Source organism: Trachemys scripta, chromosome 9 (assembly GCF_013100865.1).
Source record: "Trachemys scripta elegans isolate TJP31775 chromosome 9, CAS_Tse_1.0, whole genome shotgun sequence".
Taxonomy (NCBI): Eukaryota; Metazoa; Chordata; order Testudines; family Emydidae; genus Trachemys; species Trachemys scripta.
In genome coordinates this window covers 21,093,378-21,237,556 of record NC_048306.1, presented here as the reverse complement: position 1 = coordinate 21,237,556, position 144,179 = coordinate 21,093,378, and the positions used below count along the sequence as shown (strand labels likewise).

General features: G+C 41.8%; 3 protein-coding genes across 4 annotated transcripts; 2 read left to right on the top strand and 1 right to left on the bottom strand.

The window, feature by feature from the left end:
* The first annotated feature begins 5,340 nt into the window (after positions 1-5,340).
* CHIC1 (cysteine rich hydrophobic domain 1) lies at positions 5,341-37,309 on the top strand. The gene is made up of 6 exons (XM_034781793.1): positions 5,341-5,509; positions 14,855-14,909; positions 28,087-28,242; positions 31,249-31,305; positions 31,905-31,964; positions 33,590-37,309. The coding sequence occupies exons 1-6, from the start codon at positions 5,352-5,354 to the stop codon at positions 33,638-33,640; spliced, it is 537 nt and encodes a 178-aa protein (XP_034637684.1). The 5' UTR covers positions 5,341-5,351; the 3' UTR covers positions 33,641-37,309.
* Positions 37,310-47,753: 10,444 nt separating this feature from the next.
* Positions 47,754-84,270, top strand: LOC117883400 (pre-mRNA 3'-end-processing factor FIP1-like). Of its 2 annotated transcripts, none has more exons than XM_034782671.1 (16): positions 47,754-48,148; positions 49,992-50,031; positions 52,991-53,075; positions 53,790-53,896; positions 55,086-55,144; positions 56,385-56,495; positions 59,532-59,662; positions 60,660-60,784; positions 67,391-67,496; positions 69,276-69,474; positions 71,842-71,868; positions 73,686-73,743; positions 75,344-75,399; positions 77,114-77,300; positions 79,402-79,560; positions 82,853-84,270. In XM_034782671.1, the coding sequence occupies exons 1-16, from the start codon at positions 48,067-48,069 to the stop codon at positions 82,983-82,985; spliced, it is 1,665 nt and encodes a 554-aa protein (XP_034638562.1). In that variant the 5' UTR covers positions 47,754-48,066; the 3' UTR covers positions 82,986-84,270. The 2 variants fall into 2 exon arrangements, with proteins under 2 accessions (XP_034638562.1, XP_034638563.1); XM_034782672.1 differs by lacking the exon at positions 47,754-48,148 and adding an exon at positions 51,272-51,297.
* A 4,992-nt stretch (positions 84,271-89,262) lies between these two features.
* On the bottom strand, positions 89,263-133,153 carry LOC117883399 (ligand of Numb protein X 2-like). The gene is made up of 10 exons (XM_034782669.1): positions 132,693-133,153; positions 110,201-110,653; positions 106,279-106,508; positions 104,225-104,421; positions 102,126-102,494; positions 99,853-100,032; positions 97,495-97,669; positions 97,058-97,280; positions 92,951-93,109; positions 89,263-91,473 (listed from the first exon to the last, which is right to left on the bottom strand). The coding sequence occupies exons 2-10, from the start codon at positions 110,596-110,598 to the stop codon at positions 91,338-91,340; spliced, it is 2,067 nt and encodes a 688-aa protein (XP_034638560.1). The 5' UTR covers positions 110,599-110,653; positions 132,693-133,153; the 3' UTR covers positions 89,263-91,337.
* Between the last annotated feature and the right edge of the window lie 11,026 nt (positions 133,154-144,179).

Below are 144,179 nucleotides of genomic sequence, written 5' to 3'. Positions count from 1 at the left end.
ACCAGAGTTTATCACAAAAGGGATTAAAGAAGTAACGCTACAAAACAGATCTCCCTCGACTTTCTGTTCTTGTATTCAAATCCATTCATTCCTTTTCCCGGTTAGTCAAAGTTCGCATAAAATTATAGGGGATACCCAGATCTATACGCCTTCCTGATACTACTCAGATTACCTGCTATTTTCCTGAAGAAGCGTTTGGTGTAAATTTGTCTCTCTCACCCACAGAAAAGGTAAAAAGATATTACTTTGACTTTCTAATATCCTGGGACCAACACTGCTACAACAACACTGCATTTTCCAAAAAGGCTGTTTTAAAGTTAAAAAGTTAACAAAATAGTTTGCTGCACCATAAGTAAGGCATACCCTGCTCCAATGATCCCTTGCAGCCCCCACAGCAAAGAGATCTTCCAGCTTAGAATGGCTCATCTATCAAACTTAAAATGTGTACTGAGTCTAAAGATACACTTCTATTACTTCAGCATTATCTACCTATATGAAGATGTACAATCACCCTATGGGATAACAGTGAACTGTGAGCCATTGGACTTGGTCGTTATCTATGAAATTTAAGATCTGGTTGTGTGTGAATGATGCTGAATGATGATTGTGTGCTGAGGCTTTTTGTGGGAGCATAGTTTTAAAAAATACAAATCATGAAAAAATAATTCAGAAGAGTTAATGCTAATAGACATCAAGAAAAGTGAGAATTATAATGCAATATTAATTCCAGGACAGGAAGCTCCAGTATTTCTCAACATAATCACCATTCAAACATATATTTGTTGTTCTAAGAAGAACCAGAAAATAATTCATCCACCCCAACTTTCCTCTCAATTTCAATAGCTTCTAAAACAGAGGTGGGCAAACTATAGCCCGGCGGCTGCACCCAGTCCTCCAGACATTTTAATCTGGCTCTCGAGCTCCCGCAGGGACTGGGGCTTCCCTGCTCCAGTGCTCCAGCCAGGGAGTGGGATCCAGGGCTTGCCTTACTCCCTGCGGCTCCTAGAAGCAGTGGCATGTTCCCGCTCTGGCTCCTACGCGGGAGGCAGCCAATACAATCCTTTCTTTTAATCTGAATCCTCACCTGTCTGGAATTGTGGTTTCAGAAGGTTGTAGATGGCAATCCCTTGTCCCTGCAAAATGAGAGTTAATTTGGACGCACATTATTGGAACCACCATCCATCCACACTACATAAATATTCTGACATAGAAGTTTTCATGGAATCATAGGACTTGAAGGGACCTCGAGAGGTCATCTAGTCCAGTCCCCTGCACTCATGGCAAGACTAAGTATTATCTTCTAGACCATCCCTGATAGGTGTTTGTCTAACCTGCTCTTAAAAATCTCCAGTAATGGAGATTCCACAACCTCTCTAGGCAATTTATTCCAGTGCTTAACCACCCTGACAGTTATAAAGTTTTTCCTAATTTCCAACCTAAACCTCCCTTGCTGCAATTTAAGCCCATTGTTTCTTGTCCTATCCTCAGAAGTTAAGAACAATTTTTCTCCCTCCCTCCTTTTATGTAATTGAAAACTGTTATGTCCACTCTCAGTCTTCTCTTTTCTAGAGTAAACAAACCACAATTTTTTCAATCTTCCCTCATAGGTCATGTTTCCTAGACCTTTAATCATTTTGTAGCTGTTCTCTGGATTTTCTCCAATTTGTCCACATCTTTCCTGAAATGTGGCGCCCAGAACTGACTGGACACAATCCTAACAAAAAGAACAGGAGTACTTGTGGTACCTTAGAGACTAACAAATTTATTTGAGCATAAGCTTTTGTGGGCTACAGCTCACTTCATCGGATGCATAGACTGGAACGTACAGCAAGAAGATATTTATACATACAGAGAACATGAAAAGGTGGAAGTAGCCATACTAACTCTAAGAGGCCAATCAATTGAGATGAGCTATCATCACCAGGAGAAAAAAAACTTTTTTCAGCAGGAGAAAAAAAAGTTTTCACACAGGTCATTACAGACCCATACTGCAAATGTAATAGGAGCTAGCTACTTTTCCCGTGAAGCCACAATTCTTGACCAGTCACACTGTTGTACACTCCTTTAAACACTTCTACCTGCAACTGAATGCTAATTAGACATCTGCTAAACATCTGTTGTGTGCACAAGTATGAAGAGTGCTGGCTGTTGCTCTCTGACACTTAGTTTTATTAGAGACACAAGATGGGTGAGGCAATATCTTTTACTGGACCAAACTCACTAATTTAATTAATTAGCATTCGGCAGGTATTGAGGCTGGAAATTGCTAGTACATAACATAAGTGCTCTGGTTCTAAACTGTTCCACTGATTGACGTGAAACACCTCCAAGAGGGAATTTTTCTGCTGCTCAGCAATAGCTCACATACAAACTTGGATTTCAGAATCTGCTTTTTTTCTTCCTGAGAGTCATGTTGGCCAAGAGGCTAGCAGGGTTATGCCCCCTGCAGTTATATTTTAAATAACACCATGAAGCCTATAGCTTCAAGGACAGTCCACCAGAACCACCAGAGCTGAGGAAAGTCTAACATAAAGGCTAAAACTTACAGTATTGTTGCATTACACCTGTCTAGGCCATGTACTGCATTATAAAGATTTTCTATGCTATGACTAATAGTTGGTTATATCTTTTAGGTCAGTTACCACCACCAAAAATAGCCATAAGGCATTTATCTTACCCCATTGTAACATAATACTACAACTAGGCTTGGAAGGGTTAGATTTTTATTGGTAAATGTTAATAAAGGTTGATTTCACAATACACATACAAACCACCAAAAATATTTCCATCAATACTAATTGAAATTTACAGATAAGTAAAGTAAGAAAAATGCTGCTTAACAAATTGACATATAATGTTAACGATCCATTATTTGCATGCGACAAGAAGAAAGCTTACCCAGGTGTCTAACTTATCAAACAATCAAGAACATAAGCTTTCATTTCTTTTAAAAAATCTATAATGATAGAACACTTTCTTCCTGGGTTATGGAGAAAATTTTCCAAATTTGAATCATTACAGAGCTGTCTTCCCAAGTCTGCAAGCAGACTGCTCTGTATCTCCACTGCTGATAGTTTGGTCAAGCAGCAGAAACTGACAAGACTCTAGCCAATATCACCTTGCTATTCAGAACCCTATGGGAAGCAGTGAAACAATCCAGAAGCATGCTGGTTCCTCCTTGCTGCTACTTTGGAAAACCATGAAGAGTAGCAAAGGCAGGTAATGGAACTATTCACCAGGGAGAACACCCCCAAACACAAACGAAAGGAGGCTAGGGGTGGAGACCCATTCCCCCTCTTCCCAGAAATGGAAGTGAAAGAAGTGGAAAATGAGCTACTTTCTTCCAGCACCTTCAAATATGACTTTTGTTAACCAAGCGAAGATGGGGATTGAAGACAGCACTCTGGTAGGAATCTAAGGTCTACACTACTGCACAGGGTCGATCTAAGGTACGCAACTTCAGTTATGTGAATAGCGTAGTTGAAGTCGACGTACTTAGATCTACTTACCTCGGTGTCTTCACTGCGGTAAGTCGACAGTTGACACTCTCCCGTCAACTCCGCTTGCGCTCCTCCTTCGTGAAGTATCAGAGTCGACGGAAGAGCTCTCAGCGGTCGATTTATTGCATATACACTAGACACGCTAAATTGACCCCTGCTGGATCGATCACTGCCCACTGATCCAACAGATAGTTTAGACAAGCCCTAATATGCTCCTTTCCAGCACCTGGAGCAAAAGTGGGACTTCACCATGGCATTACTTTTGGATCTCCCTGGCAAGGGTTCCCTTTTTCATCACCTCTGATTACTAGTAAATGTCCAGTAAACTCTTCGGCATTAGTGGCCTAGTGAACTGCATGCTGCAATACATTTGGCTGTCTAATACAGACCTGCTGGGGTGCTGTGAATGTTAATTGTAAGGCACCTTCAGAATGCAGTATGCCAAGTATTGTATGCTACACTCCCCAGTGTTGTTATGGTTTTGGACTTTGGCTAAATAGTACTCAGAGTCGTGGAAATGTTAACAAATCAGTGGCCCTCCTCGCAGGAGTTATTTCACGTATGGCTACTCTCTACTTTTGCTACTCCTGGACTCTTTCCTATGGGGCTTTAATTCCTTGTCAGCCCTCCCTTCCCCTCTGCTCACCCTCCAAGCTACTCCAATAGATTCTCTGTTTCCCCAGTGCTGCTCCAAACTTCAGTTTCTATCCTTTGGATAACCATATAGCCTCCAGCCCATTAACAATCACCACCATTTCCCCTTCCCATCCTCCTCACATTGGCTATCTAGCAAGTTTCTTGTCTAAAACTCTTCAGTCTGGATGAACAAATCAGTGGTAGAAAGTACAGATGCAGTGGGCCAAGAATGCAAGAGCCCTCTAATTAAATGAACTGCTTTCATTAAATAGACAAGTCACCGGCAGAAAAAGGTAGGAATAAAAGATAAATCACCAAAAACTGCAATGCCGACAAACCAGAGGATGGTAGCAGAGAATGCCACTGGATCCCTGGCACAGAGGTGTCAGTTATCTGTTCAAAGTTAATATTATGCATCCAGGACCTAAAGAAATAGTGCATTGACTCCCGATTGCTACACTTTGGTGCTGTAGAAAGTCCTTGAGTAGACATCCATTGAAATGCTTACAAAAACATGCAGTAACACAGGCAGTGTGACCTAATGAACCGGAACTCAGTTGACTTGGGTTTTATTCCTAGCTCTGCCACCAGCCTGCTGGGTGTCCTTGGGCAAGTCATTTCACCGCTCCGTGCCTCAGTTTCCCCATCTGTAAAACAGGGCTACTGATAACGCTCTCCTTTGTAAAGCCTACACGAGAGCTAGCGATCACTGGTATTGTAAGGGGCACACACACCTGCCACGGCAGGAGGAGTTTCTAAGGGCTGGCGCTCAGACCCGTGTGATGCCGCGCTGCGCCTCTGCCCCGGGCGCGGGGTCGGGGCTCCCCGCCAGAGGCCGGGGGTGGGGGGTCCGCGGGGGGCTCGCTGCTTTCTGAGGTACGAGGGACGGCCGGGCTGAGCCCGCGTGGCAGTGGCCGGGGCTCTCGCGGGGCTGCTGCGCGCCCATCTGTCCTAGAGAGCCTCACGTTGGCCACGGGGGCACCCCCAGCCTGCCCCCCCCTTTACACACACAGGCGGAGGGACCTTGGCTGCGGCTGCCCCCACCACCCCGCTTTGCTCAGAACCGGGGAAGGAGGGACGCAGGATTAGGAACTAGTCGATCAGGCAGCGCATGCGCACACTTCGCCCCCCATCACCCTCCACGAGCGGCCCGAGCCCAGCCCACCTCAGGTCAGTGCGCATGCGCACTGGGCGTTCCGCTGGGGGCGGGGGGAGATGAGCGTCCTGCTCCCCAATATGGCAGACTTCGACACTATCTATGAGCTAGAGGAGGAGGAGGAGGAGTCCGAGCCGGTGGTGAGGAGCCAGGAGCTGCCCCGGCCCCGAGACGCGCCAGACCCTGTGGCGGTACGGGGCGCCGGGCACATCACCGTGTAAGGCGTGGGGGCTTCTGGGGCTAGTGGGGGCGGGGGCGAGTGAGGGGCGGTAGGCAGGTGGAAGGGGGCCTGAGGGAGCGTGGGCAGCAACCCCGCGTGAGGGGGGAGGGGAGCTGCAGGCCAGTGGGGATGGGGGCTGCACTGCTGAGAGTCCTGGCTGGGCAGTCACATCCCTGCTGGTGGGGATGCTGCTGCGGGTGGAGGTGATCAGGAAGAGTTCTTGGCTTCGGGCTGCTCTGTCAACACTGCCACGAATAATGCAACACAAGTAGCTCCCTGCCTAAGGGCTTTGTGACTCAGGCCTGGCTCCTTGACATCTTTGTTTCTTTTTTGTATGCTTTGCCTTAGGCTGGGAAACATCCTATTTTCCAGCAACTTGGGTCAACCAAAAACCCTGTCTGGACATGTGAAATTCACTTATCTATTATCTGCAGAAAAAACAGCTAACCAGCACTTAATATCTTAGGTTCATTGCCCGAGACTGAAAATAGTTCCTGCTTGGGTTAACTTTTAAACACCACAAGACAACAGAATCAATGGATGATTCAAGTGTCTGTCCCCACAATTTTACTATATTCCTTCTTGGGCTCAACTCAGCCATTGGGCCTCCACACTGTACTGCAGAGAGAGAACATATGACTATGTTGTGTTGTAAATTTAAAACATTTGCGTTACTGAGTTTGATTTTTACTATTTTTACCATGGGCAGTTCAGAAGTTTTATAATTAGAAAATCTGAAACAAAATTAAATCCAGGAATTTTGCCATTATTTTATAGTATCATAATACATAGAATGATCAAGCAGCATAACACACTGTTATGTCAACTGTTTAAAAATAGGCCTTTTCTTACCAGTGAAGAAATTGAACATAAGGCAACGTACAGATTATAATTTATTTTACACACTAAATGGAATGGGGAATCATCAGTATTTCACATTTGTGTATTGTATAACTCCATAAACCATGTTTCATCTTGTGCTAGTGTTCGGACTGTTAAAAGACAATGCATTTCTCTCTGTGGTGTGATCTAATGGTTTGAAGCAAAGGCATGGGGAATAAGAGAATCTTGCATCCTAATAGACACAGTATCAAATCTAGTTTTGGTTCTCTCTGTAAATCCCTAAATCAGGTTTGGTTTGAGCTAATATTTATGTACAGGTTACTCCATGACACCACATCATTTCTGCTTGTGCTGATGAAGATCCTCTCAATGATGGCATTAGTCTCCAAGGCAGTCTTTTATTTACATTTTTCTGGTGTACTGGGAGCTTTAAAAACACAAAAATACAAAGTTCCTGCCCCAAATAGCATACAGTCTAAAAAGGACAAAAGATGGGGATAAAAGTGATGTAACACAGCAGCAAAGTGATTGGAATAATAGGCACATGTCTTACTAATTATGCAGTTAGTATTTAAAACATGTTTTAGATCAAAATTAGCTTCAATATCACATTTGTTTACTTCTCTCACATCTGTCTTTGTGCTCTCTTCCCTGATGCCTGTATTGCATCAGTGCCTTCGCTGAACTAATCCTTAGATCTGCTTCTCTTTCAGTTCCCTTTTCACAACCCAGCTCTAGTGTGATGCCTACAAGCAATCTGTCAACTAGTGATGTCTAAGTCAGCGGTAAAAGAAAGCAATATGTTAAATGATTCAGTATCATCAAGTTGTGTACTTGGCCTATATAACTGCATGATCTTATTATTGGTATTCTCATCCTCCCTCCTCACCTCTTTGAATAGGAAAGGTATGACAAATAGAAATGATGGTATAGTGGTCTTTATTTCCTAGTCCCAGTCATGTGATACAGGTCACTCTTACATCTTAAAACTCCTCAAACTAATGCAATCAGTTAATAAACACAGTCAATTAATAAAACTCAAATGGACTGTAGAAGGTCAGAGTAGGTGATGCCGGCCCCCTGGCAAATGAGAACTATTGTGTCTCTTAATGGACTCTGTCAGTACATGCTATCTCTTTGTGATCATAAAGCCACTTCTTCTGTTGGAAACAATACCTTTCAGAAGTGGCCTGTTGGATAGGCCACCAGGAGGCTTGTTTGTCTCCTTAAGATGCCTAGAATGCTCCTGATAGCACTCCTGTTCTGACAGAAGTAATAGAGGCTCTCACCTAGTCAGTGAAAAACATAGGGAGACAGAGACCTATTGTACTCCTTGGGTTTTATTTAGATATCTTCTGTTCTTCCTTTAGAACTGACTCTCATGAATGGTTAGGATGTATGATCCTGGTACAAATGGTATAACATATCTTGGCAGGTTGCCTGCCATTTTGGAATCTTGGCATTATCTACCACTTGCAATGGGGCAGAAGATAATTGTTCTTATTCCCATCTAACCTTCTGGTCCAGATTCCTTGAATGTAATTACTTCAGGGTTAATAGGCTCAAGAAACTTGTTAGATATTGGTGCGAAGGTTTTATGCTCATGGTGATCCCAGTAAAGCACTTTAAGGTGGCATGCAATATGCTACAATACTAAATATGGATTCCCTGGATTCCACCAAGGGCTTTTTTTTAATCAAGTTTTTTGCTATTTGTACTGATTCTTGTGCTAACCTTTTGCCTGTTCATTTCAAGGGCTAGACATCATGTTCTTCAGCTGATATTCTAGTGGAAATGCTATTCCTTCATGGCCTTTACTGGAGCACTCATCGCTATAGAATCTGAGTGCATCACAAATATTCATGAATGTATCTCCGCATTTGTCAGCAAGATTAATAGAATTCTCCCCATTTTACAGATGGAGAAACTGAGGTGGAAACTTATCTGAGGTCGCACATTGAATCCGTGGCAGAGGCAGAATTAGAATTCAGGATCCCCTGTCTCCCAAATGTATGCTAATACCTTACTATCAGAGATGCTAAGCATCCACCGCTCACACTGATTTCAGTTGCAGTCGTGAATGCTCATTACTTTTGCATATCAAACCCCACACATGTCAAGTTGTGCACCTACAGAACAACACACAGTTAGTGGCCACCTACTAAAATTTTCGTTTAAATGACTTATAGGACAAATACTTAGTTTCATGTGGCAAAAACTACTTTGCTTCACTTGCTGTTTTTAGAGTTGCTAGGGGATAACTATGATCTGTGTCTATTGTGGCTGGAGAAAGCCAATGAGGAAGTGTTAGAGCCACTAATGTAGTTGATTACCAGTCTCCTTGCACAAGAGTAAGATGCCAGCCTCTTTTAAATAGTTTGTGGTTTGCCCCTTACTCAAGACTCCATCTCTTGAAGCTGACAGCCTCTTCACTCATTGTTGTGCTCCAATTCTCCCTCTTCTGGGGATGATGAATTCATTTTGTGAACTTGGACAAGTACTCAACCTTCTTATGCCATAGGCCCATCTATACTGAGGCTTGGAAGGATTAGATTTTTTACCGGTAAATATCAGTGAACATCAATTTCACCGTACATACACAAACCAACAAAAAATAGTTCCACAATTTAAATTTTGATTATCAGACAGGCAAATGTAAGAAAAATGTTGCTTGAGAACTTAAGGATTTGATTTAAGGATATTTACTTATATTTTTATGTGATAACTTTGTACAACTGTGAAGATTTAAATCGATAAAAATTGAAAAAATGCTTACAAATAAACACTATTATCTGTAAAATTATTTAAAAAAAAAAAAAATCAAATTCTGCCAAGCCTATCTATGCTACACAGTTTCACTTTTTGAATCCCCATGTAAGGCTTTTGATGTAATCCCACACAACATTCTCATAAGCAAATTAGGGAAATGTGGTCTAGATGCAGTTACTATAAAGTGAGTACACAATTAGTTGAAAGACCATACTCAGAAAGCAATTATAAAATATCAGTGGTTCGCTGTCAAACTGGGAGGGGCCCTTATCTATTGGGGCCCTGTAGAGTTCAGTCTGGGGTCTGGTATTAGTCAATATTTTCATTGATGACTTGGATAATGGAGTGGTGAGTCTGCCTGTAAAATTTGTGGATGGCATCAAGCTGGGAGGGGTTGCAGGCACTTTGGAGGATAGAATTAGAATTCAAAATGACCTTGACAAATTAGAGAGTTTGTCTGAAATCAAGAAGAAATTCAATAAAGACAAATGCCAAGTACTTCACTTAGGAAGGATAAATCAAATGCACAACTATAAAATGGGGAATAACTGGCTAGGTGGTGGTACTGTTGAAAAGTATTTGCGGTTATAGTATATCACAAATTGAATATGAGTCAATGAGATGCAGTTGCACAGAAGACTAATATTATTCTGGGGTGTATTAACAGGAGTTTCATATTTAAGACACAGGAGATAATTGTCCCATCTTCTTGTCACTGGTGAGGCCTCAGCTGAAGTACTGTGTCAAGTTCTGGGTGCCACACATTAAGGAAGATGTGGACAAATTGGAGAGAGTCCAGAGCACTGCAACAAACTGGATAAAAGGTTTAGAAAATCTGACCTATTGAGGAAAGATTTAAAAAACTGGCCATGATTAGTCTTGAAAAAAGAAGACTAAGGGGAGACCTGATAACAGTATTCAAATATGTTAAGGACTGTTATGAAGAGACAGTGATCAGTTGTTCTCCACCTCCACTGAAGGTAGGACAAGAAGTAATGTGCTTAATCTGCAGCAAGGGAGATTTAGGGTAGATATGAGGAAGAACTTTCTAACTATAAGTGTATTTAAGCTCTGGAATAGGCTGCCAAGGGACATTATGGAATCCCTGTCATTGGAAGTTTTTAAGAACAGGTTGGACAAACATGTGAGGGATGGTCTAGGTTTACTTGGCCCTACTTAGGGCAAGGGGCTGGGCTGGATGACTTTTTGAGGTCCCTTCTAGCCTGACATTTCTATGATTCTATGTTGTAACTCAGATATATGTCATAGAAAGCTTGCCTTCTGGTGGTGGACTCAGAGAGTGCAAACTACTTAACAAAGATAATATTAGGGGGTGAATAGATTACAGTTTGTAAGTATCTAAACGGGAAACAAATTATTAATAATAGACTTCAAACTATCAGAGAAAGGTACATAATCCAATGACTGGAAGTTGAAGCTAGTCAAATTCAGACTTGAAGTAAGGCATACATTTTTGACACTTAGAGTAATTAACCATTAGAACAATTTGCCAAGGGTCATGGTGGATTCTCCATCACTGACAATTTTTAAATCAAGATTGGATGTTTTTCTAAAAGATCTGCTCTAGGAATTTCATTTGGGGAAGTTCTATGGCCTGTATTATAGAGGAGGTCAGACTAGATGAACACAATGGTCCCTTCTGGCCTTGGAATCTATGGATCTAAATTCAGGGCTCAGAAATTATTGTTGCTAGTTGGCTTGTTGAATGGCTTTCCTGGCTGCTGTGAGTAGGGATTTTGATTATCTGAGAATTGCATTGTAGAACATGAAGCATGGTTCTTAGAGGGAACCTCTAGGCACACAGTAGTAAAAGTATGCTAGAACCCTGCAAGCAACTGCTGACTAAACATACTTGTAATTTAGCATAGTTTTATTCCCAACGTAGACAAGGTCTGACATCTCATCTGTAAAAATGATTAAGAGAATCTGGTTGTAAACAAGATACAGTTTCTCAGTTGAGCTTTCTTGGATGTGTTATACATTACGATTTTTATTTGAAATTGGAGGGAATGTTTTTGGGACTGATACAGTAGTGGTGATTGAAGGTGTGCTACAATTATGCCTTCAAAGTCCACTCAGTAAAATATACGGTGCTCTTTTAAAAAAGCACTTATAATTCTTACCAAATGTAATTGAAAAGTACTAATCTATTTTTCCCCATTGGTGGGGTTGGTTGTGCTGAAGGAATTTTAAAGGGGCATAAATCAGTGAGTACCTCAGAATTATATCAAGTGTCTCAATTTTCAAAAAGGGGTATCTAAATACAATTATATTGTCTTATTTTATTGCTCAGATTTTGAAAATTGATTTAGATCCCATCATTGCTAATAGTTGGGAAATCCCATAGTAGATGCTCAAGAACAGACTTTTTTTAGTTGCTAGTTATATATTTGAACACCTAATTTTTTTCCGTTAAGGTTAAATAAAGACTAGCTTATTACTCTTGTAGTTTGTTATGTAGTATTAAATAAGAAGACAAACTGAAAATGAATTCTGGCATGTCAAAATACATTGGCAGAAAGTGGAAACAAGATAAAGTTTAGAATTGTGTTTGCCTAAATGCTTAAAGGTAATCCAGAACAAACACGAGTTTAATTTAAGAATTAGTGTTTACAGTGAAGATTAATAGAAATTAACTGTATAAATATTAATGAGAAATTTCTGCTTTGACTTGTAGTAATTCTTCTTTCCGTTACTAGATTTATAATATTTCTTTAGCACCATGATTCTGAAATTTGTCTCTTACAAACTGTAGTCTTGGGTTGCTATTGCTGTGTGTAAGAACTATTAATACACTTAATGAGAAGTGATACGCTAATGTTTATACTACATAAGAAATAAGAGTGCAAATATTTGAGGAAGAAAGTCGAAAAGGACAAAAGGACTTCTGTAAAAATTGGACCATTCAGCAGATTTATGGAGTAACAACACAACACTTCAGCTGCCTAGCCAGCTGACTTCTAGAACTTAAGTGTACATTTGAGTGTCTTAATTGACAAACCTTAAATGAAACTAAATGACCACCTAGTTTTATTTAAGCATAGCATCAGGTGTGCATTTGAGGTGCCACCTCAGGTATACATTTATGTATATCTGATTTGTTTTTTATTGCACATTTTATGCAGGTACTGCTTTTAATAGACTACTAGCATCATGGCTCTGACTATTAAATTAGCTATTGGAATTCTTTATAAGAATTCACTAGTACTGTTGACAAACGTAATGGGCTGAGTTGTATAGTTTTTCTAAGACTGCACCAGTTTTCTTTGTTATGCTTCACTTTTGTTTAGAGTTAATTATGCATTAATCTACACTGCTGATTTCATGTGCTGAATCAGTGATACTAAGACCTGAGTGGTTCAGGAGCCAAATTAGTGATCAACATTACCCAAGAGTCGCAGTAATGTGAATTGATTACATAAATAATTCTCACAGCCTAACTTAATTGGTTAATAACATAGTAAAAGCATCCTGACTGGTTGTTAACTTAGATTGGTTAATAATTAAATCACACAGCGTTTTAATAACATGTACGGCAAAGAGCCGCAAGAGACATATTAAAGAGCCACGTGCAGCTCGCAGGCCGCACTCTGAGTATCACTGTGTTAAATTGTCAAGTTTGAGTGTCTGTGGTGTTATGGTATGCAGAATGGTAGTGGACATGTGTGGTGGTCAGCAATATTGGCATTTGCATAGATGACGGATGTAACTTTGAGGGGAGAGAATTTGTGATTTATCTTAATCTTTGTTTTTGGAGGCTTGTTATGCATATTCTCCCCCCTCCCCAAAAAAACTTAAGAGATTGCTACAAAAAATATAACTGTACAAAACACATCAAAGCAATATTATGATTAAAAGAAAAGGTTGGAAGTAACCAGGTAAGATAATTTAGCAGGGTTTGTAGTGAAGCACTAAACTCAGTGCACAGCAAACATCTTTGTTTCTTCAAGTATAAAAGTTTGTAGCTCAGTGAGGCCGTGTATATCGCAGTACCCTGTAGAACAGTGGTTCCCAAACTTTAACAACCTGTAAACCGCTTTCACTAAAATGTCAAGTCTTGCGAACCCCCTCCTAAAAATGAATATTTCCAGGGATTTTCTCCTTTACCTGAGTATAAATTATAAAAGCAGTGATCTTGGAAATATAAAATGTGTTTTTATGACATGCTTATTACACACTATTTATTATGTATCATTACAGTATTTTTATTACATTATGAAAACAGCAACATTCTTCCAAGATCTCACTTTTGTAGCTTGTATCACTTTGAATAAGCCTGTTATAAGACAAGGCTCCTATGTTTCATCAAGGAGTATCAGATGTGAAACAGCATGAAGGTATTTAAGAAGCCAATTCAAAGAGTTCCTCCTACACAAGCATTCAGGTCTTGAGCAGTCCAGGCAAACAATTTGTTCTTCATAAATAATTTTAAAAACAATACTAGCTGCCTATTTAATTTTAAAAACAGCAAAAAAAAATCCACCTCCCTTTCCATTTCTTATGAGTCTTGAAGTTTAAATCTCCTCAGTGTAATAGATATGCTTGCTTTGATCTGCTTAGCTCTTGGAAGTCCAAGGGCTCCGGGCTTCTGGCCCCGGGCTGTCCGCCATTAAGGAATTTTTTCCAAATAACACCCTGTAATATTTTGTGAACCCCCAGGGGTTCACAAACCCCAGTTTGGCAACCACTGCTGTAGAACTGTGAAGGATAGAGCTTCAGAGGAGAGGGAAGTGAAGTATCTCAGGGACCCAGCAATCATAACAAAGCCACAGGGTGCTTGCTGAGTGGCAGGATTAGCCTCTGAACCTATTTAACTTCTTAACTTTATACTTGTAAAAAGAAAGCAGCTTTCACCTCACCAAGTGCCATGTTTAAGCATGAACCTGGCTATCTACAAACTAGTTTACTTACTAAACTGATTAAAATTTTCAGTTTGTGTAGGATCAGGAGCTACTCCTATCTCCAGTTTCTTGGAGAGCTACAAAGTTCTGCAAGATACCTGGCTCCCTTTAGGTTTCACTGCCTATTGCTAAGCAATGTGTAAACTTTACACGACTACTTTGCTGATAGAAATCCAGCCATTATTGTTGATGAATGTAAAATTTATTTTGCTTAAAATTCATATTTCTTAAAATCTATGGTATGGATGAATTTTCATAGGTATTGCATGTGTGAATTTGCTTCAACTTACTATAACTGTTCTTAATATTAGGCTACAGGTTTTGTTTAGGGAAGACAAACTAGTGTATTATTTATTGCTAGATATATCTGCTGTATGTGAATTTGTGACATGAACAACACAAACTAATAACTTGTATAAAACGATTAATTGGACCTCTTCAAATTAGAATTGGAGTCTAATATTAATAGTATTTTTTGAAGAATCTCAGATTTAAATTTGGGTTACTGCTATTTTCTGAGAATTCTTTGCCTGGCCATCTGTTTAAAAATTACTTGCTTCAAGAAGGCAACAAGCTACGCTTCTAGTCACAATTTTTTTTTTCTGTAAAAGCATTTTAGTTGTAAAAACACTTTAAATTTATGAAAACTTGCATAATATGTTAATAGTACAAACAAAAATATGGGAAAACATTCTACTCTCATTCTTTTTTTTCTTAAACACCAAGTGTTGTATAACTTATATTTTAAAAGGGGAAACATAAAATTAGTTGGATGGAATATATTTTGTTTGTCTCTTTTGTCTTCAAGGTTTGGCTTGAGCAACAAATTTGACACAGAATTTCCCTCTGTCCTGACAGGAAAGGTAAGTCTGAGTTTGTATTGAAATTTTAAATTCAAAAGACATTTCATCCAGTAGTTTGTGGATTACAAATGTCTAGAAGCATTATTCTTGAATTCAGGTAAAATAAGTCTAAGCCATATCCCTTCCAGGTCAGTAGTGACAGGACGTTGTTACTGTCTGCCACTCTGTCCTACATGAACCAATTTGGCAGTCGCTGCCCAGTTCCTAGTGCATATGTCCACGTCATAAAAACTACTCACCACAGCTGCAGTCATTGTCAGTCTGAGCAAAGAAGGACCAAGGAGGTCTGACCTCACCTACAGTAGCTTCACTCCTCTATAGGCAGTCTCTTCAAAACATGACAGTGGCACACCCTGGCTTTATGGATCCAGAAGCCTGTGCTACCAGTTGTATGGATTAAATAAAGGACTTCAGTGCCTTTCAATCTGGTTTCTCTCTCAAGCACTGAATTCACTTGAACACTTTTTGGGGGTGGGGGGTGGAATTCCATTTCTCCATAGACTGTCTGGCCTCCAGTGTAAGCCTGTAAATGAAAAAATGTTTGATCGCTTTGCTAAGCACATCTATAGTTATTTGGTCATTTGTAAAAATGATATTTTGCAGAAGAAAAAAGTATAGTCGGCTCACCACGTTTTTGGAGGAAATCCTCCCACTTTTCATAGTATTCTGTATCTTGACTGACAGAGGTTAGCAGAAATCCCCTTTTAAAATTGATAGTCATCTATTAATGAAATGTTGTGACCAGATCTTGGTTCTTGCTTTAAAATCTTTCCTTGTTCATACATTACCTCTATTTCAGATTTGTGCTGCTTGTTCTGACTTTTGACTTTTCTCATGTCTTTAAGTTACATTACTCTAACTTTTCCCTTTGTTTCACCCCATACTGTACTATTCCCTTTCAGAATCTGGGGGCGGAAGGTTCAGCTCTTGTTACTCTCCCTAATGACAAAGTGTGTAGCTAAGGTCTCCTACTACCTTTGCACTCATTATTGAGTCATATTAACATTGTACGTACATGCATTTGGATGGCATCCTCTGTCTGGTTCTGACAAATCCACCTGTTTCTCCTCCTGGAACATGATGATTATGAAAATACTGCATCTCTATCCTACAAATTATTTGACAGCAGTTGAATTAAATGGTGAAAAGGCAGGTTGCCATTTGGAATTGCAAGGTGTCAGAAGGCAACCTGGTAAATCTGGGCCTAATCCCAGAATAGGGAAAGGATCTCATTGACTTCATTGGGTTTTGAATCAGACCAATATCACTAAATGGGTTTTTGCCACGTTACATGTTGGTATATTCTCCTGGGCCTTAAGTTAAACATTCAGAAATAATTCCTTGATGTAAAGCAACAAACTAAACTAGATTTGAAAAAAATGTGAAAATTCAACAGATGTTTCAAATAAGCATATTTTTCTATAAATGAAGCCAGTACGGAAAATTTCATGAATAATTGTTAAAGCATAATTCAATATTGAAATTAACAAATGCTAGTTTAAATAAAACTTTAATGGAAATGTCAGTGTCTCTCTCATTTTCCTCTTAATGGTGTTTTCAGCGTTAACTGGTTTATGAGCATTCTCTAGGTTCGATAGCAAAAATTTTCATTACAGGTCAACTGACTTTTCCCTTTAGGTTCAGAGGGAAAAAATAGAAGTTGACTGGCTTCTTAGATCCCCCTTTCATTCTTACTTGTTGAGGGCTTTCATATAATGGTGTAAATAAAAAATCATATCTGATATAACTGGGTGCAGGATACAGTAGAACCTCAAAATTACGAACACCCCGGGAATGGAGATTGTTCGTAACTCTGAAATGTTTGTATCTCTGAAAAAACATTATGGTTGTTCTTTCAAAAGTTTACAACTGAACATTGACTTTGAAATTTTACTATGCAGGAAAAAAATGCTGCTTTTTAACCATCTTAATTTAAATGAAACAAGCACAGAAAGTTTCATTACCTTATAAAAACAAAATTAAACTTTCCCTTTATTTTTTTAATAGTATTTAGTTTTTTTTACATTTAACACAGTACTGTATTTGCCTTTTTTTTGGGTGGGGGTGTCTCTGCTGCTGCCGCCTGATTGCGTACTTCTGGTTCAGGCGTGTGGTTGACTGGTCAGTTCATAACTGGTGTTTGTAACTCTGAGGTTCTACTGTATATTTTTTGTTTTCAGAAATCAGAATCTGTGTTTTTTACCATACCAATTTGAGGAGCTGTTCTCAATTATAGAAATCTTGAAATAAACAAATAGTCTACTGTGCGAGAAAAAGAAGGGCTGTCAAGTGATTAAAAAAATTAATCGCAATTAATCATGCGATTAATCGCACTGTTAATAATAGAATATCATTTATTTAAATATTTTGGATATTTTCTACATTTTCAAATATATTGATTTCAATTACAACACAGAATACAAAGTGTACAGTGCTCACTTTATATTTATTTTTATTACAAATATTTGCATTGTAAAAAACAAAAGAAATAGTATTTTTTCATTCACCTAATACAAGAACTGTAGTGCAGTCTCTTTACCATGAAAGTTTAACTTACAAATGTAGAATTATGTACAAAAAAAGCTGCATTCAAAAATAAAACAATGTAAAACTTCAGAGCCTAGAAAGTCCATTCAGTCCTACTTTGTGTTCAGCAAATTGCTCAGACAAACAAGTTTGTTTACATTTTCAGAAGATAATGCTGCCCACTTCTTGTTTACAACGTCATCTGAAAGTGAGAACGGGCATTCATATGGCACTGTTATAGCCAGCGTCGCCAGATATGCTAAAGATTCATATATCCCTTCATGATTCAACCACTATTCCAGAGGACATGCATCCATGCTGATGATGGAGTCTGCTAGATAATGATCCAAAGCAGTGTGGACCAACGCATGTTCATTTTCATCATCTGAGTCAGATGCCACCAGCAGAAGGTCGATTTTTCCTTTTTGGTGGTTTGGGTTCTGTAGTTTCCGCATCAGAGTGTTGCGCTTTTAAGACTTTTGAAAGCATGCTCCATACCTGGTCTCTCTCAGATTTTGAAAGGCACTTCAGGTTCTTAAACTTGGGTCGAGTGCTGTAGCTATCTTTAGAAATTTCACATTGGTATTTTGTCAAATCTGCAGTGAAAGTGTTCTTAAAATGCACAACATGTGCTGGATCATCATTTGAGACTGCTATAACGTGAAATATATGGCAGAATGCAGGTAAAACAGAACAGGAGATATACCATTCTTCACAAAGGAGTTTAGTCATAAATTTAATTAATGCATTATTTTTTTAACGAGTGTCATCAGCATGGAAGCATGTCCTCTGGAATGGTGGCGGGAGCATGAAGAAGCATATGAATGTTGAGCATATCTGGCATGTAAATACCCTGCAATGCCAGCTACAAAAGTGCCATGCGAATGCCTGTTCTCGCTTTCAGGTAACATTGTAAATAAGAAGCGGACAGCATTATCTCCCATAAATGTAAACAAACTTGTTTCTCTTAGTGATTGTCTGAACGAGAAGTAGGACTGAGTGGACTTGTAGGCGCTAAAGTTTTACATTGTTTTGTTTTTTAATGCAATTATGTAACAAAAAAAATCTATATTTGTAAGTTGCACTTTCACGATAAACAGATTGCACTACAGTACTTCTATGACGTGAATTGAAAAATGATTTCTTTTGTCATTTTTTACAGTGCAAATATTTGTAATAAAAATAACAATATAAAGTGAGAACTATACACTTTGTATTCTGTGTTGTAATTGAAATCAATATATTTGAAAATGTAGAAAAACATCCAAAAATATTTAATAAATTTCAATTGTTTAACAGTGCGATTAATCACGATTAATTTTTTTGAGTTAATCACGTGAGTTTACTGCAATTAATCAACAGCCCTAATAAAAAGCAAATAATTTCTCTTGCTAACTGCCAGTTACTATCATCTTTGGTTTTGAGGAAGAAGAATCTTGTGCTCAGGTGAATGCAAGAAGCAAACATGCTGGTCCTGGCCATTTGTTGATCTATTTTAAAAAACAAAACAAAACATGTCTGTTTAATTTCAGTATAAATGTATTTTCAGTGGCACCCAAAGTTCACAAGGGTGAATTTTGTAGTCCGTTGTTACATTTATTTTTTTAAAATAAATGTAACGTAAAAACCATCGGAATGATTGCGCTCTGAAAGTCCATGTTATACATAGCATATCCCTTCTTTAGTCAACCATTCTATTGTTAAGATGTGTAAGATTCTTTGTTAAGAATAATGCACAATGCAATAAAACAAAGTAATATTTTATTCAGAACACAGGCATAACAATTTAATAGATCTGTGAGTTCATATTATCCAGTGCAGCAGCTTGGATGCATTAGTTAAGCCATTAGATGTGGGCTGTGTTTCTTTTATAATAAATATTACTGGAGGAAAACCTAAAGGTAAATCCTTAAAATAACACTAAAGGTCTAATTTTTAAAAAGATGCTGTCTAGGTAACTGTCTCCCAAAAAATATTAACACTTTGGAATTATGATACTGGCACACGTTGTGACTCTGGGAAATTTGCTTAACCTCTGTAAGTCTCAATTTCCCCCTCTGTAACATGAGGATAGTAATACTTAAACTTTGAAGTGCTTTTGAGATCTATAGACAAATACTACTGAAGTGCTAGGTATTCTTGTTATTACAACACTAATCTGTTTCTTAACTGAAATATTCCCCCATTGTTTACAGGTACTGGTTATTCATTATAGACTTCTTGAGTGCTAAGATGCAGAGAAAATAAGCAAACATAAAATGGTAACTGAAAAGCACACTGAAATATTGCTCTCTTTTTTGGGGAAATGGGCACGTGTAGTGGAGGTTATATGGGCTCTGAAAACAGATATATAGGTGGAAAGTTTCAGGTGGGTCAAAAATTGGGCCTACTAATCTAGTCAGCTTCTCAACTTTCAAGATAAATCGATACTAACCTTAACACAACTACCTAGGTAGAACTGGGTCTTCAAACTGTTGATGTTGCATGTTTTTGATTCTTTACAGTTTTTAAGAGATGAACAGATTGTATAATTTCATTATTTTAAATCTAGCTTGATGGGTTTTGGTGGCCAAATTCTATATGTATATTTTATAGGTATGTTGGATCCATTTTAAATAGTTGGTTTAAAATGCTATTTAAACTAAGACTTGTCTGTAATCTTGTATGCAAAATAACTTATAGTCCTATAGGTTTAGGAAAGAGAAGATTCCTTCATTATCACAAAGGCTAAACTAAACTGGAAAAGTACTATCCATGATATATGGCACAACAGCACACTGCTCCAGGTGACAAGAAAATGACAGAGCCAGTGAACCTTAAAGAAGAAAGTGGAGCTTCCTGCCCTGATCTTAAAACAATAAGGGGTCCTATACAGAGATTAGTGTGCAATGCAGGGAAGTGTAAGCCATAAAATGTACCCTTAGTATTGTGATCCAACACGACATGTGATGGATAGCATTTGTGATCATGATGATTGAAGGAGGCAGATCAGGCCTGCTGGGCTTTGCTTGCTCTCTTCCTCTGTTTGCAGATTCTCTTGCATCCTGTTGTAAAATATTACGATCCCCCCTCTTTTATGTTTTTTTAAAGGCCTAAAAGGAACTAATCTCTCTTTACAATGCGGACTGCACAGCCAGAAGCAGCGTACTTATCTTTCTTTTCAAGATCCAGACAGAAACCCTCCAAGCGATTTTTTCCAAAATTATTCAAATGCAGAGTTTAAGCATGCTGTGAATTATGTATTGACAATTAACTAAAATCTTTCCAATACAACACTTTTAAATTAATCTCTCAGAGCTTCAGAATCAAATGAAGGAAAGCTACAGATTCAATGTGGCAACAAAATGGATATGGTCCACTGAAATTTGTGTTCTGGAAGGCATTGTATTGGTAAATTGGCACAATATTATGTATTTCATAAAAAAAATACAGTACATTATTAATTTCTTGATGTGAAAAATGCTACATCTTTATCGGATTACAAAAGAATTTGATACCAAATGTGCAGTAACTTTTTAAATAAACACCTACAGTGCCTATATATACAAGTGAACATGGTATGAATGCTTATAAAATAGATGGATTTAAAACTCAGTTTTTATCTGTTGAAAAGCATTTGTTCTTTAATTTGAGACAAAGGTTGCTGAGCTGTAAATTAATTGTAAACTGACATGAACAGAATTATATTATTTCTGTCTTCCCCAAGGTGAATCGCCTTGGTATCAAATACCAAAACTTAAGTTTCTAATGGAGAAAAGTATCTCTGATTCACAGACCTATTTATCATTGCTTGATTTCTAAAACTGTGGTAAAAAGACTTACATACTAGAGACATCTATGTAACTCCATTGCCTTCAGTAAGTTTGTGCCAGATGATGTAACTTGTTGAAACTTGGTGCGCAAAGCTATGCATGATGTAAAAGAGAGACTAGAATCCAGTTCCCACTCCTTTAGCAAAGTTGGCAACACAGTGGTAGCAGGAGCAAAAAGTAGTCATTTATTTTTGTCACTTAAAGTAAACATATATGACTCTGAAAACACAAATGCTTAACTTCTCTTGAATGAAAAGGTACCATTTGTGTAGAGTCACACGTCAGAACAGAACCATAATTTAAGAGATTAATTTCAGTTAATTTCCTTAAAAGTTACCACCACAGACTCATTAATTCACTCAATCCCAACATGCCTGGAGAATAAGCATCCACCATCTGTAACTGCAAAAATTGTATGTTAGTGGGCTATGTAGCAGTCTACCAAGGTTTGTTTGTTTTAATACAAAATTTGCATTAAGAGTACAGATGAAGTGTTATGGAATTATATCCATTTTTCACAAAAGTTAAAGATGGGGAGAAAACCTATTAAATCTTCTACTCCACCCTCCTACTATTGTAGGATTTTTTTTCTTACACTATATATTATTCTTTTTCCATTTTTCTTTTAAAAAATCCCAAGTCGGGGCTTTTGGGGGGGGGGGGGATTCCTGGGCTTTCCCCACTTCCCTTCGTTGATTATTTTGTGTGCCATGTTCCTTAATTTTAAAATTAACATAAACCCATCCATAAATAGTTGTGATTATTAACAAATTGCCTTTATTCCAGTGAAAAATCTGGTGCAAAAAAAGTATTTTAAATTTTGATATTTCAGTCACTATCAATTGGAGTTATTCCATTTGTGCTCATGAAAAGAATTAATTGAATAATTTGTTTTTTAAAAAATTATAAAGTATACACTGTATTTGAACTTGCCCATTTGTCAGAGAATGCAAGCTTGTTTCCTTAGCCCCAAAAAGTAAATACTCTTCTAAAATATTCACTGCGTAGTTATTCATTCATGCTACCAAAAAGTACCACCCTGATTGATGTTCTTTTGTTAACTGGCAGCAAGCCTGGCTTATGTGCAAACCCAAATGACCACTGATTTTAATGATCGGTGATCCAAATGGTCAGGAAACAGCTGTTGTGGTTTTTTTTGGCACCCACTCCTGCAGTCTTTCCTATGCTCTTAGGAGGTAGCGGAATCCTATCTTCAATATTTCCTGCCCCCTCCTCTGCAGATGTGGAAAAACAAAGGTGGCAGTGAAACTGATTCATTTCTGATGTACAGAAATTGCGGGATGGAATATAGCAAGATTTGGTTGAGGTTGTGTAGGGATTGCTCATGCCCTGTGTAAAGCAGGGGCAGGCAGACTTTTTGGCCTGAGGGCCACATTGGGTTTCTGAAATTGTATGGAGGGCTGGTTAGGGGAGGCTGTGCCTCCGCAAACAGCCAGGCATGGCCCTGCCTCCACCCCCTATTCGACACCCCCCCCCCCTGCTTCTCGCCCCCTGACTGCCCCCGGAACCCCTGACCCGCCACCCAATCCAACCCCTCCTCTCATTCCTGACTGCCCCCCTGGAACTCCTGCCCCATCCAACCACCCCTTCTCCCTGTCCCCTGACTGCCCCCCGAACCCCTGACTGACCCCCATCCAACCCCTCCTCTCCTTCCTGACTGCCCCCCCCCGGACCTCTGCCCCCATTCAATCCCCCTGTTCCCCGCCCTCTGACCGCCCCGCCCCCTATCCACACCCCTGCCCCCTGACCACCACCCCAAACTCCCCTGCCCTCTATCCAACCCCCCGTGCTCCCTTACCGCGCTGCCTGGAGCATCGGTGGCTGGCAGCGCTACAGCTGTGCCTCCCAGAGCATCTGGACAGGCCATGGCTCTGCAAGAGCCCCGCCGCCCAGAGCATTGCACTGGCGGTGCAGTGAGCTGAGGCTGCGGGGGAGGGGGGTAGCGGGGGAGGGGCTGGGAGCTCAGGGGCCGGGCAGGAGGGTCCCGTGGGCCAGATGTGGCCTGCGGGCCATAGTTTGCCCACCTCTGGTGTAAAGCCTAATTCTTGGGGGTTTCTCTGAGAGTTGCTAGTGGCCAGGAAATAAACCCAGTAATCCTTTCTCACCAGTCAGGATGGATGGTATTGCTGTGGGAGATGGGATTTTTGCCTTAGTGCTAAACAAAGATTTGTAACCTCATATAACAATCCATTTACTGTACACTTCTGAAAAGTTCTTGCTATGGTAGCAATGATTTCTGTTAAAGTAAATGGACAATAATATCAGTTGTCTTTGATTGTAATTATTCTAGAATTTACTCAGCTGTTCCAGTGGTTGCCATTAAAAGAATATCTATAGAATTAAATCTCATCATATTAAAACTACTAATAGGAAAATGTTTTGATAGTCAATACTCTGGAAAAATAAAAGCTTCCTTTTTAAATATCAAAACAGATTAATCAATTACTATGACCAGTGTTGCAAATTGTTATCCTTTTTTGAAGTTTCATATATAAAATCTAAAAATGCTAATCTCTAAGTCATAACCAGATATATTTCAAAAGACTTTTTACCTTATTCAGTATCAGATTTAAGAGCACATGTGGAGTACATGTGTGTTCAGCAAAGTTCCTGTTAAAATAATATGTTCATGTTATATTCTCCATGACTTTGCCCCCACAGATCCCAGTATGAGATCACAGGTCCTGCCATTCAGCAGTCGGACTCATTTCAGAGCAGCTTTTGTGGGAGTATTTGTATGCCTCTGTCACAGCATTCTAAAATTGAGTGTGTAAGCTCCTCCACACCCGCAATTATACATCATTACCTCTTTCCATTGGCCTAAGTGGACAGAACTCTATCCTCTGCTTGCATTGGGACTAGACTTCATTGAGTATTTTAGCTCATAAAGTATTTTTCTAGTACTAAGTTTATAGATTTTGTGTGGATTCTGTTTAGATTTCCTTTGCAGGTCAAAAAAGAGATTGTAGTTCAGGACTCCATGCCCTGACACGGAGGAAGCCATGGGGACTCAGGCACTTAAGAGCATTCCTGCAAGAGATCTCTCAGAATTGTTGCATGATGCTAGAAGTTTCTTCTGGGTCTTTGTCCATGAAGTCCTCGTATCTGTTGGAGAAGGATCTAGTCATTGGATTTTGGAAGGCTCTTCAGGGTCTGAACCTGGATGCAAAAAGATGATTTGCCTATCAGTAGAACAGCCAGGTAGTTTAAGAGTTTGAGGCATTCCCCAAATCCATGTTTCTGCTTCTAAAAATAGCAGAAAGCATAAGGGAAAACAGATATCCAGTAATGTGCATTAGTCTTCTTGGTCTGTGAGAGACTTTGCTGAAGATTGGTTCTAATTATGAAAGATCTCCTTCACTGGAGTAGTTCAGAAATTTGCAAAATTTACTCGTTGATGGTCTACAACAGGGGTGTCCAACCTGTGGCTCCGGAGCCACATGCGGCTCTTCAGGAGTTAATAAGCGGCTCCTTGTATAGGCATCGACTCCGGGGCTGGAGCTACAGGTGCCAACTTTCCAATGTGCTGGGGGTGCTCACTGCTCTGCCACAGGCCCTGCCCCCACTCCACCTCTTCCCGCCCCCTCCCAAACAGGCCGTGCCCCCGCTCCTCCCCCCTTCCCCCCCAGAGCCTCCTACATGCCACGAAACAGCTGATCGGGAGGGAGGGGGAAGCACTGATCGGGGCTGACAGTGGGTGGGAGGCCCTGGGAGCGGGGAGCTGATGAGGCGGGTGCTGACACATTACTGTGGCTTTTTGGCAATGTACATTGGTAAATTCTGGCTCCTTCTCAGGCTCAGGTTGGCCACCCCTGGTCTACAATGACATGTCACCCTGCACCTAAGTCCCTGGTTATGACCACTGTAGTCCACATCATGGCTGGCTTTATAATTCTGCAATCAGATTAATAGAACACTGAGGCTGGGAAGCAATAGAATCTGCTTTTTTATTTTTTAAAGAGGTTTCTGGGTCCAACATAGTTCTTCATCACATCACCGAAGGGTGCAGGAGATGTTTTTAGTCACTGCAGAAACAGTCATCCATCTTGGTCCATCAGCTTCTTCTGCACTTCTGGCAAAACTGCTGTTTCACTGGAAGGTCTAGAACCCATTTTAATTTTTAAGATGTTCACAGGCATTGCAGAATATCAGGTATCTTTCTAGGTTGCTGGGTCCTGGAGTTCTTGAATGGATATATGGTTTTCAGTTTGAGTTCAGGCCAAATCCTGATCCCCAGTCCTTCTCATAGTAAACCACTACAGGATATATTAATATCTCATGTGAAAATTGAGACTTAACAAAATTGGTGCTAGTGGCAAAGTCTCACTATATCTGTGAGCCATATAAGTCCTACTTTAAACTGAAAAGATTGCCAGGACTCATGCTCCGACATCTTGATAAAACAAGCATAGGAAGCACCTCAGATTCAGTGGGGGAAATTATCTGAGTCAGTGAAATTGCAAGCTACAAAGTGGCTTGTGTCCAGCAATTGTGGTCGCCAACCTTTGACAGCAGAGCCTGAAGTTGTTTCCATATTAGACATTTGGCTTCTAAGAGTCATCTTATTGGGGCATGATTAATTTTCTAAAGATCACTTGTTCTCTGCCCAATGTTGAAGTTGAGTGAAAATGGGGAAATTTGGTCTTAGTGCCACTCAGGTTCTGACACTTAAGAACTTTTCTGAGTTCTTGGAAGGTACTAGTTTGCCTCCTGTAAGAAGAGTTGTGGACTTCTAACAGGTGTTGTCAATGATAAGAACTCAGGAACTTACATTAAACAGTAACTGGTTGGGGCTGTGGGCATCATGCTTTTATTCCTCTGATCAGAGTGAAGACGATGGATGTTCACATAGATAACACCTGTAAATACACAGTTTATTTGAACAGGCAGAGTCATCAGTCTTCTGTGTTGTATCAACAAGCAGTGCATTCGTGATGCTAGTGCATCCATACGTGTACTGACTTCAACTTGCATTTTGGCAGTAATGAAGAACATCCTAGCAGATAAGTAGCATATGGTCAAATCAACGCATGGGGTTTTCAGAGAGTTTAGCAAATTCCTTCTCTGCCAAATGTCACCTGGAAGTAATTGCTTTACCCTGAATCAGAGTACAGTGTAGCCAATATATTATTCCAGGATATTCATGATCACAGCTTGGTTTCAAATGTTGTCACATTGGAGAAGAGAATGCACATATGTATCTTTTTAGTAAAAGTTATCAGGAATATTTAGCTAAATGGGCCAGGTGATTCTGGTTGGGCTCACCAGATATTCTCAGTTCCATTAGCTCTGCTCCTGCTTGTGGCCTTTTAATAAAGGTTCCTTCCTGAAGGCTATGCCATTTGCCAAGAGATCTTAAGAAAGGCAGCTTTTAATGACATAACTTCCTTGTACTAATTTTCACACAGCTGATTAATAGTCTTAATATTATATACTAAATTGTTGACTTTTTACTATCACTTTTGTTGATATATTTTTGTCAGTGTTTTTTGAAGTCATGAGATCTTCTGTGTTGATCTTTTCTGTACACTGTCTTAGTAAACTTTCAGTCATGAAGACCTTGGCCAAGGCTTTCCAGAGTGATTAGTGATTTTGGGGTGCCTTGGTTAATGAGTGTGTCACTTAGACTTTAAAGAGCCTTAACTTTCAGAAAGCACTGAGCGTCCACTCTCTGAAAGTCAGGCCCCTTTAAAGTCTTTCAAGTTAAGCACCCACTGATTGAGGCATCCAGAACCACCAGTCACTCTGGAAAATCTTGGCCAATGTTTGTAACTTACTTATCTCAGAATCAGCCACTCTTCAAGAACCAGCCACTCTTCATTGTATGACTTATACACCATAGCAAGCAACAAAATGAGTTGAAATAGAAGGAATACATCTAATGCTTCAAACCTTCACATCACTGTTCAGCACGCTGCTGATCCTAGGCATGTTTTATACTCCTATATAAAGCATAGTTATTATAACCCACCTGTTCCCTTCTTGGTTACGCCTCCTCAGCAGGATACCATAATTAGAGATGTGGGATGGTACCAATCAGTAATTTGTTCCTGGAAGAAATATTTTCATTTCTATTGGCAAGCACAGCTTTTCGCTCCAAAGAGAGGGCAACTTCACATGCATGTTACAACCTTGTGATAGGGAGAAGTTAGACACAGTGATGAACACTTGTTTTGTGTGTGAAATGTCACCTTTTTACATACAAAGTTACTTTTTGTTTCCATGAAAACCAAAATGACTTTTTCATCCAATTTTTTGTCAACATCACCAATTTGTGTGTTGCTTGGCTCTGTTCCTAATATAGTTTTACAGGGGATGGTTGTGTTTATCAACACAATTGATTTATTAACAGTTGCAAGAGAACATGGGGAGAAACTCTTCTAACTTACTGCAATTATCATTTTTACATAAAAAAAAAATCAAGCAAACAGGATAAATGGACTTGATTTAGGAAGGTGAACTTTCACACTAGCTGTACTAGCAATGTTTTTGGAAGGTTTATATACACCTCTACCCCGATATAAAGCTGTCCTCGGGAGCCAAAAAATCTTACCGCGTTATAGGTGAAACCGTGTTATATTGAACTTGCTTTGATCCGATGGAGCATGCAGCCCCTCCGCCCTCCTTCCGGAACGCTGCTTTACCACGTTATATCCGAATTTGTGTTCTAGCAGGTCGCATTATATCGGGGTAGAGGTGTAGCTTTGTTTCATACCTAATAACTGTACCTCTGTCACTTATGTTGTAATCCATGGAACCAGTGAACAAGAAAGCACATCTGCAAGGCTTCCAGTTAAAGTTTGCCATTTCTGTTGTAGGTTGCTCCAGAAGAATTTAAGACTAGTATCAGACGTGTGAATGCGTGTTTAAAGAAGAATCTCCCTGTCAATGTAAAATGGCTGCTTTGTGGCTGTCTTTGCTGCTGCTGCACGCTGGGTTGCAGCCTGTGGCCTGTTATCTGTCTTAATAAAAGAGTAAGTGCACATTACAAAGTTGCATTGTGACCAAAAATTGACAACTGCTGCTAATGTTTAATAGCCTTTAAGTAATGATGCCTTTCTTTATTCTGAAACTTCTTTCTGCATCCCCAGTTGCCATCATAAGCCTCTATTTAACTGGTGAGATATGTCTGCTAGCTGTTAATCTTTAATAGTAACAGAAAATTTTATATATGTATATATGTGTATATGTATGTAAACAATGTTGAATTATGTTAATAACAATGAGTTGTGCCGGAGTAGCAGTTATTGAGCCAAAGAACATCCTAAATAGACTGAAATCTCTTTTTAAACCTGTGTACGTTGTACAGTTTGTTAAAGGAAGAAACAGTATACTCCTGCATCCATTTGTTACTTTTCTAGTTTCTTATCAGGATTTATCATTGTGAATTGAAGCTAATGTTATAGACGGCCAAAAGATTGGGCCATTTCTCCCATTGTCTAATTTTGTTTCTGTCTCTAGTGAGCTACCTGTGAAAAGGAAAGTGCACTAAACTCCTCCCAAAAAAGGTCTACAGGTTGCACCATATGCAGAGAGAAGTGGTCTGGCAGCTCCTTCAATTTGCTTATGAAAGTAACAATAATAGAACTGCTTGGAGTGAAGCAGAATGCAGGCAGGCATTTTCCTTTGCCCCTCTTCCAGATCATACTAGTTCTGCCCTGCAGCATCCCGTATATTATGATTTTGGGGCCTTTCTTAAATAGAGAGAACCAAAATATGTGGTTTTTGTAATAGAGGACAAACCTTTGCTGGGGTGTACAAGGAGACATTGCATTTAATGTTTGACCTCATAGGGGTTGATCTCAAGGTTGAAAAGCATAGTGCTTTAACCCACTGGGCTGCTGTCATACAGTTGGCTCCTCCTTAAGTGCCCTTCCATGGCAGGACGCAGCACGACAGCTGCACCTGCCTCAGTTTCCCTCCTTAACTGGTCCCCAGAAAGGATCTCTAAGCACTCTGACCTGGGCTTGGTCTACACTGAAAACGTATACTGTCATAGCTATGTCAGTGGGGCATCAAAAAAACTACACACCCTTGCAACATAGCTATGCCAACAAAAAAAACCCATTGTAGGCCCAGCTATGCTTACATAAGAGTATTTCTGTCAGCATAGCTAACGTGGCATTCCTACACCAGCAGAATAGCTCCTTCTGTTACCATACATAGTATGCTGGGGAGCTATGCCAACTAGGGTGACCAGATATCAAGTGTGAAAAATCGGTACGTGGGGTGGGGGTAATGGGAGCCTATATAAGAAAAAGGCCCAAATAACGGAACTGTCCCTATAGAATCAGGACATCTGGTCACCCTAATGCCAGCATATGCTCTGTAGTGTAGACATAGCCCTTGTCTAATCCTATACAGTGTTCATCAATGTATCTGAATGCTTCCCATGTATTTAAAATAGAAATAACACTTGTATCACTTTTACAGAGTGATCTGGATGAGGTGCGAGGGGTGGAGGCTTCCTCCTGGAAAGCAGTAACTCTGAAAAAGATTTAGGACAAACATCCAAATGAACACAAGCTCCCAGTCCAATGCTGGAGCCAAAAGGGTTAATGTAATCCTCAAAGGTATAAACAGGTGTATATAGAGTAGGAGTAGGGAGATAATATTGCACTGATCAGACCATAACTGGAATATTGTTTCCATTCAGGTGTAAACACTTAAAAAAAAATGTTGAAAAAGTGGAGAGAATTCAGATAAGAGCTATAAAAATGATTTGAGGACAGGAAAACATGCTTTAAAGTGAAGGATTATAGATTAATCTATTTAGTTTATTGAAGACAGGGTTAAGTGACCTGATCACTGTCTAAAAATACCTACATAAGATGTCTGATAGTGAAAGGTTCTCTAATCTGATAAAGGCATAACAAGATCCAGTGGCTGGAGTTTGAAGCTAGACCAACTCAAATTGGAAATAAATGCAAATTTTAAAAATGAGAGTAGTTAAACAATTAGAAAAACTTATCAAGGGAAATGGTGGATTCTCTCCCTCTTAAAATCAAGATTGGATGTCTTTCTAAAAGAGATGCTCTAGCCCAACCACAGTTATTGGGTTTGACACAGGAATTACTGGGTGAAATTCTATGGTTTGTGTTATGCAGGGGTCAGACTACATCACGACCTTTGTGGCCTTGAAATCTATGGATCTCTGTCTCTTTTTCCTTTTCACCTTATTGGTGAAATAGTTTGATTAGTTTAAGAAATGAATTTTCCATTTAGCCCTCCAAGTGGCTGTTTCGAAGGTTACTTATTTTTTTTTAGTTCCATATTGTAGATCCAGCTCCTATGTATGTTCTGCTTCCTGTACTTGTGACTCTCACAATGTGTTAATAGGTGATCTGTTAGGTACATGTGGCCAGTCCCTTAGAGGATTTTGAATATCAGGCCATAGACCTTGAATTGGACTCGGTGTACTCGGAAGCCAGAGCAGAGCACCAGGATGATACATTCAGAGTCCTATGTCACTAAGCAGCTGGAGATTTTTTTCAGCATATGTAGTTTCATTCCTAGATATGAGTTGCAATACTGGAGCCCAGAGGTCACAGTTACGTGGATCACTGTGACCAGGTCAGATGGTTGTAATCTTTTGACCAGTAACAGATGGAAGATGGCGTTTTGCTGACTTAGCTACTTGAGCACCCAAAAATGCTGAGTCCAAGATGACTCCAAAATTGTACAGCTGAGAAACGTAGTGGGAATGATGGAGCTTCTGAGTCTAGAGAGAAATCATAATCTATAATTCTGATAAGTCGCCCCTACTCTCCCACCCCTATAATCTATGCTTCAGACAAGTGGATTTGGGAAGGTAAGACTTCTCCAAGGTGAAATTCTTCCTTTGTTTAGTTATCCTTTCCTAAAACATACATTACCACTTTACATGTGATGCTTGAGAGCTGCAAATATAACTTTAAGACCTTTGGGAATGAGGTTGATAGCTGAGCCATTTCTAATATAATGTTGATTTTCTTTCCTAGACTAGAAGATCAATTCAGAAGTTGCTAGAATGGGAAAATAACAGACTATATCATAAGGTAAGAAATATTAAAAGAAATATAATCTATAAATTTCTTTTCCCACTTTTATTTAGAATTAATAAAATACTGCACAGTTGGAATACAGCAGGGGTCGGCAACGTTTGGCACGCGGCTCGCCAGGGTAAGCACCCTAGCGGGCCGGGCCAGTTTATTTACCTGCTGACGCGGCAGATTCAGTCGATCGTGGCCCCCACTGGGCCAATGGGGGCGGCGGGAAGCGGCGCGGGCGAGGGATGTGCTGGCTGCAGCTTCCCGCCACCTCCATTGGCCCGGGATGGCGAACCGCGGCCAGTGGGGGCCGCGATCGGCCGAACCTGCCGCGTCAGCAGGTAAATAAACTGGCCCGGCCCACTAGGATGCTTACTCTGGTGAGCCGCGTGCCAAACGTTGCCGACCCCTGGAATACAGGAATGCTATTAGCTTGTTTTAGGACTGGAGCTAAAATACTAAATTCATCTCACACCTTAAAGTGTATGAAATGTAAAAAGACATGCTTGAGATCTTGAACAGTTAGATATTGCTGAAGCTTGTATTATGTTGTTGATGAGAAATAATGCAATAGTACACCTTTAATCCCACAATAATTATTTTCTTAGCTTGGTTTGCACTGGAAGCTGAGTAAAAGGAAATGTGAAACTAGCAATATGATGGAATATGTAAGTATTCTTTTTCTGTTACATTTTTAGTATCTATCACTACAGTGTGATTTAATAGTTCAAATGTCACTAACTACCAGACTCTTTACCCTTCAGTCTCCTCATGACTAATTCGTTCTCAGCTGATGTACACACAACCTTTGGAAATTCACCATGTGTGTCACTCACTACAGAAACTCTTGGCTAGTAGAATGAAACAATCCTATTTTGATACATGAAGATGGCAACATAACAGTCCAGCTGCTGCATGTAGTAAAACTTAGACATTATCATCTGAAAACAGGGTTTCTCCTTCATAACATTGCCTGTTCAGAACCCTACTGTAAGAGATTTGTGTTGAATAATAGTTGACAGTTAGAGTCCCCAGGAACCTTATCTGTTATAGTGAGGTTACAGATTCCCTCACCCCTTCTTAGTTCTCACCCACATCCTCAGTTCCTCTCCACCTGTTGAATACTCACTGAACAAACCTCTCCATTTCTCCTTTATTAAAGTAGCTGTAAATAACTCAAAAGTAGCTAGTATAGCATAGACTTTAAAGTGTTTAATTTTTGTAGTTTTTTGGCTACTTCAGCAAATTTTTGTTGGTTTGTGTTTGCCTAGAGCTTTGACCAAGATAGTGGATCCATCTAAGAAAGCAGAGTTCAAGATGTTCATCTTGTTTGACTATGTTTTCCTCTTCAGATGGGCATAAAAATTACCTTTTATACTTCAGGGAAGGTCACTTAACCAAAAACATTGGTGTATACTATAGGTCTAGTCTTAGCAAGGACACAAAACAATGAACAAAGCATAAGTTGTAAATATGTAAAAGGTGTAGCTAGTAGAAAAGAGATAACTTGCAGCTGTAGTGGAGTTGCCTAGCATGTAGTGGAGTGCATAAACAGCTCATGATTTAGTTAGGGATTGGCTACAAAAATGAGTAGACCAATCATAGTGTGTGATATGATGTAGTAAGTGTAAGTATGTGTATAAACTGGTTCGTGATTATGTATTTCGGATGTGTGGTATACCCTGTACCAACCCCTACACTCGAGCATGGTCAACTCAATTACACCTCTACTTCGATATAATGCTGTCCTCGGGAGCCAAAAAGTCTTACCGCGTTATAGGTGAAACCGCGTTATATTGAATTTGCTTTGATCCACTGGAGTGCGCAGCCCCGCCCCCTCGGAGCACTGCTTTACCGCGTTATATCCGAATTCGTGTTCTATCGGGTCGCTTTATATCGAGGTAGCAGTGTATAAAGAAACCTCAGGGATGAGCCTAGAGTTGAACTGCTTTCTTGGATTCTAGAAGACTGAATAAAGTGCTCTCCCACAACTGAATGAGGTGTTCTGGGATAAGCCAAGTGGAAAAAGTCGTGGAGGGAATCCCAGCACCCACAAGGTACTTTCCAATGGGACCTAGGACAGGACTCTTCTCAGTACCTGATTTTTTTTTAAGCTTATGTATCCAGGACAGTATTTTCCCTTAAAATATTGATAACATGTCTGGGTAGTATAGGTTCTGCACATGTCAAGTCCAGTAGCAAGCACATGGCAATAAATATGTATACGGTTGCATTGACGTTATTCTAAAGAACTAATCAGTTTGGTTAATATGTTGTGTTTTTTCTTCAACAGGTAATACTAATAGAATTCTTACCAAAATATCCCATATTTCGACCTGACTGAGGACCAGTATTCAGTCTTTCATGTTACCTGCCATTTCCTACTCTTAGTGCCTTGTAGCTGATTTTGGAAAGAAGATGGTCTACTTTGCTGTGACTTAAAAATGTTATTTGGTAGAATATCTTCCTTGCTATGTTATTTTATTTTGTTTAAGAAGAAAACAATTTGCACATTTTTTATGTTAAATGAGGCTTCTATGTTGCACTCTGAATTTTTAACATTAACAATAATAGATATAGTTGCCACTAAGGATCTAACATCAGTGCTGCTTAAAACTTGTTCTGAGCATGCTGCCTTATTAATTTCCATACTTACTGTTTCCACATGTACATCCTACTCTGTATCATATTGTATTTCATTCTAAAATCACATTTCTATAAATCCTCAATAGAAACATCCAAGTAAGCTTCCAGTAGTTAGCAATGGTTTTACTATAACTTGCTTGCATAGGACTTGCAATTAACAGCACTGGTTTTGTCCCGCACTTTGCAAAATCATCACTTACATTAGAGGGTTAATTATTTTACCCCCTGTGGATTTGTAAATAGTGCCTCGTTGCATAATGTACAGTGTAGTATGTCAAGGTTTACAGAATGTAATATAGCTCTGATTGTATTGCCAACAGTTCTACATAGATTTATTATTGACATTTATTAGCATCCTGATTGTATGGACCCATTCATATGCCATTTTTATGGTAAAGCCATAATGAGTTTGTACATACTATCAGGTGTAGGGCTCAGATGCACTTTGTTAGTAAATGGATGAAAAATGCATAGCATTTCTGTGTTTCTTCAGAGATTTTTCAGGTGTCTTGGTTAGTACCTGAAATAAGGAATCTTAAGTATTCTCATCTTTTGGACAAGTTGTATTTGTGGAGTAGACTGCAACTAATATATTATCAGACTATCCTAAAAGCCTATTTTAAAGACACAAATATATGGAAGTCAGAAAAAAATGTGTGGTTTTTTTTTAAAAAAAAAGGCAAAGAAACAATTTTAAAGTAATTGGACTGAATTGTTATAACTAAAACCAACTACTTGGGACAGGTAAATCAATACAGAAGAAACATTAAACTACTTATTTTTATAGCACAGTGGTACCTATTATTTTTTTATATATTAAGCAGTTAACTAAAACTGCATCCTTTCCAGAATGAAAAAGGAGCAGCATACATATTGTCAAACAGAATAACAGAGAACCACAAAACAGTCGTTTGATGTGAGCCATGATGAGTTGATATTTGCCTCAAGGAGCTTTATCGTAACTTAGTGTCCAGGCATTGCTTTACAGTTATTTGGATTCTTTGTGATGCTATTTGGTGCCTACGTTTTCCAGTTCCAGACTGATTTTAGACTTTCCTCTGAAATATTAATCCATAGTGAAAAGGAATGGTACAAACCCTGGTTGGAATTGAAAGCATTTGTTAAACCATTGAATTTAAATAGCTGCAGTTGACATGACTTCTAGCAGACTGTCATGACAGTGGTGAGGGACAGAGAGCCAGTTACAGGCATGTAGTCTTGTTGGGTCAAATTCTTCATCCTTTTTGTTGCTCAGCTGAAGAACAAGAAACTCCTGTACTTGTGATGTAATTTCCAACCACAGCTGCCAAGAATGATGCTTCAAGCTGAGAAATCTGAATGCTGAAATGGATTGTCAGCTTAGTAGACAGGGTTCAGTTCGCGTTAGCAGATCAGTGTCAGCTAACTGCATTTTTAAAACACTAGAATGTAAGTACTTTAAAAAAAATCTACAATAATGTCTCACTATAAACTTAGCTGAAAGTTTTTTATTACAGAACTACGAAAAGCATAGACCCATTTCAACATAATATGGCACTAAGGGTGGGAAGCAGAGGGAATGCTTAAAGACTCGGAGAAAATAGAGTGCAAAACAGAATTGGAATAGCATGCCTAATTTTATATTCACTTCTGTTAAAACAGGATTCTGGGCAGTAAGTGTTGCTAATAAAAGAATAATTGTAAGCATTTTTAATACCTTAAAATCTTAAGTAACGGAAGCTTCTTACTGTTATGCTAGAGGTTGTTAATAATTATTCCCTCTCATTTTTGTTAACCAACAGCCCAGAAACCACACCATGCTCTTTATTTCCTTCCCTTATTTGAGTGACTATATTTGCAGAATGTTCCTCTGCAGCTGAGGGGACAAGAAAGCCAATGAGAGTTTGATGTCATAAGTAGTAGTGAATATTGAATACTCTTTAGTCTCATAGCTATTAGCAGTCCTTCCCCTTAGACGGAAGTCTGTGTCTGACCTTAGGATATGCAGGTCAGAATTGTTCCATCTGATTTATAACACATTTTTGTGAAACACTGCCAGGCTGAGAGAAAATACCATCAGCTCTCCCCAGTTAGAGAGTATGTTCAATGGGTTATTAATTTAGAAGACTTGCACTTGTATCTGTATGAAAATGACACATTTAAGAACATAAATTCTATAGGTTTTTTTTTAAATGTCAGATTACAAATTGTTTAGTCTTCACCCCCATTAAAATTTAGTTAAAAAACGGGCACCTAAATTTTGCCCAGCTATGAGGCAATACTAGCAAATGGCCTGGAGCATGAGAGCCAAGACAGCTGATTACAGCAAACTTCATCTGAATAAAGAGGTAATTTTGGATTGTGTTACAAATGCCAACATTCAAATGACGTAGCTCATTTTTCTCATTTAAAGATGAAGGCAGCCACAGGTGTTGCTTTAGACTGTGGGCTGCATTCTGCCTACAGGTTCTATTTTGACTACCATTTGCTTTAATACATGAATATTCATCTGATAGTTTTCAGTCTTATAAAATCTATATTATCTTAAAAGTTATAAGTAAATATGAATTTGTAAAAACCTATCCATGGTGAGTAATTGGTAATGAAAGAGGGTCCATAGTGATACAACAAAGAGTAGCGGTAACAAAGTTTAATGCAAATGGAAAGGAAAGTGCCTTGACTTTCTCAAATGAAAGAGAAAATGCTGTGCAGAGGGGGAGAAAAGGGAACCAGTTTAAGTGAATATCTGTAAACGTAATTTGCCACAAATTTCCTGAAAAGCAAGTCTGGAAACCTTGTTTAATTTAAGTTTTGTCAGAATACTTTGATCGTTGTTTTCTTTTCCAGACTTCTGCATTAGGAAATGTCACAGTATTATAGAATATTGGCAGAGAAGGAAAACTCTCATCTACTGGCTTTAAAATGACTTTTTTGAGAGTAGTTTCATAACTGGCCTAAAGAAATGTAAATGTATATGAACATGTGTAGAAAGTTTAGATTTGATTATGTATGAGACTAGAAACAAAATACATTTTTGCTAAATTTAGTGTAGTCTTGATAAAGTTCATATGCTCATCTTGATAAGTACAGAAATCTGTATGCAAAACCATGAATATGTGTGTATTAGTGTCTCCTGACATCAGTTTACTACATTTATCTATAAACATTAGCGTTTGAGCAATAAAAATGTCAGAGTTAATATTCGATGTAAATAGTTCTGACCATTTTAGTAAACAATATTGTCTGATATTCCTGTTCTGCAATCTTTGTTTTTGTTATGAAAGTGTAACATTAGTTGTAACTCATCAGAAATCTGTTTTTGTTTAAGTTGTGTGAAAGGATTTTTAACTGAGTCCTTAACATTTTTATTCTGTTTACAAGTAAATAGCCACTTTTTTTAATAGGACCTCACACCTTGAAGTTTTTTGAATAAAATCCTAAATAAGCTTTGTCTCTACAATTTACTGCTTTGACCTGTGCCATTAAAGAAGCTGGAAGTCAAACTTGGTTAATCTGAATCACTTTTCAAAACGTTTTTATTTTAATTAAATCCAGAGATGAAAACAAATAATGCAAAGTTTGGGTAGAAATGGAAAACGCCCTTTTGCGCCTCTTCTGTTATCACATATACAGGTCTGTCTCATCTTATGCTGGGGTTACGTTCCACAGTCAGCGCCTAAAGTGAAAATCGTGTATAGTCAAAATTACATTGAGTGTAATGGCGGGCGGAATTGCCCACACTACAGAAACAGTATTTAAATTGTTATTTTTCTTTTTTTTGTTTTTGCCAACCGCATAAAGCTGAAATCGCACATGTTAAATGCACCTAAGATGCGACAGACCTGTATGTCAATTTTTGAGTCTTTATTACAAAAAAGACTGTTGTCTATCTGACCCAGCCAGATAGTCCTCTACATCAGGGCCTCCACCACGTTTACCTGCTCAAGGTACCAAGGGTCAGCAATTTATGAAGGCTCTGCTGGACTGAGGGTAGTGGAGGCCTTGGAATCATTCTGGGCCATGCTCCTAATTCTCCATAGAATCTGTCCAATTGGCTGATACTGACTTTTTTCAAGAACTGTTTTTCACTTGCCACTGTGGAGATAGCGCTCTGGACAATAGGAACCACAGTTTTGGAGCTAGCTTGTGCCATCTTCAAATCCAAGGCATCCGCAATGCCTGCTGGATGGGAGCTCAATGGTGAGGACTTCTCAGAACTGAGAAAAGCAGGTTCTTTTCATTCTGCTGTAGTTCCACCTCAAGGGGAGCCTGACTGGGGCACAAGAAAATGTGCCTGTTAGACAAAAATACTTGAATAGAAGACTGTATATGCAGCACAACGCTGTAAAGTACCATTTCCCATCCTATAGTTGTTGATTACCTACTGTTCTTATGAGAGTGAGATTTTATACATAAGTCCTTTGGCATTCTATGTAGTGGGGAATGCATGGGTCCCTGTAACTAGCATATGTAAGTATATTGCTCAAAGATAGAACACCATTTTCTAGAGCTCCGCATTTTCTCAGGACATTAGGCAAATGAAAAAGCATTCCAACATGTGCACTTCACTGACCAGTTTTATTTCATTGCTGCAACCCAATACTCAACTCCCTCTAAAACAGAACACTTCTGGGTGTTGGGCCAAATCTCTATTAGCCAATTTTATTCTGACTTGCATTTTGTGTTTTTAATAGCTAATGGATCTAGTCACTTGTATTACATGTTGTACCCCCTTGTTTTACAAACTATATGTACAGAGCTACTGAAAATGCAGCTGCCTCTGGAGTGGACAGTAGCGCCTAGAAGGACAATCGATCACCACTATGTTGCACCTTTGAAGAAGGAAGGGGGGGAAATTGGCATGAGTCTATATATGCTTCCATTTCCACCCATGGGAGAAGGGTGATTTTTGTGGTTAAAGCAGTAGATTGTGACTAGAGAGATCTGGGATTTTGTCTCTGCTCTGTTAGACTTCCTCTGAGTCTGGGTAAATCAATCTCTGTGCTTCCATTCCCATCTGTAAAATGAGGATATTTCCTTACATTACAGGGATGTAGTGAAGCTTACAGTGCAATTTAAGTGTAATTGTAGCGAGGGTAAATTTACCTGCACTAGCTTTAATCTAGTGAATAACAAAGACATGTCAGCACAGACTAGCAACCAAGTATATGCCCACTGAGGACCCTGGATATGTACTCAGGTTGCTAGCTCATGCCGATGTTTGTACCACTGCATCTTCACTGCTATTGTTACTTGTACTAGCTAGAAGAAAGCTAGCTTGGATATATCTATCCACACTACAATTACACTAAATTGCAGTGTAAACTTGCTGTAAATCTGTTACTGTTTGTTTAGTGCTTAGATTACTAAAGGGACAAGTGCTGTAAAAAATTGAATGAATGGATAAATCCTCTAATTATATTCCTAAGAGAAAATGGTCAAAACTGCCCACTCATGATAAATTACATTAGGAAGAGTCCAAAGAGAGGAGGAGGAGGAGTGGCAACAGTGAAGTAAGCCTACCACCAGCAACTGTGATGACATCCATGTTGTACAGATACAATTTTTAGCATCCAATATGCTATTATGAACACTATATTGAAGAAAAAGGATTTGAATTGTTTAATTATAAAATAACCCAAGACTTGTCAGATTGCTGTCAAGAAAGATATGACACTTTTGAAAATGGAGGGAAATTGCACTAGGAACTATTCTAGCATCAGTCCTTTAATTATAGTTTTCTATTTCTCTGATGCTGCATAGGAGCAGGTTTTGAACATATAACTGCCTGTTAGTGAAATCAGCCAATAGACAAACTATTTAACCTTGTTTTGAATACCTTATATATTAAATATGCCATGTAAACCTTGCTTCCGTCATTATTGGAAAGTCCAAGAGGAGTTTAAAAACAGAGTAAATTTAAAAGAAAATCAAAGAAAAATATGATTCATTTAAAGGCACTGATACACATAAAATATAGTCTCAGACTTCCACTAGTCCAAGTAAACCACAATTTTATGTAAGTCTTAAGGGACATAAAATTGAGGGGAAAATACAATAGCCTTCTGTTAGTTGGGGAGACAGAAAGGCATTTCTTATGAAGGGGAGTTTTATAAAACAGGTTTACTTCTAACATTCTATTGATAATGTTGCTATTACCAGCTATAAGGTAATGTCTCCCTTTGGTTGAAGGCCTGAGATGTGTTCCACCATAAAATGGAAATAATGACTGTTGCATATGAATTGATTGGCAGTTTTTGTTTTAAATAATTTTTTAAAACTTTGGGTGAATTTAGCTCCGGAGAATGAAATTGTTGCCATTTGAACAGCACTAAATGGCCTGTGTGAAATTAGCTGGTCATCAGTCCCACTTTCCATGAACTATAATTATGTTGTTAAAACCGCCATCATGTACATCTTTTTTAGTCTTAGCTGAAGGGATGTCTAGAATATGATTCAAGGAGTGTGGGGGAGGAAGCACAAAGGTTACAATGTTAGCATATTTTAATTAACAGAGTCTAAAACTAATGTAGACTGGACAAGTTGTACTTAATTTAGCACAAGCTAGCTGGTAAGGTTAGGAGGGAGCCGGCCTAGGGCATTCACCTAACATGTCCAAATACAACTTGCCCTGGCTACACTTGAGTTTTAAAATGGGTCAGTTAAAACATTGGAGCTAAAATGTTTTTAAAATATAACTTTTATTCCTGTCTAAACAAACCTGTGGAGGGACTTCCTCCAAATCAGGGATACAGCACGCTGGGGGAGGTGAAGAAACTTGCACTAACACTGTTGAGTGGAGAAACTGAGCTCAGTTTCCAGCAATAACGCAGCCAGCACTCTTCACAAACGCTAACATAATTTCTAGTTTTTTAAAAGAACCTCACTCCTCACTCCCCCACGCACAGACTTGTTTAGTCTTGTTATTAAAATAATTGCTGTTTACTGAATATTGTGCCAGTCCTTCTCAGGCTCTGAAGCTATTGACAGGATTCTGAATCTGGAAACTTATTGGAACCTTCTGCCCTTTGGAGTAGGATTTTGTTTTTCTTGTGTTTGTACATGTATGATAGGAGACCTAGTCATGGACCAATGGCCCAGGAGCTACTGCAATACAAATAATGTATCAATAGGAAAAAGTCACGTGATATATTAGCAATCTTCTACAGTGATAGTTATTTTACATCAAGGCCGCGTCTACATGCAGTTTTTGTGCTGGTTTAACTATTTCTGTTAGGAGTGTGATTTCCTATTGAAATAGTTAAAATAATACAACCCCTAAGCCTGATCTTAAAAATTGTATTGGCACAGCTATGTCAGTCAGAGGTGTAATTTTTTTTAACTGTCATAACTATACCAGTAAAAGCTATTGTGTAGACACAGTTATACCAGTATAACTGTGCTTTATATCCGTACAGCTCATGCTGGTTGTAGGAATTGGCATAAGTTTATAGCAGTATGAGCACTTCAATATCAATATAACTGCATTCATACTAGAGGGTTTTGCCAGAATAGCTAGGTTTATAGTTTTATTTGTATCCAGGAATAAGCCATATTGATATAGGCACTGTTATAACTGCATGCACACTAGGTGGAGGGCTTATATCACTTTAACTATACTGGTACAGTTAGAGCAGCATAATTTTTGCATGTACTGGGGAAGTGGATGGTGGATCAAATCTTCTGTACTTTGTAAAGGGTGGTGGAGAGTTGAGAGCAGTATCATACAACACTTTTATCTTCTCTCTTACATCTTAAAGTCCAGTCATTGCCACACAAGAGAGGAATAACCTGGATGTGATGAGTAAGGCCAACTTGTCTAATACTTAATGTTACTTGATAACGCTCATCTAATTTCTATTTCACATCTTGCTACCTGAATGAATCTGGCATCCTTCCAGTACCGTCTGCCCCATGTTCAGGTAAAATGCCCAGGTCTGCCTCAAAAAGGTCAATTGAGAATCAGTAAAGGATAGACATTAATGTGATGGGAAGATAGTTATCCTGGGCCAAATGTGAAGTATTTGTAACTGAGTTTGTTTTTAAACAGATATGTATAAAGAAAATCCATTGATTGTTCTGTATTGACAGAGGATGATGTAATACCTAATGCTAATTGAGTAGAGACTGAGACTGGAACTGTCGACTCTTAAAAGTAATAGCCCAAGCTGTCCTCTGCAGTTATGTGATCACAGTGAGGTGACTGAAAGAAAAACACAACTTTAGACAGAAGAAATAAAAAAATTCCTTTTCTGCCATGCTATAGAAAATGGCCTAAATTTGCTAATCAGCCTAGTGATTTTGGGTGCCTCCATTTTTGGGGTCCCTATCTTGAGATGCCTTGTAAAGGGATCTGATTTTCAGAGGGTGGGTGCATTGTCTGAAAATGAGTCTCCTGCCAGGTCTGTAAAGCTGGGCACCCAAAATCACTAATCACTGGGAAATGTATACCAACCTCTCAGTGTGCTGTACGTAAGTTCCAGTCCAGCTTAGTTATCCTTTCTGAAGTATTCATCTGGTCTTTTGACTTTTCTCTTGATTTTTGTGAAACTGCACATAAAATATCATTTCATTTATGAATTTCTGAAGTGGGTCCTGGAGCTGTTGGCTGAAGCAGTTACTGGCTGAGCCCCTCAGGAGCCAGAGACTGAACTCTTCCTTTGGAACCGTGATGACTTAGATACAAGAGCTCTGGCCCAAAGGAGGCTGCAATCTTGCTATCTAAATTGCAGCTAAGGCCTACTATAGAGAGAACAGAATGATTTGAAACACATAAGGCCTGGTACAGTGTTGACAAGTTCTTAGATGGCAGTGTCGGTAACGATGATAATCTTACTCTTGTATTGCAACTTTCATGCAGCTACATCCCAAAGAGATTTACAAATAGATGTTCAAACAACTAAACAGGAATCTCTGTAAGCAACCACTGGGGTGCAATGTGGTTAAACATTGTATAGCAGCCTACAGGTTAGTTCCATACGGATCTCCTACATCTCTGATGTCTATCATTGTTTTGTGCCCGAAGGACAAATTCAGCTCGGTCCAGTTTGTTCCATAATGACAACAGTTGGATGGCTGGAGAAACTCCAGGTCATTAATCAGGGTCTTTTAGTGCCATGCACATTTTGAGTTACAGACTATGAAGAGCAAGACATAAACTGAAAAGACATTACAAAGCTAATACACTAACAGGTCTGTGCTGTATCACTGCTTCACCCTGGAAAATGTGGTTCATATTAAACTGCTTGAAAGCATCACTTTACTCCTGCTGGGGCTTACTTTTATTTTTAGACAGATCACACAAGTGTCACTTCATAAGGCCCAAGCAATGACATGTGGACTGTTTGAAATTAAATCACCTCCTACAAGACAGGCCCAACAAAGAAAATAACAGAACACCACTAGCTGTCACCTTCAGCCCCCAACTAAAACCTCTTCAGCGCATCATCAGAGATCTACAACCTATCCTGAAAGATGATCCTTTACTCTCACAGATCTTGGGAGACAGACCTGTCCTCGCTTACAGACAACCCCCCCCAACCTAAAGCAAATACTCACCAGCAACCACACATCACTGAACAAAAACACTGACCCAGGAACCTATCCTTGTAACAAAGCCCGATGCCAACTCTGTCCATATATCTATTCAAGTGACATCATCATAGGACCTAATCACATCAGCCATACCATCAGGGGCTCATTCACCTGCACATCTACCAATGTGATATATGCCATCATGTGCCAGCAATGCCCCTCTGCCATGTACATTGGCCAAACCAGACAGTCTCTCCGCAAAATAATTAATGGACACAAATCTGACATCAGGAATCATAATACTCAAAAACCAGTGGGAGAACACTTTAACCTGTCTGGCCATTCAATGACAGACCTGCGGGTGGCTATCTTACAACAGAAAAACTTCAAAAACAGACTCCAACGAGAGACTGCTGAGCTGGAATTGATATGCAAACTAGATACAATCAACTCAGGATTGAATAAGGACTGGGAATGGCTGAGCCATTACAAACATTGAATCTATCTCCCCTTGTAAGTATTCTCACACTTCTTATCAAACTGTCTGTACTGGGCTATCTTGATTATCACTTCAAAAGTTTTTTTCTCTTACTTAATTGGCCTCTCAGAGTTGGTAAGACAACTCCCACCTGTTCATGCTCTCTGTATGTGTGTGTATATATATATCTCCTCAATATATGTTTCACTCTATATGCATCCAAAGAAGTGGGCTGTAGTCCACGAAAGCTTATGCTCTAATAAATTTGTTAGTCTCTAAGGTGCCACAAGTACTCCTGTTCTTTTTGCAGATACTGACTAACACGGCTGCTACTCTGAAATTTGAAATTATTGTTTGTCACTTGTGAAATTTTCTGACAGGCCACAAGAGACAGGGATGACTACAAATGTCAGTCACTTTCTGGTTGTGGGAACAGGAGTTGGTTTCCACTCAAGACTGGATGAAGGTAATCCAGGCTCAATAGTCCATGTTATGGGGTCCCCCATGGATTTGCTCTCACTCAAGTCTGTAAGTGTAGGTGTCTTTCTGTATGATTTGTCTGTCACTCCTGACTGTCTTCCATTCAGACAGGGAATGTGAGGATATGTGCAGTGTTTCTTTTAATCTGTAGAAGGAAACCCCAGGCAGAAAGAGTGAGAGGAGCTTTAGAGGTAATATTGGTTTTTTTAATTCTAATCAAGACTCTTGTACACTATTAGAACCATTCTTTTTCTTCTGTTTGTACAGCATCTAGCACACCGGGGTCCTGGTCCACGAGTCTGGCCCCTAGGGGCTACAGAAATACAAATAATCACAAGAAAGTGATTAATTCTGTGATTATTTACCATTGTCATATGACAGGCTCATTGTTTTAAGCTTCCAGGCAGCATGACCCAAACCAAAGAATCTGTAAGGGAGGAGATAGAAGGTGGCACACTGCCTACAACAAAATGGGCACTGTGCAGCTGAGCCTCCTAAAATGATAGTTACTCCAAAGGACTTGGAAATACCAGATACTGATTTGTGGAATTCCCAGAAGGAAGAGAATGGGAAGCAACACACAGGTCTTGAATCTGCCAACTGAGATGAAATTACTCCTGATTTGCAAAGCCAGAAATGAATTATGCAGGTCATCCCAAGCAAATGTCTATAAATCCTGCATAACACGTTGCCACACCATGTGTCCCGCATGTGCCATCTATTTGACAGAAGAACTATTAACAAAAGGTTTAAAGAGTCATACATAAATGTGTTGTGATACTGCTTTTTGCATCCATCCACTTGTAAAACCCTAGTGGAAATTCTGGATGGCTCACTAAAACTCTTCAACAGTTTGAAGAGTTTCTTTTGGATAACTAGTAGTCCCAGAAACCGGTAGTCCAATAGCCCCTCCATTCCAATATATAGTTGGCTACCTTGAACTACCAGAAAGTGTTCACTAGAAATTTCTGTTAGGGAATCCAAACTGTCTTAATATCATGAGTCTCAATGCAAATAGCTCAGAAAGAGAAGAAAATGTTAACTACTTTAGAAATCACTAACTGTGACCTGTGGCATAGTAGAGAGAGCATTGGATCCACACAGGAGAGCTGGGTTCTATTCCCGGCTCTGCCACTGGCCTGATGGGTGACCTTGGGTAGGTCACTGACCTCCCTATGCCTCAGTTTTCCCATCTGTAAAATGGGGATAATAATTTATTTCCGTGGTAAAGCAGTTAGAGATCTACAGGTGAAAATGCTATATAATAGGTATTATAATTATATATGAAACTGACAAAGTTAAGTACCTGTATCTTGGGATCTTTCAGGACTACATCCAAGTGCTATTCCATTAAGAAGCTGGGAATCTCCCCTTCTGAATGGTCTGAAGTTCCTGTACACTTGACGCCTGATTCTCTGTTGCTCTGCACCTTGTATAATCATTGACATGACGGCAAAGTAGGTGTAAAACATATTCTACATATTCATATATATCAATGTTCATGTTATAACAGCAGTAATGATCTTTGTGTAGGGCATCCCCTGGGGTAAATGGTCCAAGGCATTGCACTCCTTCCATCTAGTAACATTTCTTAGGCAATTATTATTTATTTGTTATTTAATAGTTGTATTATGGTAGCAACTAGAAGCATTAAAAAGGTGCTTTTGTGCTAGGCACTCTTCAAATACAGCCTTGCCAACTCTTGCAATTTGCAGGTCTCATGATATTTGGTGTTTTTTTTAAAGCCCCAGTTCTTGGAGTCATGTTATTTCATAAGAATGTCAGCTTTTGTTTTTGAAAAACAAAGTAAGTTTCTAGCCATCCTTGTTGCAGAGAAAAGCTATATAATGTGTCCCAAGTGTATCCTACATTAATCAGAAGATAAAATATTTTTAATCTTATGATTTTTAAGCCAATTTCATGATTTGGCAAGGGAGAGGGCTGACTCATGATTTTTTAATGCTCAGGGTTGGCCATACTGCAAATTTATAATAAATTACAGTTCTGGCCTCAGAGTTTACAGCCAAAGTCCCCAATCTTACAAATATATATATGTATACATGCTTAAATTTAAGCACAATTAGTGCTACTTACTTAAAGTTAAGCATGTGAGTAAGATTTGTCCTGCTTTGAGCAGGGGTTTGGACTAGATGACCTCCTGAGGTCCCTTCCAACCCTGATATTCTATGATTCTATGAAGTGTTTGCAGGATAGGGGCCAGAATTCACTGTGCTTTCATAGTTATTGCTCAAACAATGGTCAACAGTGATCGATAATTCTGTAAGTCTGGACCAATGAATCCTAAATGCAGTTACACAGTGTGGCCCTGATCCTGCAAGTGGAAATGCCCTACCAGATCCTTGAACCCTCGTGGAGGCTTGATTAATTTCAGGGCTCCACATGGGTACAAGAATCCATCGGTGTGGATCTTCTTGCAGGATCTAGCCCTTACGTAAGAAACTCAGTGGACTATTCATGTGTCCAGATGCTCATGTGCATTAATACTGGCAAATTTGGGCCCTGATTGATGCCAAAGGCCTCTTAAATTGTAAGCTCTTTGGGGTCAAGGGCTGTCTTTTTGTTCTTTTTGCATATAGTGCCTAGCACAATGGGGTTCTGCTCTATTAGTAGGGCTCCGATATGCTACCACAACACATGACCACAGCTCAAATACTACTAATAAATAACAATCATGGCTTGTGAGCTCGTGATTTTCCCTGTAAATATTGCTTTGTTTGCCCTGGCCTTGCCTTTTACATTTCCTTTTGCAGATGCTCTGATCTGCCTTTTCAAGGTTGTTCACCGTCTTCGCCCATTCCGTTCTCCACAGTTTTGCCTCATTTCTGTCTGATTTTTCGATCAGCTCCCCCTGCCTGATCCATTTATTCCTGGGACTGTTCCCCCCACCCCCTACAATGTGCTTGGGTGATTCCAGCTGGGAATTGTCCTTCCCCAGCCCGTGCTGCACAGCGCGCGCCCCGTGGCCTTAGAACGGCTGCGCTCCAGGGAATGGGTGGCCACGAGCTCAGGGACGGTCCTCGCCCAGCGCGGGGGTTGGGCCTGGAGGGACACACTCCCGCGCTGCCAAAGCGCCAGGGCTGTAGCCCCCGGCCGGCCCCCCACTCGGCGCTGAGGCTCGAGGAAGAGACCAAGCCCCGCCCCGCACATGCCCAGAGCAAAGCCAAGCGCCAATGGAAAATTGAGGGCATAAGCGCTTCCCTGTGGCTTCACTTCTCCCACTGCACATGTGCTTGCTCTCCGCGCATGCTCAGTAGGAACGCTGGCCGCCATCTGCTCATGCGCAGTAGCAGAAAGAACGCCGCTTGTTTGGGATGCGGAGCGCCTTTTGTTGATCCCGCGGCGGGGCAGAGCGGCGCTAGGACCCGGCGGACCCGGCTCGCACGCGGGTTTTTCCTCCTCCTCCAGAGAAAGAGCGATGGCGGCCCGTTAGCGGCGCGTGCAGGCGGCGGGGCTGGGACTGCGCCGAACGCAGCGGGGCCATGGGGGGCGGCGCGGCCTGGCCCCCTGCGTGAGGCGCGCCAGGCCCGCGCGTCCCCTCCGAGCGCGGTGCGGCCCTGTGGCGGCGAAGGTCGCCTGCCCTCCTCCCGCCGGGCCGGTGCCGGCGCATCCCCCCAGGCCAGGGCGCGGCGGCCATGGCCACCGAGCTGGAGCCCCCTGCCTCGGGCGCGGCGCCGCTGGAGGCGGAGGAGGACGAGGAGCACTGGTTGTACGGGGGTAGGTAGCCGGGCGGCGGCCGTGCCTAGCGCCGAGTCGCCACGGGGGATGCGCTGTGCGAGATGGTCCCCTGCGCCCGAGCACCCCTCGGCGGGGTCTGTCCGCACTGCACCTCCCCCAGGCTCCGGCTCGGCTTTGGGCCCAGCCCGCCCACAGTAACCAGCCTGAGTGGGGCCAGCAAGCGCTCATGGCCCTGCTGGGGGTGGGTCCCAGCCCCTGTCGTTTGGCGGTGTGGACGCAGCTCAAGCCGCAGACCCGAGTCTATATAGTGCGGTGTGGACATGTTAGTGCAGCTGTGAGACTGGGGTCTAGCTATTGTAGAGCCAGGCTTAATAATACAATGTGGAGGTGCAAGTGCAGGCTTGGAAACACAGAGTCCATAGACCCAGGTTTGTAACGCTGTGTAGGCATAACCTATGAAAGCCCTCACTAGTCAGAAGGCAAAGTAGACTAGGATAGAGCACAGGCACTCTCCAGATTATGGTCTGCCTTCCCCTGAGCTTCTGAGCAGCCACATCCCCTTCTCCTACTGGAGAGGTGATGGAGTTGACTAATGGCTGTGTAGGTTTATCTGGGAGCCTTTCCATACCCAACCAGTACATGCCTATGTGATGGTCTTGTATTAGATTCCACTGACCATTGCAAGATTTTATGTCGGGAGTGGAATAGAGATCATGGGTTGTGGCACTGCTGGTAGACCACAATCAAATGAAAAACTCTTACCTAGATTCAGACAGGTTAATTATCAGTTTTAGTTTTTTTTTTCTATAGACTCCATGGGGTTTCTATAGATTTTTCTCCTTCCCTTTGGTGACATTTGTGTGTATGTACACACATACGCCCTATTAATTTGCCTTACTTTGTTGTCCTAGCCATTGTGTGGGATACTACTGTCATCCTTTACTGGGTTATGTCTGTTTCAGATTGTAAACTCCTTCACGGTAGAAATTTGTTACTTTTAGTTGTTTGCAAAGGGCCATGCATGCTTATGGCACTAAATCAATAAAAGTAAGTCTGAATCCACTACCTAAGCTGGGTGAGCTGAAGTGGGAGTTGACCTTCCATCAGAATTTTTTTTCTTCTGTCACAGTCTTTGATGCTGTTTAATACAGTATAGCATTTTTTGGCTTGTATATGATCACTTTTTAACAGTAATAGGATAATGAAGAATGAAATGGGGCAGAATGAAACTCAAATAGCAAGACATTGGTGTGCATAATAACTTTTAAAATCTGTCAGGTAAATGCATATTTGGGCCCCAGTTCTGTCACTGGATTGATGCAAGTGGACCCCTGTGCCACTTGGGGCTCCATATGTATCCAAGTGAAGGGTCAGAGCCTGGGTTTGCTGGCAGAGCATTCTTGGAACAGTTACCAGGCATCTTTTTCAATGCATCCATCACTCCATGCATTTCCTACCATTGTGAGACCTTAAATTTTTTTTGTCAATTAAGGTCAGTATATTTTCTGGTCTTTTGACTTTTGCTTTTGAAAACTTTTTGACTTGAGGTCCTGTTCCCACCTAGCCTGGTCTCTTTCCCACAGAAAAAAATGTGTGAAGACTCTTGGAGCCAAGATCCATACCTGGCTTGATAGGTGCCTTTATTCATTCTGTTGCATAATCTGGGGTCTGGCATTCAAAGGCCTTTTTTAATTCTGTTGGTTGTCAAGGATGTGTAATCTTACTTTTTCATTGCTTTATTTCATATTGAGCTTTGCTTTGGAAATAAACATTACTTATAATGTGTATATATGATAGTTTTTTCCCAAAAGGCCCAGACTGTGTTATAAGTTCTGATCTCTTTGGTTTTTGATTTAATATGTTATTTTTATCATGTTTGCAGATGACACCACTGGTAAGCAAGAAGATGGACCAATTGCTAGGTAAGTCTGTAAACTAGTCACTCAGAATAACTGTATCTGCTGGAGGGGCGAACTCTGTCTCAGCATCAGGCCTATAATTCCTAGATACCTTGAGCCTAGTTTCAGATCTTGACAGTCAACTCATCCCCTTGCATTGCAACAAATTGAGTTGTGTGAACTTTACTGTTTGGACATCTTTTGGATGAGACCTTCAAAAACAAGTTCTGTGGTGATATGAAAAGTTACACTGGATCCTTAATAAGATTAGAGGATTCTCCCAGTATCCTTGACCAAAATTTCCCCCTCCCTCCCCACTATACTTCTGCAGTGTGGTATGCACCAGCTGTGCCTTCCTCCACCCCAGAGGTGTCTGCATTTGAATATTTTTTGTATGTGTACATATGATAGGAATTTCAGGATTGTTGTACAGCCGCCATAAACTGGAGTTCAAGGTGCTCAGAAACACAGAAAATTTAGCCCAGTGTTTGCTGCACTTTGGGACCATTATGAATATTATCCTCTTTGGAGCAAGTATCCTCATTCAACCAATATGAACACACACAAGCAAACTGTGGACTATCTTATTGCACTTAGCAAATGTAATATCAACTATCCCTCATGACAAGGACAGTCTCTGATTTTAGACATAAATGTACTGCTAACCTACATAAATAGTGTTCTTGTCTCTTTATGATTTACATGAGATTATCAGAAATGCTCCATAAGATAAAGTAGCTACATCCTTCAATTTATTAATGTTTGCAAATCACTTTAAAACCTTGACTGCAAAGTATTATTATTATTATTTGCTTCCTGCTCTTATTTTTCTTATTTTGAGTCTTTGTCTCACATATAAACTTTGTATGGGTTGTGAGATGTGCCAGCAAGATGATTTGCTAGACTCTTTGTTAACCATTGAAATTCCAGTATGATGTTCTCTCTGAATACATTGACTATCCGTGGGAAGACAGTGTACACAAATAACATGTATTCAGTATCTCTTGACATTCCTTGATGCAGAGGATTTTGTGAAATTATAGCAGTGCTGTAAAAGGGGCTGTTTTATCCCTGGCACAAAGGGTTATGTTGGGATTCAGGGGGTGGAAATAAAATGCCCAGGACTATTGCCAACATAAAAGTGATGACACTAGTCCTGTCAAAGTGATTATTTGTTCTCTTCTTAAAACTGTAGGAAAGTGGCTGTTACTTTATAGATGTGTACTTGAACTTTAAATTCACAAATTGTAATACGCATCCACAGATACTTCCTGTGATTTGAAGCTGAAGGTAACATTTGTTGCTTTTCTTTAATTCAGTGCTGGCTGATCAATGATCTTGGATTCTGAGACAATTCTGTGGTTTGAGATCAATGCTTTTAATTGCTTTTGATTTGGTAAAAAGAATGTCAGAGGTTTTGGGGAGCCATCTGTGGCAATTTCCTCCAGTGGTACTTCTCTTTATCTTTCCACAATGACTTGATGCCCGTGACCTTGGAGTTGTTGTGGAGTCTGATCTTCTTTTTGAAGCCTGTTATGCTAATTTGGTAATTGAAGTGCTTTTGCTACCACCTCAGGAATTTGACCATACTGGTACCTATGCTTACTAGGACAGCTGCTGAAATCTTTGTCTGTACTTTTGTTTAATCTTGGCTTGATTACTGCAATTCTTTCTTTGTGAAACTTTTCACTACCTCTCCTCCAACATGACTGTGCAACTGATAAAGAATTCATTTAGGCTGCTTGCCCAGGTCTGTCTGTCTTTTCACAATCTTGTCTTCCTAGCCTCCTAATAAGAGAGCTTCATTAGTTTCCAGAACTGCAGTGGGTGGACTTTTATTTTATTTGATTCTTGGTAATCACTTCCAAGATTTTGTATTACTGGGCTCCATTATGTCAATGTGATCTTTGGCTTCCTTGTTTAGAAGCTGTTTTGTGCAGCCTCTGAAATGGCTTTAATCTGTTCAGTGTGTGGCCTTTGTGTGTCGTGTGTTTGCAGGATCTAACCCCAAAGGGAGCAAACACTCACTAGCAGACATGGTGCTTATCCCCATGAGTATCTTCATTGACTTCAGTGGGAGTACCCCCAGTAATAAGCTTTGCTCAGATGTAAGTGTTGGCATGTTTGGGCTCTTGAGTCCTCCAGTTAAATTAACTTTTAAAAAAAGGATTCTATTAGAATTTCAAAATAACTGTTCCAGTTCCATGGCTAAGTCTGCCGCCTTTGATTTTTAGTTCCATAACACGTAAGGTACATATGATTTTTGTTGTGACTGGCTTGCTTGGAAAATACAATAAACAATACTAACATTTGCTCCACAATCTTTAGTTAACAGAATAAATCTGAAAGTGCAATAATGGATATTAGGATTAATTTGCAATGAATAAGGAAATGGGATGGTCTATGGGATTGTTAATTACCTGTCCTTTAATCTCCAGGTAACTGGTTAAAATTCAGCCCAAGTCCTTAATAACTGAACGTTGTTAATGTTTGGTGGCTTGTAGAAAGGGAATCAACTGATCTTGATCTAATTCCTACTGGGCAGGGGTCCTCTTCACTTAAAAATGCCTGTATAATTGGCACTCTTGTTGGCAGTCTCAGGGAAAGGCCAAGGATTGAATGGGCTATGGAGACTGAACCATCTTCTTACCCTTAGAAGTAGTGGGGTTGAGGCACACTGGGAATCTTTCAGAGCTGCTGCAAGTGCCTTAGCTGATCTGTGGATAAATAAGTGTTTGGTGTGCAAGGCTGCCCATCTGGCATCTTTCAGGAACTCTAAATTGCCTTTCACCAATAAAAGCAAAACCTGCTGAGAATGAATTTGAGCTAACTACTCTACTACCAGTCACCAGAATCAAATATATCTCTTGGTAAAACTATGATCAGAATGTTATCTTGATTCTGTACGGATGGGCACTTTGGAAACATGAATAGGTCGCTCCATGGGTCAATTGTATTTATTGTGGTCTGTTATATTTGGTAGACATGCAGAATCTTCTCATCCTTTGCAAGATGCTCCTCAGGAGAGCCGGCCTGTCACCGGTGAAGACCGAGAGATGTCACAACATGTATGTGTTACAGCTATAACTGCTGGATGTGGCTATTGCAATGCAGTGCATGTTCACTCCTTGTAAATGTTGGTGTATAACGAGGCTCAAGTAAAAAGGGGGCTACTACTTGTCATCTCAAATATAGCTTATTACACCTATACTATAATAACTTATTAATTAGCAATTCTGGGTGCTAATTACAGCATGTAGTTTTTCTACCTAAAATGCCTGTGGTCAGAGTATTAGGTGTTGGGATTGCCAAGGTCTACTTCTGACTCAGCCATTGACTCCTTGGATTACTCATTTTGAACCTCTCAACTCCTCTGTACCTTAATTTCTCTGGCCTTGATTCAGGATCGCATCCCACTGAAATTGGTGAGAGTTAACCACATGCTTAAAGTTTATATGTATGCTTAAGCACTTGCCTGAATCAGAGCCTAATGTGCAAAACTGGTGTAGTAACACTCCCAGGCAACCCCACAGGGCTGTGGTGGGAGTTAAAGTTTGAAAATAGTTCGGACATCCTTGGATGAAAGGTGAAACAATATTTATTTATTGTGGTTTTTAAAAAAAATATTGATTATTAACCAAGTGGAAAAGGATGTCTTTGTAACAGAATCATTCTTCCTAACTTGTACTACTTTATTGAGCTTTTAAGACTTGCGTTCTCATCCAGGTGAATTTCTTGGGTGTAAGTATCAATGAGTCCCCATGTGTCTGTGTTACTGTTAGGCCCCTCCGAGTGGTGAAGATGATGAGGAAGACAGTGATAGCGACAGTGATGATGATGATGTGAAAGTTACCATTGGCAACATTAAAACAGGAGCACCATCGTACATGTATGTATTTCTGGTTACAGTGCCTGTTGTTTGTTTTAATAACCAACTTTCTTCTTATCATTATGATTCAGGGGGAAAAAAGCAGTTGATCTTACCATTTTAAGAGGCAGGGAGTTTAATGGCTAGTGCCTGTTTCTGGCATTGGCTTGCTGGGTGACCCATCTGTAAAATGAGGCTAATACTCCACATGTCAACTGCCATCATGTTGAATAATTAATATTGGTGGAGCACTTGACTGAGTGAAATAGAAGGTGGGAAGTAGTGCAAGTTCTTAAAATTACTTTAATTCTTGAGGTTTTGTTGAATTTAAATGAAGAATCCAGCTAAACAGCAGATGAATTAAATAGAAGCCCTGAATTCATTAATTGTTTCAGCTGTCCAATTCTTCACAGCTGAGGTATGGTGAGACCAGATTTGCAAACCAGCCACCTGTCACTGAGATGGTTAAGAATCTGAGTCTGAATAACATTTACTATTCTGTATTAGATGGAAATAAGGGGGCAGCATTTCTGGTTGCTGCTGGCAACTGTCGTCTTAAGGAAACCTTTTACCTGTTCATTGCAGCATATTCTAATCCTTCGCTGCAAAGATAACTCCCCTCTGCTTTTGCAGGAAGGGTTTGGGGTCTAATGGTTCATTCTAAAGAGCGATGCCCCATTCATCCAATCGCTGATTCCTTAGAATTTTCCAAACATCCTTTTTTGGATTCTGTGTTTTTCATTGTGAACCAGAGTGCTCCCTTCCTTTCTCATATTCTGTGCAGACTTGCTGCTACAATTCTTTCCCCCGTTGCCCAGCTCCATCCTAATTCTTAATCACGAGTATGCTCTCTGGCAGGATGATACCTACCAACATTGGGGAAATCATCAGGCTCTGCTTCTGAGTCCAGACAATCTCGTGTGTTGCTGCTTATCTCAATGTACACTGCTGGATATCCATTTCCGTATGCTGCCTGCTCCACCATCAATAGCTTTACATGAACAGTGCAATCTAATTTTTAAAGTAATGGAGTCTTAAGTAATATAAATCACAAAGACGCTTCAGATAAGGCAAAGGGCATTGTTGGTTGGAACAACTCTTTATGTTCTTCCAGTCTGCTGGGATATATTGAGGCTAGCACGTACAACAAAAAATCCAACCCATATATTGAAATACTGATGCAAATCTCTTCTCATTCTTTTCTGTCTAGGGGGACTCCTATGAATCTAAACTTAAAAACAGGTAGAGGCTATGGAACATCCTCTTCAGGTATTAATCATAATAATAAAATTTATTTTACGGTATTTCAAACTTCCTGCACAGGGTTTTTGCTGAAGTCTCTGGCATGAATGGCTGGACCAGCTAAAAATATTGCTTACTCTAATTGCACACAACCCTCAAAAAAGAGACTCTTCTTTAAAGCAATAGTGAGCTCCGTGCAGTGAGTTTCTTAAAGATTAGTGGCTGGCTGGGGAGAATTGATGGCCCAGCATGTGTTGGAGGAACAGCCAGCTGGTAATTGATCACCTGGAAATGCCAGGCAGCCAGGTTGTAATTGCTGTTTAAAACTGAAAATGGAAAAAAAGACAATCGCTGTGTTACACAGCATCTGTTCAGGACAGGATGTTACTAGAGAATTAATGCTTGGGGCTGGATTCTACTATCCTTGCTTGCACTGAGTGTTGCCTCACTGCATGAGTAGGCTTACTGAGATCAGTGGGGCTACTTGCAGTGCAAGATATTAATCACCAGGAGTAAGGGCAGAAGACTCTGGCCCTTGACCATTAACTAATCAGTTGGCTGGAATCAGCCCTCAGTACCTCATTCAGTTTTATATTCTACATCATATGTTGGGTTTAAAATATCTCTGCAATATGTCCTCTCCCCTTTTACCCCTCTTTTCCTTTCTGTATGGGAAATTGTCTTTTTGCAATCCCTATTTTCCCTTTTCCCAGTCCCTTTGTGGTGATTATCTTCCCTCTGGCTGAGGAGAACTGAGGAGATGTAGTTGCCTCCAAAGTCTTTTTCTTCTTGCAACGTGCTGAGCACCAGGGACTCCCATTGGCTCCAGTGGTTTGTTGGCATATTGTAAAATAAAGCCCAAAGCTAACATTAAAAGTAGACCTGTCTGCATCTGTTGTGGGGGGGAGGGGGATTGTACTGAATGATCTTGAGAAAAGTTAATATTTTCTTCTGAGCTAAATCTCATAGTTGCCTAAATGGCTTATTTGGTTCATCTACAGTGCTGGTATTTTGAGGGTATTTTTTTCTTTGCCTCCCAGCTCTCCAGGTTTAGTAGCTATAACACCATGGCCATCTATTCACAAATCACTGAAAGTTGTTTTTATACTAGAAAGTTAGATCTGGTTACATTGAGAAACAGACAGATGCAGAGCTGATGTTAAATTCATAGCAGATAATAGCTATTTTAAACTGAATAATTCGCTCATCAAATTGGTGGATTAGAAGCATTGCATTAAAAGCGGTAACAATTTCTCTCTCTTCAAAGCCAAGTTGCAGCCCAAAGGTATTGATCTAGATGCCACAGGGAATATAAATGGATTGCCTGTAATAGAAGTGGATTTAGATTCGTTTGAAGACAAACCGTGGCGGAAACCAGGTGGGGCCTCAAAGTTTCTTGTGGTAAATATTTTCTGCAGTTCTGTTTTATTTTGCTTTTCATGCATAGTTTCTGTCAAAGTGTTGCTGCCATGAGGGATGGAGGGAGAAATCCTGATCAACCTCTGACTCCTTTTCTGAGCAATTAGTGATGCTAACTAGAGTTACTGAGGGTACATCTACACTACAGCGGGGAGTCGATTTAAGATACGCAAATTCAGCTACGTGAATAGCGTAGCTGAATTCGACGTATTGCAGCCGACTTACCCCGTTGTGAGGACGGCGGCAAAATCGACTTCTGACGCTTTTTGTCGGCGGCGCTTACTACCACCTCCGCTGGTGGAGTTAGAGCGCCGATTTGGGGATCGATTGTCGCGTCCCAACGGGACGCGATAAATCGATCCCCGAGAGGTCGATTTCTACCCGCCGATTCAGGCGGGTAGTATAGACCAGACCTAAGCCATGTACCAATTTCAGCAGTGATCAGAAGAAATTGGGCTAGACTTGTATTCTGTTTCTTACTTTCCTAAAGAAAAGTAGCTGGTCTTTATATTCAACCTCTGTTTCCTAAAACATGTGACTCTGGTAGCAGTATGAAAGCATTTGGCCAAATCCTGAAGTCAGTTGGACTTTTTGTTATTAACTTCAGTGGGATCAGGATTTGGCTGTAGGTGAGAGGTGGTCTACTCTTGATGCACAGCCACTGGCATGCTTTAGCCCATCATGGCTGAACTCAAGGACACTCCTTGTGCAGCCTTGTCATTGCTCCTCCTTTGGAATGTCAGCACTTCAGTTGGGAAGTACCAGGTGCATGAAGGAGCATGGGGATGGATAGTTTGTTCTTAGCAAGTTAGCATTCAACCACATAATTCCCGTTGTCAGTGGGAGTTGGGGCATAATCAATGTATATCGTTAAGGAAAGCAATCACACTCAGTTCTTGACAGGTACATCTCTAATGTGAGTTGATGCATCAAAAAAGCCACCAAACAATCCAGTAAGAAAAATAACTTGATTTACACATTGGAAAGAGATATTGGTTGTTTTGCCCTGTTGCACACTGTCAGAAGAGTCTCTGAGTCAGAAGACGGGTTCTGCTCCAGGGTCTGCCACTGGCTAACTGTGTGACCCTGGGCGAGTTACTCTCCATGCCTCAGCTTGTCTCTGTATTATGTGGATAGTGATACTCACCTTTGTAGAACGCTGAGATCTATAGGTAAAAATTGCTATATAACATGCTAAGATTAAAATATGGGAAGTTTCTTTTATCTTCTGTTTCTATTGGTTTTGTATTGCGGAGTTTTCTACATCAAAGTGACTCTTATATACAAACTATAAAATGCTTGAAGTGAAGTCTTTCTATTTTTCAGCTGTGTTTCAGACAAAATAACTAAAGGCCAGAGAGATCCAAACACTTATTACAGCAGCCATGCAAAATTGGCATGAAAATCTATTCGTCTTGGCATAAAGTCCACTCACTTGCTCCTTCATATAATGGCGGGGAGCTAATATTTTACTTTCCCTTTAAAAATATGATTCTGCTGTGTAAGTAGCGTTTTTGGAAGGCGGCGCATGAGATGTTCGATACATCTCACCCACCTGAGATGAAGGGCAGTAAGAGACACAATGGAAAATTCAAATCACTGTTACTTTTTTCAAAGTACTGAGCAGTAGGCACTTTGTGATGAATGGGTGTTGGTGTAGATGTAAATAGAAAATGTATCCTTTTCTTCTGCAGGGGATTTGACTACGAAGTGAAAGAGAGACTAGGAAGAGAAGAAGTTAGGAAAGAACAGAATTAGAGCAGTGATACCAGTAAAGTTCAGAGATACGAGCGTGGGGATCATTATTGTCCTGCTGACCCAACTCTGGAATGATCCACGTAGTCATAAAATAATATTGATTTGAAGTATGAATTGAGGTAAAATTAAAGCACAAGCTCGGCCCATATTCTTTGTGCTACTTCAGTAGCCTCTTCCTGGGCAGCCTTCTGGGCTATGTCCTAAACAACAAGATCAGTCAGCAAGATAGTCTCTCCTTAATAAGCCGGGGAGGGGAAGGAAACTTCACACCATCAAAGCATGAATCAAGGAGCAAAATCTGATCCAATGAAGCTGATGTGTAAATTTCATGTTGCTAAGCCTGAGTTGGAATTCGTCTGCCATTGGGGTGCAGCAGGAAAAGTGGCTGGCAGGAGGGTATAAGAAAGTATAAGGTCAAAATCCTGACCGTATCATGGCCAGATAGTCTTAGCTGAAACTCAAGGGTTTAAACTAGGATTTGTTGTTTTACAGTTGGTCAAGCTAGAAATACCTTTATAATGGGAACGTTGAGGGACTTTTTAACCATGCTAGAAGGTGCTGTGGAGTTATGCCTTGATACAATTTCATAAAATTATTCACAAGTGATAGACAGAACCCTTAAATCATCACCAATGTCATAGCGGGTTAATGCACATTGAGAGACCTCAGTTCAAATCCTGGCTGGGATCACAACTGAACAATAAGTCTGTGCTTTAAGACCTGTTATAAAGGTTGCAGTTTAACACAGTGGGCAGGCCCTGATGTAGAGAATCTCTAATCAGAACGGCAAAGGGCAGTCCAGCTCAGAATAGAAAAGCATTGGCAGAGCTAAAATGGAAAAAATCTCTGTGCCACTGACACAGTTAGTTTTCATCACCACTAAACTCCTCCATAAAATTATAAAAGGACTAATAGAGGATATCACTCTGAAGAACTGTGAATTCACATAAGTTCTCTCTCTTACAATATCCTGAATTTGTGTTGAACCTTGCATCCAAAGGGTTCCAGAGCACTTCATATTTTGGCCCCTACTAAGAAGTGCCCACCTCTTATGAGGAATGCAACAGTTTTGAAACTCGCGCCAACGCTATACAAAGTTCAGAACAGAAAGTGAAGAACAACCCCATGTTTAATTCTCTATTGGAAATTTTAAACTCTCCATGTAAGCGCTTCAGGAGCAATTTGAGAGTGCATGTGTTCTCCGAGTTGCTCTGTTGATTTGTGGCTTCATTTTCAGGTGCTGACCTTTCTGATTACTTTAATTATGGATTCAATGAAGAAACATGGAAAGCTTATTGTGAGAAACAGCGACGGCTTCAGCTTGGACTGGATCCCTCTCCACCTGTCAGCAGTGAGAATAAGATCACAGTAAGTAACCTGCTATCCAGTGTGTGGGTGCAGCACAGAAGCCTGCTCATTTTGTGGGCACATAAGTGCAAGTCTAAAAATGGAAGCTGGTTTAGAAATGTGATCCTGGAATGTTAACTGAAAGGCAAGCTGTCAAGAATGATGGACCTAAACATTTTTTTAGTGGAGGTGACATTTTTAATTCTCCCCCCCAGCTAATTAATTGTTCTCTTGCCTGGTTTAATGATGCACTCCAGCAAACATGGAGATTGTTGACATGATGGCAAATAAAAAATCCCCTGGGATGGTGAGATTTAGGTGTATTCCCAAAGAAGGCTATGCCCTCGAGATTGTCTGGCTGTGGAGCTGGGCTGGTAACACTGCCAAAGCCCTCAAGTTGGTGGATCCTGTGTGTATGAATTTAGTGCTGGTGAGAGGTGTAGAGTTGACAGACCATTGACTTAAGTCTGATCTGAGGAGCCAACTGTGATGCGAGAGGCATTGTTTCCCTGGCCTATTCGCTTCTTGGCATCTCTGCTGAGACTTCACCAGTTTTGTTGCCACTTCTTGTGATGTGGACTCCTGTCCACCATGGCCACCAAATTCATTTCACGTGGGCCACCAAATGGCCCTCAGATGGTAACAGCTTTTGGTCACTTGATAGGATTTGAATGGGTGAGCTAGAGGTAAAAGCCTCCATATTCAATTTCCAATTCCCTGAATTAAGGACTGGAAAAACAGGACCACAGTCAGGTTAGGTATATCTTGAGGCTTCTAATGGGAATTAAAAATGGGGACAGTATGCCAAGAATGGAAAAGGCATTCAACTTGCAAAACTGTGAGATTGGTCAAAGATTGGATCTTTATTTTGCGTGAACCTTGTCATCCAGTTGGATCATTGCAGATGAATGTTCTGCTTTGCTTCCTCACTGGAGCCTCTTTCACCTATGAAGAGCAGATCTTCATGACTTATAACTCAGCTGGTAACCAGACAGAGATCTCTCTTTTTATTCTTTAGGTTCAGCAAGGAAGGACGGGAAATGCAGAGAAAGAGCCAGAGAACAACATTATCAAAACGGAATTCAAAACGGACTTTGTGGCTCTGATAGGAGGGCGGATGAAGGCTGGGCCTCCACCTAATAGGTAAGGGAGCATATGGAAACTGCATTGGAGTTCTCTATTTGAATGCATTAAATAATGGGACAAGTGAGATCCTGCTATTTCTTTGTCTGAGACTCTTATGGATCCCAAACAAGGCAGCGACTTTTAAACTATATTGGGTGTTATCACTCTCCCCAATGACACTCTGCTGTGTAGTTGTGGAACCCTCCCCATCTCCATTTCCCTACCCTGTTGGTGTCCCCACTGTTGCACTGTGTGGGTAGATAGGCCTGGTGCCATGCTGCATGGTCCCAGCCTTACAAAGGGGAGCTTTGCAGGGAAGGGCTAAGACAAGGAAGTCTTCCTGCTATGGAGCTTCCCCTTGTTGGGCTCCTGGTTCTTCCAGAGCCTGGTCCAACTTCCATTGAAGTCAATAAGTCATTCCGTTGCCTTTAACCAGAGCTGGCTCAGGCCTTGGTAACGGCCAAGAGGAGCTACTTGGTACTTGAACTGCCTGCTCTGCAGCTAGCATGAGTTACAAATGCTATCAGTTGGATCAGTTTGGTGTTTTTTCCCTTGAATGTAAATGGTTTAAAGCCTAGACAAAGTAAAATGGCTTTTAGTAATTCTAACTGGAAACCTGTACTGGACAACAGTCACCTTCCTGACAGAATGGCTCTGATTATTTTTATAAGATGCTTTGGGAAACCTGGTTACAGGAAACCAAAGCAGATTTTTCTTTTTTTTTTTTTAAAAACTCCTCCATGTTTTGCATACCTCTGCTGATCATACCTAGAAACCAGTCTTGCACCTGTGTCTCACGCTTTTCAGTGGAGAGTTTGAGTAGAATGAGAAGAGAGGATCCCTGGGTTAGCTCTGAATTATTCAGAGCTGGATTAAATTAATTATTCTGGATTAAAAGAACTTTGAAGTTCCAATTTATTCATTTCTGTCTAAGCAGTTAGTTGTGTGTTTTTGCATTTCACACCTTCTCGACAAAGAAATCAGACTGATCAGCTTTACTTTCCAGCTCTCGCATGTGATGCTATTCTTTCTAAAGTCTGTGCAAATCCAACCTGCTCCTACTGAAATTAATGAAAATTTTTCTTTCCTTATTGGGCTTTGTAAAGTTCCTTTTTCTTTAAGAAAATACATTCTAGCCCTAACACATTTAGTAGCGTCCAATTTAACATGGAATCAATATTGGCTTTATCTAGAGATTAACTAGATTAAAATCAATGTGTTTAAATACGTTTGGTGCTATAGGCACAGCACGTCTCTCTGTTGGCACTAGAATACATGCCATGAAATTGGACATCTGTTGTACTACTGTATCTCAAAAATCAGCAGGTTGTGTTTGCAAAGTCTTGTTTCCAATGACAGTGGAAATGGGAAGGACAGTAAATTTCACTAATTTTCTGTTTAGCCCCATCCCTTCCGTAACTTGCTTGTCCCACAGTAGAAGGTGTTAGGTGTGATCCTACTTCTCTCTGGTTGGATTGCAGCAGAAACTGACTATGGCGGTGCTGCTTGCAATGGCTTTGTCAGGCGAAAGATGCAGAAGTCACAACCTGGGGGGGGATGCAAAAGTTAATAGGATCCCATTATTTGAAGTCAAGTATCCTTTATTGTTAGTTAAAATACTGTGAACTCTTTTTAGTAAATGACTTCAACGGTTAATTAAAAGCTCATGTGGCTTTCCAGTAGAGCCAGATTGAAATTTCCTGGTGGAGTTTCGCTAAGGCCTTGGCTACACTTGCAGATGTACGGCGCTGTGAGTTAAACCTGACTTCGTGCAGCTGAGTAGGGAGAGCGCTGCAGTCTGTCCACACTGACAGCTGCCCAGCGCGCTATCGAGGCCACATTTGTGGCAATTGCAGCGCTATTGGGAGCGGTGCATTATGGGCAGCTATCCCACAGAGCACCTTTTCCCATTCTGGCGCCGTGGATTGTGGGAAGGGGGCATGGGTGCGGGGGATTCTGGGTCCTGTCCCAATGCCCCGTGATGCATCACTTCGCATCCCAGAAATCCCTTTGTTTCTGTCCACCTTTGGCGCCATCTTTCAACGATTTCTGTGCAGTGCGATCTGTCTGCGGGAAATGGAGTCTGAACTGCTGAGGCGTATGCTGACGAGTCTCGCCAGCACGTCACGTTTGGCTGTCGAACTATTCCTTAAGATCCAAAGTGACAGTGAGAGTGAGGGTGAGGAGTCCGACGATGCTATCGAGACGCGTAATGCGTACAACACGAAATTGCTTGTGGCATTCACTGACATGCTTAGCACTGTGGAACGCCGCTTTTGGGTTCGGGAAACAAGCACTGAGTGGTGGGATCACATCGTCATGGAAGTCTGGGATGACGAGCAGTGGCTGCAGAACTTTCGGATGAGAAAAGCCACTTTCATGGGATTGTGTGAGGAGCTTGCCCCCACCTTGCAGCGCAAGGACACGAGATTGAGAGCTGCCCTGCCAGTGGAGATGCGGGTGGCTATTGCAATCTGGAAGCTGGCAACTCCAGACAGCTTCCGGTCAGTCGCAAACCAGTTTGGAGTGGGAAAGTCGACCGTCGGAATCGTGTTGATGCAAGTTTGCAAGGCCATTAATCGCATCCTACTCAGAAGAACCGTGACTCTGGGTAACGTGCAGGAAATAGTGGATGGCTTTGCACAAATGGGGTTCCCTAACTGTGAAGGGGCGATAGATGGGATGCACATTCCTATTCTGGCACCACCCCACGTAGGATCAGAGTATGTTAATCGGAAGGGGTATTTCTCTATGGTTCTCCAGGCGCTTGTGGATCACCGTGGGCGTTTCATTGACATTAACGCAGGCTGGCCTGGAAAGGTGCATGACGCACGTATCTTTCGGAACACTTGGCTTTTCAGGAAGATGCAGGCTGGGACTTTTTTCACAGAGCGGAAGATCACGATAGGGGAAGTTGAAATGCCCATTATGATCCTTGGAGATCCCGCTTACCCGTTAATGCCGTGGCTCATGAAACCCTACACAGGGAGCCTTGACAGCAGCAAGGAACGGTTCAACTACAGGCTGAGCCGGTGCCGAATGACTGTGGAGTGTGCCTTTGGCCGTTTAAAGGTCCGCTGGCGATCTCTGTACGGGAAGCTGGACTTGGCCGAAAGCAGCATCCCCACGGTTATATCCGCGTGCTGTGCCCTCCAATAATATTTGTGAAGGGAGGGGTGAAAGCTTCACTCAGGCATGGACCTCCGAGGTTCAACACCTGGAGGCTGAATTTGCACAGCCAGAGAGCAGGGCTATTACAGGGGCCCAGCGCGGGGCTGCAAGGATTAGGGATCCCTTGAGGGAGCAATTTGAGGCTGAAAACCAGCAGTGATATCTGGTGCCCTGCACAGGAGTGAAGTGCAGTAGTTCCAATCTTTAGGAACCAGTGTCTGCTTAGCAGACAAGCAGACTTGCAGTGCCTGTTTATTTCCTGGGCTAAGAAGTCTTTTACTTTATGCAATAATAAAGAATGTTATCAAAGCCAAATAATCCATTTATTGAAAAGAAACAAGGGGGTAGAGTGGGGAACAGTACAATCACAGATTCGTGTATGTCCTGTCTGGTGTGCTGTGCAGTGAGTGCTGCACTTCAGGGCAGCTATACTGCATGGTGATGGGGGTTGAGTGCAGAGGGTAAGGGTCGTGGTCTTCAGGGTTGGGTGGTGAAGATACTGGTGTTGAAGGCATCGGGTGGCGTGAAGAACACGGACCTTGGGGAAAGTGGGTTGGAGGTGACAGTGGGCACAACGGAAAGAGTTTTGGGACAAGGGCTGTAGGGCGGGGTGGTGTTTGCGTTTTCGGTACTGCTCCTCTTTCTGCATGACTACCAGCTCCTGGATAGCGTCTGCTTGGCGCACCAGGATGCTGATGAGCCTATCAGTGCTTTGCTGCTGGTGCGCGGTGCTTTGCCGCCGGTGCGCTGCGTTTTCCTGGTGGATCCTGCTTTCTCTCTCCCTCCAGTCCTGTGCCTTCTCATTCTCTTTAATAGATTGCCACATCACTTCTTGCAGCATGTCTTCTTTTTTCGCGGTCTCTTCCTGAGTCTTTGCAGTCTCTGAGCAGGCGATAAGAGGGACGGCTGAGGTCTCAAGGTTGATGCAGCTGTATAGGCAAAATGCAACATTTAACAGAGGCAGCATTGTTTATACCAGACAGAGTAATGATTCCACCCGCACTTAAGGAGTAGAAAACACACAGGGTCTACACAATAGCATAATTTTCCCGTCCGAAACAGAGCGCACACATCCCACGGGAGCCTCAAAATGGTGAGTAATGGGGACTGATTGTTTCAGGGCTGCACTGTCCTCTGGGTTTCTGTGCCTTGGGGAGAGCCAACAGCTTCAGGGGGCACCTACACTGAACACTGTCCCAACATTTTCCACAGGAGTTCGTCCTGGACGATATCTCGCTGCTGAGGGTGACCTGGGAAGCAAGGGAGGGTCTTCTACTGCAATGCGGCTTCCGCCCTGGCCCATATGCAGCTTGCCTGTGTGCAGCAATGGTCCCCCTGCCCCTCGCGGCACAGTGGCGCGGACACGTTAGCCTGGCTGGGACAAGGACCCCGGTGGCTCTCCCTATAAACCTGCTCTTCTGTTTGTCCTCCACCAAGTACTGGCCGCTGTGACTGGTTACCATCCTCCTGGCTCAAGAAGAGCTCCTGGCTGCATGGCTCCAGGGATTCCGGGGTGTCTCCATCCGGCCCACCACCATCACTCCCGTTTTCTTCTTCCTCCCTCCCCCCCTCCCCCCCCGGCTCTGAAGTGTCCATGGTGGTGCTCGGAGTGGAGGTGGGGTTAACCCCAAGTATCGCATCCAGCTCCTTGTAGAATCTGCAGGTCGCGGGGGGAGCGGCCGTTTGCGTCGCGGGCTTTGCGGTAGGCACTCTGCAGCTCCTTGACTTTAATCCTGCACTGCAGGGCGTCCCGGGCATGGCCCCTTTCCATCATGTCCTTTGATACCTTCCCAAAGATATCGTAATTCCTATGGCTGGAGCGCAGCTGGGACTGGACAGCTTCCTCCCCCCAAACACTGATGAGGTCCAGCAACTCGCCATTGCTCCATGCTGGGGCTCGCTTGGCGCGTGGAGGCATGGTCACCTGGAAAGATTTGCTGGTAGCACTCCACGCCACGCTGGGCTGAGCAAACAGGAAGGGGATTTTTAAAATTCCCGGGGAATGTAAAGGGTCGGTCACATGGCTGGTTACCTGAGGCCAGGGCAGTAGAGTTTGAACTGTTGATCAGAGTGGCTAGAACAGGCATTGTGGGATACTGTCGAATAATTCTGGAGGCCATTCACAGCGCCTTGGGTGGCCACACTGGCGCCGCAGCGGCAGCGCTGCACTCGCTATTCCTCTCGGGAGGTGGAGTACATGCAGCGCTGCAACCAAGGAGATACAGTGCTGCAAATGCCTTGCCAGTGTGGACGGGGAGTGAGTTACAGCGCTGGGGGTGGCTTTACAGCGCTGCAACTCGCAAGTGTAGCCAAGGCCTCAGTAAGGGGCTGGCCAGAATGGCCCAGACCTGGTTTATGTCCTAACGTCCGCTACTGTCACAAAAGTCATGGCAAATTCACAGCTTTGAGGGGGACTTTGCATCTTTTAAAGGATCAAGCCCTTCATGAGCTGCTGTCTCTGCACAAGAAACTCTAACCTGTCTATTCAGATAGAGAATCCCAACTGCCTTGTCCCTGGGTCTTTATTACTGAGAACATTTTCATAAACTTAGAATGTTTGATGCCTTTAACTCCTCCTGCTTCTCCTTCATCCCCCAAATCCTGTGCTTATGACATCACAGCTGTGGAAATAGTTGTCCCCAGTATAGGATTTTGAATAAGCAACAGGAAGATACAAATTCTTGAGAAACAAAGATCCTGATCTAATTAGGGTAACCAACAGCAGAATCTGGTCCCCTGTTTATATGCAAACACCCTTTATTAATATAAGGCCCTGTCTTGCTCCCATTGAAGCCAGTGGTAAAACTTTCACTGACTTCTTTGACAGGAGTACTGGGCCTAGGGGATAGAGAGGCAAAAAATGTGTCCAACAGCCAGAATTGTAACCAAAGAGAGTGCTTAGTTTAGAGTGATGGTCCATGAGGGTTAGCATGGATCCGTCATGAAATGGTGCTAATTTTGGACTGTCTCTGGTCTAAGGGCCTCAAGTGCTGTGCACTCTCCACTCCTACTAGATCTGTTTGCAAGGGAATTGAGCCCAATCTTGCAACCCATATTCACTTGAGTAGTCTTATTGATGGTGTAGGTGAGTGACAGTTTTCAGGGTCTGAAACGGAGAGATGTTCAATACCCCCTTCTCCCTCTGAAGCCGGTAGAGTATTCTTCACATCTCAGGATCAAGCACTAAGTGGTGTCTAAAGAGACCTAACTCACTACCTGCAGCCAGAGTTCAAGTTGTGCACATGCAGCAAAGGATTCCCCACCCTTCTACTGTGTTTCACTGTCAGTTTGAGCTCTGCCTAGAGTGATTTGCTGCGGATGGAAAAGAATGTACTTGGCCTTTTTGCTTTAGGTCTCCCAGCATGAGAGAGAGCTCTCTGTCGGGGGGAAAAGAAAAACTGTTACTTCTAATTTCTGTGCTGAACCTGAGAAGATATATCTACTTTGTACCAGGAAGCTGGGTGGGACAATTGATGTGATTGGTGGACAGGCAGGCACTATTAGGAGGGTAGAAGGAAGACGCCGCGATAAACACGCCTCTGAGGAAAATCCCATTCAGGTAAACAGCTTCAAGCTGTCTTCAAACATTTGATATCCCGTGCACTTTCAGATGAACCTTAAGCAATTGTCTGCACTTTCCTGACTGTCTACTTCTGTAAAACCTGGGGTTTTGTTTTAAAAGAACACTGTCAAGATTGCAAAATAAATCACCAATCATAACGTATGCACATGCCATTGCCCCCCGAGTGGGTGGAATGAGAACTCAACTGTATCAGCCTTACACTGCTAACGGAGAGTCTCTTCCCTCTCCCCCTTCCCCCACACACTGGGACTTCTGTTTTTTGAGCAGGAGGGTCTGAGCTCCCTACTGCTATCATGATGTTCAGCAAATGTTAACTGTGAAGTTCCTAGATGGATTTGTTAGTGGGGTTTTTTTCCCCTTTTTTTAAAGCCATACCTTGTTACTAGTGTGTTCTCCTATTAAACCTGAAAGAATTGTAACAGTCCAATTTACTTTCACTGTTAATTGCTGTCATTTACCTTTTTACATTTTTCTCATGTTGGACAGTAAAACTAGTCTGGTCATTTTCTCTTTCCATTCCCATGCACTAACCATGTGTGGGGGTTTCCAACACTGCAAGGGAATGTTTATGTATCTTTTTTTTGTCATTTTTTAAAATTTCAAAATAACATTCATGTCAGTTATTATCAGACATTCTTCACCCTGTAGAATCTAAGTATTGGGACTGCACTACTTGATGCCTTTAAAGGGGACAAAAAAATTAAGTTACAAACTGGGGGCCTGTTCTGATCTCCCTTCAGTGTAACTCCATTGACTTCAGTGGTGTCATCCCATATACAACCTAATGCCCATATTCTGCTGGGATTCCCAGCAGACAGAAGCTAGGGGTTTTCAGAGTCCCCAGAACCTTCTGTCCAGAACAATTCTTTTCTAACTGCCCCCTCCAACCCAAAAAACTAGTGTGCATGAGCCCCCCAAATCTTCTTTTATAAAGTAACAATGTTGGGAAAGTGCAAACGAACCTTTTACTAAGGGTAGGCCCCAGTGGTGCATCAAGGCTAAATCTGCTTAGTAAATGATTTATTCTTCTTCCCCATACCGAGCGCTGGTGTCTGCATATCCAAATCCTTTTGGTGTATGCTGTATACTGAACTTTGAAATAGTGGCAATGTGGACATAAACGGCCAAATTCTCTTGCCAGTTAAACTGGTGTGACTCCAGCAGCGCTCTGTTAATTTTGATGGTGGATTTACACTGATGCAACTGGGAGCAGAATTTGACCCCATGTTGTATTTATGAAGAAAGCAAATTCAGAAACAAATTTTGGAACAAAATTGTCTGTTTAATAAGAGTTAGCGTATCACCACTCGAATGGGGCTGCTCTTATTTAGAGGGCTGTGATGTGGGGCCTTATCTCAAGAGTGGCTGTGCCCAGCCCCTCTTGGGATCAGGTTTTAGGCTCGTCCTAAGGGTATTAAGTGCAAGTGACCCATTCAGTCATAATTCTGTGCATCCCTTGGGGAGGGGTATCTCGCATAGGAGTAGATTTGTAGCTAGCTTGGACTCTACCACTTGCTGTGTTCATGCTAGCAAAGATGTCTGTTGACAGGGCATTTCCTTGCATGCTGAGCTTGTGACATTTCCCCTGTAGTGTACCTAAAGGCTGAGACTGTCCTCGACTTCCTCCCTCCCTATAATGTTGGGGTGCTTGGGTTCTGTGGCACATGCCCCTTTTGCCAGCACTGGGAGGCACTGATTGCAGGTTCCGAGGGGTAAAATACCATCTTCTATTTTCTGTCTGTCTTTGTTTTAAAGGTTCTTGGAGATCATGGAAATAAGCCACAACTCCCACAGCAGCCCCAGCAACCATCACAGCCCCAGCAGCCACCTCAACAACAGCCGTTTGTACCACCAGCAGGTCCCCCACCTCCCCCAATTGCTGGGCCACCCCCACCACACTTTCTCCACCCTCCCCCTCCAGTTACTTCTGTCCCACCTCCTCTGCATCCTCCAGGTAGGTATTTGCTCTGAATACAGAGCAATCTTGATGTGTTAATCTGGGTGTGTTAAGTTCAGGTACCTGAGGCTTGGGGAAGTCAAAGGAATCTTTAGTATAATTAAGAAATGTTAAAGAACAGTTGAGCAGCCATGTATCAGATCACTGAGATTCAAATAATTCAAACTGTAACTCAGACAGCTGGGGAACCCCCCCCCCCCCCCCCCTCCCCCCCAGCCTTTGGATGTATCTGCCTTCAAACTCTTCAGGGCTGCTGTTCCTCTTGAATGGCTCTGTGTTTTGTTGCAGTCGCTGATGTCACTTGGATACAATGGTGCTTGGCCTCTTACACATGGATAAGTAGACTAGCAATTTCTATTAATCTTTGAAGGACGGTAGGAACATAGGAGTTGCCTCACTGGATCAGACTAGTGTGCTATCTAGATAGTCCAGGATCCTGTCTGACAGATACTTCAGAGGAAGGTGAGACACCCTGTAATGGACAGTTCTGGAATAATCTGCTTAGAGGGGAAGTTTCTTCCTTACTCAGGTTGGTTGGTGGTGTCCTGAAGTCTGAAGGTTCATATCCCTTCTACATGTGTATCCCATACATATTTATTATACCTCGTGTCACTGTGGGATATTACTTGTATAAACATCTGAGAGTGTAAGCAGGTATTAGAGTTCTGCCCATTTTATTTTTCACTTTTAAGACAATAGTGTGAATGTATGTGCAAATGAGGGGCCTCCAATGGACTCCTGGCAAGCTGTCAGTGTCCCTCAACGTCGCCAAGTTTGTGCTCCCTTACAGCTATTGAGTAGATAGGCATGGTGTAGGTACAGTCAGCACTTAAGAAGACACACTTAACTTAAAATTTGCATTTCCCAGAATGCTTTTTACCTACGGTAGTTATAATGCCTAGGAGGCTAGAACCTGATGAGATGGAGGAAAGGGGCCTCTATTTTGGTCTGGGTATCCCCCCTTTATGTCTTTGGCAATATTTTGCATATAATCAGTTTCTTTCTCTTGCACAGCTAGTCACTCACCTTCTTCTGATGTTTGTATGTATCTTACACAATAGCAGCAGGGGGAGAGAAATTTTAACAACAAAAGGAAAAAGCTCTTGTAAAGCCACTCAGCAATGGGACTCAAGTATTTGTAGACCTGAAACTATTACATTTATTTTTAGAGTGACTAGATTTCAAGTGGATGGTGGTTCCTTGTATAACAAATGTAATTGTGATGAATTGGTGTATGCTTCACACCTAATTTTAGAGAGGGGCTGATTAGATAGAAGGATTGCATTGTATTCCTGAAGGGAAGAGCATTGTCTAGTGGTAAGAGTGGGGCTCTGAGGGACAGGAGTCTCAGGTTCTACTCCCATTTCTGCTACTTGATGCACTGTGTGACACACCTTACTGGAGATAACCTATGTGAATTGGGGTTAGATTAGTATTTATTTTCTAGAGAGGAACCAAAATCCTCTCTTTAAAAACATCTGGTTCTGTAGAGTGTGTTGATCCAGGTCCAGAGATTAGATTAGAATATTTACTCTGAATGGACAGTTTGTCATTCATTTATCTTTGACCTACTGTTGCATGAGTCAGTGTCTCAGGTGAAGGTTAATTAGTCCTTAAACTCTGGTGCTAAAATCACTGTTAGACTCAGGACTGTAGTGGTTTCACATGTATATCTGTCATTGATGTCAAGTGGAGTTTTGGATCAGCCTGTTAAAAAAATGTGCAGGCAAAGACCAAGATGGCTTGCTCATTCATGGGCATTTGCCTGCTGACAGTCCAGGGCAGGCACAGTATCAGAATCCTATTGATTCCTTTTTCTAACTAGCAGCATCAGCAATGGCCTGAAACACCTTTTTCCATTTACTACAAACAAGGCAGTGCCTCTTCCACTCAAGAATTGACCTCCCCATGGTGATCAGTGCCTTTATTACTGGTGGGCTGGAATACTGAAGTGAAGGCCACACTTTGGACTTTACCTCGTCCAGGATGCAGCAGCTAGTCTCCTGACTGGAAGAGGTCAGCAAGAGCATATCATACTAGTGCGTCTCTCTTTGCTGGCTTCCTTTTCTGAAGGTCCAGAATAAATATGCTTTTAGGGCATCTAATCCATGGAGAACATTATTGCATTGCCTGAGTGATGGATGAAATAATAGCCTCCTTGGTCTTTTCTGCCTCATTTCTATGATGGCTAAAGGGGGGGAGAAGTGAACAGTTTTTACTGTATATTCTGTTTGCTGAAATATACCTGGCCTCAAACAAACTTCTTGAAGCGGATACTATTAAACCAGGCTCATTAGCTTGTGGTAACAAAATAATGTTAACTTCTTGTTCTTCTCACTAAGCTTTGTTTTCTTATTTCCGTAGGCTTGCCACCACCAGGTCCCATTCCAGGTAGGCTATTAATTTGCTTTTAACAGTGGCAGTGACTCAGAATAGTCCTATCTGAGCACTAAAGTAAAGTATGAAATGGAGTGGCTGCGTCTTAGCCTAAATCTGATTGACCTCAAGGTAACATAAGCAGTGCAATCTCAAACTTCAACTGCTTAACTTCTAGAGCTCAATAATGATCCATAGGGCCACTTAAAACAATCATTTTATCTTGGAAGAATACTCCAGAAAGCAGCTTAGGTTGGCAGAGGATATCATGAAAGCTTCTTGGTTAAATTTCAGAAGACCTAACTTGTGCCATCATGGGAGCTCACATAGTGATGAGTTTTCTGCCAAATCAAAGTGCTTCATGTAAGATTTCAGAGAAAGCATAAAAACAAGGGGGCAACAATGGCTGTTGTCACTGGAAGTTCTTTCCCGTGATGTGCAGTAGAGTTGGTGAACGTTAACAAACCAAATGTAACAAATAAGTTTGAGCCCAAGCTGGAACAGCCCCGAACTTTGAAGAGCTTCAGATCCTGATTGGAACTGCTCATCTCAATGTAAACAATATTGCAGAATGGATTCTTTTTGTTATTGAATGGACCCTGCTCATAGGGAGCTTGGATCTAGGGAAATGCCACCTCCAGCAAAGCAGAGTACAAATCCCGACCTACTTCTGGGCGCTGCCGTTGCCAGCTGCAATTCTGGTTCCATCTAGATTAAAGTTGTGATGGGCTGGAGGGGAAAGAAATGACTTTAGCTACAGTGGAAGCTTCATATATAGTAATTGGACTGAAAAGGGTAATGCATGGAAAATACCCTGATAATTTTTGCTTCTACGGTAATTAGAGGAAGGTGCATGACACACTAATAATTATCAGTGCTTTCTCTCAACAATAGCAACTGCTCTAAAGGGATGAGTTTCACAAATGTTACAACTTTCTCTAGTCATATTATCTACAGATTAAAAATCTTTCAAAAATAGAGAAGGGGGGAGTCTTGATGACTGTCAGAATAACTTAAGAAAACACATTCTTTTAAAACAACGAAAACAAATGTTTACACTGGAACAATCTAGTGGTTCACTTAGCATGATGTCCTCGCCATTGGTAATGGCTTATGCAAGAATTTCTTGGTTGTTTGAAACTGGTAAAATTTTCAAAATCACCTAAGTCTCATTTTCAGAAGTGATTTAGCCACTTTGAAAGTCAATGGGATTTAGAAGTCTAGGTACGCAAGTCACTTTTAAAAAGTGGAAAGAGATCATGTGGGGTCCTTCTAACATCCATTTAACTGTCTAGTTTGTGCTCTGCCCTACTGTGGTTTCTGCCTTCTACAGTGTAGTTATGGTCAGAAAAGTGATTTTCCCAAAAGAGTACAGTAGGCTTCCATGTTGCATGTCACATTCAATCACTGTACAGATAAAACCATCACTCTATTTACAGTCAGCCCTAGGGATTTCAACCTGGGATCTGAGAGCCAAGCCTTCAGTCCTCAATGGGACTGCACAGGGTTAATGTAGGGGGAAGTTTTCACTCAGTACTGGAGTTGATATTTTGTTGTTGATGCACAAGCCAGAATAGAGTCTGGCTCTTTTTTCTTTAGCTGTGCTGTCTCTGTAGGGCAAATAGGAGTAAAAAGCAGTAGAGGTTCAATTGTGGTAAGGGCATATGGCTCTGAATACACTCAGGGGTGTGAGTTTGTGGAGTAAAAAGGTGCCATTTCCACATAACTGTTCAGAGTAGAACTGTGCTTTAATTGCCTAATTTCTGGGGGAATCTAGCCCCACATCGTAAGCCTTCTGCGGCCTCATCTTGACGCTCTGCTTTTATTTATAGGGCTGTTCCCTCCACCTCTGGCTCCTCCACCAGCTCTCCTCATTCCAACACTTGATGGGTAAGGCAGAAGCTTCCTTTGAGTAGATAATTTTCCATCCCGGTTTTACACAGCCAGGTGCAGCTAGACAGTAGAATGGAATGCCTCTGGGTGGGAGGCATAGTAGGGAAATAGGAGCTATCCTGTTTCTTTCACAGTTTTAAGAAACACAAAGAATCTTTAAGAAGTACTAAGAATCAAGGTAGCTTAAGGAGCAGGATGTGGGAATACTGTAACTAGGTGTGCTACGTAGTAGGGGACCCATCAGCATGGCCACATGGTATCGGGGAATGCTAGGTTTGTGTTTAGAATATTTGTAGAGTAACTTACAACCTGCACCTGATTTGGAAGGGGAGCATGAATTGCCAGGTTTGCAGTGAACTCTTGCTCCAAGCCTTTAATCTGTTGCAGCAAACTTCGCCCTTGGTTTGTCAGTTCACTGGTATCTTGTCATGTCACACACGTGCTAGGAGTATGTTCACAACCAGTATTCAGATTTGTATTGTCGCTTTCACTGTGTTCTTAATAATACCATTTTGCATTTCCCTGGCAGTTTCCATCCAAGGATCTTAGAGCACTTTGCTACTATGAATTATTTCTTATGAAGCATTATTAGCCTCGTGCAGATTGGGGAGGACGACGGAGGACTAATGCTCGTGGAGGCAAAGGGTCTTGCCCAAGGACACAGAACAGGCTCATGGCAGAGCCAGGACTATAACTTAAATTGCCAGACTCCCAGTCCACCACACCACGGCTTGCCTCAGGGAACCGTCTGTGAGGTGAAAGGATGTGACCTCTGGTCATCTTGCATGACTAAAGTTACCAGATGAGCCCCTCTCCCCCCAAAAAATGGTTGGAGATCCTTGCATGAAAAATGCTATGGACGGCAAAATGTGATGATTGTTAAAGTGTAGCATAACACATGGCTTTATAGCTATTAAAGAATCTCTCATTTCATTCAAATCACCACTCCTTCCTTCCCCAAATGATCTCTTTGTCTGCCACCATTCGTTAGAGATGAACAAACTCATTCCTATATTACATTAATTTACACAATTTTTTGCCCAAAACATGAGTGAACCTAAGTGGAACCTTTTCTTAGACTCTGATAAGCTTTCCTAACTTTTCATTTCTAGCACGATCTTCTGTTTTCACACTGCCTCTGGCCTTTTCAAGACTGACCATTTTCCTGAATTTTGGTATGGTCACTACAGGGCATCATGGCAAAGAGAAAGGAGGATCTGTGACTAGAGGGAGGGGAGACTGTCAGGGCTTTTGGCCAGAGCCAGTCCCTCCCTTCTGGTCTCCATCCTCTCATCAAGACCTTCCACTCTGTCCTGCCTCTCCCTGCTGCCAGATCCCACATCCAGCCTCAACCCAGGAGTGGAGACTTGTTGGCCTGGAGACCAGGCAGGTGTGAAGAACCCAGCTTGGATTTCAGGAGTTGAACAGAAGCAAGGGGGTTAGGAGGAGACTCATGGTATCTGGGGGGCGGGGAGGGGTCCTGTCTTAATCTCTCCATTGAGTTAACAGTAAGTGTATTGCAGGCTCCCGCTCTGTGTGCTAAGCTGATGGCAGGTAACTGATGTTAGTAACTGGTGTCCTTGTGTTCTCTCCAAAGCCAACCTGCCGGCTACAATAACAGGCAGCCTCCACCATTTGGATACAACTCTGCAGGTGAGCACGGAAGCCACAGGATGGTGGAACTGACTGGGCATGGGGCTGGCCAGAGGGTTGTTAGTAACTTAGCCTTGTGCTAGGCTGACCTATGCCTCTGTCACTGTGACCTTTGAAGCTGTGTCTGCGCTCCAGACTGCCCAGTCGCTGACAGCGGGTGTTGGTAATGGGCCTAGCAGTAAACGTTCTAGACAGTCTTAGATCAGCTGCACTCTCTGAAGTGACTCTGATCCAGGTGATGCTTGTAATTAAATAGTTCTCATTCCTGTATCAGCTGCCCTCAGTACCCAACTCCCATGTCAGCAACAGAGAAGCTTCCTAGTGCAGCCATGGGTCCCTGTGCCCCTAGTCGTAATCCTGGCTTTTTCCAGGGAAGAACATGCCCCCAGCCAAATTTCAGGCTTTTCCCGCATGAGCCTTTGAATGTCCCTCTTCCACCCCTGCTGTATCCTCCTTCCTTGCAACATGTACACACCCTGCCTAGGCACACTCACAAGCATCTGTCTCCTTTAGTCTCCTGATGGAAGAGGCAGTAACAGTGTTTCAGTAGATTTCCTTCCCCACTACAACCCTGCCCGTGCTGCCCGTGTCCTTTCCTGTTTCTTTAGTCCAGCTGGCTCCTGTCCTGGGTCAGCGGCACTTGCAAGTGGTGCCTATTCATCTAGCAGGCAGGATTGCAGACGCTGACATCTTCCTCCCCCTCTTGGGGGAGAGGGAGGTAGGGACTGCAGAGTATGGGCATGTGGCATCCTGAGAAACTGCAGCCTTCTAATCTAGTATTCCTTCAAATAAACATCCCAGCAGCAGCCTGTACCATCTCAGGCTGTGACCTTGGTGGCCCTTTCGAATGAAGCAGGACAATGGCAGGTCAATTCTTGAATAAGACACCTCCAGGGAGGTTGGTGGTGGTCTGGGATTCACTAGGTGTCACTCTTTCCTTTGCCAGCACTGAGACCTCGGCATGATATTTCAAAGCATTTCTTAATTCTACATCTGATAGAGAAAGAACCTGGGATTTACCTGTTGCAGGCACCAGCCCTAACCCTGCAAGGGGTCAGGGGTCAGACTTCTTGCTCTATGAGCTAACAGAGCTGGCTAGGAATCTTGAAGACCAAACCATAGACTCTGCTGGCTGATCAAAAAGAGAGAAACTGCCAGGGCTTCTCGGGATCCTTTGTCTTGTCCTCCTGCTCAGAGGATGCTGGTTGGGGAAGGAAGAAATGATGGGGCTTCCTGGGGGCGGACCAGTAACATGGCCAAGTGGGTAGCTGTGATCCACGGAGGGCAGGTGTCAGCAGCTCCTATTTGAATATCCTTAATCAGTGCCTGGAATGATTGCAGCAACATCTGCCTCTTTCTGGCCTAGGGAGATGATGCTTAAAACTTGTTAGAATATCATACATGAATATGCAAGGGGGAAATTAGGGGCTCATGGGTAAAGAGGTGGGGGTTGGGTTAGTGGTTATTCAAAGGGAGTAGTGTCACTTCCTGATCCAGCAGTACCACTAACTAGAGCACCTACATGTTACTGGGTGAGTCCCAATCCCAGATCTGACCTAGGCCAAACCTGCTTAGGTTGCAGGACCTGACGAAATTGCTGCCCAATGTGGCCTGGTTGCAGGGGCGGAGAAGCATGTCTTCTTTCCCCATTGGGTCCGCGTAAGGGGCAGCACTAACTGTTCAGGCAAGTGAAGGTTCTGCTCTCTCACTGCAGATTCTGGTTTCATCAGCTACCCTCCTATTTCCACGTCTCACACGCCCTGGGTGACGACAGTGGATAAGGGCACGAGCAGCTCCAGCAGCAGCCACTGGGAGTACTCCGGCTCAAGGCGTGAGAGAGAGAGGGAAAGGGAAAGGGAGAGAGACAGAGACCGGACTCCAACCACCAGTGAATACAACAAGTAAGCAAGAACAAGAGATGGGACACCTGGGTTCTTCTCGGCTGTTGACTTGTTATGCAACCACGTAATCTCCATGCCTCAGTTTCCCTGCTTGTAACACAGGGCTAATGACAGATTATATATCCACCCTTTGTGTAAGGCACTTTGGTCTCTGGATGACAAGTTCTATACAAATGCTATTATTCTGTAGTTTCAAGATGAAAAGTTTCTAAATGTAACAATACTGTAATTTTGATGGGAAACTGCCCCCTTTTGCTGAGCCCCATGGTCTGAAAGCTTGTGGGATGAGGAGCACTGTTCATCGTGAACATGCCAGGCAGTGTAAACCCTTAATGACAATGGGCATTTCTCTGGAGACAGCCACCTTGTTGGGAATTAAATGTGATTTAAGGGGACAGCAGCCATGAGAGAGCTCAGTGAAGGGAGCTGCAAACCGGAGACACAGGAAAGATTAGACAGTTGCTGTTCTTTCAATGCAGTTGCTTTGCACTCTCCACTATAGGCTTTTGTGATGTTACTATTGTCATCAGCACTGTTGATATTTTTACAAGCATCACGCCCAGCAATGCCAGTAGTTGCTGAAAACATCACCAAAATATATGTATATTCCTGGCAAAGGGTGCTGCTTGCTCTGGGAACTTCCAGGCCACTGAGCTGAGCAAACAAGGCAGTTTTCTTGTAACAGAGAGCTTTTTTAAAAGGCTTCAGGCATTTTGGAAGGTGATCAGGCAGGGAAGGAATGAGGATGTTAACATACTGGAATTTGTAAGGCTCCTGTAATTCTGGGGACATGAATCATGTGATCTGCTTAGCACTCCAGGCACCGTGCTAGAATTTTTAGTTGCTGTAGAGTATGTTGGCATCTAGAAGCTTAAATTGTATTCACCAGGTAGGGCAAGTCACAGTAATCAGTTAAGCCCTTTTGTGGTGATAGTTCCCAGATGATACCTCTTTCTTTGATTCTGTCTGATTGCTTCTATTTTGGGAGTTTTCTTCTTTAACTTGTTTCTGTAGGTCACAAAACAGCATTTCAGGCTTTTTTCCCAAATGCTTCATTCTTGTTTCCAACTATGGAACTTGGGATCTTTTTGGGGTTTAGTATTCAGTGTTTTTATGGGGAAGAGGAGTTATAAGACAGGCATAGAGGAGAAGAGTGGGAATTGCAAAATGTGTCTGCATTTTGGATATGCAGTTTTATATAGAAGAGGGGGAGATGTTTAGGCTGGAGAAAGGGTGCAGACCATAAGATCATGTGGTCTCTGTGCATCGTACTGTTTTCTTAGGCACGTGTATGTGTGTGTTTGTTTATCTATATTTGTGTGTAAATAAATAAAAATAGACTCAAGCAAAGTGATGTAAAAGTAGCCTGAACAAGAGTACTGCAGAGTATAGTCCTGCACTAGCAGAGTGGAGAGATACAAGGACCACGTTTCTGGGCCACCTTGGTCATTTCCTTCTAGTTTATGGAAAATGTAGAGCAAGACGGAACAATGGTGAGAGGGCGTATCACAAATGTGTTCCAGAAAGACCACCTGGGCAAAGGCCAGGTTCTCTGCCACACACCCACGTATAAGAATACTCTTTAGACTCTTTTACATCCTTATAGAAACTCTAAACCATTCTCTTTAGTTGAGATCTCGTATACCTTGTGTAGGAGGGGTTGGAGTGTGTTGTGGGAGGGCCATGGATGGGAATAGGCAACAATTATTTCTGTTTATTATTACAGATAGTTGCATGAATGTTTGTTGAAACGTGTGTGTTGATCTGAACTCCAGTGTTTCTGAGCTACGATAAGCAAGAAACGTTAAGCTTATGGACTTATAAGGGTTTTTCTTTTTAAATATCTATTCTGATTGTGCTAATAGAGAATTCCAGACTAAATCAACATTGCACTTTGTCAAGAAGTGATGTTTCCCTTGAGGGCATGGGGGTCAGGTTGTGAGTAGATGAGGCCCTCGGAGACCCTGGGATTTCAACAGGCTCCATGAACATAGCTCAATGTATTAGAGGGCAGGCTCAAGTGCTAATGAGTAGCATATTTCCCCCCTCCTCTGTCTAGCAGCTCCCTCTGTCTCACTGTATGCTTGTCTCTCCCCCAAAGCGATGATGAGCGATATCGCTACTACAGTCGAGAGCGAAGCTATGATTTTGAGCGGGATTATCGCAGGAGTAGAGATCGGAGCAGAGAGCGGGAGGATCGCCACCGGGAGCGCAGGCACAGAGAGAAGGAGGAGAGCAGTAAACATAAGTCTTCAAGACGGTAAGATTCCTCGTTGGTGGAGCGGGCCCTTTAAGTGGGAGTGGATCTTGGCTCAGGACAGAGGCTGGAATATCCACAGCAAACCTGACCTCTAGTCCATTCTGGCATTGCCCAATATCTGATGCTTCAGAGGAAGGCAAAATCCCCATAAATAGTGCATCTGGCCAGGGATTCAGAGCCATCCTTGGTAGGGGAAGGCTTCCTTTGTATTACTGTGTATTCATATTGTACATTTTAGAGGAGCAAGGCTATCAATGGGAATCTGGCAAAGCGCCATCTGTAGGTCCTCCACATTGGTTCCCAGCAGGGATACTGCTGGTCATGGACTCCGCACCAGGAGACTCTCACTTTCCATGAAAAGAAAATGTCAAACTAAAATAGGAAGGAAAAACTCAGCTGTGCTCTGCTGGAACAATGGACCTGTCCACTCCAAGGGGTGTGCACAGGATGGAGGGTTCAGTCCACTGGTCTGAACTTCACTCCTGGAGCGGCGGGGGGGGGGGGGGGGGGGGAGGAAGTGTGGTGCAGGGCTAGGGCACTGGCTTAGCAGTCAGGAGATCTGGGTGGTGTTTCCATCTCTGTTGGTGAGTGATATTACCTGAGTCACTGTCTCTCTCAGGGTGCCTCCCACCCCCAATAAAATGGAGCTAGTGATCACTCATGGAGCAGATCAGGGTGTTTGTGAATCTCCACTCCTTCAGAGCAAAATGTAAACTACTTCTTGAACCAATCCTCGAACTAGCACTCCATCAACAAAATAACAAGCCTAAAATCCAGCCTCTGACTTCTGAATTAATATGCTTCAGAATTCTGGGAGCTGCTCAGATACCACAGCAATCTGCATCTTGTTAACAGTGTAGGTAGATTTTTAGATCTAAGGGCATGTCTACACTAAAAATTTAAGTTGACCGATGTTATGTTGATTCACAGCCTTACTTTGGCGGTTCATGTCACACTGCCCTCCTTGTGTTGGTGGTGCACGTCCTCTCCAAGAGCCCTAAGAGGGGCAGTGTGTGGGGGGGCCAAGAGCCCAGGCTCTCGGCTCCCTGCCAGGAGCACGTCAACCATCTGGGCTCCCAGCTGGAGCTCCCCACCAGCCTGAGGGTGACAGCTGGAGCAGTAAGCGACAATTGTCAAGAATGGCAGCCAACAGCTGGTGTATGTAACTGACAGTGTATATATGGATACTGCGTCATCCTAACTACACCGACATAAGCCCTACATCTCTCCTGGAGGTGGAGTTATGTCAGTGTAGTAGGGCACTTACATTGGAGGGAGCAAGGCTGCAGTATGTACACTGACATAATTAGGTTGATGTAAGTTGCCTTATGTCGACCTAACTGTAATGTAGACCAACCAGGCCTTAGCATTTCAGGCTGGTTCTCTGGAGGAGGGAAAAAAATGCCTTCTATTCATGTAATTGATGTATCAGAAAAACCTTCTCTCTGAAGACTAGAGGTAAAATGCAGGTCTCATCTTTCAGGATGCACATGAATTTCTCCAAGAGGTAATGACTGCTCTCTTGTGTAAAGGAAGGATTAGAATCTCACAAGAGGGTGGGAACCACAATGAAAACCGAATTGAAAACAAATGGAAGCTTGTGCTAGTTTAATAATACTCCTGATACCCAAGAGATTTGATTTTGTAGTAGGAATACAGCAAATAGCTTGGCTGTACAAGCAGCGTGGACTCTGTTGAAATGATGCCAAAAGCTATTAGCTTGCTTAGATAGGGAATTAGAATACAGAATGCCAGCTGGAAATGAAATGCTGAGAGAGATTTTCCTCTTGCTCTCTTTAAAAGCAAGCACTCCCCTGTTTGAGCAGCCCAGAGTGCTTGGATGAGAATTGTTTGTTCCGCTGAGTAAATGGTGAAATCCACGTAGAGTGTTTTTAAAGGTGGCTTCGAATTAGAATTGTGTTTTGGAACCTAGTGCTTGAGGTGATCATGCTAGTAAGATCTGATGTCATTTGGGACTCTTGCAGTGGGAGAAGGAGCTGGGTTTCAACCTGCTTTAGGTTAGATTTAAGTCTGAAGAAAATCTGTTATGTTTACAAATGAAGCCCCCATTTCAAATGTTCAAGACCTTTGAGAGGAAGGATGGTTGTGTGGTCTGAGTGCAAGGTTGAAAACAAGCAGAAGTAAGTTCAGTTCCTGGCTCTGCCACTGATGTGTTGGGTGGCTGGCTAGGAGATATCATCTGTCTCGGAGGGTGCTAGGAGGCTTATCTCCCTGTGCAGGAAATGCTGTGAGATCCTTGGAGGGAAGGTATTAAGTTAATATGCCAAGAGTGGTTTCTTTTTATGATAATGGCACCATGATTAAAGTAAGTTAGAAACTGACTTGCAACCTTGGGATTTTTACACAGGACCTGAGTGTTCAGCAAGAGGTGCACCTTCACCACTGGGCTTGGGAATGCCAGTTCTAATAAGAATGTGTTCACATGCTCTGCGTGAAGGTATCCATGTGCGAAACTCCATTTACACTCCCCTGGGAGCTACTCATCTGCACTTTGTCCCCTACACAACCCTGCTGCATTGGTTTGTCCATTCTTAACCCACAGAGCAACTGCAGTGCTCATTTTCTCTCTTTAAAAACAAAACCTGGCAGAGAAACCTTCATACATTTGGGAAGCAGGAAAGAACCTTCCCACACAGTCCTATGGCCTGAGACCTAGGAGGGGGACAGTTCAGTCCTGGGCCAACACCTGGCTTATCAGAGGTAGAATTGGGCTGTTTTGTCCAGGTAGGAAGCCAGCTGTTCTCTCTGCCAGTAGGATCAGTCTTTCCTTTCCAGCCTGGGTAAATCCCAAGAGATTCTGTGTAAATAAACTAGTGCAGGTAAATTTTCAACAGTCTCTCAAATGTATTCTTGTCCTCTCCCTCAGCATCCCCTACACAGCTTGCATTCCCTCCACTCATTATTGGAGCCTGGCTTTTACAGGTGGAGGAATACCAAAAATAGTCCTACTAAAAGTCCCAAGCTATTCCTACAACAGCCTCTGTCAGATATGTGGCATGTACAGATTACATAATGGTGCACCATGGCAGAAAGGATTTATTAGCATCCACTTGGGCCAACCTGCATAACTCCCTCATGGTTTTGACATTCAGGAGTAAGAAGAGCATCTCAAACGAGTGCTGATAAAACCTTTCTGTGGCATCACATTTATTCTAGGTCAAACATGTCGTCCTTGTCGGCACCTTTTGACATAGGTACAATTGAACTTCTGTGGCAGTTGGCCGTGCTGACACTTGATTCTGGTTTCTCTACCCCTTCCCTGTCATTACAGTAAGCAGCACGAGAGTGAAGAGGGTGAAAGCCACCGGCGCCACAAACACAAAAAGAACAAGCGCAGCAAAGAGGAGAAGGAGGCCAGTGATGATGGTGTCGCAGAGGGAGATGAACAAGATGCTAAGGAGTAACGGCTCCCAGCTGTCCTTTAGGAGGGACTTGCTCCTTTGCAAGCAGTGTGGCATCTAACTTTATTTTCCAAGGGAAGCAGAGATGACTCTGGTGGCCAAGTATTGAAACACAATGTGACAGCTCAAGCGTTAAGGCTGAACACACAGTTAAACTTGGATACGAGACAAAGTAATGCAGTAATAGTATATACAGCACTGAGCTATTCTTCTTGTAAACGACCCTAGAAGAACTTCATTGTATCAGATCCTATGGTTTCTGATGAAAGACAGCTTCAGCTGAAACTAACGTACTTAGGTGATAGGGTTTTTTTGCGCAACCATGATTCCTTTTTTTTAAAAAGTAGGACAGTAACTGCAACTTGAACTCTATTGTCCAAAGAAAAGTGTGATTTAGGTCCTCTGTGAGCCAGTTTAGAATCTGGCGTCTGTTAGTGAAAGTCTCATCCCCAAATCCATTTCTTTGTAGCTATGAAAGTATCTCTCATCTGTCCATGGCAGGATTGGCAGCATGTGGAAAGGAACTACTTTACAGGTGTCATTTGAACCTGCTTTGGTCTAATGGCTTTTAAAAGGTAGGACATTCAGAGACTTCAAACCCAGCTTTTTTTTTTTTGTAACTCATTGAGAATGTAGTTCTACTACATGTTATACCTGTAAATGGAAAGTCACGTTCCGTGGAAGACTGTGGTGAGAGCATGTTTCTTTTTTTAATTAGTTTGGATTATTTTTTTTGTAACAATTGAGATAAATAATCTAACACCTTAAGGAACATGAAGCCCCATCCAGCAGTTTGACATGTTGGGTTTACTTATTTATATTCAACATCATTAATACACCTGTGCAATGCATTTCACCCTGCCTCCTCCCCATAGATCTCAGAATAATGCAATCAAATTCCATGCTCTGTTTGATTTAGGGTTTGTTTTGTTTTTAAACAAATTTCTCAGTGGAAGGTGGGGGTTTGTTGTGTATACCTGGTTCTTAAACAGAATACTGCACTTGTTTGTGTGAAGCCACAAGTATCTAATTTTAAGTATCTTCCACTTCTATGAATTGATATTTAAAACTGTCTTAATTCCTTCCCCAAAATAAGATGGTTCTGAAATTTTACATATGATTTTTTTGTACTGTAGTCATGCAAGTCTGAGTGTTGTGTGAAGCTTACAACCTTTGAAACTTGAGCCCGTACAGCATGATAGCAATTTGTATGCTATGACACTGCATTTGATGGGTCATTAACTACAAAACCTGTGGGAAGCAGAATAAAGCAATTTTTTTTTGTAAATGTGGGTTTTAAAAACTTTATCCATTGTCTTGAAGCAACAGAATCATATGCAGTGCATACTGAAGGCAGAGGGAAAAAAACCTAGACCACACTTAAATGTATTTACTCCCTTTTCAGTGCTCTGTGCAGCCATGCCTCAACTTTAACAGAACAATTTGGCTCTGGTGATGAGATCTATGGAGTATTTCATGTTACCATTTAGGAGTCAGACCAGGTCAGTAGTGATTAGCTTTTGTGATGACATCTGCAAAGAGTTAATGGTATCTGTTTAGTTCTTAATGTACAAGAGGCCAGGTTGGCAGAGCAGCCCAGCACTTCGGAGTTCAGGCATACTGTGGAAAGCAGTACAAGGATCACTTTGTACTAGCACTGCTCTGGCTCTAGAGTAAAAGCTTCATTTTCTAGCCATGTTCATTAGGCAACTTTAATGAGCACTGAATTTATTCATTTTTGGAGAGGAAAGGTGTCCTTACTACAAGGGGGGGAAAAGGTCATACCAAGAACACTTGCTTATAGCAAAGAGGGTGTAAAAGGTATTCAACATGTGCCCAATATATAAAAATGTAGGGCTGTCAAACGCTTAAAAAAATTAATTGCACTGTTAAACAATAGAATACCATTTATTTAATTATTTTTGGATGTCGTCTACATTTTCAAATATTGATTTCAATTACAACACAGAATACAAAGTATACAGTGCTCACTTTTTATTTTTGATTACAAGTATTTGCACTGTAAAAAAAGCAATTGTATTTTTAAATTCACCTAACAAGTCCTGTAGTGCAATCTCTTTATCATGAAAGTTGAATTTACAAATGTAGAATTATGTTCAAAAAAACCTGCACTCAGAAATAAAACGTAAAATTTTAGAGCCTGCAACTCCACTCAGTCCTACTTCTTGTTCCGCCAATTGCTCAAACAAACACATTTGGTTACATTTCAGGAGATAATGCTTGCTGCTTCTCACTTCCAGGTAACACTAAACAAGAACAGGTGTTCTCATGGCACCGTTGTAGCTAGCGTCACAAGATATTTACATGCCAGATGCGGTAAAGATTCGTATGTCCCTTCATGCTTCAACCATCCTTCCGGGTGACAAAAGTCCATGCTGATGATGGGTTCTGCTTGATAACAATCCAAAGCAGTTTGGATGAACACATTCATTTTCATTATCTAAGTCAGATGCCACCAGCAGAAAGTTGATTTTCTTTTTTGGTGATTTGGGTTCTGTAGTTTCCACATGGGAGTGTTGTTCTTTTAAGACTTCTGCAAGCATGCTCCACACTTCATCTCAGATTTTGGAAGGCACTTCAGATTTTTAAACTTTGGGTCGAAATCTCACATCGGTACCTTCTTTGTGTTCTGTCAGATCTGCAGTGAAAGTGTTCTTAAACTGAACAACCTGTGCTGAGTCATCATCCAAGACTACTATAAGATGAAGTATATGGCAGAACGTGGGTAAAACAGAGCAGGGGACCTAGAATTCTCTCCTAAGGAGTTCAGTCACAAATTTCATGAACATATTTTTTTAATGAGCATCATCAGCATGGAAGCATGTCCTCTGGAATGGTAGCCAAAGCACGAAGGGGCATACGAATGTTTAGCATAGCTAGCACGTAAATATCTTGCAATATTGGCTACAAAAGTGCCATCCAAATGCCTGTTCTCACTTCCTGGCAACATTGTAAATAAGAAGCAGGCAGCATTCTCTCCTGTAAATGTAAGCAAACTTGTTTGTCTTAGCAATTGGCTGAACAAGAAGTAGGACTGAGTGGACTTGTAGCCTCTGAAGTTTTAGATATTTTTGTTTGAGTGCAATTATGTAACAAACTATTTGTAAGTTGCACTTGCACAACAAAGAGGTTGTACTATAGAACTTGTATGAGGAGAATGGAACTTTTCTTATTTTTACTGTACAAATATTTAATAAATTTCTACATTTTCATATATTTTGTATTGTGTTGTAATTGAAACCATTCAGTTGGTAGTCTATTGTTTAACAGTGCGATTAAAACCAATTAATTGCAATTAATTTGAGTTAATCACGTGAGTTAACTATGATTAATCGACAGCCCTAATAAAATGCACTGAGGAAGTCATTCGGTAGGACTTCAAAACTTTGGATTAGCAACCAGTCTTCACTTTGCCTGTATACTATTGCAAAGGCGGTGATGATCACCCTTAGGTAGGGTGACAGTGCTGATATTTGGAGCTCTTTCTTATATAGGTTTTTTTTACTCCTATCCCGATTCCCCCCCCCCCCCCCCACTTTCAGCTAAAGTGACAAGTGACAGGGCAGAGCAAACCAAGGGAAGTCATTCGCCTGTCAACCCCCCCACAAATAAATGCTTTACAGTTCTGAATGGGGTGGTAGAGGTACTATTATGGACACCCAACAACTGTGTAGCTCAATCATCACAGAAGGAAATACGCCAGTGCTATAGTGTCTAGAGATGTGGGGTATGTCTACACTGCAGCTATGAGTATGCCTCCCAGCATGTACTAGCTCTGCTCAAGCTAGTGCATAAAAGAGCAGCATGGATGTTGTGGCATAGGTTAGCCACCTGAGTCAAGTAGACTTTTAGCTGGGGGAGTGGAGGGGGTTAGCCCAGCCACTGCCTGTGCCACACTATCCATACTGCTATTCCTAGCATGTGCATCTGTTGAGCTGGGCTGGCTGCACTTCCACCTGCTGCATAGACCCATATGATCTGTGCATACTTATTTTAATCTGGTATAATGCCACTGACTTAATCCAGAATTTTGCCCTTTGTCTCCTTCAAATTCCTCTCCCTCCTGACTGCATACAGGATGCTTAGGGACAGAGTGGGGGTATAAGAGTGATGGAAGCTAATACAGAGCATGTCCATACCTGGATAGGATTTCTCCTCCGCGCCTACTGCATTACTGTGCCCTGCACTCATATTGAGTGGCTTCAGGGGAAGAGGATGTGGAATCTCATGAATAACAGTTACTGTCCTAAGTTCCCCTTGCACCCTGGATCATTGCATGTTTTTGTAGAGATGTGGCCCATTTAGTCACTTTACCATTAGATGGAGCTACTGTACCAGGGAGACAGCTGGCGTCTGGCTTGAAGGGAGACACTCTTGGTGTCAGGAGAAAAAAAAGTTCTTGGTAGCTGATGAGCATATTTTTTTTTTACAGGAGACAGTGCAGAATCCCATTGTCTGCCCAAAGTAGTTTGTAACCATTTCACCTTGTGCGTGCACCTTATTTGTTTGCCTGTTATACACACTGGGTCTGTATCTGCCCTTGTTGTAGTCAGGAGGTTGAAAAACATTTTGCATAAAATTTTCGTAACTCAAAATCTTGACCACTTTAATCCAAAATAATTCCCGTGTGAAAGTGGTGTAAAGTCAGAATCTGGCCTGGTGTATACACTAATCAATGTACAGGACTTGGTGCTAAACACTAGGATGAGGTAAGAGAGGATGAGTTTGGAAACAAGCATTTTGCCAGAGCCCTCCTATCTGCTTACCAAAAGGAAATGTAAACTTGTCTCACTTGAAGAAAAGCTTTAGACGTTAATGCAGGGAGCCAGGGATGATTTAGAAAGGCATCAAGTTCTGTTTCACAGCTGGTGGAACCTTTGGCAAGTCATTTCATACCTGTAAAATAGGGGTAATAGTGAGGGTGGTGGTAAATGTGGTAAGTACTTGGATAGCTGTACCCAAGGATACCATTGGTTAATAGATACTATTCTGATTTGGGAACATTTTATACACTCTTCATATTCCCTAGTATAAATCACTAGCTGAGATACAGGCCCAGGTCATCTTCAGCTAGACCAGCTCTCTTCCTGGGAGATGCAACATGACAAGCTTATTTCCTTCTGCTGGCAGAGGCTAGGATGCTTCCTGTCTTGGTCTAGAACAGTAGGACTGTTGGAGAAATATCCACTATAGATCAGGCATTCCATTTTGAAACCCTCAGGTAAGAACACTCACCATATTTTCTAGTCATTTTAGAATAACTTAAAGGCATCAAAGCTATTCAACATTTATTAAGATTCTACATGTTCAATGCAAAGACTTTAGTGATGCTGAAGGCACCTAGAAATAAGACGAAGTAATGGTAAAATCACAAGGCCTTTTGCAGCATCCCCTTCATTTAAAAATATATCCTACCACCACAACAGCATGGCTGTTAATAAGGGACAAATGTTACAACAGCAGCAGACGCTGCTCTAAGTTAATAGTAACTAGGCTTTGAATGATTAGATTTCAGTTAGTATTGGTATGCATCCACATCACCATACCCACACAAACTGATGAAAAAAATATTTCCATTGGTAATACATTTATGGAGGCAAAGGAAGAAAAATGCTGCTTGATAAATCTGATTTAAGGATATTTACTTTGTATATCTTCACACCTGAATCACAGTTTGTGTTATAATGGTTACAAAGCTAACTTTTTGAAATCAACATCTACTGTTTAATTCTGATCCCTTCATAATTTCCCACAACTGAAACTTTAAATAAACAATTATTAAACCCATAATTTTGTATAACTGAATTTAAAACTGATTAAAAATTTTAAACAGTTGTCAATTACAAAAAAACCATGGACTTCTGCCAAGCCCCTCTCTTGGATCTAACCAGAGGTTTGTATGGTCCAAGGCTCTGCTTCTGTATCTTTGTATGGAAAAGACAAAAAAAAAAACAACAACAACCACTCCTGAAGTTCTGCATTTCCTTCATTTCAGATAGAGACTGAGTTAATCATACTAGTTTTTTCACAGACAGCTTGCTGACTTCTGAATTTTTACTCTTGCTGTTCAACATGTCAGGAGTAAGAGGCCCAGAAGTCCTGCTGGCCTAGAAAAACTTTAGTCTAAATCCACAGTAATGTTTTATCAACTGAAGAAAGGGGCTGCATAATGCACCATGGAAGCTTTCATAACTGAACTATTTGCTTTTAGAACAGGAGTACTTGTGGCACCTTAGAGACTAACAGTTAGTTAGTCTCTAAGGTGCTACAAGTACTCCTGTTCTTTTTGCAGATACAGACTAACACGGTTGCTACTCTAAAACCTGTTTGCTTTTAATGAGTTTTGATAAGAGTCCTAACATACAAAGTTTAGCTAAAAGCAAGTTAAGTCACTTGGTGTATAAACTGTTAATCTAGCAAGGAACAGAACTCTGATCTGCTGTAGTGGCTAATTTACAAGTAGCCAGCTCAGCTCTGTTCTGCAAGGCCCTGCTTAAGAAGATGAGCGCTCCTACTTCATTATGTTTTTTAAAAGAAATTGCTCTAGCTAGTATTTTTACAGGGGGAGATGCAAGAAATGAGTTTCCTTTAATTTCTATTATAGTCCACACAGGTCAGAATGAAAGCTGTAGAGCTAGCAAAACAGAAAACCATTTGACATATAACAGTGAAAACCCTCAATCATTTCTACTAGGGATTAGAATTAAATGTAATATATAAACGAAAATATTTGAGGAATACCTACTATATTCTGAATTTTCCAAAAAGCCCAGCTTATCAATGTCCAATAGCCAGAAGAGCTTTATACCTCAGGCTTCAAAATTCTACTATATAGTTAGGCTTGAAAGAATCTATTTCACCGTATACACACACAAACTGACATTTCCAGCAATAATTGTAATTTACAGATAAGCCAAGAAAGAAAAATGCTGCTTGAGAACTTTAGCATATATCTACACAAAACAACAAACCTTGGCAGAGAGTTTCAGAGCCTGGGGCAGCTGACTTAGGCTCCCAGAAAGCTAAAAATAGCAGTGTAGATGTTGCCTAGGGTCTGGAACCCAGCAAGGTTGAGAAGGATATTCTCTTTGTATATTTTGACATGTGCTGTTGACAATTGGTGTTTAAATGGTTTATAAAAAAAATTTTTAAATTTCCATGTCTCATTAAATTATAAGCCTTTCCCCCAATGTCCTGCAACTGAAAGATTTAAAAAAAGCTTAAACATCTTATCTGTTGAAATTATAAAAAAAATTAATGAAATTTGGTTAAGCCTAAATATACTGCACGAAGTTCACAAACCAAAATGGATACTGTCCTGTTGGAGGTAGTTCATTTCACATACAGTGGTTGAAGTGTGGCTGGAGGTGGTGGTATATCATTTGGTCATGTCATTCTACCACATTCTTAGCTCTGCTGGGTGGGAGGGAAAAGTGGTGAATATGAGAGGCAAAAAACATCACTTTCAGACTATCAAGAAACTGCATAAAAGCAATTGGGTTACTTCCTGGGGGCAGACTTTTCTTGGGAATAAGAGGGCCCATTATGTTCAGACAGCCCATTTCTACATAATAAAAGATGGTTTTAGTAAAATCTCAAGACAAGGGAGAGCAGAGTTGAGGAAGGGTTAGAAATCCAGCAATTCACGTAACTAGCACCAGGAGTAAGGATTTCTGCACAAGCCAACACAATGCATTAGCACTAACAGGCATTCTTAATCTACCTGACAACAAAAGGGTTGAAAAAAATACTAGACTTCTATGGGCAAGAAATGTAAACACCATTGGTAATGAACCATTTTATCAGTCCATGTACTTAGAGTTTTATTAGCGGCTTTTAAAAACAGCTACAAAATGGCATGTCCAAGTACACCAGCCAACCAGCGACCCTTGACCAGTGTGTGAAACATTGCTCTTATTTTAGGAGATTAGGTATGTTTTAGTTACAATCATTGGTTTGGCACAGCTAAAAAAGGAGACTGGCTCAAAATAGAGATGCACAATTCATATAGGACCACTGGAAAAATAACTGTCCCCACAATAATCTTGTACTGATTAGAACTCCATGATGAAGCTAGTGAAAGTGCCGCTCCAATCTGCTACAATGTTGGATCTAAAATTTAGATATATCAACAAGCTACATTTGCCTTCATCAATTCTGGAAATGTTTTCTTCAAATAGGAAATGAAAGCCCACTGGATAGTACACATCATATGCCAAGAGTTCAGGGTTTCCTTGGTATAACCGCCACATGTTTTGCTATCCCATCAATCTAATGAGCATCTGGTCTCAAAGAGGCTCATAAATCAAGTGAACATAGATTTGGCTTTGATGTTTACACAAAACTTCCAGGCCAAGACACAACTGTAAGAGTGACTTTGTTCTTCTGTTCTTTCAGCATGGGAATTAGCTCAGAGTTGCTCATTCCTACAGCAGACACTCCATTTACTGCCACTATTTCATCTCCGCACCTAGCAAGGCAAGAGGAAACTTCTGTCAGGACAAAACTCAAACCTTCCATTATCTGTATTACAGTTGCACCTAGGGACCCTGACTGATCAAGGTCCCATTGTGCTAAGCACCATACAAACCCAATAAGTGTAAACTCTTTGGCAAAGGACTGTCTATCTAAATTGACAGCACTTGGGGCTGTGGGGAAGGGATGGTCTGCAAAGCTCATGTTAGTGCCATTAGTTGCTTTCTTTTTAATTGTTGGGGTTGGGAGGGGATTAGCCAAACAGAGAGATAGGAAGGCAGAGGGGACAAGTGAAAGGAAGAGAGGAGGCATTTGAGAGAGGCTGAAATGAAATGGCTGAGGGAAAGGGTGGTTGGGGTTCAAGAAAAGAGCCACTCAGCACAAGGGAAGACAATCCAGAGGAAAACTGTAAAAAGCAGATGGATGTGGATGATATATATAATCTGTGACCCAAGGTCCCAGCTGCTTATTTAGTAGTAGCTATGGGGAAGTGCTTACAGGCCTCATGGAGGATACTGTCATGCTGGTAGTTTGTGAGTCTGCTTTACATGCTGGGATTGGACACACCCAAACTACCTCTTAAAAGGGCCTTGGTTACAGTTTACAAAGTAGTCAGAGCTAAGGACCCCAGCTAAAGCATCTTCCTTGGAAACAGACCAGGAAAATGAATGCTCTCCTAAGAGTGGGGATAGGATATCCAGGTAACAGCAAGTCCTGTCAACAAGGCACTAATTTGATATCAGAACATAGTTGCTAAATAACTGAAAAGTCCTTAATTGGATTAATGCCTGCACCATTCACTGAAACTCAATCCCCTTGGGAACAGTGCCAGGGCTCTGCTCTGACAGTACTGGCAGATGGGCTGAAAGGGCAACATTAACAGCTGCTCTAGAAGGAGCCAGCTGTACATGTTCCTAGCTGGAGGGGAAGACACTGTAAAGGGAGCTTCACAGGGGAAGACAACCATAGAAGTTAAAGAGCCAGTCCATTTCCTAGTGTGTCAACCAGATTAGTTTTAAACATCCCCAGCAACAGGACTTCCACCATGCCCCTTGAGAGATTATTCACAATTTAATAAGTCTCACTGTCAAGAAGTTTCTCCTGATATTTATCTTAAATATCCCCTTAATTTCATCCAGTTAATCCTAGTTATAGCATAATCACCACTTGTAGTATCCTAACTAATCCCTCTCCCACTTGATAATTACACCCTTCACAGGATGGAAAAAAAGTGTTAAATCACTCAAAATCATTTCTAATCCTGACTCTTCCATCATAAGTGTAGAAATAAAGACAGCTGGTTGTGTGGTTATTACTAAGAGTTAGGATGAAAAGGAACTTGGATAAATCATTACATTTCAGCCAGGCTAATTGTTAAAAGCAGCACAATAGCTCAATAAAATTATACACACTGCATCTAAGCTCAGTACTTCTGGAATAAACACAAATAATGGAAGAAACACCATACGTACTTTAGTCTTCTGTCATGGAAGGCAGGTGTTGCAGGCACTATGGTTTTAATGAAAAATGGCTGGTTTCCTTTGCCTTCTTCAAAGCCTCCAACAATGCTGAATCCCCAGCTTTCTGAGTTACTTTTACGAAGGACAATATCTTGACAGCAGTGAAGGTAGCTGGAAAGACAGGCACAATCACAGAAGAGGCGCACACACAACTTGTTCTGAAGCACCTATTTTCCAGCTAGAATTAACTGCTTGACTAAAAATCTTCATTTTTCTTGGTGATGCGGGAACCCACTGCAATAATCCTTGTTAGATTACCTGCATCCATCAGGGGACAAAGCTTTATCCCACCACAAGTATTGTGATGAGAGTAGAAAGCCAGGTAGGGAAGACGGGTCAGGGTTGTTCATGAGTTATCTTACACAGCATCATTTTGTTAAAAAAAAAAAAAAAAAAAAAAAATGAAGTAATTGAAAGCAGTACTGTTGCAGCCCTTATAATTAATCTGGAGTCAATTTTCTGGTTTCACATGTATTGTGGGGACTTGGTACAATGGCTGTAGTTAGCAGCCAGATATCACAGTTGGAAAGCAAACATTACGTGGTTAGGTAAGGCAACCTTTCTTCTACTAAATGATTCAAACAATCAAGTCAGTCAAGGTTTGTTTGTGAAGGGTTTTTCATGCAGGACTTATCTTATTGTACAGTACTTCTTATGATATTACAGTCCTATGAGAGATTGTTCATAAAGAACATAATCCAAACATTTTGAGCTATACCTGCTTCTTGATTTCTAAAATGTCTGATGTATTATATCACAAGACCAAGCCTGCTCGACAGACTTCTTCAAAAGATGACAAATACTAACAATATTTGCTCCTGGAATTCACTGCTCAATTTGCTCCTGGAATTCACTGCTCAACAGAAAGGGAGAGCCCAGTGATCTATACTAGATATCCAAAAGGAGTGGCTGAAGGGCGCCAGTGCTGTGAGCGCAAACAGAGCAACCATAAATCGGCACTCAGCAATAATCAGAATGCATGTAATTAACTGTGGCACTCACTACCACAAATTAACTAAGGCAAAGAATGAAGAAGGATTAGACATTTATATAGACAATAAAAATACCCAGTTATGTTAGAGAGAAAAACAATGAACATGGGATATCAAGCCACCTGTTTCAGAACATAAGCCAGCCACTAACTGCCTGGTAGGGTAAAACCAGTCCAATGTTACCATGTAGGTGTGTCTTACATCCCCATCTGCAGCATCTGGTACTGGCTACTGTCAGACATAATGCTAGGCGACAGACCAGATGGCCATCCATCTGGTCATGTATGGTAATTCCTGTGCGTTTAATAGCTCATACACAGCTTTGAACAGCATAAAGAATCTGTTATTGTGAGGAGAAGACTGGCCAGGACACCTGGGTTTTTTCCTACTCTAACTTCCACTCAGGCAGCTCATCAGAGACAGGATGGAGCCCTCTCATGTGAAAGGCTGTCCTGGCAATGCAGTGCAGCAATGTCAGGACAGCGTGTAAACACAAAGGCAGCATACTACTAAATGAGCCAGGCCGACAACTACATTCGACACAAACAACAAGCCACAAGTGCAAGTGTAACAATAAAGAGTGGAACTTTTAAGCATTGTGGACAGAGGTGTTGAAAAGGATTGAATATACCAGCAAGGCTTCGAACATAACCTCTTCCGACTCTGCTCTTCCAGCACCAAACGGCTATCTCAGACTAACAACTAACATGTGGCTTTCCTCAAAAAACAGAACGCAAGAGAATAAGCACCACAGGAGCGATCTTCTGGATTAAGCATTTACCTGAAAAAATACTGAGCATGTGCTAGCAGTAAACTTCAGATTTTCATACTGGATTTCAAAACACAGCTCAGGGAACGTTTCGAGAAAGCGATACTCAGTGGTGGCTCAAAAATTTCCCAGCAGAGGTTACAAACAAAAAACACAAAACCCCTCAATTGTGTAGTGCATAGAAGTCAGCATGCCAAAAAGTCTGAACACCTACGTTTAGCTGAAGAGGACAATGAGGAGCTCAGCACTGATCTGCAAGAGGTTTGTTTTTCCTCAGTGGTTTAGTGAAATTATAGCACACAGAGCCAACTAGTCATTATTGGCCACCACTTTGGGCAACTGGGGAAATTAGTGAAGAACTGCAAGGAAGGAATTATTACCATTTATATTGTTTGGAACAAATGATGTAAACATTGGTAGACCGCAAAATGAAATAGCTCTGCTGTGTGCTTCTCAGACCATATCCTAAAACCTCCCCACATGAAAGCATGTCAGCAGCCTGTGGTGCTAATATTCTATAGTTGGGAGATGCCAGAATTCAGTTCAGAGCAATAGAAGGAGATTACTCTCCAGCCACTGCTTCAGTGCTCCGAGGGTGCTTCTGACATGATGGCTCTCCACCTCAATGGGAAAAGCTGAAATTGCTGCATAGGGTCCCGTGAGGCAGGTATACAGCCAACACTACTTTTTAAAATGAGAGCATATTTTTATGATCTTAAAGTTGGCGAATTTAATTATGAATTTAGCTCAGGTCCTCAGCCAGTTACAGTGAGTTAGAGTAGGAGAAACCAAACATTAAATATATTTGAGGCAAGGTACTTGATGGATGCTAGCTCCGAGGCCTATACTTAAAACAAAAGCAGATGACTGGCGCGCTAAGAGGCTGACTTAATGGAAATGGAATTTTGGAAAGCATTAGAGTCTCTGGAGCTTTTGATAGAATACTCTTCACCTTCCCTGGCACAAGTGATGAGATGTAAAAGGAGCTGTTGCCTTCCAGTCACAATACACCTGGCCCAAGAGTGACCCCTCTGAGGAAAACAACAAGGAGTCTGGTGGCACCTTAAAGACTAACAGATGACCCCTCTGAGGAAACCTCATTGCACTAGATAATGGCATAGAGATTTGGGGGTTAAATCCCAGCATCATACAGGAACATGCGTTAATCAGGTGCAGCTGAGACTAGTTAGTCTTAGAACTTAAAAAAAAAAAAAAAAAAAGCTGGGTTCCTTTCAAGAAAAAAACAGACCAAGACTCTCTTGACAAGAAGCCCAGACATAATGCTCTGGAGGAATAAGATCTGCCCTCTGTTTTTTGTTCTGGGAGTTTACAGACTGAAAAATTGCATGAAGGGAAGGTAGCCACAGGCTTTGCGTTCCTTCGGTTGCACCAGAAAACAAACCTGTAAATGAATCAGAACCCTTAGAAGAGAGGGTTTTGTTTAACCTGAACCTCATGTAAGCTCCCTGTCCAGCCACAAACCTGAACTCTGACATAATCTGCACCTCCTGTCTGGGTTGAGCTCACTCCAAATTGACCTTTAGCAGAGACCAGTAAAGAGGAACACATGCTGCATCTCTCCAGAAATTAGTAGCTGAAAAGTTCAAACCTTAAAATGCTTGCCACATGGAACGCAGCAGCACAATTCCCACTACCTTTAGCACCAGCAACATGGTAAGCTACCTTCTAATGCATTTTAGCAAGGAAATTCAGAATTTGGCATTATTTTCCTAGGATAAAAATTTCACAGTTGAGATGAAGTTAATAAAAGACTGCTTGCCTTAAAACAAAACCATTAGACTAGCTACTAAAAGGCAGTAGCAGTGCCTGATCTTTGACTTCTGTTAAGTAGAATAGTCAAAGTGGCTTGGGTTCATCACGTTTTACCGAGGATTGTTTGCAGTGCGCGTGTCACAATTCAAACACAGGCTGTGTAACAAAACACCCTCTCTCTCATCCCAACCCCCGCTCCCAAACATACACTTTTGCTTTTGTTCTCAATTTCTGTGACCTATTCAGTTTGAGAAAATGTTCAGTGAACTCTGTCAGATACCTAGGGACCGACCATATTGCAACAGGAGGGGCTCAGAAATACTGAAGTGCAGTGAGAGTTTCTTAATTTATTTGAACACATTGACAACTGATAGTCTCTTTTGCTTTTATTTAAAGGGCTTGTCACCAAGTTTGACTTGGTTCAGAGCCAGCCAGTGATTCACTTTGCTTAAATGCAAGATGAGGTAAAATACCTGACTCAATGGTTAATACAGAGGAGAGAAAGAATTGACCAAACAAACTTACGTAGGTAATCCGAGCCATGTGATCCAAAGGGGTGACCAACTGAACCCGTGTTCCCTGATATCAGAGGATGGGTCTGTGGGTTCTGGCACCCTCTCTGGTACAAGGATTTCCAGGGCTTTCAGCACTACGGTGTGGGAAGCTGCATTGGATTTCAGTGCAGAGACAGCTTCATAGTAGTTTAGATGAGTCAAATCGATGCCATTTATATTCAAAAGTACATCTCCTGTGGATTAAATAAGTAGGATTATCATGGCCGCATGAACTTACTGACCTTTTGCAATATAGGCCACCTCTGCCTCAGGGTGTCATCCAGGACTTAGTGCTTCAAACTTTACTGGTGATTAATACCAATTTTCACTTAAAAACTAAAACCCATTCATAGAGTTAATTAGCAAAGTTATAAAAAGGGAAACTCAGGGTCTGGAAAGTCTCCTTACCTCTCTTGATCCTGCCATCCCTGAAGAGGCATCCAATGGGTTGCACACTAGTTACATAAATAGGAAGTTTGTTTTTATTGTCCCTTCCACCTCCAATAGTTATTCCCAAAGATTCCTTTAGCTCCTTTTTTATTGCAACGGTCTTTTCCTGGCTGAGGTATCCCTGAGGTAGATCCTATAAAGAAATGATTATATGGGTTAATCAATGCAGCAGAATTTAGAAAGGTCCATAACTAGGGTAGGAGGCAGAGAACTCTAAAAATTCAGGGCTGGTAAAAGATGCCACATTAACAGCTCTGGAGAGTGAAGTTGTTTGTTTAGGCACAAATAGCAAAGGCAGCAGAAGCTATAGCACACTGTACTCCCAAGGCGATTCAACCCTGACTCGGAAGGGTTGCTGCTAGGGATGTGAGGATATATGCCTGTCTACATGTCCATTCGATCCTTTGTCTACATAGAGGCTCTTTGTGATGAGAGTTTCCCCACCAGGAAGTGGAAAGAAACTACCAACTCATTTCACATAGGTCATCAAACATATCAGGTATTACCAACTTTTTAGCTTTTGAACTTTGGTTAAATTGGGGTGGATATGAACCAGTGACACAGAGTAAAGAGGCATTTCCAAATCCATCTACAAAGGCTGAGCTATCCAACCTCATGCATGTTTTAGAATAGAGTTGTTATTAAAATATATATGTTTCCATTGGAATGATCACAGTCTCCATTTCTGTTTTAACAAGCCCAGTATACAGCAGAACTGCAGAGTTACGAACACCAGAGTTACGAACTGACCGGTCAACCACACACCTCATTTGGAACCGGAAGTACACAATCAGGCAGGAGCAGAGAGAGACAAAAAAAACAAATATAGTAGAGTACCGTGTTAAGTGTAAACTACTAAAAAAATAAAGGGAAAGTATAAAAAAGATTTGATGAGGTAAGGAAACAGTTTCTGTGCTTGTTTCATTAAATTACGATGGTTAAAAGCAGCATTTTTCTTCTTCATAGTAAAGTTTCAAAAGCTGTATTAAGTCAATGTTCAGCTGTAAACTTTTGAAACAACCACCATAATGTTTGGTTCAGAGTTACGAACAACCTCATTCCCAAGGTGCTCATAACTCTGAGGTTCTACTGTGCCATAAGGCCAAGAAAAGTAAGAAGGCAACCAGCAGATATTTTTCCAAACACAAGGTAGAGAGTATGAAGAGGAGGAGAAACTTATTTCTGAAGATGTCGTTGCATGGGATGAAAGGACAGTTTATAGTGACTCAAATAGCTTATCTACTTTAAATGAGAATCTAATGGTGAAATTTCTCAAAACAGTTCAGCATTAACCTAGCTCTGCTCTCCTTGAAGTCAGCTGCAAAAAACTCTTACTGACTTTGATGGGAGCAGAATTAGGTCGATGTTAGTGCTTATGAAAATCCCACCACTAAGCTTAGTGAAATATTAGCACATCATGTCCTATAGATCTTAAGAGGAAGAAAGGGTTAAAGAGAGAGAGTGTGCGCGCGTGTGTTGTGGAAACAGAAGAAGACATAGTGGACTGCAGTTTATAAAGGAAAGAACTGGGCTGAAACTGCATACGATAGCAACCAACTCAGATGCAGTAACCTGTGAAACTAAACACAAGTCTAGGCAGTTCATATTTCAGGCAGAATTTCTTCACACAAATTTTAGTTTAAATATGGTACAACCTGCCAGAGGCAGCAACATAAAAGCAAATCTGTTCAAGTTCACAGTTTTCTAGAGGAGGGAATCTGAGTGTAAAAGTAACTAGTTAAATTGGAGAAGTTGCAAAAGCATCTTTCTTTAGCTTCATTAGTATAGCTTTCACCTCTAGGCCACAAGGCCATTTAGTCCCATACTGTGACATGGAGTCACAGGCAGTGTTAGCACTGCAATTTAATATTAGGGGAAAGCTGTGCTTGATGTGCTTGTTGTCCTACAGATAGGGAATTAAACCCAATGGTTGTTTTACTGGTTTCTGGTGGCTGTCAAATACCCAGTGACCCTTTCTCAAGGAGCAGAGATTAACTCTGCTGTTTTGGCCAGCATTCCTTCTCCCCTTTAGACAGGCTTCAACCTCAAAGGCTGCACAAATGATGCTGCATTGCTCTGTAGATAACAGATGCTTGGTCTGACTGTACAGTTCACTGTTCTGCCAGCTCTCAACTCCTATTGCTTTGCAATATCTGGTAAAGAAAAGGTGCTATATGGGACCAAACCCTACTCTTGATAACCCTGCAGTATTCTTTGTTTATATTTTCATAGCACTCAGTGGTACAGTAATAGATTTGAGAAACAAAGAACAACTGACCCAGCAGAAAATAGCACTGCTATTACTACAAGACTTACCTTTTGGTAGTTGGATTTTCGTCTGTAATGATTCTGGTCAGGTCTCCTCCGATGGTGCACTGGACTCCCTCCATTGCTGCTGCTGCTGCTACTGTTTGGTGTGCCACCATCTTCAACAGCATCTGGCAGCTCTACACCAGACTGCCTTAGGACCACAAAGTTCACTCTTGCCTCACTGGTCTGCCAGGAAAAACAAAAGGAGAAACTTAATAATATTTCAGTAATTTCAATGGATAAAGTTTCACCATGGCTCATGTAGAGACTTAACCTTGTGACTTCTGATGATCTCTCTGAAAGTTGCATGGCTCAGACTTTGTGTAGCATTCTGAAAAATGTAATAGGCATGCACACACCTCTAGAGACCAGACAAATCCACAAAAGGAGCTGATAAGGACTGTCACATATAAGATACAGGAGGTCATTTTTCTATTCTACTCAGTACTGGTGAGGCCTCAGCTGAAGTGCTATGTCCCGTTTTGGACACCATACTTGAAGAAAGAGGTGAAGAAATTGGAGAGAGTCCAGAGAAAAGCAACAAAGTGATAAGAGGTTTACAAAACATGGTCTAGAGCAGTGGTTCTCAACCAGGGGTAAGTGTAACCTGGGAATACTCAGATGTCTTCTAGAAAGTATATCAACTCATCTAGATATCTGCCTTGTTTTACAACAGGCTACATAAAAAGCACTAGCAAAGTCAATACAAACTAAAATTACATATACAGAAGAATATAAACAAATCATTGTCTATACTGCTCTGTATACAATACACTGAAATGTAAGTACAATATTTATATTCCTATCAATTTGTTTTATAATATATGGTAAAAATGAGAAAGTAAGCAATTTTTCAGTAGTGTGCTGTGACACTTATGTCTATTTTATAAGTTTTTAAGTGAAGTGAAACTTGGGGGTACACAAGACAAATCAGATTCTTGAAAGGGGTACAGTAGTCTGGAAAGGTTGAGAGTCACAGGTCTAGAGAAGAGAAGATTGGGCGGGGGGCGGGGGGGGAGGGAAGGGATATATATCTCCAAGTATGTTAAAGGTTGTTATAAAGAGGACTGTGATCAATTGTTCTCCATGTCTACCAAGAGTAGGACAAGAATTAATCATCTTAGTTTGCAGCAAGAGAGATTTAGGTTAGATATTATGGTTAGAAAGATATTCCTAAAGATAGTTAAGCTCTGGAACAGGTCACCTAGGGAGGCTGAGTGCCAACATATTAGATTCAATTCTATACATGCCAGCCTCGTGGTCCCATTGTTTTGACATTTACTAACTTGAACAGTATGTTTTTGGGCTTTGCAATCAGTCCTCAATTCTAGAAAGTTGTTTATCGGGAACATTTGTTGACTTACTTCTAATATTAAACATCACTGCTTAGGTTCAAATATTTCTTTCTATGTAAGAACACAGGCTCTCCATAATTATTGAAACTCTTCCCTTTTTCTCCCACCGACTCACCAAATTGCCAGGAAGAGAACAAATTCTCCCTTATCTTTGGATCTTTTCTAAGGTTTAAACTGTAAGTTCTGGTGAAATGCCCTTGTGTTTGTCATGATCTTCGGGCAAAAAAAGAAACCCAGCTATTAGAAGCTGGAGGGCACTGCCCCAGGAGACAGAGCATTTGAAACTGATCGAAACAAAGGCCACTGCTTTTGGAGTAATCCTTACACAAATACTTTACACCAAATGTTCAGCCCATTAAAATGAGACAGATTTCTATCATAATGAGAACGACCATCTCCCAGCAAGGGGCCTCAGATTGACTCATGGACCCCTCTTCCACATGCAGTTTAACTGGGAATTTTACCACCAGCATCCTGACCTAAATCAAAAATGCTTCTGTTCTGTACTGCCAGGCCATGCGGTCTCTATTCAGACCTCCCTAGGTTAGCTCTAGGGAAGCTTCACATACTCTGTTCCGGTACCTGTCACAGATGTATGCTTTGTGTGTAGAGATTTCTCTAGTAAAAAGGCTACACCTAAAGATCAGTTTGCCTTTCCTGCACTAAACCACCGTAGACATCTGACTCACTGTGGTATTGTCAGAGATGATTCATGGCAGATTCCCACCTGTGTATTCATGATCGCTAGGAAACAGTAATCCCCACTTCTGTAGGGAAGCCACTCTCCCAAAAATGGTTACTTAAGGGTATCCAAATTGCTCAGGCATGTTTTGTTAGCCCTTGGGTCAGAAATGGAGCACTGCGCTAGTGGTGCAGACAGGCACAGAGTTATCAGACAGACAGCTGCTCCATTCACTAAATTACCTGTATTATCTGTGCAGCAGTCTCAGGTGTTCCCTGCCTCAGGTCATGGCCATTTATAGAGAGAACTTTGTCATTCCGACTCAGCTTTCCATTTTTGGCTGCCAAGCCTCCATCAAGCAGGTCCAGAATAAAAATCCCTGCCTCGTCTGTCTTCCTAATCAGTTTGATTCCCAGGGGTTCAGATGGGTCTCTCTTCATCAGTGTAACGTGAATCACTTCCCGGTTAACAGCAGGGCTAGAATCCTGTTTGAGAGTCCTGTTGGAAAACCCTTTTTCCTGCAGGACCATAAGGTGAAGAACGGGACCTGGGTGGCGCAGCAAGGAGATAGCTTGGCAATGAGTCACGCTACTGATGTTTACCCCATTCACCTAGAAAGAGGAAGGAAAATACACCATTTAGTTCCTGGAGAGCCTATGGGTCTTCCACTGTACCTAATATCACAAGGTTAGCAAAAAGCACACTTGGATCCTCCATGCATGAGGCGCCTTCCCTGAGACCTTTCCATAGCTCTGAAGCCTTGAAACTCTCCCATAGACTTACCTTATGCTTCTCGTTCCAGTGGAGTACCGGAGTCACAGAAAAGGGATCAGCGATCGATTTAGCAGGTCTTCACTAGATCCGCTAAATCGACCCCTGGTGGATTGATCACCACACATTGATCCCCTGGTAAGTGGAGACAAGCCCTAGGATCTTCAGTCTAAATCTTTTTTTTTTCCCAAGGTAATTTTGGTAACTATTATTCCTCCTCCAGGGGGCAGTCATATAGGATTCCATCCTGTCTCATTTTGGTGTGCATATGGGCCTATTGGGAAGGTTAGCAAGGAGACATGGGCAACAGCATCTTCAGTATTCTAATGACACCCAGCCAGTGTTGCTGAATGTCTTACTTTCTGGCTGAGACTGGGAGGTGGATGAGGCTCAGTCAGATAAGATGGATGTGACATTGATTGGCTTGGAGAAGCCACCTGAAGATATGACCAAGACTGTATCTGCCATTCTGAATGCAAGGGCCTGCCAATCCTTATTAGAATGTATAATCGAAGGAGAGGGTTGGATTTCCAGTTGTTGGATTTGTCTGGCCAGGAGGACGTAATACAACGGTAATGAGGTCCAGATCTTAAAGAAAGTATGTGCCTTTGTCACCTCGAGATTAGACTACTAACAATGCACTCTCCGTGAAGCATTAATTCAGTTTGGAAACCAAAGCTAGCAGTACAGAATGTGGCAGCTCAGTTGCTTGGCAGGGTATATTGCTAGGAGCATATGGCACTAGTGTTCTGTGCTCTGCACTAGCTGCCAGTTGGTTTTCAGGGTGAATTAAAATGCTAGTTTTGAAATGGAAAGCTTTAAATGATTTAGCACCTGCCAGTTTGAAAAAGAGCCTCTCTGTGCAATAGTGCTGTTAGAGAGATTAAGTGAGGGTGAGGTAATATCTTTTATGGGACCATGGCTACAACTATATACAAATCTCATAAAAAACTGTCAGATACATAAAGTAAATAAAATAGATTATTTTTTTCTTTGAACTTTTCAATCTAAGGAGATCTGTAACAATAGGTGATAAAACATTTTCAGACAGAAGAGGTGTTTGTCAAATTGAGATGAAATTAAAAAAAAAAATCCTCTTAATTACATCTGCTTCCACCACTCAAAACAATTCTATTTTCTCTCCTGCACTTGTACCCTTCAAGTGCTGGATCAGGTAAAAATAAGAACCAATCCAAACCTTCTGAGGTTTAAAAGTGTTCTGATACCTTTTTAATATTTTACTTCTTATTTCCATGGGGCTCTCTTACCTCTCTCCAGCTGGGCTCAGAACTAACCAAACACTATAAAAGAGGCTGCTGTCAAGGCATTTCTGGCCTGATAAAGCAGGAAGGGTCAGAAATTACATGAAACAGCCTGTTCTTTTAAGGCTCACAGCCCAGTTTCATAGAACCAAGATATTTGGACAAGTGTTCAAATTTTGGCATGCTTATCCAACTCTCTTGAGGTTTGCCCAGCATGACAAACTTTTTGCTATCCACTATCATAAAAAGCCTTCTCTTAGACAAAGAAGGGTGGTAATTTAACTTTACTACTAACAGAACAAACGTACCTCAAGGATATGGTCTCCAGGTGCTATTTTTCCATCTGCAGCAACAACAGAATCCCGAAGGACTTCCTGAACAACAATGTTCCCTAAAGGGGTGTCTTTGCCCCCAACTATCCGCATTCCTAGTTCTTCTTCTGGATCATCTCGATGAATTTCAATCGTACTTGTTTCAGCCACAAGACTAGCTTTCTGAGGCAGGTCTGATTGTGAGAATCAAAGAAGAGAAAGCAACACATGAATACAGATAATATCCCCATGTCCTTTCTCTATTCTATATACCAGATCTCTGTGTGAAACTAGTACTGGTAGGGCTTGTATTGTTTGGCACTTTTGTGCTCAAAAATGGCATTGTGTGTGTGTGGGGGGGTATTTAGGAGGGAAGAGAATAGATCGCGAACAAAAAGCAGAAAAGTTAAATTTCCTAGACTTTCTCCCCATATGTTCCCAACGAGTGCTCACTCAGTGCAAAGCTGATTGTCAGATGGTGTAGCAAGAATGGAAACAAAGCATTTTCGAGGCCTTTTGTAAATAGATGCTTAATTTGCCATTTAGAAATTTTTCTTCTTCTAGATCTACTGCCAGGTTATTTAAAGTCAAACTACTTAGAACTTGGGGCTTCTTGGTTCCCAGTCTGACGCTCAGGCCATTAGAGAAAAGGACTTAATTTAGTGCTCTGATCAAAGAACTGAAAGCCTAGAACTCTTGCGTTCTAATCAGGAGTCTGACATTGCTTTGATGTATGATCTTAGGCGAGGCATTTAACCTCTCTACTTCAATTTCCCATCCCCCTTTGTAATGGAGTAACATTTACCTATTTCAGAGGGCTGAGAAGAATTAATTAATACTTCCAAACCATTCTGAAGATGAAAATTGTTACCTCTCCCTGCACTTTTGGCAAAGTATGTTAAATCTATCATCATTGCAGCATTTGTGCAAGCCAGGCACGTTAGATGTTGTAATGAAGGCAATCACAATGTCAGCCAAGTATAGCTGTAGTTCTCTATCACACAGTGGCTTTAACAGAGAGATTGACATGTACTTGGGGAAACTCCAACATAGAACCAAGCTAACTATTAGACAGGTTCTATTAGACAGTAACTATTAGACAGGTTCATTAGCAGAGAGACTTGTCCCCCCCAGCACAATCTAAGTGCGCACAGGAATTAAGAAAATCATTTTGAAACATGCTATCAAGAGTTTTACGCTACTTATTGTCATTCTAAAGATTTAATGAAATGGTGGTATCTTTGAATGGAGATATAGCTATTTTCATTTGTAATGTGATGGGATTTGTTTTCTTACTGATGATTAATTTCAAATCCAAGCACTAGCAAAGGGCATAAAAATGCTTCTGTTTTGTATCAGTAGGGAGGAACTAAAATAAACAACCTGAACAAATAATTGCCTCAAAGGAGTAAATATAAAATAAAAAGACAGACTGGCACAAATTCCTGGTACTGATTGCTTGGCATCTTCACGATATGTTTGGTGCCCTGTTCTCATGGGGCTGGTGCATGCACTTTATTTCCACACAGCTGCAAAAGAACATTGTTACTGAAAAGCTTCTGATTTTTTTTTTTTTTAAATGGTGCTTGGTGTATTGCTCTTGTTAACCTAGGGTTTGTGAAAGAATCTTGCTATACTCTGTGCACGTGGCCATCCTGAGAGGGGATAAGGAAGCTGCTACTCTTAGTAGGATTGCCAATTTTGGTTGGATGTATTCCTGGAGGTTTCATCACATGACATAATTCTGGAGACTCCAGGAAAATCCTGGAGGCTTAGCTCTTAAAGAACTTTTTTTGTGTCAGTGGCAGAGGTTTGTGTTTTTTGGAACTGAAAGGCCAAGAGTAAAAAGTAAAAGGAGAAGCTTGAAACTATTGAAGGTTTCCAAGTGTTTGTTCATACAGATATGGGCAGAATCTGTGACAAGCTCTTTTAAAGAGTATCCTTAACGTTATTTAATTTTTTTTTTTAAAAGGAGATTTGAAACTGAATTGCATTTTGTGCTATTCAAAGTGGTGTGAGACACTGTTGGTAACTGCAGAGAGAGACATTACCGCCTTCTTCACCCTCCTCAAAGGCTGGATTAACGAGTCCAGGCTCCACAGTTCCCAGAGATACCACAGCCGCTATAGAGCTTTCTGCCACCAGCGATGATGCTCCGTCTGATAGCTCCGCCTCTCTGGCAGCATTCAATTCCTCCTTGGTAATGGGATCTTCCTTGCCTCTGGAATGTGGATTTTTTCTCCTTTCTATATCGGATTTGTATTTCTTGAAGCCAGGACACCTAGAGAAGGTTTGGAAGTCAGTCATCCACACAAGAAACAACAATCTCATATCACATAGTAAACTCAGCACATACAAGCGCTGGGTAACTAAGATGTTTTAGGAAGCATGATTAAGTCTTGTCAGTCACACATTTTCTTTCCAGCAGCTGGTGCTAGCAAAGATTCATTCACATCTCAGCCTCAAATTGAGGCTGGAAGAAGGGGGAAGAGAAACTCCTTTGTCAACTTCTTTTTTTTTTTTTAATTTAAGAGACCAATTAGTTTAATTAATCGGAGAAAGAGACAGTAGGAAGGAGTACTCCTTGTTGAATGATAAATATTTTAAGCCCTGCTGCTCCCAATGAAGGTGAGAATACATTTTGTGAGGCATAAGCAAATACTTATTCCCTCTGCTCTTTCAGAGCCAAGGTAAGAGTGTGAACCACACATTTGAATCACAGAAGTTTTATAGCCTTGAATATGCCATGTTTCTACCAAACCAGCAACATACAACTGAGGGGGCAGCATGAGGAAGTTTGCATTGCTGCTGCTGCACCCATGTTATAATAAATAGAAGTATTCTCTCACCAGGCCTATCCATCCAGTTCTTCTCATAAGCACCAAACAACATTTTAAAAAGAACCCCCAAACCCTGTAAGCAACACAACAATCAATGTTACAGAAGAAGCAGGGGAAGGAAAACAAACTCAGGCTATTACTACCTTTGATAAGAGGATGGATGGCAAGTTAGGTTGGTGATGCAGAAGCGGTATTGGAGGCTCAGTGGCAGATACTATTCCCTGAGTCAATACTAAACCAGTGCGCCAGAACAATGATACAGGATATTAGCTTATGGGTGGTTACCACTGTGTCCAAATCAAATTCCATTTGGAGTATTTACATTCTGGCTACTAAAGTCCCTCTGCAATTTCACCTACTCTTATTTCTTCCTGGTCACTTTACTCCCAAGTGTAGGGTGGCCAAAGGTACCTCTCAAAGGCACAGGGCAATAAAACCCAATGTCCAAAATACGTCTGCTTGTTGACAAACTGGAGGCCCAGGAATGGCCCTCAGAGCCATTTCAATTATTAATATTGGCATCTCCCTACTACACTCTTGAGATCTCTGTAAAATTAACACCTCTGAAGCCAGACTGCAAAGTGCAGGGAAAAATGCCATAAGACTAGTCTCTTAAAATTTGCTGCTCGTTCTTTTTTAAATGCACAGATGTGGCTTAGTCTCACTAAAAATCATCACAAACCCTGATGGAAAATACTTTCACTGTGGTGGTCTTATGCCAGTTAGAATTTAGCTTGAATCACCTTTATGTTAACAGTCCATATATTTAAAAAAAACAAACAAACAAAAAAAAAACCATACTAGATTATTGGAACTTGGTTTCGGTAATGATTAAGTCACAATGGACTAAACTGCAAGCCACCATATATGGTCTGAAAGGTTAACCTTCCCGTATGTGACTGGATCTTCACTGAAGCTGAATGACATTTCAGCTAGCAAAGATAAGATATGGGTGCTTTTAACTGGCAGTTACAGGGATTTGGGAAGTGGGGGAAATAGATTATTCAGTGCTGACTGTGTGTGTAAGACTCAAGTAAAACAGTCCCAGCCCTTAAGAGCTTATAGTGTAAGAAGCAGAAACAGAAGATGGAATACACTGGTAAAACTAGAGAATGGAATAGGTTTTGTTTTTTGAAGAGGGGCAATGTTTTAAAATAACTAAACTCTCAACTTTTATGTTGAAAGTATGGATAAAGATATCGAGAGCACCTTAGCCTCTAGATACCATAGGAACATGCAATAGAAACAAATGCCTGGCTAAAATTGCAAAGATTTCCTTAGTTCAACCACCACCTGCACACTTGTTGACTTTGGTATTGCTATAGACAAGCATGATGTATTTGAATGGTATCAAATCTACTGTGTACTACCCATTACGTACTAACAAAACATGCTGCCACTGAAACTTTGCCTTTGTTTACAATATGGCTTGTTCCCAGCTCCATTCTGAGCAATCATTAACTAAGAACAAAGGTTCTTCAAACTCCATGGAAAGACTCCTTTGTTGTGTGCACTTTTCTAAAACCACAGTTCTTTGTCTGTTCCAGCTCAGCTAGCCGGCAGTGGAAATGACAGAAACATCTGTGCTGAGAAGTGCAATGAAAAGTCAGTTTCCTTTCTCTGCAGAACATATTTTTAGTTGCATCTATGCTTGTGAAAGAATGAGGGCAGATAATGACATTACAAATATCTGATTCAGCAAGTGCGTAATGCACTGAGTGACTTCCAGTATTTGGATCAAAGACTTGTGTGTTACACATCTTAATTGGACCAATTAAGCTGGCAGCATTGTATTGTACCCCTTGTGTCTCTTCTGAAAATACTCAGGAGCCATGCACTGTGTTTGAAGCGAGAGGTATGTATGTTTATAATTACTTCAAGGAAGTAGGTGCACAAGGACTATTCTGTGAAAAGGAGCACTGTATTCAGTAGGGTTACCAGACATCCGGATTTCCCAGGACATGTCCAGCTTTTTGGTACTCAAATCCCCGTCTGGGAGGAATTGCCAAAAAGCCGAACATGTCCGGGGAAATACGGAGGCAGCATAAGCCAGGGTCCGCCCGGCCCCAGCACGACCCGCAGAGTCCGCATTGCAGCCCAGCCACCTGGCTACATTGTAGCGAGCTCGGGCGGGGGCGAGGGGGGGGCGCAGCAGCAGAAGGCGGCGAAGGGGCCGCTGCTACCCCCAGAGGCTGGGCGGACCACGCGCCCCAGCCGAGCCTGCAGGACCACGGGAAGACTGGGCCCAGCCAGTGGCTCGGGCTTCCCTCGCGGGCAGGGACTCCCCGGCCACTGGGGGACCCTTCCTGCGGCCCTGTCACCCCGCACGGCAGGAAGGAGGCTGTGGGGCAGGGAGTGCGGCATATGCCGGGGCTGCAGGGACCCGCGCTGCCCCGGTCGCCGCTGAGTGTCTGAAGCCCCCGCCAGGCAGAGGCTGCCGGGTGAGCAGGGCAGGCGGGGTGTGCAGAGGCTGCAGGGCGAGGAGGAGCAGGGCAGGCAGAGGCATAGAGGCTGCAGGGGCAGGGAGGGTGCAGGGGCTGCAGGGCGAGTGTGGAGCAGGGGGCACAGAGGCGGGGGGGTGCAGGGGCTGCAGGGCAAGTGGGGAGCAGGGAAGCACTTAGCTTCTGACCCCAACCAAGATCAGAGCGGCAGGGAGGAGGGGGGAATGCGGGGGTGCTCAGAGGAGGGCGCAGAGTTGGGGCAGGGACTTTGGGGAAGGGGTTGGAATGGGGGTGGGGAAGGGGTAGGGTTGGGGGCGGGGAAGGGGCGGAGTTGGGGCAGGGCGGGGCCGGCCCCATGGAGTGTCCTCTTTTTTAAATGTTTGAATATGGTAACCCTAGTATTCAGGCACAATTCAGGGGCTTGCTACATTCAGTTGGGCATTGCTTCTGCTTATCTGTCTGGGCAGACTAGTAGTTTAACCTGTATCCTCAACACAGATGCACTAATCACCCAAACACACAAGCATATTGTCTTCATCCTCTCACTTTACTGGCCCGTCCCTTTGTCATCTCTGCCTGATGTTCTCATCTTAACTTAGTTTGTTCTGGGTAAGGAAACCATTGTTCTGTTCACTAAGGCACCACAGATAGTGCTATGTTACTAACAATTAGTTATGTAAACATATATGCACCTGTTCTGTAAGTGAGCTTCTAGTTCACACCTCTGCATCGTCTGCTGACACTCTTTCTGGAAGGGACAGAGGATAGTCAATTTATCCAGCAGGTTTCTCACTAGAAGGCTAGACTTCCGGCAGTGTTGGAAACTCAGTTTTTTCCGATCCATGGGACAAAAGTTATACTCCTGCATGAAGTTCTCAAGGCACTTGAAACAGTATGTGTGTCCACAGGGTGTATCCATGGGCTGGAGCAAAGGCTGAAGGCAGATATGGCAAACCAGTTCATCATCCACTTCATCTTGGAAGTTATAAAGATGATTGTCCTGTAACAGGTGGAACTGGCCACATTTATGGCAAAGTTCACTGTTGGAGACCTGCTCTTCCACTGCAGGGTCAGCCATGATATCCAACATCAGAAGAAAGTTGGTCAGTTTGAAGAGCAGGAGTTAGTAGTCTGACAGGACTTCTCTAATGAAGAGGGGAGAGAGAGAATTAATCACTCAAAATTGTCTAAAATGCAAGTTAAGAGGCCACTGTCAACTTGAAATCTAGTCATTTAAAAATAAGTTAATTCTAGTTTCAAGAAGCATACCTGTCCCAAGTCTCCCTGCCAATTTTTGTGATTTTGCATTTTTCTATTCCCCACCCCCCCAATTTTTCCTTTCCAATGTAACTATGAGAGAGACCCACCCAGGTAGCAGGGGAAAGTAAGGCCCTGATTCAACAAAGCATTTGTGCATCTGTTTAAGCATTTTGGTGATTTGGATCCCGAAAGATTATGCATGGGAAATAGTGACACTGACTAGACACAATTCTGTCAAATACACAGAGTGAAATGAACTGAAATTCTTATTCCTTCTAATTACAATAATAAGTGCAAGAAAAGTGATTAAGTGACAGTTTCCTTGTCTGCCTTTCTGGTTGGTATCGAATGTATTTGTCTTAAAGAGATGGGGGTTAGTGGGTTTTTTGGGGGAGGGGGAAGGGAAAGGAAGAGAAGGTTGAAAGGAAATTTTAAAATCTAGGAGGCATTTCCTTCCTCCCAGTCATCTCCTTCCCAAAAAGGAAACCCTGTTAGTTTTAACCATGAGTGTATGGTTCACTACTCACACAGGCACACATTGTGTGTGTGTTCATACAAGTATTCTAGGGAACTAAAAAAAACAACTGCTTTATAATGAAGGCTAGAAATACCCACCCAGTCCACTACATAATTCACTATACCCAAAATGATTGAACTTCATTGGCTTTGTAAATAAATCTCAAAGTTGTGGAGGATGAAGATAATGGGACACATTCAGCTCTCTGCAGCTGCAACTGCAACTACATTGATGGAGTTACATTATGAACAAAATAGGAGGCATATTTCAGATAATGGGAGAATGTTAACAATACCCAAGCCTATGTAGTACAGATGAAGAATCCCACACTCCAGCATTGTAGAAGCCCCCATGTTGTGCCAGCTGCAGCAGGCAGGTACATATAGTACATCTAAAGCACACAAGCACAGCCTCTCTTGCCATATATTTCATACAAAAGGACACATTTTGATCCTCACTTATCTTGAAAGCTAAGAGGTAATATTACAACTTCAGACAAGCCCCTGACACCACCGAATACTTGCATTCAGTCAGCCCAATACCATCAACTTAACACCCCCACCTGTTCACCCAACGCTTTCCAAAGCCCAATAACTATCAGTAAGACACAGAGGCACAGCTGTGCTTTTGGGTTTATACTACATGTTCTAATAGTTGCATAAAACATTTTGGCAGGTGATTAAACAATACATAGTTTCTCAGTGAAAGCCAAGAATTCACTCCTACTTTTGCTGATAAACCACTGTAGGCCTTTTCAAATGTATCCTACAGGGTTTCATTCTCTGCTCTTTGTGCTACAACATGAGGAGGTAAATCATTTCTAGACTAGTGGGAAAGAGACTTCCGTATCTGAATCCAGTAAATATATTTCTTATAAATTCTATTTCCCTATAATCCCACTGTTAACTCCAAATCTAATTTTTGAAGGTTCCGTATTTAAAAGTAGGAAACTGGACACCCAATTTGTCTAACTCCTCCAAGTGCTCAGATAGGATTTACCTTACATCACTGTCTTTTCAACAAAGAGGAAGTTGCTTCAGATGTTTGGGAACCTAAACCTGTCACATCAGTGATGAAACCCAGCCCACACCCGTCGGCAAGGTAGTAGTTTGTGAACAGCACTAGTGAGGTGGCAAGCTTGAACATGCCGACTGGCTGTTCAGTGATTTCAAACAAAAAGCAGATGTTCTGTGTAAGCAAAATTAGTAAGAAGTTACTCCGCAAAGACAACTGCTTAAGAATCAGTTTTGTTACACTAAATGTTTGGAGGATGCAGTTCCAGCACTGAGGGTTTGGTTCTACTCTCACACTGGTCTGAGTGCATTAGCTTTTACAGAGTCACTCTAGTGTAGTCACTCTTATATCAAAAGTGAGAGCACAATCAGGCCCTGTAAACTCAGATTCAAGTGCTAAAGATGCAATTTAAAATACACCTGGAGTCGTCACGGGAAGCTTCTATCAAGTTTAAACTTCTCATCTTCATCTTCAAGGGCCAAAAATCAACTGTCTCCACTCCATCTCACAACACACTCTTGTTTCTTCTCTCCTGTTTCACGCCAATTATACCACTCTCAACGCCACTTAGCTTCCTTCCCCTGCTTCCACTTTTTTTTACTTCTTCTGGGTTGTGGCTTAAGTCAATGTGCCAAGCCCCCTATATTATTCAAATCTGTCCCTAAGACCCATTCTTCCCACAAATACCAACTACATCAGTCAAATGCCTTGTCTACCCGAACACTAAGAAAAATGTTGTCTTTTACTCTTTGCACTACACAAACACACAGTATGAAGAAGCCACAGGGCAAAGTTAGGTCCTAAATAACTGTGTTTACTAAATATGCCCAACCATATAAGGCCTAGCTGCATGCTATTATTGGTCTTGACTATTTTCTGGGTGCTTCTAAAACACAGAATATAGTGAATGCCACTGGAGAGTTCAGACTATTTAAAGAGATACTACCCTATTCCTATACACTACAAAAAAGGAAGAGGATAAAGCAGGAGGAATAAATCCTAGAAAGCAAAAACTTTCCTCTAGATTTCTCAGTATTTCATGTCTTGCATGCGCTAGGGTGCAAATTTCTTAGGAAGGAACCGTCGTGTTTTGGCTTTACTACCCAAATACATCATGGGTTCTTACACACATATAAAAGTACAGTAGAACCTCAGAGTTACGAACACCTTGGGAATGGAGGTTGTTCGTAACTCTGAAATGTTTGCAACTCTGAACAGAACATTATGGTTGTTCTTTCAAAAGTTTACAACTGAACATTGACTTAATACAGCTTTAAAACTTTACTGCGCAGAAGGGAAAGCAGCATTTTTCTTTTTTTTTTAGTAGTTTACATTTAACAGTACTGTACTGTATTTTTGTGGGGGGGGGTTTGTCTCTGCTGCTGTCTGATTGTGTACTTCCAGTTTGAAATGAGGTGTGTGGTTGACTGGTCAGTTTGTAACTTTGGAGTTCATAACTCTGAGGTTCTACTGTATATCCTATTTTCTTGTACTATAACACTGAATCACAGAATAATAGAAATTAGGTCTCTTCCTTTCTCTATTAGGTTGTCTACTCTGCCAATGCAAAACTATTCCCTGCAATATGTTGGTGGATTGACTATTCTTGTTTTAATTGTGCCAAGTGATGGAGCTTCCAGCACTCCTTGTATCAGATATAGATCCCCTCTCTGTGCTCATCTGCAGCATTAGTAATAGCACTAATAAATTATGTAGTGTGCCAAGAAACACACAAACACTGAACCTTTCAGTATCATTTCAGGCTATGGAATTCCAATTAAAATTATAATTCTTAAACTTGCAAATACTGATTCAATACTCTCATAATTGGGATATTTTAACAAGGAATGCTAGTCTTAAAAAAAAAAAAAAAAAAAAAACACCACCCTTCCCAAGGTTATACTTCTGACTGTACTAAGCTTCTCTATATTACTGTAGTACTTCTTTTAGAGAAAAATAATTGTGATTGTTCTTGAAGTACCCAGATATTAAAGCATCACTGTTTGCAATGCTATCATTTGAAATTCTGACATTTCCACTTCCTGTTTTCAGCACTTAGCTCAATCATAAAAAATAAAACAGTTTGGCGCACAGATGTGCAAGATCCGATCCAGGTCTATCTAAGGTACTTACATGTGCTCCCTTCCCTGCAATTCTCATATCTAAACACCTGACAATCTTTCATGTATTTATCCTCACAACACTCCAATGAGGTAGATAAATAGTATTATTCCAACTTTACAGATGGGGAACTGAACCACAAGTGACTTGCCTAATGTCATACAGGAAGTCTGTGGCAGAGCAGAGAATTGAACTCAGGTCTCTCAAGACCTAGGTCCAAGACTTTATGCAAAAAACAATTATGTATTGGTGGGAGGGCGAGGAACTGAGGCGTTGAGATAAACCATTTTGGTTTTGGCTCATCTGTAATTCTGAACTAAAAGCTGACATAGTTATGTAGAAACAAACTTCTTTCTACATTCTTGAGAAAAATGGTCAGCGAGACCTAGAAAACTTTACATATTATAAAATAAGGGAACATACAGTTACTATTTTTACTGTAGAAAATATTTTGGTAGTTTAAAAGTTCTTTATATTGTGCAATTAGACGAAAGCGTTTATGTAACGCCAACAGACGCTGGTTGTCAGGATCGAACTTGGAGCCTCTGGAGCTTCGTGCATGAGCCTCTACCATATGAGCTAAAAGCCAACTGGCTGTTAGCTAAGGCTGTAGAGCAGACTCATTCTCTCTCTCTCTAAGGGCTTGTCTATATTACCCACTGGATTAACAGGCAGCGACGGCCGAGCACTCTCCCATCGACTCCGGTAGTCGACGGGAGAGCGTCAGCCATCGACTTACCGCAGTGAAGACATCGCGGTAAGTAGATCTAAGTACGTCAACTTCAGCTACATTATTCACGTAGCTGAAGTTGCGCAACTTAGATTGATTCCCCTCCCCCAGTCTAGACCAGGCCTAAGTGGTCTCAGTGCCACTAGATGGGAGAGAACACCACACCCAGAAGGTGTGTGGGTTACACTTACATGCTACATTGATCCCATGGAAAGCCCCAAGCTAAAAATCTCAAAATGGATTTTTAACTAACTACATACAGTGAAGGCCTAGATTAGGTAAACTATGCAATAGTTTATTGCATTATTATTATTTTACTTATTAAGTTTATGAACACATTTCCCTGGGAGACTGGAAATGCAACATTCCAATTACTGGATTAAAAACAAATAAGAGCGGCAACAATTAATCTAAATTCCTTGGATGGCCAAAACACAAATCCAGAGCATGCTGGGTTGGTTAAGATCATGGATGCAAATATAAAGTTCTTGTAAGCATCAGCACCCTCCTGATTGCTCAGAGCAAAGACAACAAAGAGAGCAGCCAGTGCAACGTACATCCAAATATATCTAGGACAGCATGAAAGAATAGGAAAATAACTGTGAAACTTTCTGCAACTTTGTGTGACCAGTTTTCACACAATTGCAAAATTTTGCATCTTCATAAAATGGTGAATTAGCTGGAAAAAACATGCAGAATTTTGCTCATTTTCACAATGAAGAGTTTTGGTTTTTTAAGCTAAATTTGGGCTCCATCTTGAGTGAAAGTTTGGCATCCAGAAAAGGGACCAAGTTCATGTGAAATACAGTAATGCTCATATTTTGAGCATTTCATGTTGCTAATATGTTTCACAACCCTAGCTCAGTTGCTGTCCAGCCATGGTGCAGAGATAATTGTAGCTGTTCTTGCTAAGCACAGACTACTTAAAAAACGTTGGGTTTAAAAAAAACAAAACAAAACACCACCACTTATGGTAGGCCAAAACAGGATCAAATCCAGGAATCGTTTTCAAAGGGGACACCATTCATTCTGGTATTCTATTGCTGTTCCTTACTGTTCTTTGCTTACTGATCTTGCCAAAGATTAAACCACCAGAAGTAAAAGCACCAAAGAAAAGCAGCTACAATCAGCATGTCTTTGTACAGCTAAAGAAAAGGTGATCATTTTAATGATTAACTTTAGGAGTTATTATAATAAGCCATCTCTGAGAGCATTTTTAATCCAGTCTCTATTAAGTTATTACGAAGCTCTGTCTAGTTCTGGGTGTACTGGCCGGGAAAAGCCAAGTTAGCACTCCTTTAGCACACTAAGCTTAAAGAGATATCACCAATTTAAAGATCTTTCTTCTATCCTAACCATTTTGACCCACTGTTTAACCACTAAGATTACAATAAATGAAAGGGGATTTGGAGAAAAATAATTTTCTCTTTTCAGTTAGTTCATTTCACAGAATTTTGTGTGGATATTTCTTACAGCAACAAGTAGAGAAACTAGTTACCAGAATAATAAGAAAATGATTGTAAAACCATAAAAAAGGCAGGGGACATCAGGGGCAGGTGTAATACCAGAAATTACTATTTTCTCATGTTTAAAAACAGACTTCAAAATGAGTGTCTATTAAAAACATTATTCTTATTGAAGATGTGCTAGCATGGTTTGACTGGCCAATGTAGACAGAAAAAAGGTTTCTGGAACAAGGCTTAACGAAGTAGGAAGCTGGTAGTATGACAACCTTAGGGCTTGTCTACACTGGCAATTTACAGTTTTTTCACCCTCCTGAGCAAGGAAGTTTCAGCGCGACCACACAAGCCACGTTAAAGTGCTGCCGTGACAGCGCTCTAGTATTGCCAGTGTAGACAGCCCTTAGTCTAAACAAGGGCCCCAATTCAGCAAAGCACCTAAGCATGTGTTTAAATCCATCCCTATTCAGTAAAGCACTTAAGTGTGTGCTTAAAGTAGGGGACTAAGTGGGGTGACCAGACAGCAAATGTGAAACGGGGTGGGGGGTAATAGGATCCTATATAAGAAAAAGACCCCAAAATTGGGACTGTCCCTATAAAATCAGGACATCTGGTCACCCTAGGACTAAGTTTCTTTCCTGCTTTTATTTATATGAATTTTGCAAACTGGTGTGAAATGTTATACTAATGAAATCAAACACAGTAGTAGGCCCGATTCCCCCCTCCCCTTTCACTGGTGTTACACTGTGTGACTAACTTCAATTAAAAGACTCCTGATTTACAGTGAACACGAGGAAAGAATCAGAACACTTCAGTACTGAGAAAATGCTGACTTACCTATTTATCTACAAGTGCCTTACAAGCCAGATTTATATGAATGCCACAAATTTCAGTGTAGAGTACTTAAGGTATTCCCAGAGAACAAGAACAGAGGACTAGACCTAGCTGTTTTACTGCAATCAAAGTAATTCCATTGACTTCAGTTGTGTTACTTGCAATTTACACCCATGTAAAAGATCAGAATCCAGCTCAGACTCTTTCAAATATCCAGACAGTACAGTATTGTTCATACTGAGGATGTGTCAGCATTTCTATTATGCACCATCTCCTCTTCTCATTTTAGAACTATCCCATGGAAATTCTTTCCAAAATGAGCTGTACTACATCAGGTCCCCAATATGAGGCAAGTTTTTTAATGTTACAGCATATTAGTTGCATTTGTTACAAGACCATACATTTTTTTAAAGCTATTGCCTGTGAAATGACACCTTTACAAAGGAGGATGTAGCTGACTGGTTGAATGGCACTCTACTGGGAAATAATTAGTACCTTAGGCTTCCTGGGGAAGTAAAACAAACCAGACAAGGCAGGCAAATAAAATATCCACTTCTTGGACCAGTTAATGATACAGCAACATCATTGATCTAGCAATTCTAACATTCTGAAGCAAAGCGACTCTATGCTTGAGTCTCTTCTTACTTACAAGAGTGTAATTTGATTTGATTTTTCAATAATTATTCCTAATTCACATCCATGCAACACAAAGAGAATCTAGGGGTAGGTCTATACTTACCTCCGGGTCCGGTGGTAAGCAATTGATCTTCTGGGATCGATTTATCGCGTCTTGTCTAGACACGATAAATTGATCCTGGAAGTGCTCGCCGTCAACGCCGGTACTCCTGCTCCGCGAGAGGAGTACGCGGAGTCTATGGGGGAGCCTGCCTGCTGCATCTGGACCCGCGGTAAGTTCGAACTAAGGTACTTCGACTTCAGCTACATTATTCACGTAGCTGAAGTTGCGTATCTTAGTTCCAAGTGGGGGGTTAGTGTGGACCAGGCCTAGCCCTGTCATTAAAGGAACATTGCCTGGGTAATAATTCCAAATGGGTTCCCTCCGACCACCTTTTTATTAAAAAGGTTCAATACATATTTACAGAAGTGTCTAAATATAATTATCTCAAAGACCTAAACAATGGGTCTCTTGAGGGCCAAATTTAACAGAGATTCAGTGGTATGTAAATTGTTCAGAAGACAAGTTTAGGTGGTTAGGTAGTTTTAATTTGTGATTATTTTAATTCAGAATGTGCAAAATGAATGCCAGGAAAGCAGAAGTAGTGATAGGTGTAGCAGGAAAAGCAGCTAGCAAGTTGCTTTATCATTTTCCCTCAGGACTGCCACACACCTTATTTATTATACATTTTTGTTAGATGCTTTTTCTGCTACACCCATCTCCCCTCACTTCTCTCTTTGATACACACTTTGAACTTGGCAGCCACGTCTGTCCAAAAAAATAAGTTTATAAGGTTGTTACTCCATCCTTAAATTGTACCACTGGATGCCTTTTCCCTTCCTCTCCACAAAACTACTTGCTTACACAAACATCAATTTAAGGATCAAGCATCTAAACTTTAATTAATAATCTGAACTTCTGAAATTAAAACACAAGGTCCAAACCAAAACCAAAAGACCCGAAGTTAAGACTCAAACTTCATCCAAGTAGCTAGTAGTGCGCTTCTTTCCAAAGTTCTGGTATGCTTTTGAGAAGAAGACCACGTGTCTATCAACTATATGAACAATAGGCATTCCTAATACACATCCTCCTATGTCTCTGTAAATTCCATTTATTTTAAAGAAAGGAAGATAATACTAAATCAGCATTATGGTTTACAGGATCTTAAATGTGTAATGTGCATAGGCATGTCTTTGGCATATGCCTTTGTTCCAGTAAAACCCTGCCAGCTACTGCAGTAGCTTGAATAAGCACATGTCAATGCTCATATCAGATCTGGATGTTGTCCATACAATACACGTAAGAAGAAAGCAGCACTACTTTCCATCTACCACGATAATCCCTGAAGATTTCATGGTGAGCAGCATTCCTCACATTATACAACTGTATTTGAAACTGGGAAACTTTTATAAAATTCAGCTTGAAAGACATCTACCCATTGTCATATACCAGTGAAAGTAGCATGGGGGTAGGGAATAGTGTTTCAGGTGGCAGTTCCCATCCTAGTTTAAAAGGGGACTTTGATTCTGGAGAGAATGTTTATTTTAAAATTAACCCATCTAAACATCAATCCATTTATTGATATCCCACTATTTGCTATTGCTGCTTTTGCAGATTATATGGCAGTTCTATACTGACCCCTTATTTCTTATGGGAAAGTCCTCTAGACTTTAATGTGATTAAACTAATATCTTAATATAAATTAATCTAGAAAGCTTAATTTCTATAACTTTTTATAGTCCTACTTCAGAATTATATCCCTGCGCTAGAATTCTCCATTTTCTGTAGGATAGCTGAAAAACCCATAGGAAGATTGTTTTCTATAGGACATTTGCATAAGGGATTAATTTTTCTTCCCCACCACAAGTGATCTGGCGATGAAGTAGCAAAGACAGATTCTGCCCTCTCTTATATCAGAGATGTACATGAAAGCAGAATTTTACCCAGTGTGGTGGAATGTGTTTCATCCCAGTCAATTTCATAGCCTCAGATGGAGATGTCAGATGCTGGATTTTGACTTTTTACTGCAGGAGGAAGAAGTGAGGGAAGCTAAACTGAATGAACGTTCCTCAATAAGACAAATTTTGCTCTGTTAGACTGGTGTAAGTCTTGACTTATACCAGAGTACCACAGCAGAGTTTGGCCCAACGTACATTCAATACCTTCTTGATACATTAGGGACTCAATCTGGCTCACTGTGCTGAAGTCAGGTTTATCAGAGGCAACCCAAGAGCATATCTGGAGGAGACAAGTTTCAAACTGCCTTTCTGAGATTCCCCAATTCTGCACCCACACTACACTGGACTGATCCTCCAGGCCACTCTAAACTGTGCAGGGTGACAATAGCAATTGTTGGCTGTGCCACTATGGCAGATCTATGCCACCCATGGACACCAACAACCGACAGTGGATTGTTCTGCCCAGGTTAGAATTTCTGGAGGTAGAGGCCAATGCTAGAACAAAGTTTGAGCCTATCTTTTTTCCATATGTAAACTACAAACTGTCTAATTAAAGCTTTTCCCAATATCTTAATTGAATGTGGGGGAGAAAAGTGAAAAGCAACTCATCATTATGTAAAACTTCAAAATTCTAGACAGTAGAAGCAGAAAAGACCATTGAATTATCCAATCTGCTACCTTCTGCATGTTTACAGGCAGAAGAGCATTCTGACTTTTAAAAATAAATATTTAGGATTGTCATTCTGTTCTCAGTTACACCTATGCAATTCCACCAGCTTTAATATGGTTATGTGGATGTAATTCAGGGAGGATTTTGTCCTTTCATGTAAGAATTTTCTTGGCTGTTTCTTACTGAATTTAGAGACTAGCAAAAACAACAAAACTTGTTTCCCTTTCCTCTGTTTTCTTCCTGCTGTGCACTTTCTTAAATTTGCCAAGATAAGGTCAGTCTGAGCCAATATCAGAAATATCAATAGCTTCTGTAGAACCATTGTTACCCTAAGCTGTGTGCGTGCATGTACATATTTACACTGTGTACACACATATATTTATCTTTAGTTTCTTCTCCTTTCTGGTTAAAGTTGCTGAAGTGACAACACAGGAGACAGAAGTCCTCTTTTTATCCACAAAAACAGGGGAGCAACAGCACACACTTCCCCAGACTGTCACCTGCCAATATTCCTCAAGTTTGCCTTGACAGAATACACAAGAGAGGGAGGATGTTTTCTCTAGGCCTATTAATTTCTTGCCCTTTCTCCAAGACTGCCAACAAGGTGGCCAGCTGGCAACAACTGTGCGGTTTCTAGTCACAAGGACGCTCGTACATTGCATTTATTTCATACAGGCTACAGAACACCCCACCAGATGGTAAGAACTTTTGGTTGCTATCAACTGAGCTGCTGGATTCAAACAGGATACTTCTTCAGACTAAGGCTCGCAGGGCAGGGACTGTCCCAGTCTATTCCTTACCGAGAACAATGTCAGCACATAACAAATTCTCCCTTCATCTATTATGTAGGGGTTTGGAGCCCATTGCAATCTGAGTTCCTGGTAACGATTCACTGCAGTTCTAATAGATGCAGATTAAGGCCTTGCATATGAAATCTAGCTGCAAAAAGGTAAAGAATCCAGTCAAGTTTTTTCTAAAAAACAAAACACAATAGTCCATAGGAAGAATTAACTGCCACTGAAAGATATTTTAAAGAATAAGCCTGCTCTAGTTGTCAGAAAAAAATAAATCTTTATGAATAAAATACTGCATGTCCAATTATAAATTAAAAAAACTAGAAGGGACCTCCTGGATCATCTAGTCTAGCACTTCCCCTTCCGAAATAGTTCCTTGCATGGGTCCTGATACTGCAACTTTTTCCACATGAGCAGTCCCTCAAATTCATATGGAGACCCTTTGAACTCAGGGGGATTCTGTGCAGGTGCAGAGATCCACCCACACAAAGCCAGTTGCAAAATCAGGGACATAAATCAAGACTTCAATTCTATCCCTGGATTTTTTTTTCAAACTCTGTTTACTAGTTTCCCCCTTTAGTTTCTAAATGTTACCTCCAGATTCTTCCCTGACCACCTTAGTAATTCTTACTATTCAGGAACTGATGATCACTTACATCCCCTCTATCACTTCTTCTAAACTCTACACATCCAGTTATCTCATGCCTTTTAATACTCTGGTCACTCTTGTAGCCTTCTTTTGGACTATTTGAATGTTTATGGGGGGGGGGGAAGCTTGCCAGGTGTTTCCATATTTTGTGAACCCACTGACTCCTGTGCCGAGACCTCATGTGCCAAGTTTCAGCCCAGAACAAAAAAATTTGTCTGAATTACAAACCCTAGATAGCAAGGTGATAAGTATAACACTTGGCAGTCCCTTAACTATTACAGGGGTGGCACCACTATAATAATCTGACCAAGAACAGGCAAACAAGGGGAGGGAGGTTTGTAATAACCAGACAAAACACACTGACACCTGTGAGTAAGACAACAGCTGCAACCACTTTGGAAAGACATACAAACCAGGATAAAATGATGTGGTTTAATTTTCTACAGCTTTAAGTAAAATTGGTGGAGAAATTTAGATAATGATTTCTTACTGAAACAAAGATTTTGTGTATGAGAGTGTTGCGTGAAAATCTGATGACGATAGCAGGGAGCACACAATGAGTAACAGAAATGTCAAACGGTTTTTGTCCCCTTCTATCAGAATAATTAACTGAGGACTCTACCATCTCCAATTTGTAAACTTGCCCCATTAACTATTTTTAGCAAGCTTACAGAACTATACATCATCTGTAGCATAACTTTCAGTGCCACAAAACCAACAGCTACTTCAGTAAGTGGGGAAGGAACTTTAAATATTTCCAAAATTATTACACACTGGTCAACATTTTTAATTTTAAAATTATTGGGTTCCCATTTTAAATGTAATATCACACAGAAGGTTTAATCAGCTGTGCTTGCAGCACACACTTTAGAAATCTGAAGATAGAGAGAGGCCTGTTCGGTTAATAGATAGAGAGAGGCCTGTTCGGTTAATAGATTCATTCATGGCATTGCTAGAGACATTATCCAGCTGTTTCTCCCTCCCTTACAATACCTGTTTCCCAGGCTTTAAAACATCCCCTCCACACACACCACCCTCTCTGCATGGCTTAATGGAAACAAAAATCCACTTTCCTTACTGATTTTCCCATCCTCCTCCCCCAAGCATTGGGTACATTGGACCTGATTCTCCACTCCATTATACCAGTTTCATGCCATAGTAATTCCATGATTTTCTTTGGAAAGCCTGTGTAATGGAATGGAGACTCAGTGTGGGATTTTGTTTTTGTTTTTTTCTTACTATTGCAGGACCACTCATGAGCTCAGGGCTTCAGTCATTAAGGGTGAGGTGCTGTGCAGCAGTGTAGTCAAGGGTAAACACAGCTAAACTGAGTTTACCCTCTTCTCATTTGGGGAATATGGAATTTAGATTAGTTTACCCACTTCTTTTTATGCCACTATGTTACTGGTGCTGCGTCTTAGGGTATGTCTACGCTTTGAGCTGCAGGTATCATTTCCAACTCAAGGAGACATTCCCGTGCTATTCTGATGAACCTAATGTGCTAAAAATAGTATTTAGCCATGGATGTGTGAATGGCAGGAGGGGTTAGCTGCCACTGGTACATACCTAGCTCTTGGATGGGATTGTGCTCATGGTGGCTAGCTGCTCACACTGCCACAACTACATGCTATTTTTAATGCACTAACTCAATTGGAGCTAGCACAAGAATGTCTACTCAAGCTGGAAATCACACCTCCAGCTCAAAGAGCAGATGTACCCTTAAAGGTACAGCACATAACTGGGAGCCCAAAAGGCAGAAGGTATCTATGATAGATTTAAGCTACATTGGGCCCTTCCAACTATGGGCTTCTCTGGGGACATCTGATGCCACCAGCGTAACTTAGACAAACCCGGGGTGTTGTCAGCCTCCCTAGGCTACCAGAAGCTCCACAGCACTGCATGCTATGGCCCTGCTCCAGGACACCCCCACGCTAGTGCTGTCAAGGGAATCCTCAGAAGCCAGGACAGACTTTTAGTGGTCTTCCACAGTTTGTACACTGAGGAAATCTTCCCACAGGTGGATATAGGGCTTTATGCAGCTCTGCCCCTTTCACCTGGCATAAAGGGGCCAAAAAGAGGGTGAAGATCTCACTCTACATTTCTACTTTGTTTGTTTGTCCCACTGCAAAATAAGTAATGCCAAATACTTCACTGCCGTTTCAAAGAGAAAAATAAAGACCAAAAAGAATTGCATAGCCACATCAAACAAAATAAGGCAGGATTATTCCAGCTAAACAGCAGCCCTCAAATGTTCCTTCTAGACATCTTATGCTAACTTTTCCAGAAAGACACTCTTGATATTACTAAGTGAAAAAAGTCTTAACTCTGACACCTCCCAATTTGCCACATAATCATGTTGTCCTCTCCCTTGTCCTTTCCTTTCTTGCCCATGATGTTGTCATCTTCTGTTTTATTTATAGGCTCTTCTATTGCACTTATAACCATAGCATCCGAATATGTCCTATATAAATGAATTTAACCTCCCTTTGAGGTAAAGGAGCATTTCGCTATTAATTATATTGAGTTTAATTGGCTCTGCACAGGCCCATGCAGTTTTCTTTGTAGAAATGGGGCTCTGGATGATTTAGCTCTGAAGCAGGGACTCCATCTTCCCCTGTATTGCAAATAACAATTCATGTTTATAGTGCTATATAAGAAGAACTTTACTTTATCTCCTTTTCCTCTCAATCATAATTGAAAACTAGAAAAAAGTCCAGCTAGAATAGATGTGTCTTGATTCTATGCCTCACCTCTGGAAGTTGTGGTCTATATGCAACGCTCAATAAAAACAATAAACTTTAGGCCCTCAGATAGCTAACTATGCCATCCCTACTTTCAGCAGCTCATAAAATGAGCGAGACTGACTGACTATTTCAGACTACAAGATGTGAAGCAAAACTGAAACAATATCTAGAGCAATAAGTGTCTTCTCATCAGCTCCATTTTTTTCAAATATTATCTGAAACCTTTTATTCTTCCTTGTTTGTCAATAGATAACATTTCTCTGTTCCCTCTATTTCAGGGTAGGTCTATACTTGTCTAGACATGATAAATCGATTCCGGAAGTGCTCGCCGTCGACGCCGGAACTCCTGCTCCATGAGAGGAGTACGCGGAGTCGATGGGGGAGCCTGCCTGCTGCGTCTGGACCCGCGGTAAGTTCAAACTAAGGTACTTCGACTTCAGCTACGTTATTGACGTAGCTGAAGTTGCATATCTTAGTTCGAAGTGGGGGGTTAGTGTGGACCAGGCCATAGACTTATAGACTTTAAGGTCAGAAGGGACCGTTATGATCATCTAGTCTGACCTCTTGCACAACGCAGGCCACAGAATCTCACCCACCCATTCCTGTAACAAACCCCTAACCTATGCCTGAGTTACTGAAGTCCTCAAATCGTGGTTTAAAGACCTCAAGGTGCAGAGAATCCTCCAGCAAGTGACCCGTGCCCCATGCTGCAGAGGAAAGCGAAAAACCTCCAGGGCCTCTGCCAGTCTGCCCTGGAGGAAAATTCCTTCCCAACCCCAAATATGGCGATCAGTAGAACCCTGAGCACGTGGGCAAGACTCACCAGCCAGCACCCAGGAAAGAATTCTCTGTAGTAATTCAGATCCCACCCCATCTAACATCCCATCACAGACCATTGGGCATATTTATCTGCTAATAATCAAAGACCAATTAATTGCCAAAATTAGGCTATCCCATCCTACCATCCCCTCCATAAACTCATCAAGCTTAGTCTTGAAGCCAGACATGTCTTTTGCCCCCACTACTCCCCTTGGAAGGCTGTTCCAGAACTTCACTCCTCTGATGGTTAGAAACCTTCGTCTAATTTCAAGTCTAAACTTCCTAATGTCCAGTTTATATCCATTTGTTCTTGTGTCCACATTGGTACTAAGCTTAACTAATTCCTCTCCCTCCCTGATATTTATCCCTCTGATATATTTATAAAGAGCAATCATATCTCCCCTCAGCCTTCTTTTGGTTAGGCTAAACAAGCCAAGCTCTTTGAGTCTCCTTTCATAAGACACTGTATAACAACTCAAGTGTTCTGCATAAAGAACACTATTCCAGCTAAATTGCACTTTGAGATTACTGTCAAGTTAAAACCCAATTCTTTAAATAAAAAAAAAAAAGTATAATTCAGAAATTCTTAGTGCTTTATGTCCATAGATCTCAAAGCACTTTAAAAAGGTGGGTGAGCACATTCCTCCTGTTTTATGGGGGAAGGGGGGGGGGGGGGAGAGAAACTAAGGGACAGAAAGGATGAGTAACTTGCCCACAGTCACATAATGAGAATAACAGTCAAAAAATAGAACCTAGGTATCCTGACACCTATGAACCACAATGCATTATTTCTGTTAATAAGAACACCTAATGAAAAGGAAGACTTACTCTTTGCATTTCACCTAGGTTGAACTGTTCAGTAGATTGATCAGTTTCCTTTTTGTTTACAGTCTATTCTCTCTCACAACTAACACACGCCCAATACTGCAATGTTCCCTGGGACCATACAGTCACAAATAACCCCAAAACTTCTAATTGATTTTTAAACGTCACTTACACACCTCTGGCAAGTATAGCTATATAGCCGTATTGTGGGGTTCATAACACCTACATTTTACCTGTACATGCCCAGAGGATGCCCTTTCAATTGGTATTTAAGGGCACTCTTTTTTTGTTGTAGCTTTCGAAAGTCAGACAAGTTCTAACACTAAAATTAACAAATCCTAGTTGCCTGCAGAAGCCTTGGTGTCACTAACCAAACAAACTGAGCAGAGTTGTCTGCATGGGAGAAGCCTAACCCCCTGTGTGAGATGCCCCCAGCATTGCTACCTAAACATCCCTCCCAGCTGAGTCCTAAGGAGCACACTTGCTGACTGGTGGCTGTCTCCCCTGCAGGTCCCAAATGCAGGTGTGATGCTCCCGGCATAATTTGCAGCTGGTAGTAGTTACTGACACCTAGGTATTCTGTTTTGCTGCCCTGTTAAAATTTGCTGTTTTGCCTTTCTCCAACCTCTGGTCCAGGGGTAGCAAACTTTGACAGATGGGGGGCACTCCCATCACATTTACTATCATTGTGAAATCTCTATTTTAAACTTGGACACACAAAGATATTTTAAGTGATTTAGAAAAGCATTCTACAGAGTTAAACTTCAGTGCTATTGTAGGTAAAACTCTGAATGAAGGTGTTATTTCTTTACTAGTCTCTTTCCATTGCAGTTTAGGTCTGCATAAAAAACAGTGAAAATATCAGACAGCATTGTAAACAGTTTTGAATATGTATGAATACCTTTTATATACAAGCTATTAAGCAGAAAATCCACCTTGTTCTGTATTACAGTTTCTCCACCCCATTGTCACCATTACACATATTGAAAAACAAGTTTTCAAAGCAAAATTTGAACTTCTGTACTTTGCCACGTACACGCATTGCCCTATGATCTTATTTCAGAGGTATTTTCTCAGGCCTTTTTATCGGTGAGGAAACTGAAGTGCCTTGTCTTTCTTTCTTTCCTTGTTTTTCTTTTAAACCTCAGGACAGTTCATACACCTTATCTACTCTGGGATTAAAAAAACACCTTTGTAAGCAGTGAGGAAAAGGCCTAAAGACTGGATTCAGAAAGGAACTAGGCATTGTGATGCTGAGTGTTGCAATGCCCAACTTTTAGGTGCCTAGACTGTAAGCCACAAAGCCAGCACATTAAGCAGGGAAATGCCAAACCTAACCAATGTGAGATGCCCATGAGGGATGTATCCTAAACCCCACCCTGCTCTGAGTTCAGAGCCTAAATCGAGGCTGCAAGGAGGCACTTATCTCTGCTAGCAATTCACAACCAGGAATCCTTCTCCTGGAGTCAGGCTGTTTAGGCTCCTAAACTAAGCAGTTTCTTTGAGAAAGAACTAGACAGGCACACAAAACAGCGGCAGGAGGTGGTGGTGATGTCACTGCCTTCTTTATAACTTTTAGCTCAGTGTTTAGCACACTCACCTGGGATGTAGGAGTCCCCCTGTTCAAATCCTTTCTCCCTCTCTGCCTGAGGGGGAATTGAACTCCCGTCTCCGACATCCCAAGCCAGTGCTCTAACCACTGCACTAAAAGTTATGTGGTGGGTGAGAATAGCGCACCCATCTCAGCCAGCCAGATTTTGAATGGGACCTGATCCCGTAGGCAGGCTTTGAGCATGCCTCCTAGATCAGGCACTATACATAAGCATTCACCCACCTGTCTTATCTCTCCTGTTCGTGAATCGGTCTGGAGCGTATGCAGGAGATAAGCCTAGAGTAAGGCAGCAATGCACATGCTCAGAAAGGCAGAAACTAAGGCAGCATGGACACTCCAACTCAGAAAATGTAGGTGCCATGTGAATTTAGGTACTTACAGTGTTTGTCAGGAGTTTTGTGAATCACAGTGGAGCCTAAAACTGAGGCACTTAAGTATCTTTGTGAATCTAGCCTTAAGTCTCTATAATGTGGCCATACTATGGAGTGTACATGCCTGGCTAGTTCAGATCTTGCTAAGAATGTCATCCTCCCTCTTTCCAAAACATTTCTCCATATTGTCAGCAAATCTATCCCTTACAACAGACACATGCATGCTCTTGCACTGATCAGCCACTGATGCAAGGTCGCTGTTTTAAGCAGATATAACATTTCCCCCCTTGAGCGCTGATTGGCTCAGCTATCAGATGAGTAAACAGGGAATGACCTTCCAGGTGTGTTGCCTACAATGAAAATATCCTATACAGCTGCAGAAACAAATACAGAACATGTCTAGTAACTGCCACACCCTGTTTCTGGGCCAGGTGATCAGCCCAGCACTCTGCACCTGTGCTGAGACACAACATCACAATGTTTAAAGTGAGCTGAAAATATTTTTCTTGTAGCCTATCAGACCGTGTCCTCACTCCTTTGTGGACAGGACAGTGATGGGCTCATTATGATGGTAATATTAATGTAAGAAAGGAGTAAGAGAGAATGCTGGGTTTGTAAGTTAAATTTTCCTGAGAGTACACAGTAAGAGATAAGGTTTACATCATGTTTGGTTAGCAAGCTGGTAGAGGATGAGATCAAAAAGGAATCTGTACAGTTTAAAGCATGAAAAATGTGGGTCAACTGGTTAACTCTAACGAGACAAGAGTGCCACCATTTCACATTCATTGCTTATAGAGGGGGCCTAACTGTACAGTGATCAACACTCTTTGTGTGCACAGCAGGATCTACCATGCCACTGTCAGGCCTTCGATCTCCTCATCACAAAGATGTCTTGACCAGCACAGGGCAGACAGAAGGAGTGAGATCAGCTTAAATTTGAATCTTAAACCACATATCAATTTTGGTCTTATAAAATTTAAATCTCTGTGAAACATTATAAAGGCTTTTCTACATAGGCAGGGCCGGCTCTAACTTTTTTGCCGCCCCAGGCAAAAAAGAAGAGCGCCGCCCCGCCGTACCACCCCCCCCATGAGTGCTGCTGAAGCCCCTGACCCCCCTCCGAGCTCCACGCTGCCCGAAGCCCCCGACCCCTCTCCGAGCTCCACGCCGCCCGAAGCCCCCGACCCCTCTCCGAGCTCCACGCCGCCCGAAGCCCCCGACCCCCCTCCGAGCGCCGCACCGCCGAATCAAAAAAAATAAAATAAAATAAAAAAATCGAGTACTGCCCTGCCCCAAGGTGCCGCCCAAGCACATGCTTGGTCGGCTGGTGCCTGGAGCAGGCCCTGTACATGGGGCAACCCTCAGGAAAGTGAAGATGAGAAGAAGGCAAGCAGTGGAGCACTTTGGACTTTCGAAATGTGAGTTGCACCTGAAGTATACAAAACTTTTTAAATGTTCAAGCTAGATCAAAGACCTGATGCTTACTAATGTTTTGGGGGAAGGACTCCTGCAATCTTCCATGATTGCTCTGACTGCCATTGTCAAAACTAAGGACACTTGTCTGGAAGTAAAGAGCGTCCCCATAGAGGTTTAATGTGCTATAATTTATGTGCATTAAATTCACACCTTTAGTGTGTCCATGTAGATGCTTCCCTAGTAAGTAAAAAAAAAAGGGAATAAGGAAAATTGGGGGAGCTCTTTTAATTTTTTTAGTTTAAAATGCTTTAGTCAATCTTCCATAACATCCACAGAAATTGCAGATATTCAGGGGCAATTACCTCCAATGGCAAAGGAGCAGTGTTTCTCCTATAATCGCTATCAGAGATAAAAGAACAGGAGTACTTGTGGCACCTTAGAGACTAACAAATTTATTAGAGCATAAGCTTTCGTGGGCTACAGCCCACTTCTTCGGATGCATATAGAATGGAACATATATTGAGGAGATATATATACACACACATACAGAGAGCATAAACAGGTGGGAGTTNATAAGCTTTCGTGGGCTACTGCCCGGTGTTGCGCACTTCAGTAGGCCAAGCTAATTATTAGTGAGTTCACATAGTTCAGAATTCAGAGTAGCAACCGTGTTAGTCTGTATCCGCAAAAAGAACAGGAGTACTTGTGGCACCTTTTAGAGACTAACAAATTTATTAGAGCATAAGGTTTCGTGGGCTACAGCCCACTTCTTCGGATGCATATAGAATGGAACATATATTGAGGAGATATATATACACACACATACAGAGAGCATATACACACATGCTCTCTGTATGTGTGTATAAATATCTCCAATGTATGTTCCATTCTATATGCATCCGAAGAAGCGGGCTGTAGCCCACGAAACCTTATGCTCTAATAAATTTGTTAGTCTCTAAAAGGTGCCACAAGTACTCCTGTTCTTTTTGCGGATACAGACTAACACAGTTGCTACTCTGAAAGCGATCAAAGTTGTCAAACCATGAACAACATCTGCATCAGAGTCAGTATTATAGTCTGTCTCCTGAATGCTAAGAAAGTGTTTTTACCGCAGAATAACTAACATGCATTAGCTATCCCACTGTAAGAACATAGGAGACATGGTACTGTACTTTCACCAAAAGGCAAAATAGGTGAGGTAAGCGCTGTGCTCCCCTCCCAAATAATGCAAAGGAGTGACAGAATAATTAATTTTAAAAAACCTCTTCGATTTTGGCAGCACAAAACAGTAAACTTGTCAGAATGAAGCTCATCATTGAAATGATGCATAATAATGTCGCATATAAGAGGACATAAAATTAAAATGCAATTAGAAATATAAACAATTCAGTAGAAAAAAAATGTATGCAACAAGCGAAATAACAGAAGAGTAAGTATGTATTTCAGTGTTTGCAGGATGAAGGATTACTTACACAAATAAGGATCTGTAATAAATTTTCAATTAAAGTGTGTGTGGGGGGAGAGGGGAAAAACCATGTCCAAATGGTATTGAATAATATAAGAATGTATTAGGTATAGGGATTCTTTTGGAGAGGTAATAATACATGCATATAGCTAGTGCACCCTAAAGCCTCTTAAAACAAAAAGGCAAGAACCACTGAACATTTATTTATTTAATTTCATAACTTTAGAGTGCATAACACATTTTTTAATTCTTGTGGTTGTCAATCTTGGTTGTGTATCTATGTTTAGTAAAAATTATAGTAGAAATTTGCCTTTGCAAAGGATTTCATAAAAGATAGCATAGTATCCTTAGGCCAGATTTTTAAAAGGTATTTAGGTGACTAGTGGGATTTTCAAAAGCATCTAGGTGCTTTCAACCTGGCCTTTAGTGAATACTTGGGAACAAAAGTTATACACACAAGCAATGACATGTGAAAAAGCACTAGAATGCTGCCCAGAGAGGCAAAATAAATTGACAAAGGCAATCCCATTGGCAGATCAAAGGAAACTGAAGGAAAATTTGACACCAACCCAGAAACTCGGTCAGCCTTTAAATCTTATAATCCTAAAGAATAAACTTGCATTATAGAAGAACAAAAATGTAGAATTGAAAGTTGTAATTACAAAATCACAATAAAAACAGGAACTGTTTATACTAGGAACAATGTGACGGTATTGCGGAAACTACTAGCAACTACAAATATTTTCAATTATTATTTGCTATTAAAATATAAATTAAATAGCACACTGCCATTCCTCTGCACCATGTTTACAAAGGTACACGATGAAGAGTAATAAAAACAACAAAGTAAATAAAGGAGACCCTACAGTTACAGGGGACTGCCTGAGTGGGACTTTCCTTGTCATGAGAACAGTGAGCCAAGCCAAGTCTGTCAATTTGGGATGAGGCTTTATTTATGCAGCCCTATAAACTAACTGAGAAGGGATTATTTTAAAAACATTACAACGATGTATGTCAATTACAGGGGGTGGGGGGCAGCGATCTGTAAAATATTTTACCCAAGCCAAGGCCCTTTAGCAGCTCGGCACAGAATTGCCCTGTGCCTCTCCTCCCCCACCCCCGCAACCAGTTCCCCCCATATGGGCCACCTCCCTGCGCTGGCCCGGGCACCAGACGGGGAGCCCCTGGGACCCTCCCCCCAACAAGCCCCCCCGAGGGGGGGCGCAGTCGCTGCCGGGCTGGGACTCACCTGGCGGCACAGGCGGGGTCGTCCCGTTCCGGCCGGGCTGTGGCGGAGCCAGCGGGGCGGTGGCGAGCGCGGCTCGGCCGGCGAGTTTCCGGGCGGGGGAGAAAGTCGAAACCCGCGTAAGGGGAGGAGGCAGCGCAGCCGCTCAGGTGTCTGCGCCCGGCCCCTGCTCCCGCCTAGCAACGGCTCCCGGCCCCTCCCCGCCCGGCCGGGGGCACCTGGCACCGTGCTGCTGCTGCTGCCGCCGCCCGCTCCCCAGCGCCATGCCGGCACCCTTCGCTTCCCCGCTCTCTCTGCCCAGCCCCGGGCGCGCGGCACCTGGGCTCCCCCAGCTCGCGCCCCGCCGGGGTACCTGACAGGCACCAACTCCTGCCCGCGCGCCCCCGCCGGCCTGGCACCGCGCGCTCAAACTTGGGCACGGTGCCCCTCCCCCTCCGTCGGCTGGTGTCACTTTCCGACGCGCGCACCGCTCGGACACACGCGGCGGAACAGCCGGAGCACCTGGCGCGGCCAGCCTGAGGGGCGGGCCCCAGGCGCGGAGCCCACAGCTCGGGTTTTCCTCTCAGCCCCTGTCTAGAGTAGGAGGAGAGACGGCCCAGTCACCACTCAACCTAGCGCCTCTCCCTCTGGGGGATTCCTCTGCCACTCCCTGTCTTTCCTCTCTCCTGGCAGTTGGCAGCCAGAGGGGAGAGGGAGATGTGCCCTGCAATTATATCCAGGTGGTTTGCTGCCCTGTGCCTATGCAAATACCACTCTGTCCAGTCTCCCCTCCTCAGGGAAGGAACAGAATGTCATTACACTGCTGCCACTCCCAAAAATGTGCCCTTTTATTATCCTGAATGGAAGAAAGAAGATTGGCCTGAGACCATAGAAAGCCGCTGCACACATAAAATGGGGCAGGAGTCTGCATAACAGTGTGAAATCCCATACAGTCTGCATAACAGTGTGAAATCCATCCCCACTTTAAATCCTACTTCTATTGTGGGGAGTCAGTAATTGGCCAATGAATAATGCATAGACTGAGAAGCAGTTGGATGTCACTGTTCAGCTTGTATGAGTCTGGCCAAATGTAAATAAAAATTATACGTATTTGGGCTGTATCCCTCTCCTCCTTCCTTCATATGTTGCATGTCTTCTTAATCCCCAGTCCGTTCAATGGGACTGTTTGTAGAGTGTAAAGTTAAACTCATGCCAACTAAGCATCTGTCATTTTTGCAGGTTGGAGCCTTAGAGTTAAGCTGTTTAGTACAGGGATTGTGTCTTCATGTCTGGGTGTGCGGACAGTGTTCTAGGGTAGTGGTTCTCAACGGGTCCCCAGCCCCTTGGGGGGCTATTAGGAGGTTTCAGGAGGTCTGCCAAGCAGGGCCGGCGTTAGATTTGCTGGGATCTAGGGCAGAAAGCCCAAGCCCGAGCCTTGCCATGCAGGGCTGAAGGAGCCAAGCCCCACCACATGGATGGAGGGGTTGTGTTGCTGTACAGGTCTCCTGGGTGGCTGGCTAGCTGGTGGAGGGGCTGGGGCTGTGCAGGTCAGCCATGACATGAATGAAAACAAAGTGACCATGACATGTGCACATGCTTGTCGAAGATACCCCTCACGTCCTGACAACTATTGATCAGCACCAGGAACAAGATTCAGACTGAGTAAGTAAACCAAAAATAATATTAACTTTTTTATTTTTGTACCTATATTATCCTTTACTTTTTTATATTCTGTATGTATGTGTTTAACTGTATGACTATCAGTTTAATACAGTTTTTAATCTACTGGATATGCATAAAAACAGTTGTGGCACAGGTGGGCCATGGAGTTTTTATAGCATGTTGGGGGGCCCAGAAAGAAAAAGGTTGAGACTGCTGTTCTAGGGTATTCTCCAGGTGCCTAGCACTGGCTTGATTTAACTTTTAAGGTTGTCTCTAATCCGGCCTCCTTGATTCTTAGACCATCATCTGATATATTTAAACTACCTATGTAAAAATTCCACCAAATACTGTGAAAATGTATGAATCCTTTAGCTTTTTAAGATTGGGAAAAAGGTGATTGATTGGCATATGCCACTTTTACCCAGCTGTACTTAAAATACTAGATGAAAGAGAAGAAAAAAGAGGCTCTTAATAAAGCTGGTTGAAAAAATGCAGAACAAATTTTGTAAATGACCTTTGCTGAAATTTCAATTTCTTGACACCTTTCAGCCATACTAAAAGTTGGTCATAAACAGCAACATTTAAAAAAATGTTCATGGAAGTTTCTGAAAATTCAATAATTTTCAAACAGCTCTTGTTCTTAATTTGGTGACAGAGCAAATCCTAAAAGTCTGTGTCTATACTAGCCAATTTTGTGATCATTTGTCAGCTCCAGGGCAGCTGTATCATTGTTAGTAACAGTACAAACTCTAGTGTAGACAGGGTTCTGGGGGTTCCAGTGTTGTACCCTGGAAAATCAGAGCAGGGTTTCAGGAGGCAATGCTGGAAATGCCTGAATCGTGCCTGCATTAGCACTGAAGAACTAGCACTAAATTTGCTAATGTAAACCCTGTCAAAGAGACTAATCCTTTAACAACCACCAGTATTACCACTCTGCTACAGTAGGTTTAGATGAGATTTAGGAAAAAAGACGAGATCTAGGAAAAAATCTTGCTACAGAGAGGAAGGATAGCCTTTTAATTAAGGCACAGACACCCAGGAGATCTAGGTTCAGTTCCCAGCTCTGTCACAAACTTATTGTGTGACCTTCAACTGTTCACTTAATCTCTCTGTGCCTTGGTTCCCCATCTGTTAAAATGGGGATAATACTGCTTACCTCCCTGGCAGGACAGGGTTATGAATGGGAGGTTGTTGGGAATATTCCAACAAAATGTTTTTTTTATCTGACTATGCCAATTGGTTGAAACCAAAATGTCTCACAGAAATATATTGGTTTCAGAGTGGTAACTTTTGTCAAGCCGCAGACTGGATTTTGACAGAACCCTGCCTGGTTTTCTGCCAGCTCACTTGGCAGGCTTCTGGGGAACTCAGGCTTTCAGGGTCCACAGCTTCAGGGTAGCCCTAACAAGTGAGCTGCCCTGGTGCCAGGGATCCCAGAGCTTCCAGGGTCCCTAGCTCCATGACAGCCCGATCATGCAGCCTGCTCTTCAGCCAAGGACCCCAAGGCTTTCAGGTTCCCTGCCACAGAGTTGGGATCCTGAAGTCTGAGTGTCCCAGTTTGAGATGGAGCTCTCAGGGTTTCTATGTTCCCTGCTTCGTGGCGGGGGATTCCCCTTACTCAAGGGCAGCTGAAAATTAAACAAAAACTTTTTCAAAGTGTCAGAATTCCTGTGGAATGGAAATCCTGAGTTTTGAGCAGCTCTAGTCATGTGGTTACATTCAAGAATTTATCAGAGATTCTCACATAACACAGAGATGGATCCATAGTATACAACATATAATGAATGTGCACTAAGACCCTTCCCTCTTTATCTTCAGAACATTTCTGTGAATCCACCTGTTCCACAAGGTATGCCAGCAACAATCTTTTGTTCACCAAACTGTACCCAAACTTGTTTTTTTAGATTGTAAGCTCTTGGGGGTACTTTTTGTAGGGGTCGAATGAGAAAGCTGGTTTTGCAAAACCACTTCTGTCAGGTTTCGGATCTACAAAATCAGTACCTGGGGAAGATCTGGGTTTAATTTTATCTGAAATACCAACGTTCAAGGGGATAGAGAAGGGCAGTTCACGTAGAAAGCTCTGGTTTTGGTGTATTTCTGTTTTATTGTTCAGCAGACTTACCAGTTGCAAGGCACATGTTTAGATATCTCACGATATACATAAATGAGTTGATTTAAGGCTGCAGCTTGCCCCTATTACCCCCAACCCCATTTTGTGGATGTTCTGCATGGATCAGTATCTGGGGTGGTGGAGTGGCTGAAGGAACAGCCATTGTCATTGCATCATCCCACTGCACCCCAAACTCCACAGAGCATCCCATCTTAAGATCATCCTACAACAATTCATGTTCTGTCTAGGCCCCATCACCATAGTATTGAAGTGGTCTGAACCACCTGTGAAAGGGCCTTGGGAACAGAGGCCAGTAGTGATCCATGGCAGCACAGCTCCAGGAACCATACTGCCTCATGAGCTGGAGGGACCTGTAGACACTGCGGAGGCACGGGGTATCTATAGAAACATAGAATTATAGAAATGTACGGCTAAGGGATTGCAAGAGGTCATCTAGTCCAGCCCCCTGCATTGAGGCTGGACCAAGTATACCTAATCTGCTACCACATGTCCTAGAATGAGGAAACCTTGTCTGTGTTTGCCATGGCTCAGCTCCCCAACTCCACCAGCCATGGCCAACACAAGCACTCCTCGCTAGGCATTGTCAGCCCCACCGTTACTTTACAGGTTAGCAATAGGCATACTCCAACTCTTGTGCCCTCCTAATGTCTCCCTTGAGTGTCCAGCCCCTGGTCCACTGGACACTCGCAGTATTCACAAATTCACTGCTTCTAAAGAAATAGTACACCCAGCTAACTAATTCCACCTCGGATCACCATTCCACTTAACACACAACACTTAGATGTTTATAGTGAAATCAAGTATAAGTTATTTAAACAAAGCAAAGAGATTCAAATAATAACAAGTAGATATATTGGGGTTGGTCCTGGGACCAGTTTTGTTCAACAGCTTTATCTGGATGATGGTATTAATTGCACCCTCAGCAAGTTCGCAGATGACACTAAACTGGGGGAGAGGTAGATTGATGGAGGGTAGGGATAAGGTCCACAGTAACCTAGACGGATTGGGACAAAAGAATTCTGATGAGGTTCAACAAGGACAAGTGCAGAGTTCTGCACTTAGGACGGAAGAATCCCATGCACTGCTACAGCTGGGGACCAACTGGCTAAGCAGCAGTTCTGCAGAAAAGGACCTGGGGATTACAGGGGACGAGAAGCTGGATATGAGTTAGCAGTGTGCCCTTGTTGCCAAAAAGGCCAGTGGCACTTTGGGCTGTATTAGTAGAAGCATTGCCAGCAGATCAAGGGAAGTGACTGTTCCCCTCTATTTGGCACTTGTGAGGCCACACCTGGAGTATTGCATCCAGTTTTGGTTCCCCCACTACAGAAGGGATGTGGACAAATTGGAGAGAGTCCAGCGGAGGGCAATGAAAATGATTAGGCATCTGGGGCACACGACTTATGAGGAGAGGCTGAGGAAACTGGGCTTATTTAGTCTGCAGAAGAGAAGAGTGAGGGAGGATTTGATAGCAGCCTTCAATTACCTGAAGGGCGGTTCCAAAGAGGATAGAGCTAGGCTGTTCTCGGTGGTGGCAGATGACAGAACAAGAAGCAATGGTCTCAAGTTGCAATGGGGGAGGTCTAGGTTGGATATTAGGAAACACTATTTCACTAGGAGGGTGTGAAGCACTGGAATGGGTTACCTAGGGAGGTGGTGGAATCTCCATCCTTAGAGGTTTTTAAGGCCCGGCTTGACAAAGCCTTCGCTGGGATGATTTAGTTGGTGTTGGCCCTGCTTTGAGCAGGGGATTGGACTAGACGACCTCCTGACGTCTCTTCCAACCTTAATATTCTATGATTCTATGAAATAAATGGCTACATATAAAATAAAATCATAACATATTCTAGAACAGTGTTTCTCAAATGTGGCCACCGTGGCTGCATGCGGCCACCAGAGGCTTTTCTTGCCGCCACAGCTGTCTGGGCAGTGATTGGGAGGGCAAAGCATTGTCTGCAAGTAGGGGTTGGGCCCTGGCCCCCTCTGGAGCCACAAATGCTGGAGGAGCAGACAGCTGGTGTGAGTTCCATTCCTTCCGGTGGGCAGTGGGGCTCAGGCTTCTGGCTTCAGCCCTGGGGTGGCAGGTGGCAAGCTTCGGCCACGTGGCAGCAGGCTCTGGCCGCTGTGCTTCGGGCTCACCACCTCCTTCATCGCTTCTGGCCCCCGTTGCCTCCCCCAGCCGCTGACCCATCCACCCCATCATCCCTGGCCCCCAATGCCTCCCTACCCACCTCTCCATCCAAGGCTTAATTTGTCCCCCAGCTTGCCAGGGCTGAGTAAGTCTGCTGTGAAAAGTGATATTTGTATGTTTGTTAATATCACTTTTCACTGCCTCCCAGCTAGCTAACAAGTTTGCTGCTGTGAAAAATGATATTAACAAACATACAAATTACCACTTTTCACAGAAGCAGATTTACTAGCTAGCAATTCTATTAAAAAAAAACAACAACCAGTAACCAAAAAAGCAAAAGAAACAACAACAACAAAAAAGACAAGAACATGCAAAACACCTTATTTGTATTTCTATTCTGATTAGGTCCAGTACAGAATAGCACCGACTGTATGTTGTTATTATTGAGTCTGCAAAAAAACCCCACCCTATATAAATAAATTACAATGATTTGGACAGGTATATAGGCATATTTATTTGTTTTTTTCTAAAGTTAATTAATTTTTTTGGAAAAATTGGCATAGCGGCCACCAGCAAGAGTTGGTGGCCACACTCTGAGGCCACCAAAAAATTTGTTGAGAGAACCCCTGTCTAGAATGTAGACTTGATTAACTAGATTTTTTCATGTCTTGTAGACATGCAAACTCCCTGCAGCATTTTACAGCGAGGCTTGACTGTGATCATCCTTTCATGAGACCAACACACTGTCAACTTGACTCCCAGGTGAAAGACCCAGTATGTTTCTTTGCCTTCCAAGATATACAGGTCCCATCCTTTGTCTTCATTCATAAACAGGACAGTCCCCTGCTGTTGAGTTTCTTCCTGTAGATTTTTCTCTCTTATAGATTTTGCAACCTTTTGGTTGGCAGCTGGCTCAGTATACAAATAGGCCTCCACTGTGAGGCAGACAATACACATACAACCAGACAGGGAGATAAGCATCTGTTACCTCCTGTCTGAAAGGAACATGTCTAAAATATGTCACCTGCTGATGACCTGCCTTAACTCCAAGACTTTAAGAACATAATTTTCAGTAGAGATACATTACTTCTTAAATATTATCTGTACACACATTTCATAATGATTATGATGACCACTGGGCTACTGGCTCTTGGTAGAGACTTCACATGCCACCCCCTTTGGTGAACTATTATGCATATATCTGACCCAAGGGATTCCAGTAAAACCCTATGCATCTCCTGTGTCTTCTGCCAGTTGGAATCAACAGGTCCCTGGGTCACACCATCCCTAAGAGGTGTTTGTCTAACCTTTGTCTAACCTGTTCTTAAAAACCTCCAATGATGAGGATTACCTTGGCTTTCACAGATCTCATGAAATATCTGCAGTTGTATGAGAGTGGATTTAGGGGTTTACGAGGACAAACCCCTGTGAAGTTCCATGAGGGACCAGCTCTTTGGAATTAAGCCATTGGACACTTCCATTAGTGGGAACTCTGTAGAAATTTTTATCTGCTATGAGGATACGTTTTCCGTATAGCAGACAATCTGATCCTAGATACTGAGATGCGGTGAGAGTTAATGATATGTATGCTGGAATTTTGTTTGGTTTGATTTTGGAATAAGAGTGTCCTGCTGAGTCAAGATCACGAATTGGCTCAGTTGTTCACTGTGGGATACCAGTCCCACTGTGGCTATGTCTTCATTACTGAGTTAACCTGTTATCTACATTTGAGTTCATTCCTCCCAAGTTAGCGTAGCTTGAGTGAGGGCGGCCACTCTGCAAAATAACACTCAAGCTGCACAGAGTAATTGGATTACTGCACAGAGTGATTGTATTAGTGGCTGATGAGTTAAGGTAACTGGAGCGGTAGCCTACAACCAATGATGGACCAGCCAACTTGAATTAGAAGCATAGGCGCAGAACCAATGAGTGCTCCAGGGCTGGAACATCCACGGAAAATAATTAGCAGGCGCTTAGCACCCATAGGCAGCCAGCTCCCCGCCACCCAATGCCTCTCCCCCGCCAGCAGCCCTGCTGATCAACTTCTCCCCCTGCCTCCCACCTGCTGCAGATCGGCTGTTTTGTGGCCTACAGGAGGCGCTGGGAGGGAGGAGGAGGAGCAGGGACGGGGCATGCTCTGGGCAGGGGGCAGAAAGAGGCGGGGTGGGGGCGGGAAGAGGTGGGGCAGGGTGTGGCCTTGGGGGAAGGGGTAGTGGTGGTATGGGCAGAGCAAGGGTGGGAAGAGGCGGAGTGGGTGGGGTTTTGGGAGAAGGGGTAGAGTGGGGGCATGGCCTGGGGTGGAGTGGGGATTGAGCACCCCCCGGGGTAGAGAGGAAGTCGGTGCTTACGGTTAGAAGCACCACCCCACTTGACTTGTGGGTTTTTATGTTTGGATGGGACTCAAGTTAGGAACAACATTCAAGTTATAACTTAACTCTTCAGTGAAGGCAGTCCCTCTTAATTCAGCAACTCTGTCCCTATGTAAATCATGATCAATCAGAACCTGCTCATCTGCTTATCTTCCTCATTGGCCTCTCTTGCAACTACTTGTTGGTCTCCATTCCCTCATGCCATCGACTATTTTAAAAATCAGAATTCTTATAGAAAACTTTAAAGAACAAATCTGCTCTGGCTGCTGGCTCCCCATCTGCAGTCATAATCCTCCATTTGTGACATCATAATAATTTCCATGCTGACAACTGTGATGCTACAAACAAAAAGATTACAGACCAGATTCAGCCCTCATGTAACCAGGTGCAATGAACCCCCGATTACACCAGGATTGGATATGGAACTGCATAGTATAAAGAGGATCAGATATATTTATAAGGAACCAAATAATTTGCACGGCAATGGAATGTTTGTAATAATCCTTCACATGGATACAATATTTCACAGGGAGATTTAAAAAACAATGTAGTGAAATTCAAAATGGAAGAATAAAATAGACAAAGTGTATTGGGAGGAGAGGGGAAAATAGCCAAATTGGGAGATCTGACTTTGCTTCTCCCTTCAAAGGTTTAATGATTAGTTTAATTAACCTCGAGTTTTCCTATCATCATCTTGTGGGAATGTACAACAACTTGGATATTTCATCACAAGGAAACCCAAACTTCCATCCAGTCTCACACTGCAAGAATGTAAACAAGCTTCAAATAAAAATTATTCTGACAAGTGAGGAGTGGGGGTTGTCCCAGGAAATTACAATTAGGTGTCTTGGGAATCTTCCTTTACTAGAAAGTGGGGGAAAAAATTCTGATAAAAGCCCATGTGAATGTAGACACCGCTGAATTGATTAATCCAGAGTCACGCATATGTTGGTCAGATTTATTCTTTCAGCTAGTGCTGCAACCTTGTTCATTTAGCACTGTTTTATTACAGAGTTGCTACAAATTAGCTCTATGTACAATACATACAGCTTCTATGAAATGCAGTCACTTCTGGGGAAAGGAAGTAGTGGAAGCCTATTGCTTGAGACGCTAAAAAGTAGAGTGGACAAAACACTAGAAAGGTTAACATAGAAAATCATCTTGCATTGGCCAGAGTTGACTACAATACCTTTTCCATCTCCAACTTCTATTATGCTTTTTATTGTTAATATTATATTACATTAGTTATTAGTGCTGGAGTATTTGGGCTGATAGGTCTTTAAAGTGTTTTCATTAGAAGTAAACGGATTGATTCTCTGTTTATAGAAAAGTATGTGTTGGTAGATAAAGGACATCTGGCTTCTCTCAGCAGAGGAATCCATCTGGCTTTTCTCAGTGGAGGAGGAAACTATAATATTTGCTGTAAGCCCTCATACACTTAATTATAAAAACTGAGGCGCATAAAATGAATAGCTTGCACTAGATCCTTCCTTAGCTTACTCCAGTGAATAATTTGGATGGCTCTTTTGTAATTTTTAAGTGATGCTTACTCTTCAAATGTAGCAACTGCTTTTTAATGAATATTGATGAAGTAGAGGAGAGTTTGGACAATGATTTCAATGGCCCCTGTATTTGGCCTATAATGCTGTTATTGTTACATATTTAGGACTTGATCCTGTGCAGTGCTGAGCACCCTTAACTTTCCTTAAAGTAAAGAGGTATTTAGCACAGTGTCTCCTAAAGCATTCGGAAAATAGCGTCTTTCTCCCATTTCCATATCTATTAGCTGGCATTAACTATATTTGAACCAAATTCAGGACGTAATCTGTGTAATGGTGCCCCAGTGAAGTGCTCCTGTTATATCAAATATTGAGGATTATTAATTAATTATGCGTGTCTGGGTTATGGAAGTGATCATATTATGGTGTGAGTGGGTCAATGGCTAAGGGCCTGCTTCTGTCAGATAATGAGCACCGCAGTTCCCATTAAGTTCTGCTGGTACTGAGGGTGTTTAGTACTTCCGAAAATCAGACTCTAGATGGGTAACCGAAAGCTGACCAGTTTATAAGCCTCTTCAAATTTAGTTATTTTTCTCAAGAGGCAGATACATGTTGCGCTTATATGCCAGTTCCACCTGCTTTGTGCTCGTTTCCTCATTCCTCCGAAGGATGGATGGGGAAATGCATACATAGCTTTCATAATTGGAAATTCCTCCAAATATTTGGTGGGTGCATTCTGTATAATTGACAGAATGACACAAAGAGTTATAACAAGATATATAGGAGGTAAATGCAGAAAGAAGTCGACCCCTAGCCTTATCTGTTCTAAATCATACAAAACTAATTCTGTTAACCTTTTTTTTAAAAATGAGCATTGTGAGTGTATTAGACCCCAGAGTCCCTGAACTAGTGAATATTTTGCTGCTTGGGCTGAAATTTCTTTGTGAAACCAGCTGCTAGGACTGGCCTTCAGTGTAAGCAAACAAAAGGCTAGTTTGGTTCCTGCTCTTTTTGTAGACTCTGCAAATCATAGGCTGCTCTATCTGCTTCTCTACAGCTGGCACAGAAGGGAAAGTTACTCATTAGGTGATTTCCTGCTACTCTCCCCAACAAGAGGCTTTTCCTCAACCTGAGGCCCTAAAAATCACAAGTGTCCTCTGTCCAGTTTGAGACTGTATCAACTGGCTTCACTTTCTCTTATGGAGCAGGAGTTGCAGGCACCATATCCAATTTGCACAGCTATATCCCCCACTGCAGGCAAACTTATCGCCACTGACATTTGGCAGCCTGGGCAATGAGTATATCAAGGCCTTGGAGTCTAAAGCATGGAGTGATATTTCTGGATTTGTGTTCAGGTCTTGCACATGATTTCAGGGTAGCGATGGGCCAAATTCTACTTTCAGCTACATCCGTGTAAATCTAGTGTATCCCCTTGACTTCAGTTTGTGGATTTGCAGCTGCCATTCACTTTGACCTCTCTGAATGTTAGTGGATGCTCTCTGAGTGACCATAAACACCAGCTCCTTTCCAGTGCCACAGGATGTACTGCTTGGGTAATTTGAATTTCAGACAGATTATTTACAGAACAAAGGGGTGTCTCTTTTCTGTTTGGCCACACACAATGGCACTTTTTGTTTGCTAAAAAGACATTTGCAATCAGGAAACTAAACCAGAGACTTGGTGAATACCACCTTAGAAGAACAGCGTCTTTCAAAATAACAG

Coding starts and splice junctions, on each gene's coding strand:
- LOC117883400 (XM_034782671.1), top strand. CDS start 48,067: ATGGCCACCGAGCTGGAGCCCCCTGCCTCGGGCGCGGCGCCGCTGGAG. Junction 56,496..59,531: donor CAAACCGTGGCGGAAACCAG/GTGGGGCCTCAA, acceptor CTTCATTTTCAG/GTGCTGACCTTTCTGATTAC. Junction 77,301..79,401: donor ACCACCAGTGAATACAACAA/GTAAGCAAGAAC, acceptor TCTCCCCCAAAG/CGATGATGAGCGATATCGCT.
- LOC117883399 (XM_034782669.1), bottom strand. CDS start 110,598: ATGTTGGATATCATGGCTGACCCTGCAGTGGAAGAGCAGGTCTCCAAC. Junction 97,670..99,852: donor GAAAATCCAACTACCAAAAG/GTAAGTCTTGTA, acceptor ATTTCTTTATAG/GATCTACCTCAGGGATACCT. Junction 91,474..92,950: donor TTCCATGACAGAAGACTAAA/GTACGTATGGTG, acceptor TTGCCTTGCTAG/GTGCGGAGATGAAATAGTGG.
- CHIC1 (XM_034781793.1), top strand. CDS start 5,352: ATGAGCGTCCTGCTCCCCAATATGGCAGACTTCGACACTATCTATGAG. Junction 5,510..14,854: donor GGCGCCGGGCACATCACCGT/GTAAGGCGTGGG, acceptor TTTGTCTTCAAG/GTTTGGCTTGAGCAACAAAT. Junction 14,910..28,086: donor CCTCTGTCCTGACAGGAAAG/GTAAGTCTGAGT, acceptor TTTCTGTTGTAG/GTTGCTCCAGAAGAATTTAA.